This window comes from Lissotriton helveticus, chromosome 12 (assembly GCF_964261635.1).
Source record: "Lissotriton helveticus chromosome 12, aLisHel1.1, whole genome shotgun sequence".
NCBI classification, from domain to species: domain Eukaryota; kingdom Metazoa; phylum Chordata; class Amphibia; order Caudata; family Salamandridae; genus Lissotriton; species Lissotriton helveticus.
Genome location: NC_136073.1, coordinates 515,165,441 through 515,309,619, shown reverse-complemented (window position 1 = coordinate 515,309,619; position 144,179 = coordinate 515,165,441).

The window sequence follows — 144,179 nt, the reverse complement described above, 5'->3', positions numbered from 1 at the left end:
GGCAGCATCCTTGCATTATCTCTACATCTTTGACTCCTTGAAGTTTCAAACGACTTCGTCAATTGAAGCCATACACATATTGGTCCCCAAGAAGCCTTTAGATTTGCTAATTAGCCAACTACACAAAGTGGCTTTTTTTTTCTTTCCCCTTTTGGCCCCCCATGGCTTGACAGTACAGAAGACCCCGTAATCCCTTCCTTTTCAGCTAGAGGCCCCCCCAAGGTCATCATTAAATTATACGTTCAATACTACCATTTTTAAATAATGACTCGCGTACTCACAGCATGTTTAGTCACAGACTGGGACTTCATAGCACCATATATATGCATGTCACTATTTATTCCCCACTCTGGGCAACACAGGATTCAATTCTGATCACATTAACTGACTAAGCATTATTCCGGATGTTCTTTTTTAAGTTGCATGTATTTTTCTTTTTAGGTACTTATTTTAAATGATTTTTCTAAAAGTGAAAGGCTAACAAAATAGCCGCAGAATATGGTGTTGTGTCCTCTTATCACGTAACAACTTTGCCCTGAAAATCTGTTCGCATAACAGGCAATGAGTTTTGAGTCCGAAAATGTTTATGAAGCCCGAACTCGACCTAAAGGTATTGGAGCACCAGTTATATTGCACAAGGTCACACGCATTTTTGTTGTTTTTAGGCACGGAGAGATTAACTGATTTGCCTGGAATCACAGGATGTTGAGGGGGCGCCGAGATTCAAACCTGATTGCCTGCATCAAAGGCTGCAGCTTTGGCCATTACACCCCACATCCTCGTTCATTCCTGCTGTGGAACGCCTGTCTGTTTGCTTCTAGTGAGGCTTCCTTGTCATCAGAGGGAATATCCTAATTTCAAACTGGAATCTGGGCCATTTGGAAAGACTTGCTGCTGCTTTGCATCCTGTCGGCTCACTTACTCAAGTACCTCTGCCTACCACCTCTACATAGGCGGCCTCCATGCATTCACTGTAATCTCACCCTTTCACAATTCATCACAGGGTGGGGTCAGTGATGTTTGCTTATAACATCTGACCCATCCCACCGTGTTATTACTTAGGAAAGGGTGGGAGACAGCAATGATTGACAAGGAGCCAGAGGCGTTTCCGGGCTGTTGCTGAACACGCTTGGGTTGCTTTAAAAAGTATTACTTTTGCATCATACAGGGGTGGGCCCCGAAGACCTCTGATCATGGAATACCAGGGCTGGTGTAAGGTAAGCCCGTCAGCCTCGGCGATGGTTGGCACATGTGCCCTAGCGCATGTCTGTGTAAAGTGCCACATTACTACCTGACCCTTGCTAAGTAATGATCGGAGCGTGACAGCAAGGCACAGGAAAACTATTAACTTTGCAATATAATCTGCACTGCAATTTATAAATATAAAAAATGTGGATCCGGCAGCACATAATTACATAAAGGATTTATTTACCATCCGAATTGACATTTGTGATAATAAATAAGGCAGGAAAGTTGGAAGGGCGCAGCCCCCACACCCACAGGCAGCAGCCGCCCCTGACATCTTATAACAACGGAGATCGATGCATGGAACGTGCAAAGAAGGGAAATTAAAGCCTCCTCCACACCCATGTTCCCCATCAATACCACAACTTCTACCGGTTTACAGTGTCAAAATCAGTGGACTAGTCAATGAAGGCCAGGTGGATAGAACCCTTCCTGGCCCTCATGTACTTGCCCATCACCACTGACAAGTTAAGGCACTGCTCAGTGGTGCCCATCCCTCTTCTGAAGCCATATTGTGTGCTTGCCAACACTCTATTGTCTGTCGCCCATGTTTCAAGTCGGACACGGACAACCCTGCCCAGCAACTTTGAACTAGCATCAATAAGAAAGATTTGCCTATAGCAGGCGGGGTCACTTCGATTACCTTTCTTGCATATGGGAACAACAATGGCCGCACACTCCTGGATACTGGGATTGGGCCAATAATCACTGCACTAAAAACATTGGTCAGCAATGGAGCCCATAAGTGGGGATTACTTTTAAAAAGATCTTAGGGGACTTCATCAATATCTGGCGCTTTCATGTAAACTCCTTTGGCTATGGCTTCCTTGACCTCGGCCACTGAGATAGATGAACTTAACTTGGAAGCAGAGGTTATCTTTAAAGGCAAATCCCCACTGGGAGCATCTAGATGGCGGCCATGAGGATTAAATATGGCTGAAAAATACATTTCCCAAGCCTCCCCTGTGATCAAGGAATGTATCCTCCTTTGTAAAAAAAGGACAATTTATAACCTCCCAGAAGCTTTTGGAATCTTTAAGGGAGCTACCTCTCACCAGGTCTTCTCAGGCTAATGACCGTAGTTTTTCCTTCTTCTGCTTAACTGTGGTTTTGTAAAGCTTCCTAGCAATTTTAATTTGTGCCCAGTCACAAGGATTAGCGTGGAGAGTCAATTTTAGTATTTTCTGAGCATTGGAGCAAGCAGCAATAAACCACCTTGTCTCAGGGAGATTCCTGACCTTAATTGATTTGGTCAGGTTTTTTGCTATTTCTGCACATATCATTTCGAAATCATGAATAATCTCAGCTGGGGGACACCATAATGGAGAAACCTCATGATTGAGTCATCGAAATAAACATAAAATCAATACAACTTTCTTTACCCCCTCCAACAAAAGTGGGACACTGTGTTAGGCAGTTGCTATCTAAATCATTAATGAGGCCCAAGTCATTTAACCCGATTATAGGATTTAGGGCCTCACACTGGGGAGTATGAACAAAGTGCGGCGGGGCTGCCCCTCTGCATTTAGCAATTTGCAAGCATAGTCAGAACTATGTAGGCAGGAAGAACAATTAAAACCACCTACCCAAAAAATGCATAAAAGTTGCCATTTCTCAGAGGTTTCGTTAATTTCATCCCGCAGGGCCTCTATAACCTGACAATTGTTTTGGTTTAAAAAAATTGTAGTACCAATTCACAATTAAAAGCTTGACTTGCTGCACATTAACAATTAGGATTAATTGGTACCAGGGAGTTGTGACAACAGGGGTAATTTTTATGGCCTTGTATTTAACAGCAATCATGACAACCAACCCTCCTTTTGCTCTTCCTGCTGGGGAAGGTGTTGTGTGGACGGTGTAAGAGCAATAACCATTCAGCACTATGTCTTCCTTATACCACGTCTCCTGTAGGCAAATAACATCAAAACCTCTAATATAATTTAGCCACAACTCATCAGTCATTTTGGAATGAATTCCTGCTATGTTCCATGAAATATACTTTAGTGAAAGCTTTGTGTGACCCCGATTGATCAATCCCACTGATTCATCAACTGAGGTTTGTTCACCGACTGTAACAAACGATTGCGGCACTTGACTAATAATGGTCTCAAAGCTCTCAATTGGAGTCATTCTATGGCTTTGATTTACCACTCCTACCTACAGATTGCTCAACTGCGGTAGGAGACAGTTATGACTCCTGACTAGAAGTAGTAGCATTTAAAGTCAAGTTATTGTGTGGTGGGTCGACTACATATTTGTCTCGGCACTCCCTACTACAATTTCTTCTAAAAGAGGGGGATTCTAAAGATTCCACCGAGCCCCTATTATTGTACTCGTCTAAAAGAATTCCTCTCCCTTGAGGATTACAGTACATACCCAGTCCAAATACAGCAACTAATTGACTAGAAAGCCCAAATAGTCAGTCAAGTTCAGACAGCCCTGAAAGAACGTCAAACCGATTGGTGTGAATGAATGAGGGAGGTTGTAGTAATTAATTTACACTCTGATTATGTGAAGAAACAAAAAGTAGGATGCTTACTCAAAAGTGTCAATTACTCAAAAATTTTATTTTCTGAATCAAATCTTACAAGTAAGCCAGTAATACCCATGTGTTCTGAAGTTGCAGTGGCAATCGTTGTGGTAATCTTTGTGGTTACAGTTATTAGTGATTGTGGTAGAACAAAAGATGGATGGAGAGCCACTCTTTGAAGACAAAAACTGACAAAAGTTGGATTATTGTTGTACCAGGCCCTCCCCTAAGTTTTATAGATGTCAATAAAAGAAAATTGTGAGTTTATTGGAAGTGACATCAAATGCAGTTTGACCCCAAGATGCAGAACAATGTTAACCTCTTTCACCACAGTTAGCCCCTTCACATGCTGCTGTTTGCTGTTAATGGGCCAGTAGAAGAGTAACAAGCTATGTGTTTGCAGTCACAGTGCACAGGCGGGAAATGCATCACCCCACAACTTGAATAGAAATGCCTTCTATTACTGTCCACTGTTGCACCTATCAGCCACAAAACACCTATGGTTACTAGTACATTGCTCTCTAGGCTTTAGCGACGACATAAGAAGCACATGCGCATTTAGCAGCTTCTATGGAAGGGTCCTCTCTGGTATGCTTTGCTCTCAAAATTACCCAGGAATGGGTCGCGATTCCTCTGCGCTGCCGTGGCTGTGCCCGGGATTGCAAGGAAACGCGTAGGCGCTGTCTGTGCTGTCACTGTGTTCCGCAATGCTGCTGTTCCTGTGTGATTGTTCCCAATCCTTCACCTGGTATTTCTTCCTACTGCAGGATTCTCCCAAGAAATACACGACCTGTGATGTACTGTCCCCAGAAACGCTGTCCTGAAGAGACCCCGTATCAAGAGAGGGTCGAAACGTCATTGACATTGACAAAAGAGAGAGCATGAAAAATATATTATCCACTGTGTACAGCTTGTCCTTTTGATATTTACCAATAACCTGTACCCCCATGTTTTCACACGTTTTCACTTAGTACTCACCAAGATAGGATATGGTCACTTCACTGGGGCTCACAAATCACCTTTTTGTGCAACTAATGCACTATCTTGATTAATTGTTGTGTGGGGCATTTTTAAGAATTCTCATTATAATGTGTGTAAGGTATAGATACTCTCAGGTATTTCTACCGTGGCCTAATTATGAAGGTCAGAATCGAATACTTATGCTTTAGATTAAATCTGAGTAAGTTACCTTAGCTTGCGCATACGGTATTGCTTTGATAAATGAGTTCCTTGTAAACATTGTGTTTTTTTCCTGCATCCTGGCCTGAAACATGATTTAAAATTGTTGAGCAGGTCAAATTGTTCAATATGTTTTCATAGTTGGTTGTGGACACATTAGTCTAGTATTGTAGCCAGGTAGGGAGTGCTGCTTACTGGGTTGTAGATATTTAGATCCATCTGGTCAGCATTTCTTTTTGAGGAGCGGTGCCACTTATCCAGTTTTTAGGAAGCCAGAGACTGCACCCTGGGTGATGGATGCATTGATAATTTTCGTCCACAGATGGGTGACGAGGCGACTGAGATTTTTTTTACAAGAGATGAGGGAATTGGGTCAGTGAAGAGTGAAGTGGATTGTAGTGATGTTACTACCATCTCAGTGTATGTTTCATTCAGGGTTTTGGATTAATTCCATGCTGCATTGGGTTTAGTGGAGGGAGGGTGAGTGAGGGTATGTGCTACTTCCATGAACCAAGATTAGTCTGGTAAGGCCATGTGAGCCATCTGTGATGCCCGAGAGGTCTACAGGACCGCTGGGATGGAGAACTCGACTTTCTTTATTTTTTTCATCAAAGAAAGATGCAAATGTTTTGCAGTTTTCGTGGAAAGAGTCCTTGATCTTGAAGTTCGACTAAGAGCTGGATTGCTGTTAAATCATTTCAAAGAATTTGGGGCTCTTGACATTGTTAAGTTGAGACCTGAAAAAAGATACTTTTGCTTTCCATGTTAGTTTCTTGTATTTGTTCCTTATGTCCCTGCGGTGGAATAGATGTATGGATGAGGAATCCTGCCTCCACCTTCTCTCTGCCAATCTGAGTTTCCTTCTTTCTTCATTGTGGTTTTAGTTATAGTAGAGATGAGACAATTTATTTTTCTGTCTTTTGAGATCTAGTGGAACAAACTTTGCCCATGATGTAAGCCATCTTATGGCTGTAGTGTGCGGTTAGCTCATGTATGTTCTGCATCTCCATGGGGAATAAGAGATTGCTTTAGAGAAGTGAAGGTAGCTTATTCCAATTTATTATTTGATGTTTCTTATCCAGCGTTAGGATTTCAAACCTTGGCCTTTGGTCCTTTGTCAAAGTGTGGTGAGGTGGAACATGATTTGCTGATGGCTTGACCAGTCACTCAGTAGGATGGGGTCAATGCTGCCTCTTTGGATATAATGAGAATGAGCATTGCCCCTTTGGCGTGGGTCCAAACTGGCACAAGCTTTTATGAGATTATGATTTGATAACTGCTTAAAACGGCTACTTAGGAATCCACTTAAGAATATCTTCTCCATGCCCGGTCTTCCTGGCTTGATACGTATCCTTGCCCTTTTCTTCCCCCCTTCTCCAGCTTTGCTCCTTGGTCTTATTTTCCATCTTTTCTGTTGCTCTAGAAACAGAAGTATTTTATCTTGTGCTCTATTTCAACTGATGTATTTTTGCCGTATCCAGTTGTTTTTTTTTGTTTGCTCCAGAAACTAATTGTAATCTTTGTAATCACTGTTCTGCTGTGATAATTTCCTTATTTTAATGTGCTCTGATACCTCCGGGTCTAGCCAGCGCTAGCGTTCAGCGGAGCCCGAAAACCATTGGCCGTTGCCCGGTGGAGCTGCCTTATGCAGCTATAGAGGAGTCTGGCCATGACTCATCCCCTCGGCCATCACCAACCCAGCCGGACTTTGGACACTGTTTCAAACGGTTCCTCATGGCTTTGTCTATCTTTCACATTGACTGCTTTAAATGCTTTATTCCTTCTGATGTACTTTCCCCCTTCTGGTCTGCCGTACTCTATGTACTTTCCTTTCTCCCCCATTTCTCCTCTCCAACTCTTCCTCCAATTCCGCTTAAGTCATTAGTCTTGGCTATGCAACGCGCTAATAACTTTTTTGTTATGTATTCTCATGTCTTTCTCCTATGGCTATACTTGTAATTGTAACTGATGTAATGTATGCAACCTGTAACACACATATCCTCATTTAAAGCGCTCTGATACCTCCTGGTCTAGCCAGCGCTATATAAAACTGTTCAAATAAGATAAATAAATAAATAAATAAAAAAGAGTTTGCGGCACCCTTGTAATGAGGTTTTTTTGGGGCTCCCTTAATGACTTCCTTCTCTGTGAATTTTCTCATGTCCACCTCCCAACAGTGCCCCTCACCTCTCAGTAGTCCTTTTCACACATACATTTCATTTGTTTTATAGTGCTACTCATGCCAGTGTATAGATTCAGCCACCCAGGGAAACTTACCAACCCCGGAGGGGGGGGGGCAGAAAGTCGATGGCAATTGTTATTTGGTAAAGGGGAATTGGCATGCCCAATCTGGGCAGCACCCACCCCTACTTATAAAAAAAAAGAATACTTGGTGCCTAGGGGCAGTTTAGGGGCTACCGCCTCCATCAGCCTCCTGTGGGGGCAGAAAGACTGGCATTTTTTGGGAGGATGGGGGCATTGGCATGCCCATTCTGGGCAGATCCACCCCAAACTTTGACAAATAATTCCCTGGTGTCTGGTGGGCTTTCTGCCCCGCAGGAGGCAGATAATTGGCTATTGTCCCATCTGCCTCTCGTGGGGGTCAGAAGGACTGTAGCATTTTAAATTTAGGGTGGGGGCATTGGCATGCCCATTCTGGGTAGCTCCACCCCTAAGAATTAAAAAAAAATGCCTGTTGCCTAGTGGGCTTTCTGCCCCCCTCAGGGGCAGATCAGGGGTTATTGCACCATCTGCAACCTGGGGGCCAGAAAGTCTTTTGCCTTTTTTGAGGGGGCAGGGTGGGGGCATTGACATACCCATTCTGGGAAGCCCCCAACCCGTGGCAGAAAGACTGTCTGTGGCAAAATTAAATGGGGAATCAAAGGCCCTTGCCCAAGGGGCCGGTCCCCTCTCCCTGGTGGCTAGTGGGTAGATCCCTGCTTGGAGATCTCCCTTCTGAGGCAATCCCCAAGCAGGGATCCACTAAGGAGTAGTAGCAATGGAAAGGGGGAGAGGTTCTCCCCTTTCCAGCGATACTTCTTCCATGTGTTCGATGCTTAGAGTACAGAGACTGTTTTATTGTAATGACAACAGCACATCATGCGTGCGATCCTCATTGCAAGAAAAACTAAAAATATGCCTTAGGAGGTTGGGGAAGCTCTTCCGACCTCCCAAGGCAAAAAAGAAAAACAGAAAATCAAGTGTTCTCATGATGAAATGGTGCCCTCATGAGCACACTTGCACTTGCGCTCATGAGCACAGAAGTGGTTATTGATGTATAGGTAAATACAGAGAGTGGTTCTTTCTGCCTGGAGCCTGGTGTGGCTGGCCACGATTAAGTGTTGATGCACTTTCTTGAGTTGTGCATCCTTTTATGTGGCGACGAGCACCAGTGGCACCGGGTTTAACCTCTGCAGACCCTGTGGCAGTCTGATCCATCTTCCAGAAACTTTTGTCTCCCAACATCGACTTTCAGCTGTTTGGCATGGAAGCGCTGTGCAAATCCAGTTGTGATGTCTCCCATGACAGTGTGAGTGGTGATCAGTTTTGTTGTTTCCAGTGACTGCCGGACCAGTGCCAATGTCTTCCACTGGTCCCAAACAACACCTTCAGGGGCACCCAAAGTCAGGGTCAGTCATGTGATGTGCAAAGCATGTGCGGCTATTGGCGGCCATTTTTGGCCTTTGAGAATGATCCCACCCCAGTGCGGCCTACTTTTTTACGACATCACACTTAGCGAGCATTTTAAAGCTTTGGAAAAGCTTTCTATATACTTTACCTGCAGCAAGGTTATGCCCCCATTCTGGATTAGTATGCATTTAGTTAGCAGCAGCCCTATTTAATCAGGAAACTTCAAATTTTCAACATGAGGTTTATGCAGCCATTTCAGATTAGGACAGACTGTGTCATCGATGGCCATTTTAGAACAACAAATTCTCCAGCGTTTTTTTTTTCCAGTGACAGGCACACCCATTCACGTTTGTGCCCGCCCTAACGGTGATCAGCACACCATGATTCCTGCAATATCAAATAGGAGGCAGCAACTCACCCACACTATTTTCCAAATTGTCCGTTTAAGTCAATTTAACTATGCACAGTTTTGCAACACCACCACCATTTTTGTCAGTACTCAACACCCCTCCCCGGTGTTGGGAAGAATAACAGGAGGTGTTTGAGGCATATTTAGAAGCTGTTGACGGCAATATGTTCACCTCAAAGAACAAGAACACTTTATTAATCCATCACCTTGGGTCTGAAGGCAGAAATGTGTTAATAACTCGACCCTTGGAAGTTTTGAAAATACACACAGGCGCTGGGGATGGTGAAAGGGGTGCTAATGAAGTACTAGAAGAGCACCTTTCTGGCATGAAAACTATGGACAAGAGGCTCAACCCTAGATAGAACACAGTTTTAGAATGGCACAAGTTCTTACTACGGTCGCAACATCTTGGTGAGCCAATTGATAACTTTGTGGCAGCCTTGCGAACACTTGCAGCAAAGTGTAATTATTGGGAGTTTAAAGTCGAAATTATATGTGATCAACTTCTTGGAAAAACTAACAATAGGAAAAACCAAGAGAAATTATTATCTACTGAGGATCCATATTTAGAAAAAGCATTCATAATTGCCTGTAGTATTGAACATTCTGAAAATGGTGTCAGAAATTAATGGAAATGCTAGTATGCCTGAAGTGAAGCTATTAGAAAAACAATCTGAGAAACCACAAAAAAAGATCATGTAGGCAAAGGGTCACCCCAGACTTCTAGTATATGTGAAAATGGTTTGTTTGAGAGAAGAATGAACAAGCTTGTTTTTGTCGTGGAAGCAAGACTCACTTGAGTAATACAAGACTCACTTGAGTAATAGTAAAAGTTGTCCTGCCGTATTGGCAGAAATAGAGAGCAGAGGTGAAGAGCTGAGGTGGAGTGAATGGTGAGGTATATTGATCAGCTAGATATTGATAGCTGTGGGTAGAACATGAGAAAATATATGGAGAGACAAGAGATAAAGTCAAGAGGCATGTGAGGTAGAGAAATTGAGTTATGGTTAATATAGTCGCAGAGAGAAAGAGAGAGTGTGGTAGATGTGAACTTGAGAAAGGAGTGATGATGAGAGTGAACTGAAACATTGAACGAGGTGCAATGAGATGGAGAGGTAGCAGTTGAAAAAGAGGTAGAAAGAAGAGAATAAAGTAGTAAGATGGATGTGGTTGAGGGAACAGTGGCAGAAACTGAGAGCAGAGGTAAAGAGCTGAGGTGGAATGAATGGTGATGTAAATAGATTAGTTATGTATGAGAGAGGTGACGTAGAAACTGTTGGGTTAGAGAGGTCTAAGAGATAGGCACTTAGAGGTGAGGTGTTGGAAATAGAGAGATATCAAGCTGAGGTAAAGAGCGATAGCATTTAAGACAGGGCCAGATTGGGGAGCCAAGAGCAGCCCTAGCAAAATATTCAAACCACCCCGGTTCCCTTTGTCTCCTTTCACTATCTATCTCTTTCCATCCATCCATGTGCTGCTTCTCCTTTCTCATCTCTGTCTTCTCCCTCTCTGATAGCTTTTTCTCGGCATTCATCCTCTCCCTTTCGTTCTCTTCCCTTCGTTCTCTCCATTGAAGCCACCTTATGTCTTCTGCAATTAACCTTGGGAGCTGGGTAAATTGATGGAAGCAACAGGACCTGGGCTTTCAAAACAGACACCAAGGCCTCTAGTCCACATCGTAAATGTCCTGTGAAAGAAAAACTCCTGACACATCCAGATCTGAGAGAGCGGTGAAGTAGATGAAGAAGAAATTCAAAAGTATGATAAGAACAGAGCAGTGAGGTGTGGAGAGGGGTGTGAGGTCGAGAGAGAACTGGGGTAGAGAGAGTGGGTAGAAATGTATGATGTATGTGGCGACTACTGCCAGTGGTGCCAGGTTCAACCTCTGTGGACCCTTTGGTGGTTGGGTCCATCTTCCAGAATCTGTTCCCTGCTGACATCGACTCCCAGCTTTTGTGCTGTGTGAGGGCTGTTCGAATCCAGTTGCAACATCTCCTGTGACAGTGCAAGCAATGATCAGTTTCAGCATTTTCAGTGACTGTCAGACCAGTGCCAATGCCTTCCAGTGGTCCCAAATAACGCTTCTAGGACACCCAAAATAAAGGCCAATCAGGTGTCATGCAATGCATGCACAGCTAATGGTGGCCATTTATGGCTTTTGGGAATGATCCCAACTTAGGGGCACATTATGATGGTGGTTTTCCCGCATCCTCCGGGCCGGCGGAATCCACCGCCGGCCCGGAGGATGCGGGAAAACCGCTGCGGACTGAAAAAGACCCCCCGCCAAATTAGGATGGCTGGGGGATTGTTTTTCAGTCCGCAGCTTTTCCGCCGCGGTCGCCTTCCGACCGCGGCGGAAAAGCAATAACATGTCTATCAGACACCGCCAGCCATATTATGATCGCGTAGAAAGTATGCTTTTCCACGGCGGCTTTTCCGCCGTGGAAAAGCATACGGACCTTCACTTCGGGGGCCTGTTGCGGGCCCCCTGGGTGAAGGGGGGGTGGGTACCCCCCTGCATTTGCGTGGACAAAGCGGCAGGCACCGCGCGGTGCCTGCTGCTTTGAGCACGCAAATGCCGTGCATGCATTTTTAACATTGCGGCGGGTGCAGCTTGAAGCTGCACCCGCCGCAATGTTAAAGATTGAGGATGTGACCGCCAGGGTGGCGGTCACATCCTAATTGCACAGGAGGGAACTCCGCAGGCAATGCAGAGGTTCCCTCCTACTCTATGGTGGCGGACGGACTCAGGTCCGTCCACCATCATAATCGGCCCCATTGTGCAGCCTACTTATTGACGCATATGTCGCACTCAACGGCCATTCTGCATTCGTATGTATTTAGTTAGAAACGGACATCTTTAATCAGGAAACTTCCAAATTTTCAGCATGTATTTTACGCAGCCATTTAAAATTGAGACAGACTGTGTCATTGGCAGCGATCTTAGAACAACAAATTCTTCAGCAATTTTCTTTTTCTGTGACTGACCCACCCATTCCACATTTGTGCCTGCAGTAACGGTGATAGACTCACCATAATTCCTACAATGCAAAATAGGAGGCAGCAACTCGCCCATGCTATTTTCAGAATTGTCCATTAAAGTCAGTCTAACTATGGACAGTTTTGAAGCACCACCATCGATTTTGTCAGTGCCCGGTACCCCTTTCTGTGTTGGGAACAATAGCGCGAGGCGTTCAAGGCATATTTAGGAGCTATTGATGGTGATACATTCACCCCAAAGAACAAGAAATCTTTATTTATCAATAACCTTGGGTCTGAAGGTAGAAATGTGTTAAAAACTCTACCCCAGGAAGTTATGAATGTACACACAGGTACTGGGGATGGTGATAGGGATGCTAATAAAGTACTGGACTATAAACGTTCTGTGATGAAAACTGTGGGCAAGAGGTTCAACCCTAGGAAATACACCGGTTTAGAATGACACAAGTTCTTACTACGATAGTAACATCCTGGTGAACCAATTGAAAATTTTGAGGCAGCCATGCGAACACTTGCAGCAACATGTAATTACTGGGAATTTAAAGACGAATTTATACATGATCAACCTATCAATAAACGAACAATAGGAAAATCCAAGAGAAAATATTTAGAAAAGGCATTTATAATAGACTGAAGTATTGAACATTCTGAATATTGGGTCAAACAGTTGTATGGAAATGTTAGCATGCGTGTAGTGAAGCAATTAGGGAAACAATCTGAGAAAGAGCATTCAGACAAAGGGTCACCCCAGAATTTTAGTATGCATGAAAACATTTGTTGGTTGGAAGAATGAACAAGCTTTTTTTCGTTGTGGAAGCAAAACACACTTGAGTAACAGTAAAAGTTGCCCTTCTGTAGGTCGTTCATGCTTCAAATGTGGCAAGAAATGCCATTATGCTTGGGTAAGCAAATCAGGAATGAATCAAAAAGGGTGGACTGTTAATACTATGCATGATGTGGAGACTGATTCTGATGAGAATGTCATATTAACAAAATGGACACCTGATGATGAGGAAGGTGCAGTCATTGAACTTGCTTCTGGAGGGTCAATGAGAAAGTAATATCCACCCCATTGTGACAAATTGGTGAATGGTAGAAAGGTCAAAGTAATGGTTGATTCTGGTTTCCCTTACACTTTATTCAGATTGGAAGAATTCAAACAATTCCTAGATACTCAACTTGAAGCATCCCAAATAAAAGTCATTGTCTATGGGGAGAAGCTTGGACGTTTTGGGTAAATCCAGGATCAATCTAAAATGTGAGCACAACTCTACACAATGCACATTATATGTTATGAAGAATGGTTTGAACCTTCTAGGGTGGGATGAGCAAGGGGAGCTCGAAATTGTGCTTGACCCCAATCACCCCAAACAAGTAATTTCGAGGAACAGGTTGTTCAAGGAACATGAGCCAACAAAGTGCCAAAATGTGTTTTTGGTTGATGATTGCAGGTGGGTCATTCAATACCCCAGTGTGTTCACCAACGATTTGGTAAAGTGGAAGGGGTTTCAACATCGAATCATTCTGAAGAAGAATGCTTGCACCGGAGGGCACAAAGTAAAATGGGTGCCTCTGACTTTGTGGAAGGAATTGAAAGAGGAGTTGAAGAAATTATGTGCATATAATCGAGCCAATTGAGGGATCTGTTGGTCATCCCCCATAGTTCTAGTGAGCAAATTTCAGAAGTCTGTAAGGTTTTTTTCAATATGCACATTTGCCTTTTCTCCACCCAATACTTAGCGAAAACAACCTGGGCTTGTCCACCTCATTTGCTGGTTTTAGAGGGATGGCATAGCCAGCGCTATTTAGAGCTGAGACTCCCCTCTGGGTATAGCCCACTGTATGAGAGGAACAGGGAGTCTTCCTCCAGCACATGTCGAGCCTTACCCCGAATCTCAACGGTGCCTGAGAATATTTTAACGAGCCGAGGTAGGCGAATGCCTAATCATTGGATTTATACTAAATCAAAAGCAAAAGACCCCTTTACCCTCACCCAAAACACACCAAAAAGGCAAAAAGGAGTCCAAAATGTATATCTCTTCTTCGTCTGATCCGAAATATCCAATTTCGCAATAAATCTCATAGCTCTTAACCAATCCAATTCTGTTTGGGGGACCGGTGAAACCCACAATTTACAAATCTCTCTTCGTACCAAATGTATAGCATAAAAAATAAGCTTTGGATTATCATCTGTGCCCTTACCTTGCAGGTCAAGTCTCCCAGATACATCTAGCTCCAGGCTTACCTTGATCTGCCGGTCCTAGGCCCTCGACAAACAGCTACTCATGGCCTCCCAAAATTCTTTGATCTTCGGACATGGCAGAAACATGTAACGGTCATTTTCATTGGGGCTTTTGCACTTGGGACACACCACCTGAGCCAAATTTGGAGAGTCTTCGAGGAAACCAGTATGCCCTATGGATCGTAAAGAAATGGTTCTGCCTTAAATTTGCAGGCTTTACAATTTTTAGAGAATAGACATCGTTACTTGCCATTGGTCTTCCTTAGCAATCTCTGGCAAGGAATCTCCCCACAGGATCTCAGGTAACTTGAAAGGGCCGTCCTCCATCTCTAACATCAGCCAATGCCACAATGAAACTTCATTTTTAAATGCACAGTTTGAAAAATGTTTCTCCTCCAGCTCGTTATTAGTTCCAATTTGATCCCCCACTACCGCCGACCAGCTCTGGATCTGCAGATATTTGAATCTGGAAAAGCTACGCCCCCACTCTAGTTCACAATAACTCCAAGAAACCAACTTCCCATGCGGGAATAGCTCCATCCATCTTTGAGGACCCATCTCCTTTAAAGGTCCAGCCAACGCGTCCTTCGACCAGAGGGGAGAGCCTGGTGCATCCCAAATCAATGCCATCTGGCTGTAATAGGGAATCTTTAATGCCCTCCTAATTCTAAACCAAGTTTCTGCAAAGTCCCTTAAAACCTTTAACCTAACCTTTTTTTTAAATTTCGGATCTGCAAATTTATATAAAAAAAACGTTTTCATTAAAGTTTTGCTTTCTAAGCATTGCACAAAACATTTTCCCAATCACCGTGTTGGTCGGGATGTCCAACAGCATTCTGCTGTTTTTCAACAAAAAGGCCCATGAATAGAATTGCAAGTCTGAGACCGCTAAACTTCCCTTAGCCAGTCTTTTTCTAAGCTTCTTCGAAGACAGGCGTGGACCTTTCGATGCCCACAGGAAGGAACTGATCTCACTCTGTAATTTTGCAAACCATTCCTTCTTAAATGTCAGGGGAACTGTTCCGAACAGAAACGTTAACTTCAGCAGAATCATCATTTTTACCAAGTTCGTCCGACCAAACAAAGTAAGTGGTAAATGTGTCCAACCTCGCAAACTAGCACTTATCTCCTTTTTAAGCTTAGTGAAGTTGACTTTAGTAAATTCCCCAATATTCATAGTAATCCTAACTCCAACATATCTCATCTCGTTTTTGCATACAGTTCCCTCCGTGTTTATGTTCCATGCCATAACTTCTGTTTTCTCCTTGTTTATATCATATCCTGAAACAGCCCCAAACCCTTTGGTTAAATCTAGAAGACATCCCATTGACTAGTGTAGATTAGGGGTATAAATGATAATGTCGTCTGCATATAGTTCGATCTTTTTAGACCAACCTTCAAATTCAAAGGGTACAATATTTTCAACAGATCTTATCTTACATGCTCGGGGCTCTATGTATAAGTCATATAATAGTGGTGACAAAGGGCACCCTTGTCTGGTACCTCGCATGATTGGCACTGGCTGAGTGAGTATCCCATTCACAAACACCTTTGACGAGGGAGCCTGATATATGGCTGAAAGAGATTTACTGAAATTCTGCTTCAAATTAATATGTTTCACTAAGGCATGCAAATACACCCAATTCACACGATCAAACACCTTGGCGGCATCTAAAGCGATAACCGCCAAGGGAAGATCATGGGCCGAAGCCATATCAAAAGTACCGATAAGTGTAAAAGTCAACTCTTTCAAATATCTACCCTTTATAAAACCTTTTTGGTCCTTGTGGACTAACTGTGGGATAACCCCATTCAATCTATCGTCCATAATTTTAGCAAAGAGAAATGGGCCGATATGAGTCCATACACTTTGGTGACTTCCCTGGCTTCGGTATTAATATAATATTCGCCTCTTTCCAAGAAGGGGGCAGAGATGCATTACCCATGAATATCTGATTAAAAAGCTGACATATAATCTGTGTTGATATCCCTACCAAAGATTTATAAACTTCAGGGGGCAGGCCATCTGGCCCAGGTGCTTTTCCTCTTTTCCCCCCTTAATAACCTCTTCAACCTCCAACTCAGTTATCTCCTGATTTAAAACATCCTTAAACTCATCTGATAAAGGCTACAAGAGTTCCACCCAACCCTGCACTGCCTGCTCTTCAACCATCATGTCCTCATTATAAACCTTCACAAAATATTCATGAAAGGCAGCAGCTATTCCTTTATTATCTGTAATCATCAGCACCGTCTCCACGCTCTTCACTTCTTTAATAAAATTCTGAACATGGTCCTTCTTTGTCTTCCAGGCTAACAATTTACTGCAGCCCTCACCATATTCAAAATGCGCCAGTTGACTAGAGTCACACTTTTCCTTAACCCTCTCTCTCAGGATTCCTAGCAAATCTGTCTTTAACTCCATTAGCTCTTGAAGGACCCTTTCATTTGGAGCATTTCTACCAGGATTCACCATATCTGCCTCCAACTGACGGATCTTCTTATCCAAGTCTGTAACCCTTCCATAACAGAGTCTCCTTTTTTTGTCCCCAAGGATCCCAATCTCCCCCGTAAGAATGCCTTATACGCATCTCAAACAATCTCTATTCTGGTTGATCCCAAATTCTTCTTGAAAAGTATTTCTGTCTCCTCCTTCAAAAGCTCTAGGACTTCCTGATCAGAGAGTACTGTGCGATCTAACCTCCAAATTGAACCCGATATGCTGTCCCCTATTGCCAGCCAAAGTCTAATCGCTGAATGATCGGACAGGTGTACTCCAACATAGCCCACCTCAACCACTGAATCAACCAGCCTAGAATCTACCATGAAGTAATCAATTCAACACTTATGATTGTTTTTTTTTATTATAGAATGTAAACCCTAGCTGCTGTCTACGGCTAGACAACGGCAACGCACTCTACGTAGGAATCCCAGCCAAACACCTACAACGACTACAACGCATCCAAAACGCCTCCGCCCGACTGACCATCAACGTCTCCCGCCACAGCCACATCACCCCCCACCTGAGAGACTTACACTGGCTCGCCGTCGACAAGAGGATCACCTTCAAGCACCTCACCCATGCACACAAAGCATTCCACAATGCCAAACCAGCCTACCTGAACAGCAGACTCAGCTTCTACACCCCCACCCGCAAGCTCGGCTCCGCCAGCCTTGCCCTCGCCGCTGTCCCTCGCATCCAACGAACGACCTCCAGTGGCCGATCCTTCTCCTACCTCGCCGGCAAGACCTGGAACACCCTCCCTACCCACATACGGCAGACCCAAGACCTACTCGCCTTCAGAAGACTCCTCAAGACCCAGCTCTTCCAGCAGTAGCAGCACCTCCCCTCCCCTCAGTGCCTTGAGACCCTCACGGGTAAGTAGTGCGCTCTACAAGTACTCTGATTGATTGATTGATTGATTGTCCAGACCTAGATCTCCAAATATCACACAGCCCTAGCTGGGACATCATCACCTTAACTCTGTTTGACATTCTAGGATTCACAGCAGATCTACTCCTTTCAGATCGATCTAACTTGTGGTCCAGCACAGTATTAAAATCTCCTGCCATAATGATCTGTTCTGAAAAACTCAATAACTCCCTAGCCAAGTCGTCTAAAGGAACTATATGGTCCTGGTTTGGACCATAATAGCCCACCACAACAAACATTTGCCCACAAATCTTTAACTTAACAATCAACCACCTTCCTCGTACATCGGCTGCTCTCTCCTCAACTGAAATGTTTAAACCCTGCTTACTTAAGACTGCAAACCCTTTTGTAATGGCTGTCTGAGGAGTATAAACTGCATGAGGCAACCACTGCTGGGACGAAAAAAGTTTCTTACTTTCATCCCCTGACATATGAGTCTCTTGTAGTATTATTATTTGAGCCAAAGAGTCCCTCAAATATTTCAAAATCAAATCCCTTCTTCTTTTCACACACATTACATTTATATTCCAAGATAGGATTCTTAGCTCTTTTAAATTACCCTCGCTCATCCCAACCTAAGCCAATAGTCTCGCACTACCTGACTTACTTTAAAAGCAAAAAAGCTTCAGAGGATTTTTTTCCCATTTCCCTAACCTCCCCTCCCCAACCCCAAAAACAAACTAGAAACCCCCCCTTTCCCCAGAAAATCCATCCTGATTACCCACGGCCATATGGCCGTATGAGTGCCCTACAACGGACGGTGTGTGTAGAAAACATTACACCTTAATTGAAAATTATGATGTACCTACCAAGAGTCCCTTTTTTTGTAAAACAACCTAAACAACCAATGAACACAATAAAGAACCATAACCCCACCTACGTTACATACCTCCGGATTGGCCCTGTTCCAAAAAACTATCAACCTCATCAACGGAGCGGAAAGAGTACATCTTATTGTTCCACATGATCTTTAAAAACGCAGGGAATTTCAGCTGAACCGAAGCTCACAGTTTTCTCAACGGCTCAATCCTCTTACCAAGCTACCATTGTCTATTAGCAGTTACTGATGACAAATCTGATCTTACCTCCACCCTAGCACCATCTACTTCAATCGTCTTTTTCTTAAGGGCGCTTGCCAAAATATTTTCTTTCAAGGCGTATGTAAAAAAATTGTATCAAGATTCTCCTAGGATTAGCACGGTACGGGTACTACCTAAAAGGATCACGGTGCACTCTCTGAATGTTCCTAGAGATCTCCTCCTCTGTCACTTCCAACTACAGTTCGCTCTTCAATAACTGCACTACATTTTTCCTAATATCTGTACCTTCTTTGCCTTCCGGAAGTTTCAAAATCTTCAAATTATTTCTCCTCTGCATATTCTCCAACCTTTCTACCCTTTCCTCATGTTCCCTATCCTTATTCTTAATTGCCTATAACTCCTTACGGTGCACCATAACTTTCTCTCTGAGGTCTTTAACTTCCACCTCTAAAGCAGTTGTGCGGCAGCTCAAATCATCCATCGTTTTCTCTAACACGGTACAAGCCACTCTAATACTGTCCTGATTCAACTCAGAGACTTCAAATATTTTATGCATCTCCAGATTCATTTGTTTAAGCAAGGTAATAACTAAGGGGTCGCTGCTCTCTGATTCCAGTCCTGCCTCCAACCCTGGATCCCTCTGATCAGACTTCTTCCCCTCTGCACCTGATATACTTGGGCTACTCTGGCTGACAGATGAAACCATAGTCCCAGGAATGCTTGAATCACCAACAATAGGAGGCAAACCCTGCTGTTCTGAGTTTACAATCCAGCTCAAGCTGTAGCTGTGAGGCCTGATCCACATCACCCATATCTAATGACAGGACCTGGAAGTGATTTGGGCTCAAGTGCTTAGACCAGTCAACCGACTCTATATCTAAAACCTCCTCCTCCACAACGTCCCTAACACCCCCCGAACTGCTCTCCGTGCTCGAATAATTCTGTTTAGTACTGGGGGGTATTACTGCTGGCTTTAAAGGTGATTTGCCTTTTAATATCAAGGTCTTTGACACAACTTTAAAGAATGAGCTAAGTGAGGGAGTTGTCTTAATTTTACGCTCTAATGAGCCCCCCTCCCCAGCTTCTTGCAGCTTTTACTCGTCTTAATGTTTTTTACCGTATATCTGGCCTTAATATTTACCACCCTTTGATTGCTGGGATCGGGCGAGCCTATTTAATTTAATGAAAACTTCTCCGACCCCCTCCCCGCACTTCTCAGGGCATATCTAGAGACCCCACTCAGACTTCTTACCGCCTGGAATTTACCCCCTGAGCAACCCGACTCTGCCTCAACTTCAATAATGTTTGCCAGACCTTCCTTGCTCTGAACCTGCACTGTGTTTGAAATGTCTAAAGCAGAAAACTGCTTCTCCGCAGTTTTTTCCGAGATTACCTCACTTGGGTTGAATGCCTGCCTTTCTCTCCCACGACCTCCTCCTCGAAACACAATCTTGGCTGCTGCCCGGCGACCCCACCCGACCTCGAACGCAGCTCTGGCCCACCTGAGCTTCGCTTGCCCTGCTGAATCCACCTCCTCCTCCCGTGTCTCAGAGCTTCGCATGGCCGAACACGCCATGCACTGCCGACGCTGCTGTTTCACACATGAAAAAGCACAAAATTGCACTCGTGCTCCATTCTGCTCCTTTGCCGTCTAATCACTGGACCTTGTAAGGCACATCAAAGCCTTCTTTCACACCGCCGCTTCACCGACACACGCAGCCTGCAACTAGCCGGCTGCTATGTTTCCCCTATGCATGGCATTTGTTCCGATTGGGAACCACCTGAACCACCTGGGATATTAGTCCAACTGTCCCCATATTCATCCCTAATGTTTGACATCTTTGCGAAGTGTTCTATGACTTGTGAGTTGAGTGGTGTGTATGTCGGAATGTCTGTGTCACTTGGAGTGTGGGCCTTGAGTAGTAGTTGAATGAGTTGCTAATGCACCTATACATTTTTAACAATCTTGGTTTATTTATCGTTTACTTTCGTATATCATATATATGCAAATGAGAGAAAAATGAATTTTTCAATAAAAATGTTTTTTCATAAATTTGTGATCACTTGTGTCTGAGAGGTTCCTATGTGGTTCAGAGTTTAATGTAAAGTTTGTTGGACCTCTCCGAGGCCTATTTGTAGAACATACAGGGCAGGTTCCCTTTCTGTGCCTGAATTTTGTATTGCCTGTCTACCTGCCTTTTATTGATGTGGGGTCCCCCTTCTTTGTGAAAATACACCCACACCTAAAGACAAGGAACAGTTAAGGTCATTCTTAGGGCTCATTGAATATTATACCAAGTTTGTTGACAATTGTGCCGGGAAAGAGGTGACTATGTATGATATTAAAAAGAAAATGACAGATAGATTTGTGGGGGACAGGGGGCGTAATAAGGTCTTTAAATCCATCAAGCAGGAAAGTATTACAGCTGGCCCCCTAAAGCCTTTCAACAGCGGTGATGTATGTATTATCACCACTGATTCAAGTAATCACTGCTTGGGAAATATCTCATAGAGAAAAGAAACAATGGGGCAGAATAAATTACTGAATTCGCCTTGAGAGACTTACAGGGTGCCAAGCACACTTATTCCACCATAGAAAAAGAAGCTTTGACGTTGTGATGGGGTGTACAGTGCTTTTAGAATTTCATCTGGGGCAACAAGTTCCTCTTGAGACCTGACCATAAACCACTTGTAGATTTGATCTAAATCAAGTGTGGTTAAAGGGCAACTCTTCGCATTGCCAAATAACAATATCAGTTGCAGGAGTTCAAATATGAGTTGCAGCTTGTCCTGAGGTGTGTAACTTTGCTGCTGACTGTCTGCCTTGGGATGACCAGTCTCACAAATTCGATCAGGACTCCAAGTATGTGGAATTTGTTTGTGTGGTGAATATGATGTTGAATAGGACACTTCAGTAGGGGAGTGGACTGAAGCATGTTTGGATGAGGAAGCACAGCATGAAGTCATGAAGCATTTGCCAGGTACATGACCTCATAGTAAGGAGATGCAAGAAACCCTAGTTCCCTTTTGGAGAGCTGCAGTAGAGTTGCCCTTAATGAATGGAGTAATGCACAGGTGCGAACCTTTAATTGCACTCTGCGGTCTTCATAGTAAGTTATTACATCTTGCTCAAGAAGGTCATTTGTGCATATGTGCCATAAAGCGGAGTGAGGGAAAATGTTTGGTGGCCAGGAGTAGATAGGGACATTGAGCATCATTGTAGAAAGTGTTACGCATGTGTTTTGAGCAACAAAATTCAAGTAACATTACCTGCTCCTGTCACGCCAGTGGAATGCAATAATGTACTATAAAATAAGCTAGAATTGACATTGCTGGGCCATTGGTGCCACCTTTCAGTATGTTTGGGTCCTAATAGATTAAATGTAAAAATGTCCCAAGCTGAAATTTGTGGTAAACGGTTAACACCACAACAGTCATTTAATTTTTACAAAAGGTATTTTTTAGAGAATGCTACCCAGAGCAGTTAGTAACTGACAACGGTAGCCAATTTGTGTCTAGGGAAATGTGAGAATTTTTTAAGTCAGTGGGAATCAAACACATCAGATTGTAGTGTGTTAATCTAGGTACCTGTATCGATATTCCTATTCTTTGCCCTTGTCCGGTTATAAATCAATAATATCCCTACAACTGCATAAAAACCCGTTTCATAAATTAGTCATAGCGCATGCTGTCACATTAAGCAAGCACTATTCCTCCAGCCCCCTAGAAAGCACACCGAGTTCTTAAACAAATCCAAGCCTCCAGCAACCTGGGCAATCCCCGCCTGCTATTGTTTTGATTTCGTCCAAGAACTCCTGTAAAGCACTGTAAGAACGACCAGTTCTTAGTGACATCTTATTGACGTCTTATGTCCATCCTTACGTCAAACCCAGCACCTCTCAGGTATAAATATACCAACGCTGCCTTAAGCAAAGACACGGTGGTGGTGAATCTGGAGCAGCGACTACTTGCCGGAGAGCCCAGCTGATGAGAGCCCACGGACGCTGCCCCTCCCTTTTGACGCGCTGAGAGAGATGCTGTCTTTTCTCCTGCCGAGAAATCCAGCTTCCGGCGCTTCCAGCTTGCCTTTGCGGGTGAACTGGGATATCGAGTTCTGAGAGAGAGATACCAGCCCTCCTGCCTTCTAATACCCAGGTACTGAACTGACTAAACCCTAACAGAGAATTCTTGAGTCAGATTCTTGGCAAAACAAACTTAACTTAAACTGCTACTTACTTACTCCCTCCCACGTATTAGGCTTAGGTCAGGTACATCGGGGTAGGCGTAGTTAGAAGCACCAGTTGAGTACAATTAGTCAATGTATATATGTATGTATCTATTTTATCCATTTTAAAGTATCATATGGCTAAGAAACCATATCCATGCTTTTACAGTATTATTTCATAATCCTGCTTTTACTATATGCATTTTACTTAACTCTAAGTATTACAATTGTAGCGATTCATTTCTCTTGTATGAGAAAAGAGACTGATCAATAAATAATACCTTTTATTGAAAACGCCCGTCTCTTCTTTTCTCTGCAATCTGGTGAAACTAAGTACGCACGTATTGACTGAGTAAAATAGCTGTTTTTTGTTTTCACACAACTCTAGAGATACACTCTTAATCAGGGAGAGCAAAGTTGTCATGTTTTATGGTTGTCAGAAACTAAATCCCTTCTTGTCTATCCAGGGAGGTTAAACTCCTCCTCGCCTATTTGAGAAAGTTTCTAGTGAACTATGAGCTAGCTGGCACAGAAACTTAAGTCTAATATTGTCAGTAGAGATCTAGATAACCTCAGTCCTACGTCTATACTACTGAAGATATTATTCCAATGCGCAGAGCCTATTGGGAATATAGGAACTACACTGCATGGCGCCCAACGGTTTGGTAAGGCGATAAATCTAACGCAAGGCATTAGAGTAACTCAGTCGTGCTTTTTCACACAGACCCTTTCTCCCGTAAATACTCCAAAGACGTCTGGAGTGGGTAAAAGGTTAAAATCCGCCGGAACTTAGTAGGAAGAGATTGCTATGTATAGTTTGGGGTTTATTCAACGTTGAAGGATACAGTGTTCCAAAATATTGTGCACCTAATCTTTGTTTCCTTGGAAACCTGATCTGCAACAAAAAACCTTCCTGTCAGTAAAATGTCAGACAATGAAGAAGAAAGGGAGGCAGCTAGAATAGCAGCTCAACTCCTAGCGGATGACACAAGTCTCCTGCAGACTGACCCGGACGCAATACTCATCCCGGTCAACATAAGGAAAACTATAAATATTAAACTTATAGAAAATGGACTAACACCAAGAGGTGGTACAGTCATATTCGTAATTGAGGCACACGAATATCGGCAGACAGAGGTATTCTATTCATGGATAAACTTTCCAGCTGCAAACGCTGTCACAAAAGAATTCCACTATTATAAAATAGAGGAACCTCCGGAAGTGTACACTCCTTTCGAGGAAGTGGAAATCCCATTAAAATACCAAGAGCACCTGCTCTGGTTTAAAGGCGCCCTAAAACATAATGATCACATCACCAGGCTCGGTCCACTAGGTAGACCAGGAGCAACGTGGCCGGTTCTCGCCAGCTACACACCACATCCTGACATTAATAAAATGTCAAACGAAGAACTCTTAGTTAAAATAAAAGAATTAACACAGGCATATAGAGACTTAGTTCAAATGGCAACTGAGGATATAGCGATCCGCCAGAAGTTGAAAGAAACAGATATAGCAGAACAACCATTGAACTTGCCAGAATGAGGAAAATGAAATTTTGCCTGACCAAGATGCCCCCTACGTGTACCCTATGTTACATGTATGTGCATGTCACCCATGCATATTTCTCTCAGTGGCCTGAATCACAAGGCCTCTGCAATCACGTCCTGCATTAAGGTGCCTGTCATCAAGTTTCCCAAATGTTAAGCTAACATGAAGGCCCATGTATTTGCATTGTGCACTTTTAAATAAATATCGTAATGAACCCTTTTTGTGGTTCAGTCTGAGCCACTTTCTGAATTAGGGTTTTCATGACTCCTGACACACTGAAAGCTGCAGTTACGTATCTCTGACCTCGCATACTTCTAGCTCAGCCGAAAGAGACCCAGCAAGGGTTGCCAAGATAGTATTATGAATAACAGTTATCTGCCTGCTGTACAGAGTCACATTCCTGCCCAGTGAGGAAGGTAAACAAAACCCGTCCGCGGAAGATAGGGCCTAGCCTCTCTGTCTAGATAAGGTAGCAAAGGCCCAAGGATTTCAAGGCTTTAGACAACACTTGAATAAGTATGGTTAGTTGGTGGATGGAGACACACTCGAAGCTCTGGACCTCTTGGGCTTCAGGGTTAGGGAAACAGTTTTTTAGCTCAACTTGCACCACCATCTTGTTTCTATTTCCGGGAAGAAAAGCGGAAGAAGAGGTATTCCCGAGGAAATGTTTTATTACTGAAGAATTATATTTTTATATTTCGGACACTGTACACATCTTGAAACAGGAATTTTCGACGTGATTTAACCCATTTAGCCTTGAGAAAGCCCCGGCGCAAATCGCCAAGAGGGGGCGAAACAAGTGTCGGCTGTCCTTGTCGTATGAATCAAAATAAAGAAACCTTGCTGCAAACAGAAATGTCTCTGTCCTTCATATTACGAGCTGGAAAAAACGGATATTAATCCTGGCAAATTAAACCAATCTTATGTGGAGATCACACTTACAACTTTTCAAAACCTAGCCTCTCTGTCTCCATTGAAGTAAATCACAGTGCTTGCATCCATAGAAAGCTCACAGCCCCCACGCAATGAACGGAGAAATATATGCTTTTTCTGATTCCTAGTGACGAGCAACCTTTGCAACCTTTGCTTCAGATAATACATCCCCTGACTTAAGATATCAGTTAGTACCAGACGTGCTGGTCGCCTTGACACTAAAGATCTCTCTACTAGACTGAAAGTCAGCTCTCCTCCCAGTTACACGTCAATTGCACGTCATGCTCAAATTGCGTGCACAAGTAGGGCAAAGTTCCAGCCTGCCATGTAACTCCTCCTCTATGTAGCCACCCACCTATCACCCACCTGTGACTCATCAAGTGTACACCCTCATGCACGCCCACATGCTCTTATCTCTTTCTTTCATGCTCTGCCTGGAGCGCTCCTCCCTATGTACAAGGAAAAATGTATATATGTGTTGTTCTCTGTAAATAATGGTAGAAGACCCTTCCTGAACCTCAGTGGTGATGGAACAGATTCTCCCTTAACTCGAGTTATTGGAATAAAGCCCTTTTAACTTGGACACCACGGACTCTCTGCCTCTCATTTGATACATGCTCATTGTTAATGCCTAGAAATTATGCCAGGGTAATATTTTATTTACCACATTAATTTGGCGCCCTTACAGGGACATATCCTTTTCCCCACGCGCCAGAGTTGTAGGTCCAGCTTTGCCCCCTTCTACAGCCGTGACGGACTTTAAAGTGTACACGCCATCGGGATTTCCCGCTACTACCTCAGGCCCAGGAGGAGGACGGACTGTGACCAGGCATCCATACGAGGCGGTGAGGATTGCGGATCGTCTCAACCAGAGCCCGACTTGTGAGAGAGCAAGGTCCGAGGTTTCCAGAGGTCCACCCGTTCCGAGGCGCATGCGTAGACGTAGACGTAGATGCGTAGAAGTCCGAGGCCTTCAAGTTTCAAGTTTTGCTTCCCGGTGAGTACCATTGTGGGGAATGCATAAAGTTTCAAGACGGGTTCATTTTATATGAACACGGTCAAGATGGGTCCACGTTATTCGTGGAAACGGTAAAGACGGGTTCACGTTATTCGTGAAAACGGTAAAGACGGGTTCGTTCACACGAGCACGGTCAAGACGTGTCTCATTTTTGAGACCGGTATGGTTGTACTGTATTCCAGTGCATATACTTTTTCAAGTACATGTTTAGTTCTCTGTATTGGTTTAGATCATGTTTGTTTTAATGTTATGATGTTTTAGTGTGAATGATTGTTGATTGTTTCAGTCTATTTTTGTGTATTGTATTTCCATTGTGTTGGTTTCAACATGCTACTGTTTTCAAAATTGCGTCAGATAGGGACCAGAAAAGGTATACTAGAAGAGTCAGTTAACATCCCGCCTAGAGACACACCTGGTCATTATATGTATAATAAGCATGGATTAGACGCCATCTTGTTTTTAGATTTATGGGTAGACTATACAAAGGACCTGGAGGAAAAGTATAGATGGCCTATCTCAGGAACATGGGATTCAGAATGCATTATGAGAGTAGAGGAAGCGCTATGGAAAAGGAAGTCAAGACCCTCTCAGAAAGATGCCATCGAGTTATGGCGCAAAGAGTCACACAGGAGAACAGAGAAAGAATTCAATAAAGCAGAGAGAACTAAACAAGCAGAGGAAAAAGCCAAAGAAAAAGAACTACGGGAGGAGGGGGAACGGGTCAAAACAGAACAGACTGTTAGAGAAAGAAACGCCGTCGTTACTGGTATTTATCCCGTCCTGGCTGAAGAACTAGCTAGAGTGACCACCTCAGAGAGACCCAGTAGGTCGCGAATGCCACCATCTGTACCATATAGAGAACGTAGAGTAAAGCCGACAGCATCGGAGGCGTTCATTTCCTCGTATCTAGACGATTCCCTTCCGGACTACGTTAATGTAGGTTTCCCTCCACCCCCACCAGCAGATCAGCTCCAGCAACTTCAGCAGCAGCTAGTAAAAGATGACGTAGGTCCCGGGGCAGTGGGAGGGGTGCCTACTGTAGATGTAGCCATTCCATTTTGTGTATATGATCCAGAACCAGGAAAAGGTTCAATGGTCGTGATTTCACTTAGGCTAAGACAAGCCGTTGCATATCTAGAGACATTACCAGACATGAAAGAACACCTAGATAAAATGTACCGTTTTATTAGAACGGGGGAGGGACCAGATAGAATAGCACAAGCCATGGCACAAAGAAAGGTAGGGGTTAAGAACCATATCCTACGTTTTATTATTAACTGCCTGATCAGGGAACAAGACGAAGGAGACGGAGATGTAAAACAAGGTTTGATAGAATGGAGCGAGCACATAGATGCCGGTAGACATGATAAACAGGGACAGATAGATGCCATGTACAAGAAAATACGAAAGGAAATAATAGAAAGACACAGAAAAGAGTCTGACGAGAAGGGCAAGTCATCAGCGGAAGAGGTAGAGGATCATCAGGATCCGAAAGGCAAGATTAATTATGTAGGAAAAGCGCGACAGTTTGACAGACCCAAGTGCCTTGATTACCGTAAACAAGGGCCAGCTATAAAAGAAAGGTATTCCCTTGAAGCTCTATTCCAGGCTACTGAAAAAGCACTGAAACAATGGATAGGGAGTGAGAGACCTCCCACCTCACACGAAATTGAATTGGCCCGGTCAGCCACCCAGTGGGTGTCCAATTCCAATATATACAGCAGTGATATAGTGGCTCAGACTTTCTTAAGCCTTTCACCTAACGAACAGCGTTTGGCTGGTATTTACATGGTCCAACACTTAATAACGTTGTATGAGAGTCAATATTCCGATCCCGGTAAATTGTATAAATTATTAGACGACTTGCTTCTAGACAGATGGACAGGCCTAGGTACTGAATTAATTAATGTTATCCTGGATCAACGACATAAGTACATAAATTCTCTGACCACATGTATGCCTCCAACCTCACACCACGGCGGAAATAACTTACACGTAGACAGACAGAACCCCCTACGAGAGGTACATCCCGTCAAAGATGCGGACAATGTGTTGCAGCGGGTGTATGTTTACACCCCCTTAACAAAAATAGAAATACTAGAAATGAAAAAGATGCTGCCATGCCATGATAAAGACCCGGGGGGGTTTCACCGAGAATTAAAAGACATCCTCCGCATAGGAGATTATACGTACGATGAAATTCTGAAGTTACTGAAAGTACTGTTGCCTGCTGGTATTTATGAAAAGCTTAAGGAAAAAGACTGGAAGGTAGGCGAGAAAAAGTTAAGCTGGGATGCACTGAAAATGGAAGAAAAAGGTAGGCTCCCAGGGGTTGGTCTTGGGGAAAAAGCTAGAGAACTGCCTGAACTCCTGATACAAGTTTTACCGAGATTATTGATTACTAAAAAGGAAGACTGGGATGCTATTTCAGCATGTAAACAAAAGCAAGACGAGGACACAAGTGATTTCTATTCTAGGTTTGAGAAATGCTTTACTATTAATAGTGGCCTTAAGCCAGGTAGCGAGTCATTTCCACATCTTTTTGTGAGCAAATTAGTTGAGAATTCCTTGCCCCAGATCAAGAATAGAGTACTGAAGGTTGAGAGTACTTGGCAAGCAAACAGCCCTTCACAAATGTTACAGATGTTACAGTATCACCAGAACAGGATTAGAGAAGAGCAGGACCATGAAAAGAGACGCATGAAAGAGACAAAAATGAAAGTGCTGGTTGCCCAGACGGTACCGGCAAATTCAAACAAACATAGCACGACACCTGTCAAGGGGAACTGTAATTATTGCAAACAACCAGGTCACTTTGTAAAGGACTGCACTATTCTGAAACACAATATAGCTACAGGCAAGACAAAAGAATGACAGTACACTCCTAGACAGAATAGCACGCAACAGAACACACAACAAACAGTAGCAAATTTTCCTCCACCACCACCTGTACAGGGCACACCACAAATGTATCAGTACACACAGTCTGACTATCCTGAGTATCAACAGTTCTCATGAAACAGCCTCGAGAGGGAAGTAGGCTTGCCCCTTATTGAGGTTCCTGTAGATCAAGAGGGTCCGTATGTACATAGTCGTGTATTAGGTCAGGATCGAAAGTTTCTGATTGACACAGGGGCGAGCAGGACTACCATCAGTCATGACGAGGTTCCAGGGGCACCTCTCTCAGGCTCACAGAATGTTTCCCTGGGATTTTCAGGAAAGCCTATTGTTAATGAAGTATCGAAACCAGTTTCCCTAGGAGTTGGTCCACTGTCACGTACCACAGACTTGCTACTTACTAAGTCATGTCCAGAAAACTTACTTGGTATGAAGACATTAAAAGACCTAGGAGCAGTTATCTGCTGCTCTCCAGAAGGAGTACGCCTGTTTTTACGTGATTTTAAAGGTCATTATGTACTGACTGATTTTGACCACAGACTCAAGAATGTGCCACAGACTCTATGGGCACAAGGACCGACTGACGTAGGTTACATGGACATAACGCCACACCATGTCACATTCAAAGCAGGAGTAGTACTTCCATGTATTAGACAATACAAGTTACCACCTGACGCCGAAACAGCCTTATTGAAATTAGTTGACGAACTTATTGCACGAGGAGTAGTGGTAGAGACTGACTCGAATGTATGTAACTCGCCTGTCATCCCTATCCTTAAACGATCTGACCCTAGTGTACTGCCAGTGTACCGACTAATTATTGACCTACGAGAATTGAACAAATGTGTAGTACCACAATATCCAGTGGTGCCAGACATTTCTTCATTATTGACTGCTATAGATTCTGAGGCCACAGTCTTCACTGTCATAGACTTGAAGAATGCTTTCTTTAGTGTACCCATTCATCCAGATAGCCAATACCTTTTTGGATTTAGTTTAAAAGGGCGTAGCTTTGTCTTTACAAGAGCTCCTCAAGGTTTTACAGAAAGCCCTAGCATTTACAGTCAAGCATTAAAAAGACAGCTAGACAGTGTTCACATGCCTCCCAACACTGCTCTACTACAGTACGTAGATGACATCCTAATTACAGCACGTTCAGAACCAGAATGCGCAAATGCATCACTGACAGTTTTACATTTTCTGGCTGACAAAGGACACAAGGTGTCCCCTTCCAAGTTGCAATTCTGTGAAAAGCAAGTGGTGTACCTTGGACACTTACTTTCCAAGCAGGGTAGACAACTAACACGAGAACGCATACAGCTCATTTCTAACCTTTCACAGCCCAAGACACAGAAAGAAGTACGTGCATTTATTGGCCTCACCTCATACTGTAGGCAATGGATTCCCCAGTATGCCTATCTAGCCAAACCACTCATACAATTGACAACACAGGAGGCAGCCACTTCGACTGTCCTCCCTTGGACACAAGAACATACCTTGGCATTTGAGGAATTAAAAAGAGCATTATGTCAAGCACCAGTTTTAGCGACTCCATGTTACAGCAAACCTTTTATGCTTTTCGTAACTGAACGAGATGGAACAGCGTTATCTGTCCTCACACAAGATCAAGCAGGAAAACACAAGCCTTGCGCTTATTTTTCTAGTACACTAGATCCAGTGGCCCAGGCTCTGCCTGCGTGCCTGAAATCAGTTGCAGCAACAGCCCTAGCCATAAGACAAAGTGACTCGATAGTGTTGGGTCACCCTCTGACAGTACAGGTTCCACATGCAGTGGAGGTTCTCTTAAACAGGACACAGACACAACATTTGACTATAGCGAGACTGACAGGATATGAACTGACATTGTTTCACCCACACATAGAGATCAGACGTTGTAATATTCTGAATCCTGCAACACTTTTGCCCTCAAGTACAGTAAATGCACCGCCACACGACTGTGTGGAAGTAATGAATATAGTGACGAAACCAAGACATGACCTGACAGATATTGCACTTCCAGACCCAGACTTAACGCTCTATGTAGATGGATCCTGCATGAGAACGAGTGCAGGAGAATTAGTAGCAGCATATGCTGTGACCACTGCTACTAATGTCATAGAGACACAGAAAATAGACACACTATCAGCACAAGCAGCAGAGCTCATCGCTCTGACACAAGCCTGCATAAGAGCTAAGCACTTGAAAGTAAACATTTATACTGACTCACAATATGCTTTTGGCGTTGTTCATGATTTCGGGGTCTTATGGAGGGAGAGAGGTTTCTTGACCTCCCATGGGACCAAGATCCAGCACGGCCAGCTCATTCAAGCCCTGTTGGAAGCAATACATTTACCTACAGCCATTTCTATCCTGAAGTGCAAAGCTCACACCAAAGTTACAGACACCATTTCCCAGGGTAATGACCTGGCAGACCGAACAGCTAAACTTACAGCCCAGACAGCCCAGACACCAACAGACACGACAAGGACAGAGGTACCATTACTGACAACATGTATGACAGTCAGGGATCCCACTCAAGATGTACTCGACATACAGACACATGCCACTGCAGATGAGATAAAGAAATGGACTGAACAAGGAGGGGTCCAGACTGAACAAGGTTGGATGACTAAGGGAAAAGGTACATGGTTTCTTCCAGATTCTATGGTACAAGTAATCATAAACACAGCACATAGTCCAGCACACTTGGGAGAAAAGGCAATGATAGACAGCTTACAGAATATCTGGTTTAACAAGCACATGCGTGCAGCAGCGAAACAGAAAGTACGAACATGTATGATCTGTTGCCAGTTCAATCCAGGTAAAGGCATTCCGGTGGAACAAGGCGGATTTCATCCTCCTGACCACCCTTTTGAGGTCCTCCAGATGGATTATATCCAAATGAACAGATGTAGAGGTTACAAGTATGTCTTGGTAGTTGTGTGTGCACTATCTAGATGGACAGAAGCATATCCAGTTCCAGATTATACTGCTGTGACAACAGCCGGGCAATTAGTGCGCGAGTACTTCCCCAGGTATGGATTGCCTCGGGTCGTATATTCCGATAACGGTCAGCCATTCTCCTCTGAATTAATGAAACAAGTGTCTCTTCTGTTAGGATATACTTGGAAATTCCATTGTGTAAGACACCCTGAAGCAGCAGGCCTTGTAGAAAGACATAATCAGACAATCAAAACAAAACTTGTTAAGATATGTGCAGAAAAAGGCGTGGATTGGATGGTAGCTTTACCGGTTGCCCTCTTTTACATGCGTATGGTAGCTCATTCCAGAACAGGCCTATCCCCGTATGAAGTAGTCTTCGGTAGACCGCCAAATATGTGGGGTACACCTATGCCTAAAAGAATAACTGATGTTGACAGTAACATGCTGACAGATTACCTGGCTTCCTTGATGTCTGCACTACTCTCTTGTCGTTCACAGGTTGCTGCCGCCTTCCCTGACAACACCCAGGTCAAGGAACACGCCATTGTCCCTGGGGATTACATTTGTGTCCGGAATTTTGATCGTTCAAGCCCCCTCTAGCCTCGCTGGAAGACCCCGAAATTAGTGCTTCTTACAACAAGGACCGCGCTGAAGGTGGAGGGACGCAAAGGATGGATCCACGCTCAGCACTGTAAAAGACACTTTGGACAATCTGGTACTTCAGTAAAAGACAATACAGACTTTGCGCCGCCTGCGCCGCCTTTACTAGAAAAGACTCCACAGCAGGAGTATAAATCTAAGTTAAGATCTAGTAAGTCAGACGTAGTTTAATTGTCTAAGTCCACTCGGTGGTGAATTGGTTAGACTAGATTTCTGACATGTATAAGATCACATACGAGAATAGTAAGAAGAAAAACAAGATGAAAGCAAAATACTGCAAGTTAGTACACAGTAGATGTATAGTTACTTTGATCATTCTTTTTATTCTGTGCATTGTTATAATCTGTGTCAGTTTATTACTACATGTTTTCTTTCCTATTTCCTCACATATACACTCTTCCAGTAACAGCACCATAGAGCATACATTTAGTGAACTGCCACCTCATGAATTGTCATATCGACTTGTATTGCGTAACAATACTTTTATTCAAATGTTACACCATTCTCACCAGACCAGCAATGCGACTGATTGCTGGGTATGTGGCCAACTGCCACCTTATCAAAGGGCGAAGGGAGTTCTGCCCTTCTATCCTCTACCGTTCTCACACAATGGTTCATGTGGAGCATGGTTTGCCTTAATGACCTCAATAGATAGAAAGTACATAGCTTATCCAGGTGGCTGGATATATGGAAACCTGAATAAAGTAATGAATGAAGCATGTTTTCCAGACAAAGACGGATTTCCTCAAAGGAAGGTAACCGATCTAGAGATTGAAGAGTACGAGCAGGGAAATGCATCCGTTAATTTTATAATGTTAAATGTTCAGCCCAAGCAAAATACAGGTCCACCGTTTATTTCAGTTCTACCAGCAAAAGGTGATTTATGTGTTAATAAGAAAGGCTCAGTACATATGGGACACAGCGAGTGTAAAGTTGTAGTAGAGTTTAATGATAACGGACTTTCTTCTTTCAAAACATCACGCCATACCTATTTCATTTGCGGTCAGACAGCCTATGTACATCTGCCCTTAGACTGGGGTGGGACTTGTTATATAGCATTCTTATTACCACCTGTATTCTTGGCCCCATCCCATTATCATAGAGATTCACGACTAGAACATGTTAGAGTAAAGAGAGAGACAGATGCCTCAGGGATTGATCAGACTGAAACAGCTTGGGAGCAATATACAGATTTCAACAAAGGATTCTTTTTCTTCATAGGTCCCGTCCAAAACAGTAAACTGATACGCAAGTTAACAAGGACTCTTGAGGCAGTAGTGAATGTGACTGCATCTGCCCTGGCGAACTTGACCCAGGAACAGTCTGCTATGAGACTTGTTGTTCTTCAAAATCGCCTCGTTCTAGACGTCATCTTGGCGGATAGGGGCGGAGCTTGTAGCGTGATCCGATCTAGTTGTTGCGTTTTCATCCCAAATAACGCGCCATCTGTGTATGCAGCGATAACAAGGCTCCACAAGATTGCTCATGGCATACATCAAGACCCAGGCACATGGACTTGGTCCAGTTGGCTCTGGGGTGTGATATCTGCTTGGGGATGGAAAGTGTTGTCCTTCCTAGGAATGATCCTACTTATGATATTTGGTTGCTGTCTCTGTCTGCAGTGTGGCCCGGCCATTTGCGGCCTGTGTGCAACTGCATGTGTTCCACATCCAAGTATACAAAGGGTTAAGGACGAACAAATGATGCTGTATGATCAACTATACGGTCTCATGAATATAGATGTATCCTGAAGGGTTAAGTAGGGGACAAGGAGGGAATGAGGAAAATGAAATTTTGCCTGACCAAGATGCCCCCTACGTGTACCCTACGTTACATGTATGTGCATGTCACCCATGCATATTTCTCTCAGTGGCCTGAATCACAAGGCCTCTGCAATCACGTCCTGCATTAAGGTGCCTGTCATCAAGTTTCCCAAACGTTAAGCTAACATGAAGGCCCATGTATTTGCATTGTGCACTTTTAAATAAATATCGTAATGAACCCTTTTTGTGGTTCAGTCTGAGCCACTTTCTGAATTAGGGTTTTCATGACTCCTGACACACTGAAAGCTGCAGTTACGTATCTCTGACCTCGCATACTTCTAGCTCAGCCGAAAGAGACCCAGCAAGGGTTGCCAAGATAGTATTATGAATAACAGTTATCTGCCTGCTGTACAGAGTCACATTCCTGCCCAGTGAGGAAGGTAAACAAAACCCGTCCGCGGAAGATAGGGCCTAGCCTCTCTGTCTCCATTGAAGTAAATCACAGTGCTTGCATCCATAGAAAGCTCACAGCCCCCACGCAATGAACGGAGAAATATATGCTTTTTCCGATTCCTAGTGACGAGCAACCTTTGCAACCTTTGCTTCAGATAATACATCCCCTGACTTAAGATATCAGTTAGTACCAGACGTGCTGGTCGCCTTGACACTAAAGATCTCTCTACTAGACTGAAAGTCAGCTCTCCTCCCAGTTACACGTCAATTGCACGTCATGCTCAAATTGCGTGCACAAGTAGGGCAAAGTTCCAGCCTGCCATGTAACTCCTCCTCTATGTATCCACCCACCTATCACCCACCTGTGACTCATCAAGTGTACACCCTCATGCACGCCCACATGCTCTTATCTCTTTCTTTCATGCTCTGCCTGGAGCGCTCCTCCCTATGTACAAGGAAAAATGTATATATGTGTTGTTCTCTGTAAATAATGTTAGAAGACCCTTCCTGAACCTCAGTGGTGATGGAACAGATTCTCCCTTAACTCGAGTTATTGGAATAAAGCCCTTTTAACTTGGACACCACGGACTCTCTGCCTCTCATTTGATACATGCTAATTGTTAATGCCTAGAAATTATGCCAGGGTAATATTTTATTTACCACAAGAATCATAGAAAAATCCTATGAAGAACTAGGAAGAGATAGTTTGGGTGGGAAACCAGTAAAACCCCAACTAACTGAAAATCCTGAAAAGATATTTATTAAAAATAATCTAACCGCTCCAAAAAAGAGCTGGGATGGAAATAAACAATCCACTCCCAAAGAAAAAATATTCCAGTCCAGAGGAAGGTCTCCTCGGCAGAGAGAAAGATCTCCGGACCAAGGACACAAGTCTCTCCAGAGGGAACCCTCTGAGAAAAGATACAACCTTAGAAATAGGGATAATTTAAAGAAACCTGATAGATATCAAGATATTGATACACGTCCCTCTCGATCTTTTCAGACTTCCTCGCAGAAATCAGAAAGAAGAGGACGGTCAGAACACAGGGAAGAGCACGTCAAGTCCAAAGACAAGGAACCTGCTCATCAAAGTAAAAAATTACAATTTCCAAAAAAGAAGGTAGCCAGTATTAAAGTAATCAAACATGCCGAGGATACTGAGGACACAGCTGAAAAACGGAGAGTGGGCTCAGACAATGCTAGACAGCGCAGCAGAAGTGAGCATAGCTCGCAAGATCCTGATGAATCATCTGGAGACAGTGGACACGAATGAATACATTCAGGTGGAAACTGCAGATACCAGAGTTAGCAAACCTCATAAAATATATGAAATAACATTACGTATAGAGGGAGATAAGACTAGGAAAATAAGGGGTCTATTTTGGGATAACCTCTCCAAAGGCTATGACATCCTTTTAGCTGAAAAAGACTGGCCATCGGAGTTTGTCAGGGAATGCCCTCATGGCAAAGAAATGATTATGCCTGCCTTCTCAAATCACATTCCAATTCATAAAAAATATACACTTGCAAGAAAGTGGGCAGTAGCCCATGCTCCTGCATTATATAAAAACCATGTTGGATGGGATGAGGACTCTCCTCCTCACAAAATCCAGTTAAAATCTCAACCAACTGCACAGAGGCAGTACCCAATTAAGCAAGAAGCTAAAAAACAGGTCAGGGAGATCTTAGATGTTATGTTATGTTATGTTATTTATTTTTTTGTATAGCGCAACGGTTACTCAAAAAGAGTGTCCCGGCGCTTTAGGTAAGGAGAACAACATCACCATAACATAACACGGTAAAATCAGAAAACAAGAACAAACACAATAAAAAGGGGGACTGAGAGGCCTACTGGGTGAACAACCAAGTTTTGAGATCAACTTGAATACCAGGGGGTGATTGAAACTTGCACCTCACAAATGAACAATCCTTTGTTTCCTGTCTCCAAGCCAGACGATTCCTATCGTCTAGTTTTGGACTACAGACATCTAAACTCATGTTGCAAAAACTTTGCAGTACAAAATTCACACAGTGCAGCACTAATGAATAACATAGTGCACAAAAAATACATGACAACATTAGACATCTCTAATGGATTCTTTTGTCAAAATATAGCCCCTGAAAGCAGATACTTGACCGCTTTCTCAATATTGTCTCGCAAAAAAAAATTCTGTCGACTCCCAATGGGGTTCAAGAACAGCCCAGGATTATTCTCAGCAAGAGTAACAGAGTTACTACAAATGTATGATGATGAGGCATTATCTTATGTCGATGACATCTATCTAACAGATGATGACTTGGATGCTCACTTGAAAAGAGTGAACACCATAATACTTGGGTTCGCAGCAGAGGGTTACAAATTCAACTTTAAGAAGTCACGAATTGCCCATCTAACTGTCCTGTTTTTAGGATATGAATTATCAAGTGAAGGCAAAAGCCTGGCAGACAATTTCTTAGAGAAATGCGCTGTAATCCAAGCACCAAGAACGCTGAAAACTTACAATCAATTCTAGGTTTCCTGAATTTCGGAAGAACTTACATTCTAAATTGTGCAGAGAGGGTTAAACCTCTCTATGAACTAATAAAACCGGATTTTAAAACAATCAATTGGATTCAAAAACACACAGAAATTTTGACATGTTAGCTAAAACAAAATTGCAAACACGTGATAACACACGCAACCTTGTGATTCAAGTCATCCCAGGAAGATGCGGATTCACATTCCTAACCTCTAATGAGGGAGAAACGGTACCAATAGCTTACAAATCACATTTGTACACAGAATCTGAAAAAACATTCAGTATTAAGGATAACATTGTACATGCGGTTCAAACAGCTATAGCAAAAGAAAGAGCCCAGGCCCAAGGCAGACGAATTACTGTGTTAACAGCAGAATCAGCCTTTGATGCATTAACAAGCGCATGTAATTTAACTACCATGGCATTAAACCCAAAATGGATTCAATGGGAAAATTCTCTTGCTACAGACAAAGTGAAATACTATTTTTACCCGAACATGAAAAAACTAAAAAATCTAGAATATGAAAGAGAATATCCTCTGCCAATCGACATTCTGCCCATACAACAGTACGCCTGTGTAATATATACAGACGGACATGCACAACCCTCGGTTTGGGGAAAACAAGCCTATAACGCCACATGCGAGATTGTAAAAAACATGTGGCGCGGAGGTAAATTGAGCCCTCTGGTAACAAAATCACATTCTGTAGAAAACAATTCAGAACAACGAACTGAAATAATAGCGTTATAAAGGGCACTAGATATTGCCGATCGCGAATTCCCGACACTAATAGTGTGCGATTCGCATTACTGCGTCAAATCATACAAAAACGACTTGCAGAAAGGGTGGAAAATGGTTACAAAGATGACAAAGGTGCCACAATCAAGCAAAAATTGCTTTGGGAACAAGTAGTTCTTTTACAGAAAGAACTACCAAAGACTCACGTGATACACTCACTGAGTCATGAACGTGATGGCGTTCACGTTTCAGGGAATTCATTGGCTGAGACAGCCACAGCGGAAGCAACTAAATCGGCTTCCGTAGCTACAAAAAAGCGTTCAGTAAAATACATAGACGGAGAAACAATGCTGGCAGTAAAAACGTCATCAAAGGGCGACTGTGCAGCGCTACCTGTCAACTATCCACTCAATTATACATACATAATCGATGCAAACTCCGTTCCTTTTGCTCAAATCCCTGGAGTGGGGGATAGAGTAATTCCAAACACGAACAGGAGAGTATTGTTAATAGCAGACGCACACATGGGTGAGGGTCTTAGACACCTTAAGATTAAGGAATCTCTGGAAGAATTACAATCAATATACTGGTGGCCAGGAATGAGCCTGCAACATACCAAATTCGCAATAAACTGCCCAAACTGCAACAGAGATCGCAGTGGCGAACGAAACGGTGTACTACCATGGCATTCCGCTTAAAATACGATAAGGCTATCTACATGCAAAACCCAGTAGGAATAGTGCGTTGTATTAACATATAGAGACTAGATACACTTAAAATGTAGACCCCAGCTCTCGGCTGACGCCAGAACTGGTATAAAAGATTTGCGAGTCTATAGCGGCATATACGCAATTGGCATGCTACATTCTGACCAGTGTCCTGCTTTTAAGCTCTCGAGCTTGTGGGGAGGCAATGGCCAGCATGGGCATTGCATTGCGGGACTCTTATCACTTCCTTCCTGAGGGAAATGGGATGGTGGAAAGAAAAAACCGAGGCATACAGCAATCTATAACGGCAAAGGTATTAGGTTTGGGGGCTGGGTGGGTCAAACATTTAATAAGTTTCCAACGTAGTCTTAATAATCTGCCAAGAAATTCTCTAAAAGGTCTCAGTCCATACGAACTATTGTTCGGGACTAGAATGTGAATCAAGGATCTCGATAGTCAAACTTCAGTGGTGGAAGGAAAATGCTTTGATATCAAAGATCGTTTGGCTATTTTACAGGACTTAAATGAAAAAAGAAAAAACCTGAGCAACATAAAGTTGAAACAACAGCCAACAACCACTGAAGAGAAACCACCTGTCCCAGCAAGGCCTGTCTGGATTCCAAAGATTGGGGATCTGGTCAGAGAGAAAATCGCGGTGAAGAAGGAATTTGGGCCTTCGTACAGAAAAGCAGTACCTGTCTTAGCTATCAACGGAACAAGATCAGTTGTACTACCGCCCCTTGCTGGTAAAAAGGAGAACCGAGTTGTATCCATCGACCTGGTTAAACCACAATCATGTGGCCAATAATAAGTAGTAGGCCAAGTGGACTCCCAAGAAGTAGCAGAACACCAAAGTTTGCTACAAATCAAGAAGTTCAAACTGAAAGACTAATCACATTTGATAAACCTACAGTGAATCAACAAGGACTATGCAACAAAGCCATGGAACTTAAACCTCTTGAAACCCAAATCGCAATAATGCATCAAGAAACACAAGTCTTCACACATCGAGAAAAGAGAACTTTCTTCAGTAAACTTCACAGCCAATCCTATAACCGGTGGGGTAGCATGGGACAAAACAGACTATGACATATATGGGCCGGTCGAGCTCTTGAAGTATCCTCATCAATTTAAGATTTCTTTAAGTGACTTTGTAAAACCGAGCACATTTTCTGATGATTGGGACTTTGAAAGTATTAATGATATGATGTCAGACTTAGTTATGTCAGCAGAATTTACAGAACATGATTATTTACAGGGTTCATCTAATTATGACCAAATGTACTGTTACAACCACTATGCTAACCATTATTTGCATAAATCTGCTCAACCTAGAAATGTTTTTAATTATAATCAATGGGAACATTGTGCAACTCCACCAAAAGGTAGTTCAAAAACATTTTATGATAAATTCTCACACTTCTCAGGGTTTAACACAAGTGATGCAGAAACATTTTATTTCAAACTGTTTAATAAGACAGGAATTAAAACCATGCTGACAAACACAAAATTAATCTATTCAGAAACATTTTTTGAAAAAATGAATACATTTGGTTTTGCTTTCTGGAACAATAATATTGAAACGAAAACCATCTGGGGTACCAAAGATTGGCAGGTCCAAGGTATAGAATCATTATTTAGAGCCTGCATGATCCCAGCACAAATTATATTTTTGAATGACACAATTCAACAGACAACCTGTCTTGGCATAGCCAAAATAAAAGTCTTGAATAAACCGTCTATTCCAAAGCCAACACCTGACAGTAATAGCACTACAGATGTTGAGATAGACGTATCCCATATTTTAAACCAAAACAGAACACATCCTGATTGGAAAAAATGGTTGATCTGGCCCACAGACACAAATAACTGTCAAGATAGATTCCTGAACAAAATACAGGGGTTCAAATTGACCAGGCCAGACCCTAGATACTCCCAGAGACAACATCCAGGGATTGTAACTACATACAGTGTAGGGAAACTCTGCCTCGAATGGCTACGAACATCCACACTGGCAGAAATTAAGCAACACTTGACTTTACTTAAAGAGGGTGCTGACTTGCGTGATTTCATTATGGGACCACGCAAACAGCGTCAAAAACATTTCATAGCGGCATCTATATATGCAGTTTACAACGTAGCTTGGAAAGAAACTCAAATTGAGACAGCAGAGAAAATACGGGAAATTGACCGTATTAATTTGGAAAAATCACTTTCTGTTGTGGACAATGGGTTAATGACTCTGTCTTCCAGAATATATTCACTGGACAGTATTGTATCATCTGCAATCGATATAATAGAGCAGGACTTACTGATGTTGCAACACGGTCAGTCTCAATTGCGTTCTATTGTACAGCTTGGCTGGACGTTACAAAGTCTGCGTTCAGGCTACGTGCCTTGGCGTTTAATCAATACAACGTCATTATTCTCTATCTATAACCTTACTGATACACAAATCAGCTTAGCACAAAAGGGAGCAGAATATACAATTCTGAGCATTGAAAAACTCGAGAGATTCCCATTGACAATGTCAGAACGACCTGTCATTGAATGGATAATACACGGAATCATAACTATTCCGATAACAACTTTCCAATTTCGATACTTCCAAAAGTATATACAGGCAGGCCAGTATGAAAGGTTGGGTAAAGAATACATTAAGTCAACATGGAAATTACCTTATACACACACATGTTATAGTGAAAAAGGACAGAGTGTATTTCTTAGTGGTAATAATTGTGAACAATCACTAAGTGGAATACTTCTGTGTCAGGGTATAAATTTACATGGGGCCTGTGAGGGAACTTCAAATAACCTTTCATGTCACCAGCTTGGTACACCTGCAACTCGAATAGAGCCATTCTTTAGACGGCTTTCTAACGGGAGCTACATTCTAATTGTGGACCACAGATATTGTGGCTTGGTGCCGGGAAAAGCTTATCTGGTAAGCGTGAGTTCCATGGTCACTTGCTGTATGCAAGCATTATATCCAAACGACACTCCAGATAGGGAGGGAAATATTTGGCCCAGTTTGAAAATCTCTTCTATTCGAATTGATACTTTAAGCAGAATGAAGTCTGTTCTTCTACAGACGCCTGTGCCCTTTTACGTCATCGAAAGAAACGTATGATCTCCAAGTTGCAAGGACAATGACAGAGATACATGCATTATTATCAACAAAATGCCCCTACATTTCGAAGAAATGCTAAACCAAATCTTAAACATTTCCGATACGAATGGTATCCCTAGTGTATTTAAGACAGTTTTTTCGGGACTGTTGACACCATTCAAAGCAATCCTGGGTATTTTTCCTAATTTTGTCCATTCTGTCTTTGGCGGACTTCCACTCCTGTTGGGACTCGTAGCAGGCATTTTATTTTTGCTACTCCTGCTCCGCTATGGCAAGCCATGTCACAGACAAGACTCCAGCATCAATGGAAGAAACGATCCTAGCTATACGCTATCGGGACCGCATAACTAAAGTCCTGGGATTAGCCCGGCTACGAGATCTGAATATGACCTGGTTTCTTTCATTCAGACCCACCTGGCAGAATTGTATCTTACCTGTGTTAAGAATTATGCTGTGCGGCAAAGATTGCGTGTTGGACACCTGTCTTTCACTACAATCAGAAGTACCATTGGATACAGATAATTTGCTTAGTCCAGTAAAGGCTCATGCATTGTGTTGTCCCCAGCGGTTACCTATCCTGATGACGGCATTCGTGGAAACTTCACCACTACGATTGAAGGGTAGTGAAGTACAAGATGAGAGTAGCATCAACCAGGTACGACCTTCTGTAAGCAATGCCGATCAAAACATCGATGAAAGCAATCATGCGCACGATTATTATTATTATTATTATTATTAGTTCTTATATAGCGCTCGATTACCCGTAGGCATCTCGGCGCTTGCCTTGGGAACCCGTCCTGGCTTCCCCCAAGGTGAAAGCCAGGCATCCCGCCGCAGGGGGGCCGTAGTATAGATTAAGCAGGCTAATGCCCAGAGCTGCAGAGTGTGAACCCATGATTCGAGTAGGCACCGAAACGAGAATTATCGAGTCCGTGGATATTTGGGCTCAAGACCCTGCCGCGTCGGGAATTGAACCCTGGTCCCGGGTCTGACCTCTGCTTCAGGATCTGCCTCCTCTAACCAGTGAGCCACACTTCTCCACTAGATTGCATGGTAGCAGCATTCTCCAACTTAGTCGAACTTTTACCTGAGGCAGTAGACTGTTTTTTTGAAAGTCTGTCTGAAATGATGTTTTCCCCCGAACAAAGAGAATAACTTTAAGCAAACGAGCACACAGCGTTCCCTGAACTCTGAATTTGGCCTTCAGCTTTAAAAAACAAAAGCTACTGGGACTATTTGGAACTTTTTCTTCCCCTGAAAACGAAATTATTTTTTCCCCGATTCCAAAATATTTTTTTTTGGCACTCATCCTCTGCTTAAAGTAGAACTATTCTTAGAGAACAGAGCTTCTATTTTTAGGAACTCTAGAGACAATACATTACCTCAGATTCTAGCATATTTACAAATAACTGTATTTATATGTGATGAAGTGGTCTCGCACTTTTTTCTGTATTAAGAGCCATTTCATGTGTAATTTCGCAAAATGATTCCGCTGATATATGCATCCTGTTATAAGAATGATTACTCTGCTTGAAATACTGTACCTATACTCGTTTTCGTGTATTTCGCATATACCATTTCAAATGCAAGAAATGTATTTTGGGGTGGATCGGTATACACATGCACTATTAGATATGTTTACTATTGCTTAGATTAGTAATTATGGACATAATATCCACATTTGTGAAGCGCACAATCACCCGTTAGGGTCTCTAGGCGCTGGGGGCCGTCGGGAAGATTAAGCAAGCTATTGCCCAGAGTCACATGGTGCGGGGCTAATCTGCCGCCGGTGCCGGGATCGAACCGTGATCCCCAGATTCTGGAGTCAGTCGCCCTGGCCGTGGCGCCACACCTCTTCCTCATGAATTCGTGGAGTGGGTTTAGTGTGTTTATCTAGGTACCTGTATCGATATTCCTATTCTTTGCCCTTGTCCGGTTATAAATCAATAATATCCCTACAACGGCATAGAAACCCGTTTCATAAATTAGTCATAGTGCATGCTGTCACATTAAGCAAGCACTATTCCTCCAGCCCCCTAGAAAGCACACCGAGTTCTTAAACAAATCCAAGCCTCCAGCAACCTGGGAAATCCCCGCCTGCTATTGTTTTGATTTCGTCCAAGAACTCCTGTAAAGCACTGTAAGAACGACCAGTTCTTAGTGACATCTTATTGACGTCTTATGTCCATCCTTACGTCAAACCCAGCACCTCTCAGGTATAAATATACCAACGCTGCCTTAAGCAAAGACACGGTGGTGGTGAATCTGGAGCAGCGACTACTTGCCGGAGAGCCCAGCTGATGAGAGCCCACAGACGCTGCCCCTCCCTTTTGACGCGCTGAGAGAGACGCTGTCTTTTCTCCTGCCGAGAAATCCAGCTTCCGGCGCTTCCAGCTTGCCTTTGCGGGTGAACTGGGATATCGAGTTCTGAGAGAAAGATACCAGCCCTCCTGCGTTCTAATACCCAGGTACTGAACTGACTAAACCCTTACAGAGAATTCTTGAGTCAGATTCTTGGCAAAACAAACTTAACTTAAACTGCTTAAAGTGCTTAAACTTACTCCCTCCCACGTATTAGGCTTAGGTCAGGTAGGCGTAGTTAGAAGCACCAGTTGAGTACGATTAGTCAATGTATATATGTATGTATCTATTTTATCCATTTTAAAGTATCATATGGCTAAGAAACCATATGCATGCTTTTACAGTATTATTTCATAATCCTGCTTTTACTATATGCATTTTACTTAACTCTAAGTATAACAATTGTAGCGATTCATTTCTCTTGTATGAGAAAAGAGACTGATCAATAAATAACACCTTTTATTGAAAACGCCCGTCTCTTCTTTTCTCTGCAATCTGGTGAAACTAAGTACGCACGTATTGACTGAGTAAAATAGCTGTCTTTTGTTTTCACATGACTCTAGAGATACACTCTTAATCAGGGAGAGCAAAGTTGTCATGTTTTATGGTTGTCAGAAACTAAATCCCTTCTTGTCTATCCAGGGAGGTTAAACTCCTCCTCGCCTATTCGAGAAAGTTTCTAGTGAACTCTGAGCTAGCTGGCACAGAAACTTAAGTCTAATATTGTCAGTAGAGACCTAGATAACCTCAGTCCTACGTCTATACTACTGAAGATATTATTCCAATGCGCAGAGCCTATTGGGAATATAGGAACTACACTACAAGATCCTCATATCATCCTGCAGTAATGGGTTGGTGGAGCAATGTTATCGCGCCATTAAAGACTAGTTACAGTTGGCAATAGTGAATGGATTGGATTGGTGGAAAGTAATTCAGAATATGCTTTGGGAAATGACAACTATGCCTCGCATTAGCACTGGAATGTCACCTTTTTTATTGCTAAGTTGAGGATAGCAGGTTCTAGGTTGAACAAGGAATGGGTGGATAGAAAAGGCATGGATTTGAGTAAAGCTTAATGAGTGGTGGACATAAGAAATACGGTTCAAAGCATCTATAGAACAGTTGAAGGTTCATGGGGAGCATTGCCAGTGAAAGAGGGGGAATGGGTGAGTGTGATAAAACCCCATCATGTAGCTAAAGGCTATCCCAGGTTCACCGCACCGGTCAGAGTTCAGGAAGTCAAAGACCACATTGTGGTGTTAGAGAATGGCAAGATCTGGAACAAAAGCATGATTGCTATAGTCCCCGATGCCAAGTTCTGACAAAAAAGGGAAATTAGGTCCAGCTTTAGTGGAACATCCCCAACCTGTATGGGCTAAATCTTTACTGTCTAAATTTTGAGATTATGTGATGAATATGCAATGGAACATTTTCCAACCATGCCTGGCAATTCCATTTGTGCTATTATGGTTTGCATGCTCTCTATTGTAGTTCAAGCTTCTAAAGTTTAATGTATTCCTCCTGGACTATGCCAGAGCAAGTTCATTGTTATTTCGCTGTTACTTTGCTTCTAATTCACAGTAAGATTTGCTATTCCATAGGTATTGCATGTGTATCTGTTGTTCGAAATTATTTTACTGCATATTAGCATTTTCTTCGAAATTGTATCACATGATTATTTCCACTTGGTAGTGATTCTCCTATTTTTGTTGTGACGTTTCTTTGGTTGTTTTGTAGGGAAGTGGATGTGTTGGGTTTTAGTGTATGTGTTGGGTAATTGTAATGTTGTTGAGGACTGGGGCATGGGATGGAATGTTCTCGGGGGGAACCTTGAGGGAGTTAGAATATGTAGGTCTGGGGTTTTAGAATGGCAGTTGCTGCTTGGAGCCTGCTGTCTCTGGTCACAAAAAAGTGTGTATGCACTTTCTTGATTTGTTCATCCTTTTAGAGAGGTAACGTGATGGAAAAGAGGTAGGGATTGGTGGGCTGAGAGAGGTGTTATGAGAGAGAGGTAGATGAGACAATGTTGAGGTAGAGAAAGTTTAGTGAGAGGGAGAGGGTAGAGAAAAAGCGAGAGAGAGATAGCGCTTGAGAGAAAACTGTAACACCAAGGGGTGAGGTGAAGTAAGGCGACAGTGATTGTTTTAATTTAACTGCACCAAGTGCCTGGGAGCGTGAGTGTTAAGATGCAGCAGCTCTGGCTGTATGCTGCACAATTATAAAACAGGAATGTGTTTCTATGCACACCTTAAAACTGTACCTGAGGCACAAGGTTAAGGGGGGGGGGGTCTCTCACTTCGGTCTTGCTTTTAAAGTGCTAGGGTTTGGTTGCGATTATAAACTTACTCAGAGTGGCCCAAAAGTAACTTCATGTGAGACACAGTTTTGTGGTCTGAGGAGAAAAAGATGCAATTAATATGGAAATTATTTTGATTCGAGGAAGCAATTAATTTCAAATGCAGTGTTAAAAGTTGATATACAGTTTCCCTGAGACCTGGAGAAAGTATTCTTGACGACCTTTCTGAATAATTAATGATGTGTTTTGTCTTTTCATTATTGCTTTAATAAGGATATTTTATCGCCACATTCTATGTACAGCATAGCATAGATCAATTTCAGCTGCTGAAAGTGATACAATTTTCATTAACAAACAAATCTAATCACTAATTGAAATGTAACCTACGTCCTTAAAATATACATTGTCTTTTTCTCTAATGTGGCCTTAGCTTTCATAGAAGCATGTTTTGCACCTTTAAAACGATTTTATATTTTGAAATACACATCTAGTTTGTAGATTATTTTGTTTGCCTTTCATGACATTTCAGCAGATGGCGGAGAGGATGTCCCGTTGATATTCAGCACTTATTGCACAAAATAGGACAATTGTACACAATTTAGGTATTTTCAATACTAAGCAAAACATAACACAGATATGCACACACACACACAGACACAGGTACATTCACAAACTCACAGAAACAAATGCAATTGTTTTTCAGGGTAGGCCTTACAGTAGCAACTCAGGCCTTATTTACAATGAATTGGCATAGGGCAGTGCTGAAAGTCTTTATGCTGCGCAGTCCTACACCAATTTGAAAGGGCAGGAATGCACCTTCTTTACAAGATACAGTGTATTCCTGTCCTCTCTGCCAGCACCTGCACACAATTTGGTGCCTAGTGCCAAAGTGTCTGCGTTGCTGGCAGGATTGTTTTTGCGCCGAAAGGGACACCTTCCAGCACAAAAACATTCCATGGAGGCTTTTTCCTCTTTCTATGTGTGCTGCAGAATGCAGACACCCAAATGTGCTTGGGAGTAGAGTGGGAGTTTGGAATTTGGTTGAAGAGGGGACCTGAGCTGGGAAAGAGAGTTGAGCTGGTTGGGAGGATGGGGTGAGTGAGGAGGCTGAAATGCTATATGTTAAAAATGGGTAAAACACATTGGCAATAGCTAATTTGAATGCAATCACTACAGTATATTTAGTGATACATTAAAAAGTATTACTTACCAGTCTCCATCCCACTGGGGTTTCCAGTCAGGCCTTGTGGGATCTACTAGACCTTCTCCTTCCAGTTATGTAGTGCTAAGGGGGGCAGGGAGAACCACCACCAGTCCTCTGGCATACATCCTAAAGTCACAGGAATAGTTCAATGCTGAAAGTGTCCTGCGATGGACTTACTCCATCATGACTCCACCACTACGACAACACCAGCACGATTGGGAAATTTAAATAGGCTCAGCGCAAACCGGCCGCCGTGACAGCGACGGATTACTGCTAGCCAGCAGAGAAGTCTGTCATGTCAAAGGAGGTGAGCCGCTTATTTGATGAAAAACAGTCTGTTGATGTTGATGGGGTATCAACCAGCCCACATCTAAGTACAGCGGGTGAGAATCTGTCAGCTCGACGGAGTGCTTGTAACTGCCGAAACACAGAGGGATGACGGGCTTCCCGCAAAGATCAAAATCAGACCCATACTAATGGAGACTAGTGGTTAGTAACTAGGGGCTAGATGTAGGTAAAAAGGTTTTACCGATTCTAAAATACCGAATTTTACCAATTCGGTATTTTAGAATCGGTAAAACCTATGTAGGTAATTAGTCGGTATTTTTTACCGAATCGTTAAGATTCGGTAATTACCGAATCAGTATTTACCGATTCGGTAATTGCCATTCATTCCTATGGGCCTGGAAACCCATAGGATGAATGTCAATTACCGAATTGGTAAATACCGATTCGGTAAAATTGTGAAATTGTGACAGCGACGGATTACTGCTAGCCAGCAGAGAAGTCTGTCATGTCAAAGGAGGTGAGCCGCTTATTTGATGAAAAACAGTCTGTTGATGTTGATGGGGTATCAACCAGCCCACATCTAAGTACAGCGGGTGAGAATCTGTCAGCTCGACGGAGTGCTTGTAACTGCCGAAACACAGAGGGATGACGGGCTTCCCGCAAAGATCAAACTCAGACCCATACTAATGGAGACTAGTGGTTAGTAAGTAGGGGCTAGATGTAGGTAAAAAGGTTTTACCGATTCTAAAATACCGAATTTTACCAATTCGGTATTTTAGAATCGGTAAAACCTATGTAGGTAATTAGTCGGTATTTTTTACCGAATCGTTAAGATTCGGTAATTACCGAATCAGTATTTACCGATTCGGTAATTGCCATTCATTCCTATGGGCCTGGAAGCCCATAGGATGAATGTCAATTACCGAATTGGTAAATACCGATTCGGTAAAATTGTGAAATAGTCAAGGGTGGCAGGGTGTCACTTTGACACCCTGTTGCACCCCTGATTAGTGCTTGTGTGCCATGTTGCACACATACATACCCTAAGGGATTTACATAGGAATTTGTTATTTACCACCAACTAATAGTTGGTGGTAAATAACGAATCCTTAAAGCCCTATAGCACTGTACCTACATTTCAAAATACAGATTTGGTAATTTTACCGAATCAGTAAATTTACCGATTCAGTAAAATTACCTCTTCGGTAAAATTACCGAATCTGTATTTTTTCATGCCCTACATCTCAGTATCCAAATAACGGTCGGTAACGGCCGAAAATCGGTATTTTCGGCCGTTACCGGCCGGTATTTGGATACCTGCATCTGGCCCCTTGTCCTTATCCCCTTGCCTCTCTTTCTCGTCACAGTCATTACTGCCTGAGTGAATACCTAAGCAGATAAATCAAATAGTAGATAGTTACATAAACACAGAATGCAAAAAGTAATCATGCGAAATCCTTGGAGTTTTAATATATGTGCATCTGAACACAATCAAACTGATTCTATGGATTCCAGTACCTTCACATCAAAGTTAGAGGAAGTATTTACCCCAATCTGAAGTCTTTAACCCTTTCGGTGCGTCATGTGCGGAGGACGGCCGGGGGCCATCCAAGCCCCGCCCACTGATTAGAATGCCAGGCGATAATTAACCATAAACATGTGTGGGGTTGTCTATATAGCTGCCACATATATTGCCTTTCATAGTGGCTTCTTTTACAAAAATCCATGAGGTAGATACTCCACAAATCAACCCTGAAAAGATCCTGGAAGAGCTGTATCTTACCTCTGTTAAGTGGTGATAAATGTCTGTTTCAACAATCTGCTTTCTAAGGAAATAGAAGGTCTCATTCCATGACCATACAAAACAAATGTAGCAAACAAAGATTCTATTTTCCAGACTGGTGTGGTTCTATCAATATAGATCGAAAGAACCTAATACACATTGAAAGCTTCTTCTTCTGGAAACGCTAGATACAGATGCAAAATGGATAGTATCAAGTCGTATGCAACTTGAAAAGAGGATGCTACCTTAGGCAAAAATGTTGAATTAGAGCTTTTAACAACTGTATCGGCAAAAACACTTAGAAAAGGAACCGTGCACAATAAAACACCTATATCCCCAAAACTACACCCAGAACATATTGCTATCAAAAAAATGACTTGCAAGAAAGAAACTTTTTCTACCATCTCCAGAGACTCAAACTGAGTTGCTTTCAGAGATTTTTAACTATGGGGACCCATGAATGAGCTTAAGAATGAGAAAATTGTATTTTTATAAGAAAACTCCATAAAAAAGCAACTGGCACTCCAGAAGGCTATGATTGCTGCCCACTAACTCAACAATTTGCTCATTCATTTTCTTAATTGAGGACAGTTTATATGTTTTCTACTGTAGGTGAGCTGGCTTGCCTTCATTTGGTGAGGAAATATATAAGTGTTTTTTCTTGTTTGTCTTTGTTCAAATACTTCTTATTAGGTGTTTGCTAAGCAATCAAAATAGCAGTATGTGAGGGCTCTCACAAGAGGTAAAAATATGTAAAAAGTTGGATTCTTGCTTAACCATACACAAACAACGCCTGAACTGGGAACATGCTCCGGCAAAGTTATGTTATGTTATGCAATGCTATGTTATGTTATGTTATTTTATGTTAGGTTATGTGAATTTGTTGAGTGCGGCTAATCACCCATGAGATTATCCAGGCACTGAATAGGGCAGGCCTGAGGAGGGAGGACGAGATCATGCCTGTTTTGTCTGAAAGAGCCATGTCTTGAGGTTCCTTCGCAAGTCCATGAGGGAGTGGGAGGCTTTGAGGTGTTTCAGGAGGTTGTTCCAGGTCCTGCCTGTGAGGTATGAGAAGGAGGGTCATCCATCTCTGCAATTTCTGATGCAAGTGAGCTGTGCTCTTGTCTGGCATTCAGTTCAAAGGTGTCTCATAGGTTGATAGAAGTTGAAACGGAGGTTGAGCTAAGATGGTGCAGTGCTTTGGAGAAGCTTGTAGGCATGGGCCAGTATCTTGAATTTACATCATTTCTGGACTGGGAGCCAGTGGAGCTTGGTGAGGTGAGGAGAGAAGTGGGAATTTTGTGGGATGTTCAGAATGAGTCTGGCGGTGGTATTCTGGATGGTTTGGAGTTGGCATAGGACATTGGCTGGGATTTCGACGTAGATGCTGTTTCCCTAATCTAGTCTTCTTGCGATAAAATCCTGTGTGACAGTTCTTCTGGTGTTTAGTAGGATTTACTTAAAAATCTTGTGTAGCATTCACAGGATGTGGAACCATGATGAGGAAACAGCGTTTATCTGTCTTCTCATGGAGAGGTTGATGTCCAGGATGATCCTGAGGTTCTTGGCATGGTCTGTGGCATGGTCTGCAGGGGTGAGTGGGGCCAAGTAGGAGGGCCACTAAGAGGCGACTCAAGGGGAGTGGCTGTTGCTGAAGATTAGGACTTTGACTTTGTCTGTGTTGAGCTGGAGGCATTTGTTCTTCATCCAAGCAGCGATGATGGTCATGCAACTGGTGAAATTTTGCAGTGCTGGTTGAGTCTGTATGGCAGTGCCTGGAGGCCAACGACACCACAAATTGCCCGCCACACTCACGGAGGAGTGTGGCTCAGCCAGGTACAACAGCCTGTGTCGGGCTGGTTGGGGAGGAGTGGAGACTCATCTTAAAAGTAGCCCGTCCTACCGGCTACTGCCTGTGGGGCTTGAATTGTAAATACCCCAGCTTTTCTCGTCTCCCCTTAATTACCCGTACCCAAATCACCCTTCCCTCACAATTGTCTCACCCACCTCGTGTATATAGGCATTTGTGTATATACACTGGAGCAGCGGTGACCCTTCACTTCCGGTTTTTCTCCTGGGCATACTCTTAAAGAGATAACTTCCTGACGGGTGCATATTTCTTTTCTGCATGTCCTGTGGTGGAGCAACCAAGGAAGAGCAGACGGCAGCGGACTACGCTAGAGCCCTAAAGATCCCGAGAAGGCCCCAGATGTTACCTGCAACTACAGATCTTGCCATATTAGCCCGAGAAAGACTTACTCTAAGAAAGAAGAAAACCTTTATAAAAATAAAACCCTATATACCAAGGTCAAGTCTCTGAGCCCTTCCTACAACCCCGCAACAATTGGTGTCAGAAGTGGGATATTCCCCTTCCGTCCCGTCACTGGAGATGGATCAACTCATACAACACCTAATTAAAGGGCAGGAGAAGCTGGAATTGCCCGTTGAGCGCCAGATGTCCTTGGCCCAAGAGGACAGAGAGTTGGTCAAGAATGCCATGAACGCCCAGTTTGAAGGCTTAAAAAAAACAATGCACAAACCAGGGACTGCGACAATGGTAGAACGACTGGCGCTCGTACCCCACCCTTCCGGGGTATCATTACAGAAATATGCGACAGGCGACGATCCTGATGCCTTCCTAACTAATTTTGAAAGAGCCGCAAGGGCCTGTGGTTGGCCCGAGGATAAATGGCTGTTTTTTTTAGCCCCCTTGCTATCCAGAGAGGCCCAGGCAGCATATCAGGTAGCCAATGCTACCTGAGATAGGCCCTACCAGGACATAAAGACCATAATCCTGGATCATCTAGGACTCGATGCTGAAGCTTACAGGGTCTGGTTCAGAAGGGAGAGAGGGGCACCGGGTAAGAACCCCAAGACTTTGTTTTTTAGGCTAAAAGCTGCCGCTGACAAGTGGCTAAAACCGGAAAGCAAGAGCAAACAAGATGTCATGGACTGTATATACTTAGAACAGTTTATGGAGGCTCTCCCCTATGGGACTCAAAGGTGGCTGAAGCAGCACTCTGGTCTAACACCGGCCCAAGCCATCGAAATGGCTGCCAATTCTTCCAGTGCCCAGCAAAGGGCTCTCCCGTGGGTTGTGGAAAACCCCCCAAAAACAACACAGGCACCAAAGATAGAAAAAAGACCCAAAGGCGGGGTTGAACCTCCAAAACAGAAACTTATCAAAACGAAATTTCCCATAATGAAAGGTCCCCAGTGTTTAGACTGTGGGGGGTGGGGCCACATTGCTCGCCTATGCCCCTGGAGAAAACCGACGGAAGAACTCATGGAGGTGGGATACGTCCCGAAGGCAGTGATGTATACAGCGGAGATGATTCCTTCCTTCTACGTACGTGTCATGGTCAATCATAAATGTGTTAGAGCTCTGCTTGACTCAGGGTGCAAGCAGTCAGTTATACAGAGAGCATTAGTACAACCCAATCAGGTCCCCCCAGGTACCCTTGTACACATTAGATGTGTACACAGCGATGTGAAGCTTATCCCGTAGCCAAAATAACCATTCACCCCACAGGGAGAACCCCTTGTACAGTGAAGGTGGGAGCAGTAGAGTCCCTACCAGAGGACTTAATCATATGAGTAGATAACCCTGATTCCAAACAGAGGTAAGGGAAGCAGAAAAAGGAAAGAGAAACCCAAGACCAGCTCTAATAGCATCTAAACCTAGCGTCTTAGACCGGAACTTTCGTTTTGCTCAAGCAAACGATGCTACACTATTTAATGCTTGGGAATTGGCCCACGTGTCCCAGAACAATCCTAACAGTCCGTTCTCAAGATACGTCGTAGAAAACGAGTTACTGTATCGGGAGGGAAAAGCAGGAGAACCCCGTCAGTTATTAATACCAAAAATCTTTAAGGAACAAATACTCTTCTATGCCCATACTCATTTAACAGCAGGACATTCAGGGTCAGAAAAATCTATTCGGAACATGTTAAATTGTTTTTCCTGGCCAGGGATATACAAAGAAGCTACTGAGTACTGTAGGACATGTGAAATATGTCAAATAAGGAATCTGTATAAACTCCCAGCCGTACCGTTGCAACCCCTTGCCGTCATTGGAAACCCATTCGAGAGGGTTGGGATGGACATTATCGGGCCTCCTCCCCGGACTTCCAAAGGGAACACTTACGCATTGGTGTTACTTGATTACGCAACCCGTTTCCCCGAAGCCTTTGCCCTCTGTGCCCCCACTACTAAAAACATAGCCGAGAATTCTCTGGAACTCTTCTCAAGTGTGGGGTTCCCCAAAGAAATTTTAACGGACCAGGGAACTCCCTTTGTGTCGCGTCTTCTGAGGGAGGTATGTAAGATGTTGAACCTGAGTCAGATTTGCTCTTCGGTTTACCATCCCCAGACCTATGGTCTGGTGGAACAGTATAACCGTACCCTAAAAACCACCCTAAGAAAAATGCTGTCACTAGAAAATAAGGATTAGGACCAGCTTTTGCCTCTGGCCCTTTATGTATTAAGAGCCCTGGTCCAAAGCAGTATAGGGTACTCTATGTTTGAAATGCTTTATGGGTGGCAACCCAGGTCCCTACTGGAGATAACTAAAGAGGCTTGGGAAAGGGAGGAACTAGATGCGTCAAGAACCCTCTTAGAATATACTCAGCAGTTAAAAAGCAAGCTGGGAAAACTGAGGGATCTAGCGTATTCGAATATAGTGAAGAGTCAACAGCGCCAAAAACAACACTATGACCAAGGGAAGAAATGGAGCAAAATGGTAGTGGGAAATTGGGTGTTGGTCCTGTTACCCTCCTCCTCACAGAAATTCCAGAGAGAGTGGAAGGGGCCCTATCCAATCATAGAAACCCTGGGCAATATGACATGCCAATTGCAGGTTTCTCCTTCACGGCAACACTGTTTTCACATTAATCTCCTTAAGAAATGGTTGGGACCCCTCCCAAAGAATGCCCAGTTCGGATTACCCCTAACAACCAAAACATCTACCTTGGATTTGCTACCCGTGAATGACGAATTATCTTGAGATTACGAACAAACTTAGGACAGTCCTACAATAGTTCGACACCATGTTCTCGGACACTCCTGGACGGCCACCTTAATCGAACAAAAAATAGAAACAGACTTCCGCTCCCTGAACGCAATTTCATCTTTTGATGCGTATCCCATTCCCAGAGTGGACGAATTGATTGAACGAATAGGAGAAGCCCGTTTTATCACCACGTTAGACCTAACGAAAGGCTACTGGCAAGTGCCCCTCAGAGAGAAAGACAAAACAGCTTTCGCTACCGATGAAGGACTCTTTGAATTCAACGTGCTTCCTTTTGGGCTCCTTGGAGCCTCGGCAACTTTCCAAAGATTGTTTAATGAGATTCTCCATTCCTTTACAACCTTCTGCTCAGTATATCTAGACGATATCGTCATTTTCAGTAAATCATGGCCTGAACACCTTTTACACATCCAAACGATCTTGACAGCCCTAAAAACAGCGGGGTTACATCCCAACGCCAAAAAGTCAAGAGCTGCCTACTCCAAGGTCAAATACCTGGGTTTTATGTTAGGGGACAGAGTTATTGCCCCTCAAAAAGAAACGATAAAGGCAATAGTAGACACCCCTTTCCTATCTACCAAAAAGGACGTAAGAGCCTTCTTGGGTTTAATTGGGTACTACCGGCGATTCCTACCACAGTTTGCGGAGACCGCCAGTCCCCTCACTGATCTCCTAAAAAAGGAAGTACGGCCAACCCAACTACAACACCCCCCTGAAAGAGCGAGACAGGCTTTTGAAGACCTAAAAATGGCTATAATAACTAGTCCGGTCCTCATCCCCCCAACTTTGATAAAACCTTCTTCCTAGCCACAGATGCTTCAAATACGGGCATAGGGGCAGTACTATCACAGATAGGAACTGATGATCTCGAACACCCCATTATTTATATAAGCAGGAAGCTACACCCCAGGGAAGTGAAGTACCCTACTGTAGAGAGAGAGTGTTTGGCCATACGGTGGGCGGTGGAAAAGCTTAAGTATTATCTAGAAGGGAAAGCATTAGTCCTCTATTCGGACCACGCTCCACTACTGTGGATGTACAAGAATAAGTCCTTGAATCCCAGAATTCTCCGATGGTTTTTGTTTTTACAACCTTTTTCCTTTGTTATCAGGCAAAGGAACGGCAAAGAAAATGGCAACGCGGATTTTCTGTCCAGATCTTGTCCTCTCCCCGATCGGGAGAAACCAGGGGGGAGGTGTCTAGCGGGGAGACCAGGCAAGGAGAAGGGGTGTCCCCATATGTGGAATGGTGGGTCACTGACTCTACTACCCTCCCCTCTTTCCATGTAAATAAGAGTGAATGGACTACGGACTCACAGTCGCTATGGAAAGAACAAACAGGCGAAACAACGGAAGGTGCCTTTAATTGGTCATACCTAGAGGAAGAAACCACGCCCCCGGATGATGCATATCGAAGGGGGTTGCAGTGCCTGGAGGCCAATGACCCCACGAATCGCCCAGCCACACTCACGGAGGAGTGTGGCTCAGGCAGGTACGATAGCGTGTGTCTGGCTGGTTGGGGAGGCGGGGAGACTCGTCTTAAAAGTAGCCCGTCCTACCGGCTACTGCCTGTGGGGCTTGAATTGTAAATGCCCTGTTTTTTCACCCCTCCCCTTACTTACCCGTACCCAAATCACCCTTCCCTCACAATTGTCTCATCCACCTCGTGTATATAGGCATTTTTGTATATACACTCATACAGCGGTGACCCTTCACACCTGTTTTTTCCCCTGGGCATACTCTTAAAGAGATAACTTCCTGACGGGTGCATATTTCTTTTCTGCATGTCCTGTGGCGGAGTAACCAAGGAAGAGCTGACAGCAGAGGACTACGCTAGAGCCCTAAAGATCCCAAGAAGGCCCCAGACGTTACCTGCAACTACGGATCCTGCCATATTAGCCCGAGAAAGACTTACTCTAAGAACGAAGAAAACCTTTGTCAAAATAAAACCCTATATACCAAGGTCAAGTCTCCGAGCCCTTCCTACAATCCCGCAACACATGCCCATTGCGTTGGGTGCAACTCGCCAGTGTGTATGCTCTACAATAATACAGCTTCCCATTTACAAGAATATGAAGTATAAACTGCATGTATGCAATAAAGGAATGTAAACAAAACAAACTTACCTGCCAAAAAGACCTGCAACACAATACAAAAAAGTGAAAAACAAGAAGTGTATCTTGCTCACCAGAAATGTTTTGTTTTAAGAAGGAACTAGATGGTGGCCATGTTTGTAGTTTATAATAAAAGAGAGACTTATAAACTTCAGGTGTGGCAATAAGGACTCAGACTCAGAAGACAGGATGAGGATGAAAAACATTTGTGTGCAATTATTTTCAGTCAATTGTGGATTGGATGGACTTGTGATGTGTAAGGTGGAAGATACTCATGAAATATGAGATTGAAAATGAGCATATGCTCTTGATGGGAACAGAAATCTTTACTGTTTGAAAAAGAATAGAACAACTTCAGCAAATGTTATAGAACAACTCTGTCAGCTCTCTTACAGAAACGTGTGTTCCTGAACTATGGCGTGTGTCAGGACTTTGAAATATGTGTGTTCCACAGGGTTCTCTTTTTTCATCTCCAGGAAGAGGAGCATTTTTGAGACTTAAAATGTTTTGCAAATGTCCTTCTCCTGCTTCCTAAAATCTCCTGGACATGCTAATTGCCAATTCCAGTCCAGAAAGAGCAGTGATGGGATTCCCATAGAAACTTAATCAGTGATAGTCTTGTCAACTACCGACCCATCAATCACCAATCAACAAGATCACATCGTACTAACCATCTCCTGCATGACTACCGGCCTGGCTTCAGATCACACTGCAGCACAGAAACTGCTACCTTACACATAATGGACAATGTCCTTTTGACCACAGATAACGACAACCTCTGCCTTCATATAGGTCGATTGAGAGGGGAACATGACGGCCGGAAGCTAACGGCCGTGACGGAGCTCCTCCCACTGTGTATGGCGTTCGAACTCTGCTAGCGGATAGCGGTGTGCTGCGGTGGTGAGGGCGTTGATTGCTTCCTCTCAAGCTTATTTTTTGCGAGGGGAAAGCAAGTTATACGGTCACCGGTTCTACTTGGCACCGGCATCGGCATTTCTATGTCACATTTTTAAAGTGGATGGTCTGTAGGGGAGAGGGCGGCGTGCTGACGGAGCCGGCGTGGTTCCGGGAGCTTGGAGCAGCGAGAGAGTGGCGGCGGAACCCCGGAAGACTTGTTTAGCTTCTAGGAGGATGGACGATATATTCGTGTAGTAGAGTGGTAAGGTTGGCCCCCGGTAAGGGGGTTATAATAAGGAGTCCTCGATTGTTGTAACTATTCTCACTCCCACGGATTCAAGGGGGGTAAGGCTTTCCGGGGAACAGGACTGGGGGGAGATTGTAAATTGTAGGGCTACAGTGGAGACGGAAGTTGCTTCAGAATTAGCCCTGTTTGAGGCAGCTCAGGATCTTAGTACTGAGGAGTGGGATCCCTGTATGGAGAAAAGTGATCACGACGCTGGTATCCTACATCCTAATGTCCACCCAAGTAATTTGGGTTGTCCCTCGATAATATCTTTTTCTGAGGTGGGGGTTAGTCGCTATACATTGCGAAACCGGGCTGCTAGCATAGCACCTGCGCCTCCTAAACCATCCATTTCCCCACCAGTTATAGAAATCAAAGCTACCTCTCAGAAAGTGAAGGGAAGCCATAGTGGTGCAGATATCCCCCCGGGGAAAGGGAAAGGCAGGAAAAAAGCAAGGGGTGGTGTATCTGTCGCACCAAGAGTTACTCCATCATTGAAGTCCTTCTATAAGGTTCTCTCCTTAGCCACTTCGGATAGAGCTAAAAGGATGCCCACAACCAGTACCACAAATAGTACGGCTGTTGAAGATATTACTCCGATCGCGGCTCTTCCTGTGGCTTCAGTAATTAGTACTTCTCTGCCCTCCCAGTCCTGCCCACTCCCTCAGCCTTCTTTGTCCCCTCAGCAAATAACGGTTCATCCATCAGTAGAACTTTCAAACAGTTTGTCCGTATTAGAAATCCAAGACACTGAGCAGGGCAAACTGAGGGATTTGAAGGATGACGCAAGTAGCTCCAGAGAAGAAGGTGCCCATCTAACCACCGACAGAGCACCTACAGATAATACTCTACCGACTGTGTCTGTCCCGGGGACTGTGGCAGATATTTTGCTGGGGCTAAAGGAGGATATTGGGAGGAGATTTACAATATCGGAGACAAATCAGGTTACCATCCTGGCATCATGTGAGGCATTGGCCCGAAAAGTTGAGGAGGTTTCACTAAGGACTGATGCATTGGAAGTAGAGCTACCTAAGATCAAGGTAGCATTGAGTACCTCTGCAGTTGCTATGGATAAGCTGATACAGCAGAATCGGGAGATGAAGGATGACATTGAGAGGCTTGAAAACCACTCAAGGAAGAACAACTTACAATTTTTTAATGTCCCTGAAGACCTTGAAGGGAGCGACATCAAGGCATTCATGTTTGCGCTCCTTAAAACGACAATCCTGAAGGACTCTCCTGATGTGGATCTGGATATACTAGGGGATATCCAGAGGGTCCATCGAGACCCATATAGGAGGAACCCAGGGAAGGAGCGACCTAGGAAGATTTTGGCGAACTTCCTCACGTATGCTACCAAAGAAAGGATTTTGTCCTTGGCCTTAAAAACAGGCTCTATAAAGTAAACCTCCTTCTCCAGTCCCTTTGCCTTTACAATTCGCTCAGATGTTTCCCATATAACTGCTACAAAACAATGGGAGCTGGGTAAGAGATTGGCAATATTTAATTCCTTGGGGGCTAGTGCACAGTTGAAATTTCCTGCATCACTCCTCGTAATGTGGAACAATCACATGTACAATATACGCCAGATTGAGGATGTAGATAGCCTGATTGAAAAGATCAGGGAAGGCAGAAGGGGGGGAAGTGGAGAGGGGATGCAAGTAGCCGGGCGGTAAGGATAGGTGACGTAGTTGTTTAAAGAAATAGCAGGGCTAGTAATTTGTTATATATAATTATATAGTCAACACTACACAACCATCGCCCAAGCAGTAGCCATTACTGGCAAAAGGCAATCCAGCGTAGTATTACTCATGCACTATATTCGATCATACACAGAGTGGGGGGGACATCCGCCTAAGAGCGTATGCTCAGGAAGGAAGGGAGGGTTCCCCAGGGAGGAAGGGGGTTTTTGGCGTCACGGGGGGAGGGGGAGGGGGGAGGGAAGGGGGGCACAGGTGGGGTGGTAAAGGGAGAAAAGAAAAAATGGAGTCCTTATTTCTCCTTAATCCTTATGAGTTTCCTATTGAACAGATGGGCGTATGAGTGTTCAGTTAAGGTGAGAGGGACGGAGGTCACTTAATGACTTACAACAAGAAAATATTAATTTCTTGGAATGTTAATGGGCTTCGGTGTCCCCGGAGACGTAGGTTGATCCTGAAGTATCTGGAACAATCTCCGGGCCAAGTTATTCTTCTTCAAGAGACCCAGTTAAGTTTTAGGGAGTGTAAGGAGAATTTTGGGAAACTCAGCTGGATAGGATAATTTTGTTGTTCTGAGCAGACAGTGGTTAATAAAGGGGTCGCAATTCTGATTAAGATTGGGACTGGAGGATCCATAAAGTCAATATCAACAGATCAGTCAGAAGATGGATCTTGGCGCTGGTTGACTTTAGTGGAAGGGAACAGGCAATTGTATCTTATTACGGTCCCAACACAGATGATTCTGCTTGTCTGCTCCGAGTCCAGACCAAAGTGGTGGAGGTCACCTCTTCTGTGGTTATAGGGGGTGATTTCAATGTCCTTCTTGACCCTCGACAGGATCGATCTAATTATAGTCAGCATATTGCTGCTCCGCGATCCCGTCGCGCCATGATCAATATGATTCATGAGCTAGGCCTAATAGATGCCTGGGAGGCCAAGAGGGGGACGGTCCCGGGCTTTACCTATTTTAGTAAAAAACATGGGCATCCGTCACGATTGGACTATATCCTAGTGGATAGGATATGCTTAGAGATTTTGGTCGATATTAAAATACTCCCAAGCATCTTATCAGATCACGCCCCTATTATGTTTACACTTTTGATTGGCAGGGCTAGGGGTAATTTAACATCCAGATGGACTTTGAAAAGGGCTATACTATATAATCAGGACATAGTCACTGCGGTCAGCACATCTATTGATAACTATTTTTACGATAACATCGGTTCAGCATCACCTGTGTTGGATGTATGACATTACAACGCATGCTTTTACATCGCATGTTTTTACAACGCGGTTTTTACAACACATACCATTACAACGCATAGTGCTTCAGGGCGCTGGATAGTGAATAGTTTAATTTACTATTCCAACTCCAGTCCCCGTGGATAGTAGGGAAGGTGTTGGACAGTAAATTAAACCTATTCCCTATCCTAGAGCACCCCCCAGCGCAATGCGTTGTAATGGTTTGCGTTGTAAAAGTTGCGTCGTAAAGGCACTGCGTGGTAAAAGTTGCGTTGTAAAGGATGTTTCCCCCTGAGTTTGTTTGGGATGCATATAAGACCCATACTCGAGGACAGCTCCATAGCCTGACAAGCTCAAATAATAGGGAGGAGGCACTGAAATTCAGAAAACTGGAAGATAAAATCTCTTCTTTAGAGATCACAAGATTGAGCACTCATTTAGACAACTTGCCACAGGTACTAGTTGATCTGGAACGACTCCGCTCAGAATATAGAGGGGTGTTAGATCTAAAAGTTAAGGCGCAATGGGCTGTACATGGTATGGAGAATTATGAATACGGCGAAAAAGCCGGGGAAATTCTGGCCCGTAAGATTAGAGCAGACTGGGTGAGGAACAATATAAACAGTTTAATAATAGATGATCAGGGAACCATCTCCTGTGACCAGGAGGATATGGAAAAGTATTTGCTTTCCCTGTTCTCTAAACTATATGAGGAGGAGTCATCTCCAAGCTCTGTTAATACCTTAAAATGGTTGGAGAGCAAGGCTTTACCTAGTTTAACAGGAGAAGGCCAAGATATGCTGAATAGCCCCTTTACGGAGGATGAAATTAGATCTCATATTAAAAAAAAAAGAACAATAAAGCGTCCGGGCCAGATGCTATTCCTGGTGAGGTATATAAAGTGTTTCACGAGGTGTTGGCCCCAAGGCTATGTGAACTGTTTAATTATGTTTACAGCCCAGAGGGCAGGGATCCGCCATCGTGGAGAGTCCACAATAGTACTTATACTAAAACCAGGGAAGGACCCTCTTAAGGCAGATTCCTTTAGGCCGATCTCCCTGCTAAACGTGGTTTATGAGATCTTTACCAGCGTTTTGGCAGGGAGATTGGCTAAGTTGGCCCCACAACTTATCAATTCTGACCAGAAAGGTTTCTTACCTGGAAGGTATATTCAAGAGTTGACTCTGCAATTGACAGGCAGTATAGATTTAGCGGTGGCACGGTCGGAGCCCTTGGCAGTGGCTGCGCATGACGCTGCAAAGGCCTTTGACCGTGTCAACTGGGGCTTTCTATGGGAAGTGTTGAGAACTATGGGTTTTGGCACAACTTTTATTCAAACACTGAGAGGGTGTTATGAGGGCACTTCTGCTGCGATATTTTTAAATGGTTTCCTGACACCGCGTTTCAACATAAAAAGGGGAACTAGGGAGGGCTGCCCTATTTTGCCCCTCTTGTTCGATCTTTATATTGAGCCTTTGGCGCAGGCGCTGAGGATCGACGACCTGATTACACCCTTTAGAGTTAAGTACTAAAGCTGTAAGTTGGCCCTATATGCTGATGATTTGCTGGTGTATACCAGCAATCCGGCAGAGGTGTTCCCTAGAGTGAAAGAGGTAATGACTGACTTTGGCTTGTATTCTGGCTATTTGACTAACAATTCCAAAACCGAAATAATGTGCTGAGGGGTTGATAGCTGGGCGGGAGTTCGAAGCAGTCAGTTTAGGTATCTGGGGATAATAATAACACAAGATCTTAACACTATAGTTAAGACTAACATAAAGAAGGTAGTTAAGGACATTGTACATCTTTTTTCGAGATGGCAGAACCTCCCTTTGACAATATACGGCTGCGTCGACTTGGTCAAGATGGTAATTTTGCGTAAGTTGACATACTTGTTTAGTATGATACCTCTGGTTTTTCCTGATAAAATCCTGGGGAAAATCCAGGGGAAAATAGGTAGTTTCATCTGGGCAAATAAAAACTCCAGGTTATCCTGGAAAAAGCTAAAAAGAAAACTGTTAAAGGGGGGACTCGCGCTTCTGGATGTCCTCTGGTATGCATTTTCCTTTCAGTTAAAAAATATCCGATGCCTACTCTGTAGCCCCGATGATTCCAACTGGGGGCAGATTTTGAATATAATGGTTGACCAAGAGGGGGGCGGCATTGGCTTTCTGCATAAGTTCGGGGCACCAAAATTCTACAAAAAGGTGCGCCTCAAGGTTTTAAAACTCACTCTTCTTGTATGGAATAGACTCAAAGGAAGATGGGGTATAAAATACTACTCCGACTTCGCCCCATTCTGGGAGTCTCCAGGCTTACCGATATGCCTTAGGGATAGTTTGTCTCTTCCCATTAGGAGAGCAGGGATAACGGTATGGTCGGACCTAGTGACATCGGAGGGGGTTCTCCCCTGGGAGGTGCTAAGGTCAAAGATTGGGGACTCTTTCTCCAGATTCAAATATATTCAACTCTGTTCCTGGTTTTTGGCTGAGAAAGAGAACATCGGCGGTAATTGGGGCATGGAGTTTCCTCTCCAATCCTCTGGCTCTAGGAAGAGAGAAGTGGGATTCTGGTATAGAAATATGCTTGAGGCGGAGGAACTGTAGGCCCCCATTACATCAAGTCTGGAATTCTTCTAGGCTGGAGGATGCCTCAGTTACTCTTTACGAGACATCTCTCCAAATTTTGTATAAGTTTGTAAGGTCTGCCTCTCTTAAGAAAAAACATTTCTATGTTATTAATAGGCTCTACAATACGCCCCAAAAAATTGCGAAGTTCGTGAGCCCGTCCCCTTTGTGCCCTAGATGTGGACTAGTTGAGGCGGATGACATTCACATCTTTTATGATTGTCCTATCTTGGGTCCCTTTTGGGTTAATGTAGAGAATGCTATGGAGAGTATTTTTAAAGTTAAACTGAGTATGAATATAGCTAGCGTTTTGTTTGGTTTGGACACTGATCTTATAAGGGGGTTAATGGTGACACAAGTGGCTTCATTCTTTAGTTTAATTCTTATTGCCCGCAGAGAGATCTGCACGTTATGGAAGGATGCTAGCCCGCCTCTCTATGAAAACTGGCTGCGAGCAGCATTGGGTATTGCACGCTTAGAATCTGGTATCGCACATAATGCAAATAGCACGGTTTGGGAACATCTGACAGTGTGGGGCAGAGAAATGAGGCTGGGCTAAGGCCCCGAAAAGTCCTATGATTACACTATGCCTCGGACAAAGAGGCAGGCCGGGCCGGCTCCAGGTGAAAGCAAGAACATCAGCCCTGGGCGCCCAGGATGGAAGGGGGTTGTAAGTGTTCATTTGCAGATGCCAATGGTGAAATGAGGACTTAAAAAAAAAAAAAAAAACTCTGCCTTCATATATTGCTGGACCTCCTAGCTGCCTCTGACACAGCCGACTATCCCTCCCTAATACGCACCCTGGAATTGCAGACAGGATTCAGTGGCAATGTCCGTTAATATTTCTCCTCTTACCAATCCAACCAATGCCATTTTTTTCATATGGGCTCCTCCAGGTGCCATAAGTAAGATATCACTTGCGGAGTACCCGTTTGTTCAATACAGTGTCTTCAGTAACTACATGGAGCTGTATGATGCTCTACTCACAGATTACAGATTCACTAATATGCATATAACACACAACTTGATTTTGAAAGTCTCCTCTGATGCTTCAGACATCCAATGCCTGGGTTTCATAGTGTGAACTCTGACAAGTGTATCAAGAAAGGGTTGTACAACGTGAACTCTTTGAAAAATGCAATAGGAAGAGTTTTGCATAGGTTGCGAAGGAATTCCAATTACCTTCAGTGATCCACATAATTATGGTAATTCTGCCGTACCCTTTGATGCGGAATTACCTATAATGACGTGTTAAGGGACATTCGCGTAGTTAGGAGTAATTTGGGGCAAACAAAATCCTACAGCAAGAGCACAAATATTCGTGTTCTGTGTATTTAGCACTATTTCCCAGCACAAAATGCATCCTTGTGTCCATTATGCTATACAGAATTACGAGAGTAATTCCCACCCCTAGCTTTACATTCTGAACTCATTATGAACCACATAAGATGAGGCTTTACATTTTGAACTAGTTGGCAAATACAATAAGCCCCATGTTTATATTACCAACCCCCTGACAAATTTAAAAACAGTGAGATTGAGGCACGCTTGTACGTAGCTTTTTTTGGTCACAAATTGCCCCATTCACAGCATCCGCGTTTGCAACTAAAAAAAGCATTTTCCTATGTACAAAAGCAAATTTTATGATTCTGTAACCTATTACCAAATCGCAAAATGGCTTAGAGAAACAGCATTAGGAAGGGGCGTGTTAGGTCTTCCCATCCAAATAGCGACTTTCAGTGCTATGTAAGAATGTTTTGGGACCAAAATACTTCTGCAAAAATGTGCTTTTTAACATCAATTTTATTTTGGTGCTAACTCATTTGCAAGTAGGAAGAGGTCCCTAAAGGACCCCTTGCCCTTTGTGAATGCATGTGAACATGTTTTTTAAGAGCAGGCAGTGGTCCCACGGGCCACTGCCTACTCTTAAAAAATGAAAAGAATGCTTTTCATTTTTATTTTGAAACCCATCCTGTTTTCCTTTAAGGAAAATGAACGGCATTTGTTTTTAAACCAATGCTTTATTTAAAAGCATAAGCAGACATGGTGGTCTGCTGTCCTCAGCAGGCCACCATCCCTGTGTTTTCTTTAGCGATTCCCAATGAGTTGCCAATTGTGACCTACCTTATGAATATTAATGAATTAGTTCATATGTGACCCACTGGGAATTGCGAAAAAACTCAAAAGGAATTTGGTAATTGCGATTCCCATGGAATCTCATTTAGGAACTAGCAATTTCAACCATTAGTAAATGTGACTCTTAGTACATATATCAATTTTTAAGTCTAGCCATATTGAATGCATGATGTTTCAGAAGGAGAGTTAACTTAAATGTCAGTGTATACTTTGGGTCTCACTAAATTGCCTCTCTGAGCAAAGACCATATGGTCATGCTTATGTTCATGTTAAAGTCAATAGGCTTATGTTATTGAAATGTGGAGATTAAGACACTAGAACGGTCATTTTTAGCTCGTGAACAGCTTGACAAAGCTTATATTCTTAAAATTCTTTTTATTTTAAAAAGTTGCATCTTTTCCTAGTTGACCATATAGGACCCTTGCTGGTCTTATGATTACAGCCTGCTTGCTTGCAAACTGTCACAGGATATTTAACAGATAATGGGGACAGACTGCATTTACAAAGTTAGTTGCGTCCTCATGTTTATTTAGGGTATACACTTTTCACACTTGTTACTCTGCAAGACCCTAATAGAATTTTTTCCTATTTGTAATTTCATCTGACACCTTATAAATATTTTTCATTTTGATTATTATATGTAGGTAAAAGTGTAGTGAGGAGCTTTACATTTTTAAAGAAACAGCACTGTCTGGGCACTGTATTATTGAATCTTAATGCTGTGTGTTGCTGCGTTCTGAGGGGCATATTACCAAGGGTCTTATTGCCACTTTAACGGCACGTTTTGCCACTAAAGCGGTGATTTTTTTATTGCCGTATCAGCAAGCTGTCGCTAACAGGCGTTAGCGACAGCTTTCTGGCGATAGCGGCCGGTTTTCCTGTCACCTTACATGCAGCGATAATTCTCACTAATGACATGCATGGTTGGGGTTCCCACCTAAAAGCGACTGAAAACAGTCGCTAACACAACTTCCCCCAATTAGCAACGCAGGCGAAGTGATAAAAAAAGTAGCGCTAAGTGCGATTATCGCTAGAATTTAACACCTGCTAAAAACATGACTTATTTCAATGGGAGACAGATTGTTAGGCTAAGTCCACCATGGCGTTAATGTGTGAATATCGCCCTGATTTCCAGCGATATTCACGCATTACGCCGCTATCGCTGGTCTATTTTAACGCATTGGAGATAAACTTTGCTAATAGCGTGTTATCTCCGCGATGATATCCAGCAATAGGCGGCGATAAAAAAACGCACTAAGTGCGTTTTGCGATAATTATTGCAAGTTGTTACTAAAAGCCCCCTACATCTCTAGCCTACAGCATCTCCCTAAATATGTTTTGTAACTCTCTACCTAGTTAACCTTAGAGGCACAAGTTAAAAGGGGCAACTGGTCCTCAGTTTAAGGTCTGAGGTACAGATCTTCTAGGACTTCAGAGACCCTATCATGATGGACTGTATTGGCGCAGCACAGAGCAGTGCGCATGTCTTTTTCGTATGTGGTGTTCAAAGTTCAAACATGTAACTCTCAATTTCTCCACATTAAAGCACAAACTTTAAACAGAACAAGTTTACTTGCTCAGTTTAAAATTCATGCTTTACCTCGAAGAAATGTCAAATGATATTTTCGAATTTTACAAACCTCACACGCAAAAAACAGGTACTATGCTCTGTTACGAGTCAGTCCAGCCCATCATGATAGGGCCCCTGGGGTGAATGACTGCCCTGAGCCCTCCTCTAATGAATTTCTCAAATGAAAAAGACAGGCGTTTTAGATTGTATATTCTCTGACAAACACAATATGGAGTGGTTTTACATTGCAAATCCTTGCCAATCACCATAGAAACAGGCTTTACATTGTGAACCCCCAGACAAATGCAGTCAGAAGAGATTTTACATTGCAACCTCTCTAGCAAAAGCAATAGAAAGGCGTTTTACAATGTAAGCCCTCTCTCAAATTCAATAAGAAGGGATTTTATACTATGAATGCCATGACAAACTCCAGGGGAAGTGGCTTTCCATTTTAAACTGTGACACAAACAATAGTAAAAGTTAAACATTGTAGATGATTCTCTGATGAATGCAATTGAAATGAGCTTATTTCAAAGGTCCCTTTTTAGGTCTGCAAACAGTATATGCTGTTCGTCTCCAGAGAAGGACCTTATGCTTACCTCAATATATGCATTTCAACTGACAAAAGTGTTCCCTAGGCAGGGACCACATGGTTAAGGTAAGTTATTTATGTTAAAGTGCTTAGTCTTACTTTATTGATTTTTTAATGTAGTGACAAAGGCGGGGGGTATTTAATTTTAAATTGTGGATAACTTGAAAAAGCCTGTAGTCCTAGCCTTGAATATCATGAAAATTCTGTGGTGGTGCCATAGGTTAACATAGAAGTGTTGCAAGTTTTTAGTGTTAAAGCCAATTGTTGCAAAAATTATCATTTTTTGCCACAGAGATAACGGATACAGAATAGATTATTAGGTTAGTTGCCCCCCTGTGATTTCATCTATAAAGTACGTTATTTGCATCTGCAATTTTGTGAGACCCCTGTCATGGGCTGGTTCAGCTTGCATCTCTGAGATCTTGTAAATATTTGAAATTTTTTACATATTACTTATTAGTTTTGGGTTTGATGGAGCAGATTTCATCTGCAGTCAGGCATTGTTTTATTTTTGTGCTTCAGACAGACTGCATTTAAATTGCCATGCACATTTTGGTGCAAGTTAAAAACATGGCACATGAAAAATATGAAAGTGAGGCCTAAGTCAGTCTGAAATGCTTGTGCTGAATTAACATGTGTTTTTTTTGTAGTGTAGAGAAAAATGCCCTTTTTAGCTTTGAAGATTAATAGAATGTGTTTCTCTCTTCCCAGTTCATCCCTTGCAATCTAAATACACTATTCCTGTCTTAAAAGACTTTGGCTTGTTGCATATTTAGATAAACATTTTCAGTTAATAAGACCTCTTTTTATAATGTGTGTGAAATAATAATGCACCAAACACTACACATGGGGCTAAATGTTTTTTTGCATGAAAAGCTATCTAAAACACTAAAGCATGTTGCTGTGTTCGCTGTATTACCTGTGTGCGCTGTATTAACTGTGTGCGCTGTATTAACTGTGTGTGCTTTTAAATTTTACACTAAAAGCATAATAATGCTATGTTGCACATTGCACATTTATTTTGCATGTAATCATACATAATAGAAAAGCTGTTTTACACTAATAGCTTGGCTAGGTAAACATTTATAAGGGGTATTAGTATAAGGGAGGGAAACATAATGGGCTGATTAAATGAAATTAGTATTCTCTTTGTGTCTGTTTTGTTTTTGGGCCTACAATTAAATGGCTGCCTGTGAATCCAGCAAGGCTGTGACTTGCATTGGAGAGAAGAGTGCATGCGCAGATCTGTTTGACTGAAACCACAAAGAAGTCAAGACCTCTTTGTTCTTTGAAGCATTCTTGTGATTGTGCCAATGTACCAGTTAGATAAAGTATCCTACTAGACTGCGCTGTAGAAGGAAGGAAGGAGGAAATAGAATGAAACATTTTTCCTAGCAAATGTTGCAAACTTATAAAATGTATTTATTATTTGCGCTTCTTTTGTTAAGACTGGTATGCTCTAGAATTTTCAATGAGTCAGGATAGTGAGACCTCATGCCATTGTGACTGACCAATCACGTACATGTTTTTCTGAAGATGCAACATTTTTGTGTACTCTGCCAAGAATTAGAGTATAAATAATGACTTCTTTGGAGGTGTGGTTGGCTTCTAGGCTCATATGGCTTTTTTGCTCACTGACTGGCTTTAAGCTCACTTCTGCTTTTTTTGCTTCATTCACATGGGTTAGGTACGAGAACGTCGCGGGAGATAGCTGATAGGGTGGAGATTGCTTCTGAGGAGAGGGGCGTTTTTTTTCAAAGAGTCCTAGCACGTCGTATTTTGGCACGGCAGGCCACATTCCTTTGAGGTCTAGTGAAGGAGGGGCTGTCTCACTCCTTGCTTGCTCTTTAGACACAGACAGGAGCAGAGAGTGCAGCGGATTAGTATAGAATTAGATGCTAAACTTTAAGTTAAATTAATTAGGTCTGAAAAGATTTATTTGACTTATGCATTTATTTCTCTAAATGGGAGATTTTTGCCAACTATATAATTATTGATTAGCTTTGCAAGACTATTTTTCTTAGAAACTTTTTAAGCGTTTTTGACTGATATTTTGCGATACATTTTCTTTCCTATATGTAATGCTTATATGCAGACTGTAATGTGTTCTGTATTAATGCTATTTTTCCTGTTTTCCAAATTCTGTAACCTGATTGATATTTTACTAATGAATAAAGGGTCAGATAAAACCCTTTAAAATACTCAACAACTCTCTTAAATGGCTTGAATATTATTTGCATTTTTGACTGTTCAGGTTTATTTAAATCTCCTGAAGGTAATACATGGTGAGAAGGGCCCAAAACCTTTTCAGCAGTAAAATAGAGGTAGCATGAGGGTTTTGCATTGAGAAATTACCAGAAGAAATTACCGCTCAATCAGGTTCATCAAAGTACATTTGTATTTTTCCTTTTTAAAGAACCGATTCAATACATATTCCTTTTTCTTAATATGGCAACAAAAATGTTTGATAGCTGCAGATCGAGATTTAAGGGTCATGACAATGTATACTTATGGCCTAATTACTTGTCTGGAGGTCCTGAGGACCTCCATACTTATGGGGGCATGGCAATGGCAGTCTAGGCGGTGATGTGGCGGTCAGGGCCTCAGTGATATGTTGCACCATCATGTATATTATGAGTTTCAGGAACGCCAGCGGTGTCATGGAGGTCTTTATTCCATGACTTGGCTGGTGGTCCTGAAACAATTGCTCGTTTGCGTGGAGATGGAAGTCACCTTGCTGCTCTGCAGTGCGTTACAGGAAAAGGGCAGGAATGTGCAGTATTTAAGGCAATACAGTGCATTCCTGCCTTAACCTCTGTGCTGGTGCTCTTTTGGCAGCCTAGCACCATCACAGGCACCCTTGCACCAAGGTGCAAGGGTGCCTGGTTGCATGCAGGATTGTTTTTGTGCTCCTGACAGGCATATTCCTCTATCTTTGCATGCTGCAAAATGAGGAAGTAACAAGGACAAATGAAAATATTTCTCGTTACGACTCTCCTGGGAAAGGCGTATCATTTTGGCACATTCTCAGGTGTATCTGTTCTGGTAAATCTGGGAATGCGACAAAAAGCATGAGAGTTGTGTGGAAACACCAACGCAACACCCATTGAATGTCTTCCCAGGGCAGAGTAAGGCAACACAGTAATTTGTGCTGTGTAGCCTAACTCTGGATTTATGAAGCTACTCCAAGCAATGTAAATTATCCTTGCGTGGCTTCATAAATCTGACTTAAGGTTTACATCACTCTTCTGGTGGAAGAATGATGAAGACCAGGTCATAGATAGTCTCCAAAGTGTTTAACTGAACTTATTTAAGCTCTTTAGATGATTTTGCTTGTTCTTTTCACACTATTATTTAACTGTGCTGCTGACATTCAGCTTGAAGTTGAAAGTAGTCTAAACAGAGCTTTATGTTTTAGGGAATCAGCTGTTCTGCTCTCTCCTTGTGCTGGTGCACGTTGGGTGCCATGCACCAATGCAGACACCCTTCTGACACAGTGCAAGGATGTCTGTGTTGTGGGCAGGATAGGTTTTGTGGAGGAAGGGGGTCCCTCCAGTAAAAGACTATTAAGGTGCTTTCCACTTTGTATATGCGCTGTACAATAGATAAATAAAACATTTATTCTCGTATCCCCCATGCAAAGTGGTTTTAAACCTGGGCTCCTCTATGTTTTCTTTTTCAGATTAGTATCTCCTCCCACCAGCCTTTTAGGCTTGTCTCTCTTTCCAGATTATTCTCTCCTTCCCCTGCTGCAAATGTTCAAAGTTCCTGTGGGCTGCCCCATGGGCCAGCAGTGGGCTGTGAACAGAGGGGCGCTTGTCAGAGAGCCTTGACTTCAGGGAGGCCATGCACCCAACATTCTGTAGTCATCCACCACCCCTCCCCCCCCCCACTGACCACAGCTGCAAGCTGTGTGCAATGGGAGTTTGGCCTGAAGCCAGGCCCTGCACATAACACCAGACACATCATGGCAAAACCCCTGCAGGTGAGAAAACCCCTTCTGTACATGGCCTATAACCATGCTAAGTGGAAATTTGGCCACAGGGCCATGCGTTTGGGGTTGGCCACATGAAGTGGGAGGCATGGGTGCAGGGCCTGACTCTACGGCTAACCACACGCTGCTCACAGTCAAAGATGATTGAATTAGGAGATGGATGCGTGCAGGCAGTTGGGTGCAGGGCCTGGCAGGAAGCCAGGACCTGAAGCCAACAATCCACTGCACTCAGCCTTTGCTTGTGTACAGAGAAAAGTTTGCTGCCTGTGGCGGGGTAGGGCATACACACCAAACAATTGCCTTCGTCTCTTCAGAAAACCATTGAACTGGAGCAATGACTGTAGTGCAGATTATGGGCTGCAAGAAAAACCAGAGATTTGAGAGCCAGTTCGTTTTTTATTTTTTGATATTGATGTTAAGGTTTTGAGCATGATCTATGTTGGGTTTTGTGTTTGGTCGTTTGAGCAGAGCAGTAAACTAAGCCTGAATTATGTTTGACCTTGGATTGTCGAGGTTCCAGAAGCTTCCCCGTTTCGCGGGAGCAGGGCAGAATTACCAAAGCAAGGAAGGGTATTGTGCTTTGAAGTGGGGCACTCCTGTTGTATGAAAACCTTCACCTGTGTGTGACTGCTTTCATCTACGCATCTCCTGGAGGCATGCTCACCAAAATGGTAAAGCTGGCAGAAGTGATGTAGAGGTAAAGGGCTGCTGAGATGGCTTTAGATTCATTTTGGGTTTTACTCAAGCCTCGTTCTGGAATGTGGAGGGCAATTGATTGTGGACTATTATATTGCTGATCAAGATTTTTGAGATGTTCCAGTGCCAGTGTGTAGTAATGACACCTGAGTAATGGTAGGTTCAAAGGATTATTTTGGAGGCTAAACAGCTGGCAGTACCATCCATCACCAAGTCCAGCAATAACTGACATATCAACTGACCCCACTTGAACCTAAACATTCTCAAAACACACAGCTCCTCCTCAGACAGAGTAGACCCAACAGGGAAGATGCAGAACTACAAGATATTATGCAGAAAACATCATGACAAAACATTCTGAAAGTACTACACAGTGATGGTCATATTATTCAAGGTTCAAAGAGTGACAACATTTGGTAGTACTTAAAGGTTGCCAATTCTGAAGTGTTGCCGCTGCTGTCTTATGTGTTACAGCAAACACATGATGGATGGAATGCTGACAATGCAAACACTCCCCCCAAGTCAACAGATCTGGGTTAAATCCATGGTTCTTTTGCCCACTACGCCACCGCAGTTTGGACCCAGCCATATGCAAATCAGTCTTGACCCTGTGCCTCATGGGAACAGTCCAGACCGAACTGCCAGGCCAGGTCTTCCCTGGACCGGAAGATTTAGCCCAGATCTTTTGACTGGGGGAGAATGTTTGCATTGTCAGCATTCCGTCCATCATTTGTTTGCTGAAACACTTTTCGCCCTAAGTGGGATGGGTATGCCCAGACATGGGTCACTTGCTCACTGTGCCACCGGATTCAAGCAAGCCTGGCTGAAGAAGGGTGATGCCCTGAAACCGGTCCCAGGAGGCTTGTTTCCGGCCCAGGGAGGAGTTGGTCTGGCGATGGATTTAACCCAGATCTTTTGACTGGGGGAGAATGTTTGCATTGTCAGCATTCCGTCCATCATTGTTTGCCTTAACCCTTTTCGCCCTAAGTGGGATGGGTATGCCTAGACGTGAGTCCCTTGCTCACTGTGCCACTGGATTCAAGCTAGCCTAGCTGAAGAAGGGTGATGTACCCTGAAACCGGTCCCAGGATGCTTGTTGCCAGTCCAAGGAGGACCTGGCCTGGCCTGGCAGGTTTGTCTGGACTGTTCCCACGGGGCACATGGTCAAGACAGATTTGCATATGGCTGGGTCCAAACTGGGGTGGCTTAGTGGGCAAAAAAACAATGGATTTAACCCAGATCTTTTGACTGGGGGAGAATGTGTGCATCGTCAGTATTTCATCCATTATTTGTTTGCTGTAACACGCCGTCTTATTATGGGCATCGCAGATCTGTTGATGGTGGATGGACAATCTGGCATAGCATTTTACTCTGGGAGCCAAGGGATTGTGTTAGCTTTGAAGTAAAATGTTTGCTGGCGTCATCATTTACTATTGAAATTTCACAACGCACCCTGTGGGCAAATGTGGATTTTTTTTTTTTTTTTTTACTTTTTACCCTGCCACTTTGACTGCAAAAGAAATAGTTCAGACAATATTAACTGCAATACTTTAGCGTCTGTGAGGAAAGGGAGCGGGAAAATGCTCTTGTGATGTGTGTTCTTTTTAGTCACTTTACCAATCTTTCGTTCCCATGCTAAAACTAGAAGCACTTATGTTTTATTTAAGTGCATTAGAATGCTACAGACTGATATTGTTTTTGAATTGTATCTTGGGGTCAGTTATAATTTGATGTCGTGGCCTGGCAACTATTAAGTGTTAGAAACTAAGAATAGCATTTTTGAATCTTGTTGTACTTTTGTTAAAAAAAGAGGCCTATGTCCTGTTAATCTGCTGCCCCATAGATGGTATGCCTGTACCACTGAACATACGCAGAGCATTAATGTTGGTGTGAGAGGCTTATGATAGGGGTGATATGTTGAACCTCAGGCAGAGTATGAAACAATATTGATCGTTTTGAGCTGTGTATTAAATCTGACTAGCATCTTTTATGTTATACAATAAACCTAAGTGTTATCGTATGGACAGTGGATAAATTAGAATTACATAGGGGCATATTATCAAGAAACTGCCGCTAAAGCAGTGATAATGGGCTTGATAATATGCCCTGGAGAATTCCCATAACAGCCCAGGTTAACACCAGAACCTGGGCTGCTTTGAGAATTCACAAGAGCATTTTATCAAGCCCATTATCGCCGCTTTAGCAGCAGTTTCCTGCCGCTAAAGCGGCGATAATTTTATCGCCGTTCTTGATAATATGCCCCATATTATGGCAGATAGCATGCCTTTGTCAGGGGAATAGTTCCTTTTTGATGCAGAGACTAGGACAAGCTGTGTGTGCGTCTGTTTTTCCCAACTTGGCTTCTGCTCAGAAAGCACTGTCTTGATTTGTAAGAACAATATGCGATATGCAATCCTCAGAGAACTTCCACAGCAATGTCAAACTCCTTTTGCTCTGGCGCTGCTGACACTGAATGGGAATGCTTAGCTAAGCACCATCTCCTTCTCCTAACATAATATTCCTCTTAAATCGAAGCTAATGTCATAAAATATTTATAGACTGTAATGCTGTAAACCCAAGATCATGTCCTCGTGACCTGGTAGTATCTTGTCGCACAAAAAGGATGTTGTGGGTAATATCAGTTGCTATAAAGACTAAACCATAACATTGATCAGAGCTTGGCAGCAATTCCCTGAGGCATCCAAGTGTAAAATGATAGTCAAGATCCCACTTCATTATATATCACGGATTAGTTATGGCATTTCATAAATAGAGAGGAGTAGTATTCCAGAGCCACCATGCATATCTTCTGTGGGTCTTAAAGCCATCAGATGCTATCGGATCTCACCTGCATATATTAATGCACTTATCTGCATGAGCATGCAGTATATTTCATGTTGCTAAATTTCAGCCATTTCACGTTTATGTACATTAGAAGGTGTACACCGCAAACCAAATTCTGGGAATCCATTAGTGGGAGCCGTACAGTTACTCATCCCCGCATCTCCTTCTAAGAAAAGTTGCCCTTTTTACAACACTTTGTTTTAATGTCTTATATGACTGCAATCAGATATGGGCCAGAGGAACTGTATCGATCGCCACTATTGATAGCTCACGTGCTGTGGATAAAAAGGAAGGGAGAGGCAACACTCAGCATCCCTATCATTGCACGTTAATGTATAGGCCACCCTGCACATGCCATTATTAGACTTTAACTTGTAGGCTTACTGGGGGGGGGGGGGTGTTAAACATTTAAATTGCAGAATTCAGTACGTTTTTTGAATGCACACCCGCACTCTGCACACAACGTGTGGGAATAATGCAATTCTTGTGTGAATTGCAGCGAAAACGGTACTGCATGTCCACATATGTACACGTTGTTGTGCCTCTGCACAACAGACGCACCATACATCACACACGGCCTATCACAAAGAACAAGGGGAGAACATAGATCAGCTCCCTTAAAAGTACCGAGTGAAACAAAAAGGACACCTAGTATTGTGCTGTTATGAAAATCAAATTAATGAAAATTCAAAGGATGGGGGTGGCACGTGACTTTCACACTTGTAAACACTGATGGTGGTATCGTGGTAGAAAAGAAGAGGAGATGCATTCTATAGACTTTGGGTGACAGAAGACGTGTGTAATTAGTGTACATTTTGCCTCAAATGAACGAGACAAAATCATTACATTCCTCGCACTACTACACATCTTGTTGAGATTTAATTTAATGGGTCATGTAATATGTTTCATATGAGTCATCAAGTAGTATCACCAGCTGCTGCTAGAATTTAAAGGGTCAAACAAGCCAACATAAGGAAGTGTGGCCAGTGATGTGTCAATGGGTGTCAGAGGGTGTGCTATTATTATACAGTTAACTCTTTGGGGCATATTCTCAAGGACTTATCTCCAAGTTACCTGCACTTTATCGCAGCCAAAGTGGTGATAGAGTTATCGCCCTATTGACAAGCTGGTGCTAACAGCCGATATCACCAGTTCTCCTGCGATAGCAGCTGCAAAAAACATTGCCACGGATGACACCGGCAACTAACGCTAATGAGATGCAGAGTAGGCGTTCTCGTGCAAAAAGCCGCAACAATACCACTTCACAACATTCTCAACGACCACCCCGATCGGCGATAAGATCACAAAGCTTGCAATAAGACACCATAGCTGCAGGGAATTAACACCTGCTCTTTCCTGGTATTAAGTCAGACGATAACCTGCACCAAAAATGGGAACCCAGCCCACAGCCACACCAGAGAACAACAGATGCCATCAAGCGGCTGATCATTTAGCACGACACCCAAGAGGGCCACAACACCCGCCACCCCCCCTCCCCAGGACCTCTCTACCCCATGCACCCCCCACAGACAAAGATATTTTACATCGACTTTACGTCATGAACAAAACAATTAGCTTGATGTCGCAAAATTACAACAATTAACATTTTTGTGTGGTCAGAAAAAGGAGAATCATTCATTCATCTTTGAATTTCCAAACAAATTATTTTATTCAAATTAAACTCAAAACAACTATTTGGAAGAGTCATAGCGGGTCTTCTCTGGACAATCTGTAAGTCACAGCCTGCAAGACAAAATTCAAGATAAGAAGGTGTGTCATGCTCTCATCAAAGGACAGAGAGAGAGAGAAGGAGAGAGAGAGAGAGAGAGAGAGAGAGAGAGAAAGGGAAAGAGAGAGAGAAGGAGAGGGCGAGAGAGAGACAGTGAAAGGAAGAGAGGGAGAGAGAGAGAGAGAGAGAGAGAAATAGAGAGAAAGAAAGGGAGAGAGAGACTTGAAAGGAAGAGAGGGAGAGAGAGGAAGAGACAGAAAGAGAGAGAGAGAGAGAGAGAGTGAAAGGAAGAGAGAGAGAGGGAGAGGGAGAGAGATTGGCAACACTTTGCACCCAGGTCTCACTGCTCACCTGTTGCCACTGGTGTGTCTCCAACCACGTGCCGGTATACTCTGCAGTCCACGAGGTTCATCATCTCTCGCTGGCCCTGCACACACAGGCTGCTGCACCCCAGCCCCTCCCGCCGCCCAGCGGTGATTGCCCGCCCCAGAGCACCCAGGCCTCATTGCTCACCTTCCGCCACCAGAGTGTCTCCAAGAGGGCCTACCACATGCTGGTGCAAGCTCCAAGCCCGGGCCCACGACATTGGCAGCCTCCACATCATACAGCCCCACACCGTGGGCCACCAGGTCACACACGTGATTCTGGATCTTAATTTTGCAATGGCAGAGATCATATCAGTGCACACGGCATCATCGCAGGCTGCACACCCACTCAGCACTTATGGTGCCCCTACCTCAGTGCACCGAAAGTCACCGTCCCGTGGCAGTAGGCCCATACTGGCCGCAGTCTATCTGGTGCCTGCCACCAGCTCTGTGCAACGCAAGTCATGGACCCTTTATGATTGAGTCTTGTGATATGCCAGGCGGACGCAGACATGTCACCTCTGGCAGTGGGGAAGAACTGGTACACGTATCGTTGTTGTCCCCCCTTTATACGTAATCCAAGTGGGCTGGCTCGTCATACGCCAGGCCAGCGTAGGGGTGTGAATAATTATCCCTGGATTCTGGGCATGGTTCATTTCTGGGCTGGACAGGAAACTAACTGATTTGTGTGTCTCTGTTGCAGTGTCGGCGATAGACGGCCCGAAAACGACAATGTTGCAATGTTGCATGCACCCGGAGGGAAGCCGCGCACGAAGGGATTGTACGTGCTCCTTTGTCTCAATACATATGGCAGAATGACATCTGCACCTCCTACCTTGGTCTGGCATGCAGCAGGCACCCCTGAGAGAGATACCATAGCAGATGCTTACGACTCCCACACTACGCACAGCACTAAGAAAGACCAACGTATCCACACCCCACACACAGAAGTCCTTGCTCATTGTACTCTTGCATGGAATGCCCTTGACACTTATGTACACAACAACCCATACGTATAAACATTGCACACACATACAACTCATTGCTTCGAGCTGTGGCATATCATCCACATAACTGCCGCCGGTCAGAAGAGTGCTGGTTCTACGAGAGCCACCAAAGCATGGCAGAACATCCCGGGCACATACACGCCTGTCACGTGGAACTGTGCTGTGACCAAATGCTGTCTGTTAGTGTCTGATGCATTGGTCTGCATGTCGTGGCCCTTGTTTTGTCTGTACTGACACGTACATGCTAATTAAGTCTACGCAACTTCACTAGTGTTCAACTGTGATGAGTGTTGATTAGAATGACAAATCGTGTGCCTCAATGAGCATTGTCTGTACACAGTCAGGTACTGACTGACATGTTTCACTTAGGGGTGAATCCCCATCACCAGCTCCACCTCTGTGAGCCAGACATTGTGGTTGGGATAGTTGCTGATAGAACTGTGCTTTTATGTGTCTTCAGCAATGTGAGTATGTTGTCCAACTTTTTGCCATGAGGATGAATGTGATCCATCACTACTGGCTGTGTCCACCCAGATGAGTGTGAGTAGGTATGCGAAGACATGTTCTGTTGTTAAATGTGGTGGGGACACTACTTTAGGCCTGCCAACGACTTTGACATTTCATACACGGCCCTATTTCTAACATTGAGTGGGGCAAAGTTGTGAAATTGCGCGATTGTTGTTTCAGAGCAATGAGGCCACAGCTAATGCACACATTTCCAGTCATCTCCCTTCCTATGTGTGTCACGGTCAAACATGCATATTGGTTTCATTTCCCAGGGTGTCCTTTTATTGTGCAATCAATGTCCTTACATTCATCCATACTTTCATACTTGATCGATTATGGACATGACACATCTGGTGGAATTTGAAAGATTTATTCACATTCGGTGGGGTGTCGGAGCTGGAGCAGCACATGGCCATGCAAACCCCACATTACATTGTAGCCCAGTGGAAGGCCGGCCAGAGTCATTTATGGATTGACAAGTACATCGGAAGAGGAAGAGTACAGTCCGGAGTCTGATTGCTGTGTCATTGGTAAGCAAACAAAATATGGCAGTCCATGTCGAGGTCCAAGGTGAGTGTCGAAGAGTGTTTTGGGGACAGTGGGAGGTGTTGTTACAGGGCATGATGTAGAGGGCAGAACCAAGCTGAAAGAGGGCATATGGCAGAGAAGATTGCTACTGGCTCTTTCTTTATACAAAGGTGGAATCACCCGCATCTTCGTCCTCTATGTCATCTGTCTGACATGTGGGTGCTGATGTTTGGTCTACACAAACTGTGTGCCATTGACACATCAGGGGTTGGAGATGTGTGTGTGTGGCAGTACCAGTAGCATTCATCAGTGACTGCATTAGTGGCAGCAATGCGATGATGAGGATCTGCAGGGCTTGAAAGATAACAACAACTTTTGGCCGGTGTGCATTCGTGGCAGCCATTCTTTCCACATGCATCTGCTCCATGTTCTCCATTATCCTCAGCATCTGTGCCAACTCTCGGCTGACATCATTGAGGCCACTCTGACTAGACAGTTGTTCTACTCTCAGAGTCATGACTACAGCGATTTTGGACGTGGATTTTTGGACATCCTGGAGCGAACTGTGGTGTCCGTTAGGGAGTGTAAGTGGTCCCTGATGTGACTGAAACACCCACGTATGTCATCCAGTTTGGCTGCCATGAGGTGGAACCCCACCCACACCTGTTCAGCCACCTCCTTCTGGCAGTCTAGCACCTGGCCTTGGAATTCAATGTGTTCTTCTGTGAGGTGCTGGGAGCCAGCCGTGGTGGTGGGTGCTTCCTGCTGTGTGGTCTGTGCAGGTGGTGGGGTCCCCTTGATGCAGCTGGGCTGCCCTGCTCCTGGAGGTTGGTTGCCGTAGCTGTCCATGAACTGTTGTAGGGCTTCGGTGTCGAAGGTGTGGAGGTCCTCTTCATCATCACTGATGAGTTTTCTGGGCTCTGCAGGAGGTGTTGATTCTCCCTCTGCAATGTGAAGGGGAGATGCATTTTAACATTGTGTTGACATGTATGATGACGCATTGCTCAAGTTTACATACAGACTGCATGACAACGCACATTGTGACTGTTTGGGAGGAGCTGGCTATTTGATGCGGGACAGTGTACGTTTGAGCTACATCATGGATGTAAGGTCGTACATGTACATTATCATCTCACAGTTTCTTGCAATGCCAGATGTGATTGGCCATTTTCTACGCACAAGCAGAGCCATATGTGTACTGTGCTCTGTAGTGAAAGTGTTGCACTTTGTACCACATTGTTTTGTAATGTTGTTGTGCTGTTTTTGCTATGTGTGTGTGCTGCATTGTGGTAGAGTCGCCCCTGCAGCTGTGAGTTTTCTGTCCCTTATCTCTTTGAGGTGGTTTACCTTTGACTTCTACAGTGCTGAGATGTTGCAGACTTAGCTAATTGTGGCTCTTGTTCAGATTTTGGACTCTTGGGAATGGTTTATCCGCAGATGTGTTGTTGACGTCAGGGGATGTTTGTGCACGTGGATGTGTCAGATTTTGACCTGCTCCTTTCCGGATGTGTTCCACACTCAGCCATCTCAGTGTTGTGGCGTGCACCAAGTCATGATAATTGGACTGCAGCCATGCTATTCATCATGCAGTGTCACTTGCATTGTCAGGGTGGCTCACAGACACGCAGCTTTGCTGGTTTTCACACGTGTGCATGGGTTTGTTGTGACATTGGTGCTGTAGGGGGAGGAACCCCTTTGTGCCCATAGTGGTAGGGGACGGCTACTTGCTGTTTGTACGTGTGCTGCAGTGTGCCAATGGGATCATGGACATGATCCAGAGTCATTGTGGGTGTGCAGTGTGCTCTACGTAATCGTGGCTGTGTGACATTATGCCCATCTCCCCCATCCCACAGTCCCTGTTCAGTACTCACCCTGGTGCTGTTGTGTTAGGCCATGTCGAGCAGTGTCCGGACCCCCAACTCCTGCCACTGTCTCCACAATGATGACTGTGGGCACCATTTCCTCCATCTCATCAAGCTCCTGGTGTTCCGCTAGACTGCCACCTCCAGTCTGCACTGCTACCTGATGGTTGTCAGTGAGTTTCTTCTTGGTTTTGCGCTTCGCATCATTCCAGCTCCTCTTGACTTCTCCTATTGTCCCCCTCCTCACTCCGACTGCATTCACCTTGTCCAGGATGGACTGCCATATTGCATTTTTATTTGCCAATGGCACGTTGAAGGTGTCGAACAGTTGTTGATGGTGTTCAACACCTCCTTGATGATGATCCTATTTTCCTGCGGACTGAACCTCGTCTTCCTCGTCTTCTTCTCCTTGCCCTTCTGTGACCCCGAGGTCCCAGGCTGGTCCTCCTGAGGGATTGTGGGGTTCTAGTTTTCCTCTATACCTGCTCTGGCTTCCTCCATGGTGCTACGCAGTTTAAATTATTTTATTTGTGTTTTTCTGTGCTTTTATAGTGCATTTTCCCGCATGGCGCTTGGGAATTGCAGGCTTGTCGCTGGGTAGCGCAGATCTTTTTATCGCGGTTGGCCACATTGCATCTTTTATCGAATTAGTGTTTCGCGTTTTTTTACTGTCACATTCATTTTATCGCGGTAATTTGCACATTAGCGTGAGACTATCGCATGGTACAGCCATGTTGAGAATACAAAGTTAACACAGCGTTTTTTTCCGCGATAGACTGCGGTGTGCAAAGTTGCGTTAAGCTAATTTTGCAATAATTATCACACGTTCTTGAGAATATCCCCTTTTGTTGTTAAAAAAACAAATAACGCATTTCACAATCTGTTACGTGCAAGATTAATCTATGCATACAATTTATGGGATACCATATTTTCACCAGAGCATGTTGCCACGAAAGCCACTACTAAAATGTATGCGCTTGACATAAAACTTACGAAACTTGTCTAGAGAACTATATTTCCTATATTAACAACGATTGGAAATCCAATAGTTCCCAGGTCTAAAAAGCAGAGCTATTGACTTTGACACTTTCCCCAAATACTTTAGGAAAGAAGCATTCACGAAAGCGAGCAATGTTTCAATGCGTTTTCATTAGTGAGACCCATTTCAAGACGGTCTGCAATGTGCACACGTTGGTCATGGCACATGTGCTATTGGATATATGTGCAAAATCAGTGATGGTCTACAAGTGGACCCAGATATAAACATAACTATGCATGCTCTAAAGGGGGAAAAAGCATCATCAATCCCAATAGCATTATCAATGCCAATTGCCAGATAGTGTGATGATTATTTGTTTTATTTTTTTATTGCAAAAATACCACAAAAAAAATAAATGAAGCATGATACAGCCTAAGCCTCATGGCCATTTACTAACTAAAATAGTATTGCTGCTTCCTGGCAGGTAGGTGTTCGTAGAAAAAGATTCTAACATCAATGCACACAACAGGAAAATACAAATTCAATTTGTGATACAAAAAGGTACTATTGTCTTTGACTTACTCAAACCTCACAGCATTATTCAAACAAGCATCTGCAATGCAATGGGTCTCATATTTTCGCAAGTTTGAGCTATTGGCATTGTAAATGACAATGCCCTTTATTTATGTTTTTTTTTTTAAATAAATAAAAGGCATTGTCATTTACAATGCCAACAGCTTAAACTCTCGCAAATGCAAGACCTATTGCATTCCAAATGCTTGAAGGCATTGCTGAGTTACCCCCTTCTGTCTCCAATTTCCCCTGAATAGCTTCCTGCTTGCTATGATTTAAATAAACAAACTGGTGGTCACAACTGTGCATGAGAGACCCTCCCGCAGTAAGAGAAACTAATTAAAGAAAATAGTGCTTACAGACTAAATAAGATGTACCGTGTAACAACCGAAGTAAAAGGGCCAGTCCTCATGGGACTATACAAATGAAGACAAGACGGTACTAAGGAGGGACTTAGAAACTTAATAATGAATCAGAAGCCAGAATTTATCAGGGACAATTACACAAGCCAATGACAAATATGGGCGGAGAGTGAGCTGGGCTTCAAGTACATACTACAATAAAGCATGGCTCACAGAGCAGTGCACAGGCTGCGCAGGCTCGACCTCACAGGGATAACTGAAACAAACTAAAAAGGATAAAGAATAGAAATTAAAAAAAACAAATTGGCAAAATAAAGTATGGTGTTTCTGCCCTGGCATTGGAGTAGACTTATTTATAGGAACATTAGCACATGATATCCAACATAATGTTGGCACTTTGACGGTAAGAAAGCCAATGCATAAAGTCAACTGACCCATCTCGCCTCGTGCTTAATTTGAGCTGGGGGTTGCTGGGAGGGGAGGGCACCTGTACTTATTTTTGGGGACTGGCGCTTTTTTTCCGCTTCAGATATTTCCCAAGCACAAAAGAGGGAAAAACACATAGATCAGAATTCCAGATGAAGAGAAAGGTGGCAGAACTATCACACAGGAAGAAATCACGAACCAGCAAGAGTGATATAAAAGAGCAGAGTGTGTCTAGTAGTAGACTAAAGAGCCATGAGGTGGATTTAATACTACCAGGCTTGGAATTCAACACACCAATGTTTGATTACACTGGCCGCAGGCTTCTGAGCAGAGCTTCAGGCACTAGCACTCTTTCTTTTAAAAAATTAAGCATCAATCTCTCCAAGCTGCAGTGTGTGGAATTAAAATGTGAATGGCAGTTGAACAGAATAATAGATGGACAGGACTGATGCACTGCCTATTTCTCCCTCTACATATGTGTGTGTGTGTGTGTGAGAGAGAGAGAGAGAGATTTTTAGGTAATATGGGGATGCAAAACATCTCAAAATAGAGCTGTCAAGGTCAACCACAAAGTCACTAAATTAACCTGCACTTGATCCTCTGACCGCTTGACACCAAATCAGTCAACCTAAACTTAAACGCACTGTGTAAAGAATTTATGCAGCATACAAACAGTAATAAAGTAAAAACAAAACACAAGAAAAATTCCAAACCAATTTAGATAAATATCGTATATTTTAATAAATAAAATGTAACCATATTTGTGTTTACTTACTTTTATTCTTCCCCTGTTTTTATTGTTCTGCTGCAAACCCCCCCCCCTGGCCCTCACTGCACATAAAACATCTGAAGCACCGCTGTTTTGCGGGTCCGGGCTCCGGGGGCTTCGGGGTCACTTGACTACGACGTGACCTTACAGTTACGCCAACCGGGTAGGGATCATTGCATAACCTAACACACCTTGTTTTGTCTTATTTTGTTTTCATTAAGTCACTCCTTCGTTGTTTAAAATATAATTATTGGGGTACAGGAGTGTCTACTCGCGCCCTATCTCTCTTGTTGATTTTGTTGATTCTTAGAGCAGCGTGCAGCTGTGAGAGACTTACTGATTTATTATTAGCAGAGACTTATTAATAACGAGACCATCAATCTACCATGGAAGAACAGGGCCCCTCCTTTTCAAATGAAGAGGTGGTTGCTTTGCTTGGTGACAACATGCCTTATTTCTCGACCCTTTTCTAGCGCATACCATATCCCAGACAGGTGACTGGGTTGATCAAGGTGAACCAAGAATATAACCGTACTAGAGCCATTTCATATGGCATCATGATCTAAGCATATTTTAATAATAATACAGTACCAAAGGGCCCATTAGTTTTCAATGCCCCAAGAAGATTCTATGACAATGTATTATTTCGGAAGGTATGGGCGCAGACAAATTGGCTGCCTACCATATAGTATCAAGGCGTAGCCTCCCACTCAGGACTGGCTCGTTTTAATCAACGCACGTCTTTGCCTTAATTGTTATCGTTATGAATATTAATCAAATTTTTTGGAGAGAACTACTGTTCCTCAAAATTAACATCTTATTTCCCTCTACTTATTGGTTCACCAACGAGGCGGAACGGGGTTTCGAACCGCATTACCTGTAGGGTGACCAAAGGGGCTTTGTCCCTTTAAGGCTTCTCCGCCTCGCCCTTTGTGACGCCCCGTGTCACGCCCCTTTTCATGTCCGGGCACGCCAGTCACGTGGCCGGAACAACTATGTTATTTAAAAGAGCTCACATGGGTTTCTCTACTACCTCCGGGCAGACGGCAGTCCTGTAGCATAGGTTTTGGACGGGGAGTCGCGAGTGGAAAAGTAAGTTTTAAAACTGCTTGTCTACCGTGCAGCTGCTTTCTGCCTCAAAGACCGTCGAACTACGGAGGGTTTGGTAACATCTTGTTTTCCTCCTTACACGCTAGATTTTACACCGCGTGAACAATTCCCGTGCTGTCTTGACCCATGAAGAGAATTTCCCTCCTTCTAGCTGTAAGTGCTTTGAGCTCCTTGCTGACACGCTATTGAACCTTGCAGATTAATGCATGTTGTCGCTCTGGTTTCCACATTGTGAGGCCCCCTTTGCCGTTTTATGAGTCTCCAAAATAATTTTTGTCTGCTTTAATTATTTATTATATACCTGGCTTAAGTATAAACTATGGAGGGGTAAGAAATCCTTAGCCTTTCTAAAACTTTAGCCCAAAATACGCTGATTTAAATAAATCTACTGCGTTTCAGGAACCTCCCTCTTTGGTTCCACTATTCTAATATGAATAATTTTGTTTAGAAGTCTGTAACTAGACATCCCTCTATATCGAATTCATGATCATGAGGGTACTTTATCCTACCACTCTAACAGGGTGTTAAGGAAACAGAGGTGATGTGATAATTCTCACGTTACCTTGCTACATGTTGTAAAAATGGATAACATGTTGATTTGTGTGTCTATATGTTAGTGTGTCCCTCTCCTTTTTCTACAGGTAACTCGGGCTGCTGTGAATCACAGTGTGCCGACACGGGCAATATCCGTGAGTAATTCCATCATACTCTTTCAATTTTTCACATCAAGTGCCTCACGGGAGGGTGTACCTTAGCGTGTACATACCACCGGAGTGCTATTGGTCTATGGTCCTGACGAATGCTGTGCGATCCTGCATTTTTACAGCAGAAACATGTTGACCTTATATCTCACCTAAGGACACAGGTCTCCAAATTCAGAACCTATTTTGTCCGCCTTTTTAATCTGGATACAGGTTGGCCCACATTGAAGATTTTGTCTGGGTTTCAACCTAGTAATTTTTAAATTCTGCACTCACTTATTTTGCAACAATTTCTTTTGAGTTAAACCACTGTCACACTCAACACCAACCCGCTCCGCTGTAAATCAGGCGTTGTAGCACGCTGGGGGGGCATTCGGCCACCCCAGCGGGGACCCTATGATGAAGCATGTCACCAACTAGTGGTGAGTGAGGGTCCTTTTAACAAAGAGGTTTACTTGTCCTTTCCAGTCATGTGTAGTTACACTATTTTACTGGGTTGCGACCTCCTGATTGCTAGGATTGGATTTTTCCAACCTTACAGTTACGCCAACCGGGTAGGGACCATTGCATAACCTAACACACCTTGTTTTGTCTTATTTTGTTTTCATTAAGTCACTCCTTCGTTGTTTAAAATACGACGTGACGCCGCCATCTTGGGAAGGCTGTTCCCTTGCTTTGTCGGGGGGTTAGCGCGCTAGCGCTTTCACCACCACTCGCCTACTTAAGGTGAGCCTTGACTCGGGGTCAGCCTGGAGAAGGTGACCACCGCGTTTGCAGAGTCCCACTCGCTTAGCGCGGTGTTGTGGCTCGCGCTGCTATTTTAACTATCCTATTTTCATATTTGTGTTTACTTACTTTTATTCTTCCCCTGTTTTTACTGTTCTGCTGCAAACCCCCCCCCTGGCCCTCACTGCACATAAAACATCTGAAGCACCGCTGTTTTGCGGGTCCGGCCACCGGGGGCTTCGGGGTCACGTGACTACGACGTGACGCCACCATCTTGGGAAGGCTGTTCCCTTGCTTTGTCGGGGGGTTAGCGCGCTAGCGCTTTCACCACCACTCGCCTATTTAACGCTCGCCTGGAGCGTAGCAGTCTAGCGTAGCGGTCGCGCCTTCGCTACGCCTGAGTCTCGCCAGAGTCCTGCCCGTCTGCGCCCGTCAGCGCTAAGGCAGGGCTAGGGCAGGGGACTCTGGCTCTGACAGGATGTTATCTGCTGAGAACTTGCGCTCAATGCGACACGAGGTAAGAGATTGCCGTCATGGCACTCTGGATCCTCTTAGTGGGCCTTTTCACTGCCCCACTTGCTCATTCCAACTTCCCAAACCGCAGCTTATTCAATTTTTCAATTCAAATGATCTTTATTCGGAATTTTGATACATCCATAAAAGTACATACAGAATGAAACACATTAAAAACACATAAAAACCTATAAAGTTAAAAACAAAATTTCCAATTGGATTTAGAGCAGCATGAATATCGTAAAGTGCATAATACATGTAAGAAATAACATAGGTCCATTAATAAGATTTTTACCATGAATTTCAATTTATCTACTCCTGAAATAATCAAAATGGTAAAGTGCAAAGTGCATTCACCTGAAAATAATCATACAGATCCAAAATACGCAAGTAAATGTTTCTATATGCAAATTATATCAAAGTGATAAAGTGCAATGTGCGTTCAAGTACAATGCCATTATTCAATTATGCTTGTTCCATACTTGCCCTTGATCTTACACAGACTTTTATAAAACAGCTTACAGTGTAGATGGTCTCGTCTGTTGACAACATTTGTAGGAACCTCAATGCCAGATTAAAGTCCCTTAAGTTGCGTTTGCGGAGAATCGGCATTAAATAATGACGGGTATATAATTTGTAATGGCCACAGAAAAAGAAATAATGCAACAGACTTTGTTTCCCACCTACGGAGCAGGGACAATCCAGCTCTTCTAAGCTTTTGTTATAGCCAAGGGGGAATCTTAGCAAGTTAACAATGCTTCCGTCTCGGAACCTAAACAAAAGGCTCCGGTTCCATCTTCCTTTTGGGGTTGTCAGATATCTGCAAGGCCTATTTAAATTGTCATTGCCTGGTTCTGTAAGTGGCAAATATTTAATGACAGCCGGTTTTACAAATTCGGATCTCATTCGTTCCTCCTTGTATAAATCATATAATGCCCGTTTTACACTGTTCTTATGAGTGGGGACAATGGTATTAGGGAAACTGAACAAGGAGCCATGTCTCACACTTAACAGGCTATTCTTAACAGCATTTAACCATGGTATTTGGTGGTATCTTTCATGTAATAAACAATCAGATACTATGCTGCGTGTTAAGGATGCTGCTGGGTTTGACCATATTTTTATCCAAAAAAGCGCGGGCCTTGATCTGATAAAATCAACAATGTATGGCAGCCTCAATTCGCTATGACAGATGAATGTGGGGGCACAGGGAACTCCCCCCAGCACCTTTCTGCAGAATCTATTTTCTGCCGATTGGAGGGACGTGATATTGCAATATCCCCACACTTCTGCTCCATATGTCCCAGTAGGATGACATTGGGTACGATAAATATTGAGCAGGGGGGTAATAACGTCAGCCAATTTGGGTTGTCGGAGGGATAAAATTGAATTTATTGACTTACCAATTTTATTCCTCGCATGGGCAGCGTGTGGCTGCCATGAACCTGTGTTAGAAAATAGTAACCCTAAATAAGGGAAAGTGCTAGTGCATTTTAATATATTGTCACCTGACTTAATTGAAGTAATATTATATTTTTTTGGTCCACAGTTCATAATAAAAGATTTTTTAAAATTGGTATTTAGGCCCAGATCGGACATAAAATCAACAAACCCAGTAATTAAAGTGCGTAAAGCATTTGGGGTACGCCCCATTAGTACCGCGTCATCCGCATACAGTAAGGTAGTAATGGGGGAACCGTTTATAATTGGTACATCCTTAGTAATCTTGCTCAAAGTGCTGCTCAACCCATTAATATATAGAATAAAAAGCAGTGGGGCGAGTACGCAGCCCTGTCTAACTCCTCTGCTAATTAAAATATCATCAGATAATTCGCCATCATTATTAATACGTACTCTGGCCTTTAGATCTCTGTGTAAATACGAAAGAAAATATACCAATGATTCATCCAAACCATAATCAAGCAAAAGTGACCACAACCTAGAACGATTAACAAAATCAAAAGCGGAACTCAAATCCATGAAACCTAAATAAAGCGGGGACTTTTTGACAATTGTATATTTGGCCATGATCAAATTCAGATTGAGACATTGTTCAACAGTGCCCACATGGCTTCTAAATCCCAATTGACTATAGTGTAAAACATTATTATCCTCAGCCCAATCCCTTATCCTTTTAAAAATTACTCTTCCAAGGACCTTTAGTGTGTTATCGATCAGTGAGATCGGGCGGTAACAGGCAGGATCCGCCCTGTCACCTTTTTTAAAAATCGGTACGATGACACTGTTCGACCAAGATTCAGGAATGGAGCTGTCAGTCAGATTATTAAATAGGTTACATAATAAAGGGGCCCAGAAATTGATTTCGGATTTAATCTGATCGATAGAAAGGCCATCCGGGCCGGGGGCTTTATTACTAGCGCTCTCGAATATAGCATCCTCGACCTCAGGTAATAAAAAGCTCAGTCGTTCAACTGTACTAAATAGGGAGACAATATCTAAAGAAGTGGCTGATATAGCATAGATTTTAGAAAAATGCTCTACCCACACCTTACCAGTTATGTTGCAATTAATTGGTTGGATGTTAGAGCCAAAAGATCTGAGGGACTTGACTTCTCTCCAGAAACCTGTCGTGTCTTTTAATGAGGCAGTACGTTTGAGAGTTTCCCAGTGATTAATCACTAGGGCCTCAGATCTAGTGCATAGCGCAGATTTATATTTTGATCTTAATTCTCTCACAAGTTGGACGTCCCTGGGATGAGTTTTTAAGGCCGCCCTCAGGTAACTATTAGCCTTAGAGCAAGAGGAGTCGAACCAGCGTGGGCCATGATCTATATTAGGCCTAGCTCGTTTAGAGGACTCTCTTTTGATAGCCCCACAGAGATTACCAAAGGCAACAACCACATCGTCGCCTGGACTAGTGTACGACAGACAAGTCTCTACTGTCTTAGGGTGTTTTTTGATGACTCTAGCTAAGATATCTTTATTATCCACCCCTTTCCATATTAATCTTAGTCTATCAGTAGATAATGACAGATTTTGTACCCCAGTCTCTACTCTCACTGCAGCCTTCGGGTTCTGTGGATTGTCAATATATATTCTAAGCGGATAGTGGTCACTATATGCGGAACAGATGACTTCTGCTTTAAAAATTATGTCACTCAATATTGGACAAATGAAAATATAATCTATCGTGGAGGAGCAGCCTTGGCCTATATATGTAGGTGTTAGTATATTGTTTAGACTAGAACCAGCAATTTCCATTGCGTTTACTAGGTCACGGGAGGCTAGATGGTTTTTCAACTCTTCACCGTTTCTACATACAGGGCTATCGCGATACATATGAGCATTAAAATCCCCTCCAATGCAAATGCCATCAAAGGGCCCATACTTCTGCCCCTCCATAATTTCATCAATAAAATTAAACAGTAAGATAAAATTATCATTGGGACGGGTAACAAAATCATTATTATAAAAATTAATTATACATAGTTTCATCCTTTTAGTGTACTTCATAGCCATAAAACATTTACCCGGTGTAGGGATCAGTTTTGTTTGTACCCCGGATTTTATTTTAGTCCAGATGGATAAGCCCCCACTGGGACGACCCATAGGTGAGGGGGAAGCCTGTAGATTATAGCAACAAAAACCCTCCATTACGGGTGTAGTAGTGCACCAAGTCTCTTTTAACATCAAAATGTCGCAGTTGTTACTAACCCAGTCTGACCATTCTTTGATTTTCAATTTAGAGTTAAGACCCGCTATGTTCCAGCTCACGAGAGATATATCAGAATCCTCGGGCATTAGTCTTTGGTTCAAGGGTTTTTCTCTAATTACAGTCCGTTGTATGGGTTGTGAGACTTCCAAGGTTTCAGTGATAGGTGCCACTGATGATTCAACTGAATTTAACGTTGTGGGTCAGTCTAGCATATCCAAATCTGACAGAGGGGCAAATCTATTAAACATGTTGAGTGGGAATGGAGCTGGTTGAAATTGCATAGGGGGTGGCTGAAAGTGCATAGGTGGTGGTTGAAACTGCATTAGGGGTGGCCGAGATTGCATTAACGATTGACTGTAAAAATAGCTCAAAGGTAACATAGTTGCAACAGTAGAGATAGCAGAACAGTTACCATTTCTACTGAGAAGGTGTCTTACAGTTCCAGGGTTCTTAAAATTGAGAACTATGCAGTCACCTTCCTTATCTTTGAGTAAGGGCCCGACCCAAGACACCCTGCGGGCCGATAGGATCTCTCTTGAGATATCATTTCCGACGCCTTTGTGTTTAGTTAGCCAGTCTATGCATTTATTTCGCAGTTGCACCTATGATTCCCCCTGATCCTCCCTCAACGGTGGTACTCCTGCAAGGACCAGGACAAAAGGACAAGCGTCCGGTGGCAGATGTAGTGCAGGCCCTTGATGTTTAAAAGGCCTGTTTGTCCCTGCCTCCCCGGTACCTTTGTTGCTAGCAGCAGTTGATCTTATTGCTGTGGTGGAATGGATCAAATCTTTGTCGTTTGTAGTATTTTTATTAGGAATAACAGGAGGGGCAGTTTTTCTAGGTGCAGGTATTGGAACGGATTTTAAGGGTAAATTAGATTTTGCCAAGTTCTTCCCTTCATTAGCAGGTCGGGGTAGAGTGGTGGATGGTACAGTAGACTGTAGTAATGTTCCAGGGTTACTTATGTTCCCACCCAGTAAGGAGCAAGTTTCCTGTTTCTTTGATGACAGTGTGTTGCTTACCGATTCAAGTTCTTTTAAGAGACGGTCAGCTCTGATTTGATCCAGGATAACAGACCCCTTTCTTTTTGCTTCTTCGTTTTTAACCAGGTTATCTAGTCTATCGAGTCTTTTAAAAACATTATTAAACTGGTTGATCATTTGTTTCTGTAGTCGATTAAAAATGGTGTCAACTATGGTTTCTATTAAATTCCCATTCTGTTTCGTGAGATAATAGTTGTCTCCCATTAATGTTGTTTGGGTCCATATCGTGTTAGAGGTCCCATTTGAATTGGTGGTAGTTACTGTAGGGATATCATCTGCATCCACTAAATCTTTATCCACAGTAACAGTTTGTGCCCCAGTGGGTTTTTGTTTGTTCCACAAACTCTGGGGCGTGGGCTGATTCTTACTAATTAGTGGTTGCTTCCTTTTATTGGCACTTGGCTTAGCGATGCCTCTTTACGTTTTTCCCCTCCCTGTTTATTTCCAGTTTCCAAAGATCCCGGGATGGGAGCTTCATCCTGGGAGGCGATTGTAATAGTGGGAACAGTTTCAGGCAATAGGGGCAGGGGAGGTGTTAATGCCAATGCCGGTTTTGTAATGACAACAGCTGGAGAGAGTGGAATACCAGGGCTATTTGACAGTGATATAGGCTGTGTAACATTATTGGTAAAACTCATAGACATTCTTCGTTCAGTGTCAGCTATTTCATTAGAAACCAAGGTCAGTGCATTTTCGAGTAAGGACTCAAATGTAGCGGGAGGAAAAGGGAAGTCATCCTGTGTAACTCCAATGTTGGCAGACGCCATACTAGGAGAGGAAAGTAGGAACGACTCACCATGGGTGGGTTGACAAAGTTAGAGGGTTAGAGGGGTGACCCGCCTGACCACTGATGACCACGGACGGCCACAGACGGCCCGCCCTCTGCCCGGGCTCCGTCCGGCGTCGCCCGCGCGCGTCCCGCGACGCGGAGGGACAGGCTGTGCTCTGTAGCGCCTCCGGGCGCGAAGACAGCGGGGCACAGGAAGTAGATGCAAAGCCCACTGGGAGCTGTAGTCTCCAGCCGCTCCTGGATGGATGATGGCGGCGAGACCTACAGCGTTTCCCAACCCAGGGGCAGGAGCTGCGTGCTAGCGTGCTGTCCGGTGAGTGTGCCTGCTGCCGTTTGACCCCCGCTCCACCGAGGGACAGGCTGTGCTTTGTAGCGCCTCCGGGCGCGAAGACAGCGGGGCACAGGAAGTAGACGCAAAGCCCACTGGGAGCTGTAGTCTCCAGCCGCTCCTGGATGGATGATGGCGGCGAGACCTACAGCGTTTCCCAACCCAGGGGCAGGAGCTGCGTGCTAGCGTGCTGTCCGGTGAGTGTGCCTGCTGCCGTTTGACCCGCCGCAGCTTATTGTCAGTCTTCAATCTAGACTGCCTGGTGTTCGCAAGCCCAACCCTGTTGTTGGCGGATCCACCCGAACCACCCTGAAAATCTTTCATCTCAATGTCAGATCTCTAACATGTCACCATCAAGAAGTATATTCGTTGATCTCTGATGATGATCCGGATATCTTCTTTTTTACCGAAACCTGGCTACATGATCAATCCACGGCGGTTATCAATTTAGCCCTCCCGGCGGGCTATACCATGTACTCTCACCATCGTAACGCTAGAGGTGGAGGTATTGCAGTTGCGGTAAAATCCCAATACCCATGCGCCTGGAAACCAACTACCATAGCAGGGCCTGAGAGCGCTCATTTTAATATCACTGTGAATCCCCACTTTACTTTCTCGGGATTATTAATCTATAGGCCTCCTGGACCCGAGGGTGCCTTCCGGCTCAGCCTTCCGGAAGTAGTCACCTCTTTACTTATGAAAACTGTGAATTTTGCGATCATTGGCGACCTTAATTTGCACATGGAAGTTCCACTCAGTAACTCGGTCCATTGCCTGTTGGCGGATCTTGAAGCTTTCCAACTTAGCCAACTGGTACAATCACCGACTCACATAGGTGGACACTTGTTAGATCCTTTTTTGACGAATATGACCACTTATATCTCAGTGCTCCAACCTAGACCCATGGCCTGGACCGACCATTACCTGATCGAAACCCACTTCACTACCCCTACTTCTCCCCACAGTAATAACTCCCCGGACATCCTCAAACGTCCATGGCGAAACTTAGATCTTGAGCATTTTCATCAGCTTCTGATGAAACACCATCCTCAACCCCCTATAGAAGTTTCCCTTGGCTATGATAATTTCTGCGAGTGGCTAAATCAATCTTTGGATACTCTCATACCAGTCAGGTGGAGTAAGACCAGATCTAGTCCCTCCAGTCCGTGGTATGATGAATCCCTTAAACAGCTTAAATCTTCCTGTAAAAAAGCGGAACGTGCTTGGCGCAAAAAATATGATGCTGACCTTAAGTCGGCCTATAGGGCCAGCACCAGAGTCTACCATCGGGCCATCTGTTTAGCTAGGGCTGCCTTCTACTCACAGGAGATTAAGAACAGCACTAATCCCACCAAGGTCATATTTAGGGTATGCAATGATCTTACCAGTAAAAAGACCAATTCTACCTCTCTCGAAGCTTCATTGGCCCATTGTGAGGATCTGGCCTCGTTCTTCGTGGAAACGGTAGAAGCCATTTACAGGTCTTTCTCTCAGGCCCCTATTAGGGAAAATATCATTGCTTCTACGGTCTCTAAACCACTGCTTATCATTCCCAGCCCCACAATGGAGGAGTATAAAGCCTTAACGACAAAAGTAAAATCTGGCTCCCCGGACGACCCTATGAGACCTACTCAATTTCGGGAAATCGCCCAGTGCTGCTATCCCGCAATACACAATCTGGTGGATCTGTCCTTTAACACCGGCTCAGTTCCCAGGGCTTGGAAGCAGGCAACTGTCATCCCAATCCTTAAAAAGCCTGCCCTTGACCCCACCAAATCTGAACATTACCGGCCTATTTCCCTTCTTCCCTGGCTAGCAAAATTAGCAGAATCTCATGCTAACCAGATTTTATCTTCCCATCTGCAGAAATCTAATATTCTGGATAATTCCCAGAATGGGTTCCGTGCGGGCCATAGTACCAAGACCGCGCTCTTGGCCGTGGTGGAACACATTAGGAAGATGCTGGACCAGGGTCAGACTGCGGCACTGATCCTACTGGATCTAAGTGCCGCCTTCGATACGGTTTGCCATCAGATCCTTCTGCATCGTCTCATGGAGGCCGGAGTCGGAGAGTTGGCACTTGAGTGGTTTCGATCCTTTCTATCGGAACGAACCTTCAAAGTATCCACACCTCCTTTTGTCTCGGCCTCTCGCCCTATTCATCAGGGTGTTCCGCAGGGATCGGCCCTCAGTCCCACCCTTTTTAATTTGTATGTTCAGCCACTGGCGGAGGTAGCCCAGAGCTTTGGTCTCAACATGGTGTCATACGCCGATGATACACAGCTGGCGGTGGCACTTAATGGTGAGTCCAATATGGATGCCCCTAACTTTCAGTCAGCCCTTAAAGCTGTGGCAGGCTGGATGGCGAACAACCGACTACAACTTAATGCCTCTAAGACCGAGGTCATTATTTTTGGTAGAGAAGGTGGACTCTGGGGAGATCAATGGTGGCCACCTGAATTGGGCCCTGTTCCCATCCCCGTTGCTGAAGTTAGAAATCTCGGGGTGTGGCTCGACGACAAACTCTCTTTCACTTCCCATACTAAACGTGTAGCTGGTACATGTTTTGGTGCCCTGCAATGCCTCCGACCCATCTTTAAGTTTTTTTATGCGGACACCAGACAGATCATAGTCCAAGCACTGGTTCTTACCAGATTGGACTATGCCAGCTCTCTGTTTTTGGGTGTGAATCAGGCTGAACTGGCCCGCCTTCAGAGGGTGCAAAACGCGGCGGCCAGGATGCTTGTCGGTCTCCCGAAGTTTGTCTCTGCTCGTCGCACCATTCGAGACCTACACTGGCTGCCTGTTGGGCAAAGAATTAAGTTTAAAGCTTTGTGCTTAACTTTTAAAATTCTTAAGTCTGCCTCCCCTCCTATCTTACTGCAGACAATCCAACACTATGTTCCTTCCAGAGCCCTTCGATCTTTAGGCTCTAATCTCGCCATTGTGCCCCGCTTTAAAAGAGCTAGAACGGGTGGTCGCTCTTTTTCAGTGCTGGCGGCAGCGCTCTGGAATTCTTTACCCACTGCTCTTCGTTCCATCCCAGATCTGCTCCCTTTTAGGAAGGCACTAAAAACCTTCTTATTCTCTTCAGTTTAACAGTGCTTTTCTGGTTGTCTCTGCTGTGTTGTGTTCTACCATCTTTGGAAAGCGCCGGGACGCCTCTTGGCTGCGGCATCTGTGCGCTATATAAAATTAAATAACATAACATAACATAACATAACCAAAAGGAAAAACACCCAACCAGTAGAATGGGAAAAATGCAATTTAAAGTTTTTAGATAAGTATAGTTGCTAAAAGCACAAAGCACCACTTGCAGTCGTCATCTGTTCATGCTGTTCATGCTACACTGTGGCAAAGTCACAATTTCAGGCTGATTGGAATGGAGCACAGGTTGGTTACAGGAACCAGTTTAGTTCCAGGGAAAATGGCTGCAGGCCCAAGAGTGTACTGAAGAGTGGCTCAGGAGATCCAATATTTAAAAATGATGCCATCCTTTGAAGTGGGGAAATGTACTAGGCTACCCCCACATCAATCAATCAATCAATCAATCAATCAATCAGAGTACTTGTAAATCGCGCTACTTACCAGTGAGGGTCCCAAGGCGCTGAGGGGATGTGGGGTGCTGCTACTACTTGAAGAGCCAGGTCTTGAGGAGCCTTCTGAAGGTGAGTAGGTCTTGGGTCTGCCGTATGTGGGTAGGGAGGGTGTTCCAGGTCTTGGTGGCGAGGTAGAAGAAGGATCTGCCGCTGGAGGTCGTCCGTTGGATGCGGGGGTCAGGGGCAAGGGCGAGGCTGGTGGAGCGGAGCTGACAGGTGGGGGTGTGGAAGCTGAGTCTGCTGTTCAGGTAGGCTGGTCCAGCGTTGTGGAGGGCTATGTGTGCATGGTTGAGGAGCTTGAAGGTGATCCTCTTGTCAACGGGGAGCCAGTGTAGGTCTCTCAGGTGGGGGTGATGTGGTTGCGGCGAGGGACGATGATGATCAGTCGGGCAGAGGCGTTTTGGATGCGTTGTAGTCGTCGTAGGTGTTTGGCTGGGATTCCTGCGTAGAGTGCGTTGCTGTAGTCCAGTCTGCTGCTGACGAGGGCCTGTGTCACTGTTCTTCTTGTTTCGGTCGGGATCCACTTGTAGATCCTGCGGAGCATGCAGAGGGTGTTGTAGCAGGAGGAGGGGACGGCGTTGACCTGCTTAGACATGGAGAGGGAGGAGTCGAGGATGAATGAATGAAATACATTTTTTATATAGCACAGCGTTCACTCCAAGGAGCATCTTGGCGTTTTTGGACATAGACCGAAGAAAAGACAGGGAGAGCAGTGGTGCAGGACAGGAGGTGAAAGGGGGGGATCATATTAGTGCTAAAATTTTGTGGTCTGGGGTGCTGAAGATCCAGGTTTTAAGGAGCTTTCTGGAGGTGGGTTCGTTGTTGGTATGCCTCAGTTGGGTTGGCAGGCAATTCCAGGCCTTTGCACCAAGTGCGGCCAAGGTTTTTCCTCCTCGGGTTTTCATTTTAAAGTTGGGGATGGTGAGTAGGTTCTCAGATGAGGACCGTAGGATTCTGTTGGTAATGTAGGGTCTGATTTTTTTCCTCAGGTAATGTGACCCAGTTTCACTAGTAGCTTTGTAAATAGTGGTTAGAACCTTAAACAGAATCCTTTTATGGATTGGTAGCCAGTGGAGGGTAATTAGTGCTTCGGCCGAGGATGACCGCTTAGGGAGCCCCAGTACCAGCCTTGCGGCGGAGTTCTGGACTACTTGTAATCTTTTAACCACCATTTTTTTAGTTCCTGCATATAGACAGTTGCCGTAGTCTAGGCGTGACAGGATCAGGGCCACAGCAACAGTCTTTCTAGCGTGCAGGGGGAGCAAATCAAAGAATTTCCTTAGTGTTTTTATGATTTGGAAGCATGTGCCTACAACTGTGAGTGCCTGTTTGTGAAAGGAAAGCGTAGGGTCAAATCTGAAACCTAGGTTTTTTGGTGTGTCTACTGTGGTGGGCGGAGGGTCTGAATTGGCGGGCCACCACCGGGTGGGGTTAAAATTGTTAGCTTTCCCGGATAGCATGATCTCTGTCTTAGAACTGTTGTACCTGAGGGGATTTGACTCCATCCATTTCATAACCGAGGTGAGGCAGAGGTGAAATTTTTCTTCTGCTGCGGTAGAGTTTTTTGTCCAGGGTGAGAATCAATTGTGTATCATCTGCGTAGGTGATTGCTTCAATTTTGAAGGGGTCAATCAGGGCAAGCAGTGGGGACATATATAGGTTATAGAGGGTCGGGCTCAGGGAGGATCCTTGAGGGACCCCCGAGGACAGCGGCTTTCCTGTGGATTTGAAGCTACCTAGAGTTACAACCTGGTTCCTGTTTCTGAAGAATGATGTTAACCATGTGCTTTGTCATTTACTCCATTCTGTTCCAGTCTGTTTAGCAGGATGCTGTGGGAGACCGTATCAAAGGCTGCGGAGAGATCCAACAGAATCAGCACCGCCTCTTTGCCTTGATCTAGTGCGCATTTCAGAGTATCCGTGGTGTGGAGCAGTGCTGATTCTGTTGAATGCCCTGCTCTGAAACCCGATTGTTTGGGGTGTAGGCGATTGGTATTTTCCAAGAATTCATTCAGCTGTGTATTTACTGTTTTCTCCGCGATTTTACTCAAGCACGGAAGGAGGGAGATAGGTCTCAGATTGGAGAGAGTTGTGGGATCTGATAGTTTATTTTTTTGAAGGGGTTTGACCGTAGCCGTTTTCCAAAAGTCAGGGATTTTTTCTGTTTTGAATGTGGAATTTATAATTTGATTAATGATAGGGTTAACAATATCTACTAGTGCGTGGAGAATTTTTGGCGGACACGGATCAAAGGTGATCCTAATTTGCATGATAGGATGGCCTTCTTTGATTTCTCTAGACTAACATCTTTGAAGCACTTAAGTTCTGCTTTAAGTCTTGGGTTTTGGGCTGAGGAGTCATATGCTGGGCTGTCAGTAAAGTTTTTTTTAGCTCATTGATTTTATTTTCAAAGTATTCTTCAATGTCTTTACATAGTTCCTGTGACAGGCGTATTTCACAGTCTAGGCTGGCCGGGTGCGTGAAGGTTTTGACTATTGTAAAAATAGTCTTTTGGTTGTCATCTGCCCTATCAATCAAGTTTGTGTAGTGCTTCTTTTTTTCAGCCCTAATTTGTAAGTGGTAGGCATTTAATCCTATTCTGAAGGGCTTCAGGACCTCCGTTTTATAGTGCTTCCTCCATTTTTTTTCTAATTTCCTGCATTGGTCTTTCATAGTTTTTAATTGGGGTGTAAACCAAGGAACTGGTTTACGTTTTGTGTTCTTACTTTTCTTCCAGGGGGCTAGCGTGTTTACTATCGAGAGCATCCATTTGTTAAACAAGTCATTGTCAGTGTCTGGATCATCTGTTAGGGTGGGTTTGGAGGTTTCAGCCAGTGTCCGCAGGTTCCGGACTGGCTAACAAAGTCTTCCAGTTACGAGTGGGGAGGCTGATGGTAGCTTTCCCCTTGATGGGTCCGTTTTCATAGCAGAGATTAAAGGGCACCAGTTTATGGTCTGTCCAAATAAGGGTGGACGGGGAGGTTTTTACTAAGTTAGTGGCATTTGAGCATATCCCGTCTAGGGTATGCCCTGCATGATGTGTGGGACCTTTATTACAGATGTTAAGGCCAAGGGAGTTAGTAATTTCCCTGAAGTTTTTAGTGTTTGGGCAGTCCTCTATTTCTAGGTGTAGGTTGAAATCTCCTAGAGCTGTGAAATTGGAGTAGCACACCACCAGGGGGCCCAGGTAGTCACCGAGGGTGTCTAAGAAATTCCCCATGGGGCCAGGGGGCCTATATTCCAGTACTCCGGCGAAGGTAGTTTGATTGTTTATTTTGATTTTGAAGCAGAGACTTTCTGCGTCTTTTAATTCCGCGGTGTGTGACGTGGTGCATTTTAGATGGTCTCTATAAACAATAGCAATCCCTCCCCCTTTTTTCCCTATTCTGTCCAATCTAGATATTGTGTAGCCCTGGGGAAGTGCCTGCGCTAAGTCTGGGTTAGAGCAGTCTGATAGCCACGTTTCAGTAACGAAAAGACAATCATATGCATAGTTGATGAGAAGGTCATGTACGTGCGTGGCGTGTTTTGCCAGGGATCTGACATTTATGAGGCCACATACTAGTTGGTTTAGAAGGGTTGTTGGTTTTATGTTGCAATGTGGGCTTTCCCCCATGGTCCTTGTCTGTAGCTGCAATCCCTTTTGCCCTTATTACCTGTCTGAGGTTTGACATTTGGTTTTCCGGGGGTAGTGGCAGGGCGGTTTCTGGCCAGAGGGTTAAAGCTAAGTAACTCTTCTCTGGAGTAGGATATTTTTGGCAGTGAGCCGGCAGCATGTCTGGCCTCGGCCGCGGGTCCAGCGTGGACGGGCGCAGACGGGCTTGCCTTTGGCGCGCCAGCGGCGCGCCCGCTGCGTGGCAGTGCCATGCTGTGTAGTTGTAGTCATTTTCCCTGCAACCACTAGAGCGCCAACCCTGCCAAAAATGGCCGCTCTAGTGTGTAAGTGCAGGAAGTGAGGGTGCGGTGGCCTCGTGAGTACTCCCTCCATTCAAACAACATGAACGGCTGCGGTGGAACGGGGAGAACGAGTGCACAAGGTGAGTGGGAGTGTATTTTAAAAAAAGCGAGCGCGGGCTCTACAAAGTATAAATCACAATGTTTAAAATGAGCGCGGGCTCTACAATGTATTGAATCACAAAGTTAAAAATTTTAAAATACCATTTTTTACCGTTTTAGTTCATAAAAATAGTTAAATGCAGCAGAGCGCTAGCGCCAAGGACCCTAAGCCCTACAATGCTTCAGGCAAATGTCCTACTGCGCGTCGGCGTCTTGCTCTCCCCTTAAGGTTTGTTTCCCTGCAACCGCTAGAGCGCCAACCCTGCCAAAAATGGCCGGTTTAGTGTGTAAGTGCAGGAAGTGAGGGTGCGGTGGCCTCGTAAGTACTTCCTCCAGTCAAACAGAATGAACGGCTGCGGTGGAACGGGGAGAACAAGTGCAAAGGTGAGTGGAAGACAGGTGTATTTAAAAAAAAAGAAAAAACGAGAGCGGGCTCTACAAAGTATAAATCACAATGTTTAAAATGAGCGCGGGCTCTACAATGTATTGGAACACAAAGTTAAAAATTTTAAAATACCATTTTTTACCGTTTTAGTTCATAAAAATAGTTAAATGTAGCAGAGCGCTAGCGCCAAGGACCCTAAGCCCTACAATGCTTCAGGCAAATGTCCTCCGCAACCTAGGTTGCGTGCGCGGTCGGTGGGTGTTGGTGCTGTTCCCAGTGTGGTCGGCCACCAGGAGTCGTCCCAGGCTGAGGGGGTGGTGAGGACCTCCGTCTTGTCAAAGGGTTCAGCTTCAGAAAGCTGCTCCTCATCCAGTCGGCGACGGCCTTCATTCCCTCGTGGAGGTTGGTTTTCGCGGTGTGTGGGTACTTGGTGAGGGAGAGGATGAGCTGGGTGTCGTCGGCGTAGGAGATGATGTTGAGGTCGTGATGGCGGGCCACTTGTGCGAGGGGGGCCATGTAGATGTTAAACAGCATCGTGCTGAGGGATGAGCCCTGGGGGACGCTGCAGATGATGTTGGTGGCTTCGGATCGGAAGGGTGGGAGGCGGACGCTCTGGGTTCTGCCGGCTAGGGAGGACGTGGTCCATTCGAGAGCCTTCTCTTGGATTCCGGCTTCTAGGATGCGTGTCTTTAGAGTGCGGTGGCAGACCGTGTTGAAGGTGGCTGACAGGTCCAGGAGGATGAGGGCTGATGTTTCGCCGTTGTCTAGTTGGCGCCTAATGTCGTCTGTGGCGGCGATGAGGGCTGTCTCGGTGCTGTGGTTTCGTCTGAATCCGGGGATGGGTCAAAGATGTTGTTGTCTTCCAGGTGGCAGGCCATTTGCATGTTGACGATTTTCCCCATGACCTTTGCCGAAGACCGGGAGCAGGGAGATGGGCCGGAAGTTCTTGAGGTCCTTGGGGTCCGCTTTGGGCTTCTTGAGAAGGGCTTTGATTTCGGCGTGCTTGCATCTTTCCAGGAATGACGCTGTTTCGAAGGAGATGTTGATGACCTTTCGTAGTTGGGGTGCGATGGCTGCGTCTGCTTTGTTGAATATGTGGTGAGTCTTGAACAAAAAAGGGTTTGGCTTAAGCGCAGTAAGGGTACGCCACATTCATAAGTAACAAAACAAGTGCCAATACTGCTCGATTATTTTCTCAAAGAACAATAAAGTTGAGCAACACGTTCTCAACTAAATAGACCACTCTTTCAGTGTATCTCAGAATTATCTTTTCTTTATTTTAAAGAGTTTTTAGGGTTTTTCTTTCTTAGTTTATAGCATCCGACATTAATATATCAAAAAAAGAAGAAATACATCTACCTATTTATACTAATTACAATAAGGAGGGAAGACTCCAAAGGTTAAGATAAATTGTGAATTTGTACATGGGGGTGTCAGGAAGAATGTGCACACAATGCAAAAGTAACCTAAACAGTTGATTTAAAACTCATTCATCAGAATCATACGACGTCAATATATCAGCATACATACAAAAATGAAAACCATAAGTGAGGGTCGCTGTGGGAGGGAAGGCTTAGTGATGTGTAAGAAAAGATGAAAAAGATAAAATCCCTGAATCTAAATTATTTCCCAAGCCAGGGTTTTGAGAAAAACAATAAGTACTTTTTCTTATATTCATCTAAGGTGATTAGGCCATCTTCTACTTTATATCTTAGAGTTATTTACAACCACGATTGGCCTAACGATATTGGGAAGAATATTATTTAAAGACACAAAATGACAAAATTTAACAAAACAAGATCAACAACAACAAGGTCGACGCGTTTCGAATCCCTTGAATTCGTGGGATTCTCTTCAGGACCATAACAGATTTTATCTGTAGGGCTTTCTTGGATTCTTGTCAGTGGTTGAATTTAATGGAGCAGGTGTGCTGTATATCCTATCGATCGATCTACTTTCCAAACTCAGCTTAGTTGTGAAAGGCTTCTTCTCTTCTATTTTGTTTGTTTTCGTCTATTGCTCTGTCCCAGTATTCCCGTTCGGCGCGTGTCTCTGGCGCCGTTCATATGTGGTGAGGGCACGGGTTAGACGGAGATCTCGAGTGGATGGAGCTCATGACCTTGCGTGTCTCGTCGTCGTTGACGTTAGACCAGGAGGTCAGGCGGTTGATGCTGGGCGGTTGATGCTGGTGGTGTTCACAGGGTGGGTGAAGTCTGGCATTTTCGGGGTGGTCGTGGTGTTGAAGCTGTCGTGGATGTCAGCGATCTTGCGGTGGAAGAAGATGGCTAGTGAGTCACACAGTTCTTGTGAGGGCGGGATGTCATTGGCATTGGCACTGGGGTTGGAGAGTTCCTTTATGATGCTGAAGAGCTCTTTGCTGTTGTGTGCGTTGTTATCCAAGCGGTCTTTTAAGGAGGATCTCTTGGCTAATCTGATGAGGTGGTGGTGTCTGCGGGTGGCGTGCTTGTGGGCTGCATTGTTGTTCGGTGTGTGTTCGTGGAGCCATGTCTTCTCTAGTTTGTGGTATGCGTGTTTGGAGGTCTGGAGCTTGTCGGTGAACCAGGTGGCTCTCTTGTTGGCATGGCTGTTGGAGGGTTTCTTGAGCGGGCGAGGGTGTTGGCGCTGTCGTTGATCCACTGTCTGAGGTTGCGGGCTGCGACGTCTAGGATGGTGGGGTCGGTAGGTGGGTCCTTGGTGAGGGAGGTGATCAGCTGTTCTTCGTGGCTTTGCTCCAGCATCGGTGGGCCAGCTGTTGGGTGCGGTGGTGCGTGGTTGGTTTCTTGAAGGTGAAATGGATGCAGAGGTGGTCGGTCCAGTGGAGTTTGGTGGTGTGGTCGAAGGCGACGTGGGAGCCTGTGGAGAAGATGGGATCCAGCGTGTGGCCGGCGTCGTGGGTGGGTACGGTGACAAATTGTCTGAGGCCGAGGTTGGCGAGGTTGTCAAAAAGGGTGGCAGAGTTGGCATTGTTATTGTTCTCGAGGTGGAAATTCAGGTCCCCGAGGAGGATGTAGTCCGTGGAGGCGAGTGTGCGGGTGCTGGCGAGGTCGGCGATGGAGTCGCTGAACTGAGCCCAGGGTCCGGGGGGTCTGTAGATGAGGGTGGTTTTGGGGTCGGTGTGTATCCTGAAGTGCAGGTGTTCGGTGGTGTTGAGGGTGTCGTCTGTGTGGGTGGCGACCTTGAGGGTGTACTTGTGGACGATGGCTATACCTCCGCCGATTCCGTTGGCGCGATCCCTGCGGAAGATCTTGTAGCCATCCGGGATGGCTATAGCAATGTCGGGCGCCAAGGAGTCGTTCCACCAGGTCTCGGTCAGGAAGGCCACGTCTGGGGCAGAGCTCAACGGCGTGTTTGCGTGCGAAACGGGTGTTGAGGAGTATGCAGCGGAGGTGGTTGGGTCCAGTCCTTGGGGGTTTGGTGGTTCTGTCCCAGGTGAAGCTGCAGGTGCAGCAGGCGAAGGGTTCGTGGGTCTGTTTCGGGGCAGCCGGGAAGCAGGTGTGGTTTCGGCCGGTGTTTAGTGCGTGGAGGGTGCTGGCTTCATAGTGGATTCTGGTGTTGTGGTGTTCGCGGGGTCCAGGGGTTCTGGTGCTGGGCGCCGTCCAGGCGCAGACGTGCTTGCCTTAGGCTTCCACTTCCCGGCCTGCATATGAGGTGGCTTGGGAGGGAGGAGCAGATGGGAGGCGGGAGCGGGGAGGCCAATGGGTGTGCAGGGGGCGGGGCCGCAAGGAGGCAGCGGCGGGAAAGGGCTGGGCGAGAGCGGTGGGGGGCGGGGGGAACTGGCAGGCAGGGCAGAGGGGAGGGAAAATGAAACTCAGGAACAAGGAGGCAGGCAGCAAGGAGGCAGGAACCAGGCAACCAGGCAGTCAGGTGACGAGCAGCGGAGTGGGGGCAACCTGCCTGCAAGTTCTTGAATATTCTTTCCTTTCCCTGCCATGGCTCAAAGACGTATAGGGTCCCTAAAGACTGGTGTTAGGTTTCTTTCGGTGTCCTGGAATCAAGCCCTTTCAAACATAAGTGGGGCAGAGATCAGCTTTGCCCAAAGATATCCGGAAAGGATGGCCAATCCTGCCCACACATAGTCTCCTATTATTTACTGTCTGGGCCCAGTACACATTCCTAATGGGGGGTCCATTAACAGGCCTATACAGATGGAAGCTCCTAGATGATGATTACTTTACATTATAGAGGACTTTAAATTAAAGATTGAGTCCAGGAATTTCTACCTATTCCCACTCAAAAGTTAGCTCTTTTTAAATGTAATAAAGTAACCCAATGTTATCCTATTAGAGGGGTGGGCCGTACAGTAGTCAAAAATGAATTTATGAGTTTTTCATTGCCAGTCACGTGGAACTTAAAAATACATCCCACTTTTTAAATACAATGCACCATACCTTGTGGGCTGTTTAGAGCCTACCTTATGGGTGACTTATATATAAATTAAAAAGGAAGGTTTAAGCGTGGCAAAAGCTTTATTTTTCCAGGTTGGTTTGGCAGTTTTATACTGCACTACCAGCTGCAAATGCAGGCCTGAGACATGTGATAAAGTGCAACTTTAGTGGGTGGCACAATGGGTGCTGTCGGCTTACTAGTGAAGCAAACAGATTGTGTTGATGGACAGAGCATTGAAACTTTTCGGGCCCTCACACCAAGTCACTACTAGATCTGGGTTAAATTCATAATCATTCTTCTGCTCACTTTGTCACCCCAGTTCAGACCCAGCCATATGCACATCAGTCTTGACCCTGTTCCTAATAGGAAAAGTGCAGCCCGAACTGCCAAGGCCAGTCCTCCCTGGACCAGAGACAAGCATTCTGGGACCGGTTTCAGGGCAACACCCGTCATCACCCAGGCTAGCTTGAATCCAGTGGCAAAGTGAGTAAGGGACCCACATCTGGGAATACCCTGCCTACTTTGGGCGAACAAAGCAAACATATTAGGATGATGGAAACAGCGCTGAAGCATTTCAAAGCCAGATGTAATAGTGACTGCGGGTGAGTGTCTGAAATGTTTCAGTGCTTTGTCCATCATCCTATTGTTTTTGCTTTGTTCGTCCTAAGTTGACTGGGTATGCCCAGATGTGGGTCCCTTACTCACTTTGCCGCCGGATTCAAACTAGTCTGGCTGATTAAGGGGAATACCCCAAAACTGATCCCAGGTTGCTTTTCTCCAGTTCAGGGAGGACCTGGCTTACAAGTTTGGGCTGGACTGTTCCCATGAGGAACAAGGGCAAGACTGATTTGCATATGGCTGGGTTTGAACTGGGGTGGTGAAATGAGCAGAAGAGTGTGATGGATCGAACCCAGATAATACAGTGACAGGGGGCGAGTGTCTGAAAAGTGTAGCGCTCTGTCCATCATCCTATTGTGTTTGAGTAGACTTACTAGTTACATTGAATTTACTGGTTGTAGGTATTTGTAGTACCCCTATACCACAGACTTACAAGTAAAGTAAATGTGTCAATAAGGAGTAGACCAAATTTACAATGTTTTAGGGAGAAAGCACACACACTTTATCACTGGTTAACAGAGTTCCAATGCCAACAAAAGCATATTCAGAAAACAGGAGGTGTAAAGGAAAAAGGCTTGAGGTGACCATGCAGAAAACGGCTGAGTCCAACAAGTATGTTGTTTGTGCATTGCAGACCAATTCCTCCTTCCTACTAGTTCCTATGCTTATCTTTCCTAACATCAGTTGCATCCTTAAGTTGTTACTAAACTGAGAATTAGTTGCTTTGACACATTGAACTAAAAGTGTGTGAGTGTGTGTAATAAAACTGTATTACATCCCCACCATTTTACAGAATTGAAATCAAAAAGAAAATCTGGATATCTTCATATATTTATGTGCCAGTGTGTTATTGCATCTTTGTCAGCCACAAGGACTAAGAAGCATACATCAGGGTATAATTAGCTCAAAGCAGCCTATCATTAATACTTGAGCAAGAGAAGATCAAAGCACTACATATTATCTAACGAATATCTCAGTAATACTCAAGCACTGGTTGTACATGTTGGTAAATTTATTGATACAGAGATGGGAAAACAATAAATCCCACACTTCTATTCCCAACTTAAGGTTTGCACAAAATGCAACCACATTTCTGTGGTAGCCTCTGCATCCACGCTTTCTTTTTATAAGGGCCTACCTTTTGTAGGAGTGGTCAATGCAATATTCCAAAGCAAGGAAAGAAATGTACTTGCTAAATGCGGCTGATTATATATTGATCCTACTGGATAGAGAATACAGTTAACAGGCGTTTCCCTATGAAGAGACTTAAAAAAAAACGTTGGTGTGTCTTTCACTCTGGGGCTGCAGACCTCAGTCTTATGTCACTTGTGCCAGCTGCTGAAAGGCTTCTGTGTCCCTGGCACTAAATATTTGGTGTATTATGAGACTGTAGATGACTTATTACCTGATGTAGTAAACCCCGGATCTCTGTTTCCCAATGGCATTGCCATTTCAGCAAAGAAATCCAATTATGCACAGACACACATTTTTATGTGTTGCTACCAGACCAGCAATGAGCATCACAGCTAATCGCAGCAATAAAGCTAGTAATGCATTGTCATCATGCACGGTGCTGCCGTGATTGCTGTGATCAGCATGATAGCATGAGACGCTCAATCGCTCACATCCACACAAATGCTTCTTACGTAAATTGTAGGATGTGGCCCTAATAAACTGTAGTACAGTGAGCAGGTCTCAGCAGGTCAATTGATATCCTGAATGTTAACAATCCTATTCTTCCCAGCTAGTAAGTATGACAAGGTGTGGTATCCTGGTTTGGATGCCATGTGCCTTTCTCACTAACCTGTCTTGCTGCTCACCCTATGTGGATGAATGGTGGAATGTTGGAGTGTGTGAGGTAATATCGAATGTGTGGGATGCGCCCACTAAACTTTAATTAATTAAAGAAAGCGCGTCTTACTTCAGCGATGCGCACGCTAATTGATAATTATTAAATACAACGCGTCCTATTTCAGCGACGCTCGCGCTAATATATGTAATTAATTATATACAGCGTTTGTTCTTGAAAATTTATCAATGGGCATTATAATTTTCATCTTTTTGTGGCAGATTTCTCAGATTTTCGCTTCAGATAGTATATGGTGAGCAGCAGCTTCAAGTAAGTTATTCCACAGTTCATGGATACATTTTGCCTCATCTAAAGACCTGCATTATTTTACAAGTAATTAAGCCTGCATCCTATTATGATCTCAGTCCTTCATCCCGACAACGTTGTGTACTTTGTTTTTTTTAATGGGGGACTGTATTTACTATGTGTAGTACAGCATTCTATAAGAAGCTAAATGTTTTTATGCCAAATTGGTCATGAGGTGAACCATTTATAGGAAGTAGGAGAGTAGGAGAGTAGCAGGTGAATGGTAATTGTTTTACTACTTTATAATATTCATTTGTTAGCCTGTGTTCCGTGTTTCATTTCGTCATGGATACACCACCTACATTACTACTGTAGGTTTCTTAATTACGTGTTATGTTGATTTACACCGGTTTAATACAAGTTTTTAGTTTAATTGAAAGTTAAATGCTATACGTTAGCATATGTGCTTGTGACATTCACAATTTCTTAATTTAGTGCTGTGAACCTGTCACTAATTTGTTTCGTGCAAATTATATTTTTACGTTTATACTATGCACATGACTTTCACCTTTTACTTAAGTTGTTTTGCCCGTGGGGTCATCTTTTTAGTGTATGTCTTGCTTTTAATTTGAATACTTGAAATTGCATTCCAGCATGTGACTTCCCAGTTTTACTGAAATTGCTGTCATGGGTTTGTCACCTACACATGTTATGTTTTATTTTAGATTGTAGTACATTGCATGTGACTCTGTAGTGTAGTCACCTACATATTCCTAATTACAGTACGTTGTGCACACGTTACTGAGTAGGAATTGTATTTGAGTTAAGTACATTTTGTGTTTTTCATTTTCGCATTTTTTTAATTGTTGAAGTCTCCGTTACTTTTGCTTTGCTAGTCTGGCCAACTAGTATGTTGTGTTGGTGACGTTGAATTCAATTTCTTACATCCTTTTAAAAAAAATTTAGTGCGAAAATATGTGCTATCAATTTTTCTCTGTTTTATGTGTAAAGGGGGAAGAGGTGGTCGCATTGGATTCTTTTATGTATTTATTGATAGTTTCAATTTTACAATGTAAGTTTAAATTTTAGAATGACCATTCTCATTTACACCATTCATTTGTTTGTTCCTTTAAGATGAAGGTGGTGTGGTATCCTGGTTTGGATGCCATGTGCCTTTCTCACTAACCTGTCTTGCTGCTCAGCCTATGTGGATGAATGGTGGAATGTTGGCGTGTGTGAGGTAATATAGAATGTGTGGGATGCCTGGTGGATGGATGACAGTTGGAAGAGAGGGCTGAGCAGCAAGAGAGCTGCGCCTGGTGGGGCTTTAATGATTATGTGATTTAACCTGAAAATTCATCAATAAACCATCTTTAATCAGCACAACTCGCCTACAGTCTATCATATTACACAAGGGCATAAAAAAGAGGCTTCTCAATTATAATGACATAATGCACTGCACTCACAAAAATGAGGAGTTATATGGTATCATATTTGGTTTCAAAACAGTTCATCATTCAGACCTGTGATACATCAATTTGAAAAAAATGTTTCTGTGCTTATGAAAAGACTTGAATGAGGTATATGCTAGCCTCACTTCCCCTGTCCCTCCCATTTCTACCTACTACGGAGTGATTGAGAACATTCCTAACAAGCATTTGCAAGGCAATAGGTCTCAAATTTATGAGACTTTAAGCAATTGGTATTGAAAATAACAATGCCGTTTATCTATGAGTTAAAAAAATAAATGATAAATAAAAGGCATGGCAATTTACAAAGCCAATAGCTTGAACTATCGTAAATGCGAGACCTATTGCATTACAAATGCGTTAGGAGAGAGTGTGTCCTGCCTTTTCCTTCCGGTAAGAGCAGGCAGGACAAAGCTCTTTGAGAAAATAGTGCTCGGAGGCTGTAATTAAAGTCTAGCGAGCAACACAACACAAACCAGGGAGTGTCCTCATGGGAGGTTACGAAATAGGACAAGGTGGTACTGAGGCGAGACTACTAAGTCTATTGACTAATGAGAAGCCACAGTTTACATTGGACACTAGCACAAGTCAATGGAAAAACTGGGCGGAGAGTGGGCTGAGCTTCACGTCCATACCTAAATACAGCATGCTTTGCAGAGCAGCGCATTCGCACCCCAGGCCCGAGCTAACTACTCTAATTCCCTGGGATGGGGCAGAGCACGGAACTCCATGAAGAAAAAGAACATGTTTCTTAAACCCGCTTTTTGGCTCTTTGCTGCCTCACATTTAGGTGCTGGCAAGTTCTACACTCTGCCGCCATGCTTACATACAGTATGCAGTAGAGCACACGGTAATTCCTTTCCCATGTCTGAAGCTTGTGGACATAAAGACAAGACTGCTGCCTCAAGCCACATTTAAAACATTTTTTTTTTTAAGAGTTATACATAGCGCGAACTAGACCAGAGACATAGGATATCAGAGCGCTTTACATAAGCATCAGTTTTGTTACAGATGGACATGTTCATTTTTTGTTAGACCTCTAAGTAACATTATGACTCTGTAGACATAGTAAAAGTTTTCCCTATAGAACAAGAAGACTTAAATCACATTCGTGTGACTGACCTAAATAGTAGTTATCTCATGTTTCATTTACTCATATCATGTTGATAAACATGCCCTTGTAAGGCACATGTCTTTATTTATAAAAAATAAAAAAAACATTGTGGGTAATTTGGATGCACGGCTGGAGTCTATATTTGTCAGGTGTATATTTGTCTCATCAGAGGCTTACATACATTCTAACATGACAAAGGTATCCTACTACTTTTGAAAAATTCTACATCAGTCATATAATTTTGATTGCTACTTTGTACCATTTTGGCAAAACCAAAGGGGATTATGGACGGAGTCTTGAACATTGCAAGCACTCACCACCAGTCAACTGATCTGGGTTGAATCCATCATCATTCTTTAGCTCATTCTGCCTCCCCAGTTCAGACATGGCCATATGCAAATCAGTCTGACCCTGTGCCTCATGGGAACAGTCCAGCCCGAACTGCCAAGCCATGTCTTCCCTGGCCTTGAATCAAGCATCCTGGGACCGGTTTCTGGCTAATCAGCCGTGATCAGCCAGGCTAGCTTGAATCCAGTGGCAAAGTGAGCGAGGGACCCAGGTCTGGGCATTCTCTGACAACTTAGGGTGAACAAAGCAAAACCAAAAGGGATGATGGACGGAGTGTTGAACATTGCAAGTACTCACCCCCAGTCAACTGATCAGGATTTAATCCGTCATCATTCCTTAGCTCACTCCGCCACCCCAGTTAGTATCGTTTTGGGGCACACACAAAAACACTCTGTTCAGAGTGTGCCCACATATGTCTATTTATGTACCTGTGTTTATGCATAGCTAGAACTCTCATAAACATTTGTACTCACTAATGATGTTGACGATTGGCTGATGCACATAGACAACTTTTTGGATTGCCTGCAGTAAATGTAGAGCCAGATATTTGGAGGAATTCTGCAGCGAAAAATGTGGAGTAAATTTTCATTCTGAATAAATGTCTTTGAAAAGTCAAATAAGCAAAATATATCATCAGTTCCTATTGTAAGGTATAACTAACCACAATGATCGGTGGCATGACACAAAATGATTGGCCTTCCTTGCAGAATGTGATGAGGGGACCCTGAGTCTATGATGTATCACAGATAATCCTTGGTCTTTGCCTGATTGGCCCCTCTCCCCATGCCACAGTGGCTTGTAGTACACTCCTGATACCACTTTAATAATGAAGAATAGCAGATTAAGATATATGTGTGTTATTCTCTGAACCTCCCCTCGTAAAAGCCTTCTTCTAGGAACGATTTCCATAAGGTTGGTCCTCTTCTCAATTCTCAGTCTCTTTCATTTCATCAGGGCAGGCAGTCCTCCTGCTCAGCTCCGGGCATCTGTGAGACTTTCCTGTGACTCCAGTCCTGTAGGTGGGAGGTGTTGATTCTGGACCAGTAACTTAAGCCAGGCATCAGGTGGTAACTAGACATAATAGCGAATTCAAAATATAGACTAGCCATAATATCGAAGTAAAAATATAGAATGGACAAAATATCAAATGGACACAATATAGTGGTGAAAAATATCGAATTGAAGGTAAGTAATATAATATCGATTTTCAAAATATAGAAAGTCAAAATGTCGAAGTATATAATATAGGTATTAAAATATATAGAATTTTTAATAATATCGAATTTTTTAAAGTGTTTTGTATGTTAGTATATGTGTGAAAAGTGTATATTAATTTTGTAATTTATTTTTTAAGTAATGAATTTTATGTTATTTAATTTTTGCGTAATTTAATTCTGTAGCGGGTTGTGGGTTTATAGGGGAATAGGGATGGGAAGTAATTTATTTATATTACATTAAATATTAATTTTTAGAAATTACTAATTATTTTTAATTTAATTTTGCGTTTTAGTTCTGAAGCGGGTTGTGGGTTTATAGGGGAATAGGTTGGGAAGTAATTTATTTTAATTAAGTAAATCATTTTTATTTATTTATTGGTATTGATTTTTATTTATTGTTTATTGATTTGTAATTGGTAATTAATTTTTAATAATTGGTATTTAATGTGTATTAATTGATTAATTGATAATTACGATAATTATATACATTTACTTTCTGTAGCGGATTGTGGGTTTATAGGGGAATAGGGTGGGAAGTAATTTAATTGTAATTAATTACATATTAAAAATACTTTTGTGTATTGATAATTTACTGTTAATTAATAATCAGTATTAATTTTTATTATTAATTAGTTTTTATTATTGAAAATTAATTAGTTGTTAATTACTTATGAATTGGTAATACATTTTTAATAACTAATATTTATTTGTATGTCTTATTAATTACTACATAATATTACATTGGTAATTCATTTTAATGAATGTTTTAATGGTATTGATATTTAATTTATTTTTATTAATATATTAAATCATTACATTCCTTATTGTTAAACTCACTGGAGTGGGAAAATTAATTTTCACCCCTACGCTATCCAACGCTTTCCCTACTGTTGCACTCTCTGGAGTGGGAATAGTAATTTTTACCCTCCCGCTATCCAACGCTTTCCCTACTGTTGCACTCTCTGGAGAGGGAATAGTAATTTTTAACCCTGCTATCCAACTCTTTCCCTACTGTTGCACTCTGGAGTGGGAATAGTAATTTGTAGCCCTATGCTATCCAATGCTTTCCCTACTGTTGTACTCTCTGGAGTGGGAATAGTAATTTCCCCCCCCCGCTATCCAACGCTTTCCCTACTGTTGCACTCTCTGGAGTGGGAATATTATTTTTTAACCCTACGCTATCCAACGCTTTCCCTACTGTTGCACTCAATGGAGTGGCAATAGTAATTTGTACCGATACGCTATCCAATGCTTTCCCTGCTGTTGCACTCTCTGGAGTGGGAATAGTCATTTTTACCCTCCCGCTATCCAACGCTTTCCCTACTGTTGCACTCTCTGGAGTAAGAATAGTAACTTTTACCCCTATGCTATCTAACGCTTTCCCTACTGTTGCACTCACTGGAGTGGGAATAGTAATTTGTACCCCTACGCTACCCAACGCTTTCCTTACTGTTGCACTCTCTGGAGTGGGAATAATAATTTTGACTCCTACGCTATCCAATGTTTTCCCTACTGTTGCACTCTCTGGAGTGGGAATAGTAATTTTTAACCCTACGCTATCCAACGCTTTCCCTACTGTTGCACTCTCTGGAGTGGGAATAGTAATTGTTCCCCTCCCGCTTTCCAACACTTTCCTTACTGTTGCACACCCTGGAGTGGGAATAGTAATTTTTACCCCTACGTTATCCAACGCTTTCCCTACTTTTGCACTCACTGGAGTGGGAATTGTAATTTCTATCCTCCAGCTATCCAACGCTTTCCCTACTGTTGCACTCACTGGAGTGGAAATAGTAATATGTACCTCTGCGCTATCCAACGCTTTCTCTACTGTTGCACTCTCTGGAGTGGGAATAGTCATTTTTACCCTCCCGCTATCCAACGCTTTCCCTACTGTTGCACTCACTGGAGTGGGAATAGTAATTTTTACCCCTACGCTATCCAATGCGTTCCCTACTGTTGCACTCTCTGGAGTGGGAATAGTAATTTTTACCCCTGTGCTCTCCAACGCTTTCCCTACTGTTGCACTCTCTGGAGTGGGAATAGTAATTTTTAACTCTACGCTATCCAACGCTTTCCCTACTGTTGCACTCACTGGAGTGGTAATAGTAAGTACATTTTACCCTCCCGCTCTAATCTAAAATGAACACTTTTCATTGGTTGAGAACTCTTGTTTTTCCCAAATGATGAAAATCCCTCCTTCTTTCCTCACTCTGACTTTCATCATTGTGAGAGAAAGACCCTTTGTTACCAGTGAGCAATGGCTTCTTTAGTAGCTTCAGCTGGTGCTTCCCCACCACCTCCACCACATCCAAGGAAGAGTGGACCACCTGCTCAAGTTATAATTCAACAAGAAGAGGAAGAAGAGGAACAGGACGACGAGCACGAAAGGAGGCAGTTTTTGCCTGAGGAGCCCAGGACGTCTCACCGGAAAGAAAACTTCATTTGGCAATTTTTTTAAATTCCCAAAGGTCAGAAAAAAGTAAATGCAAGATACGTAACTTGCCTTATATGTCAAGATAGACTGTCCAGAGGGACCGACAAAAAATACAGTTTCGGAAACTACACAATGCATCGCCATATGACTAGGTGGCATCCTAACAACTACAGTGCTGCACAGTTTCGGAACGACCTAGATAATCTCCCTATTATGGCCAGAAGATCTGTTGTACCGGAAGTAACGGGACCAGAGGGCAGGGAGATGGTGCCAAATATACAAATGAGATTTGGTGAAGTAAAACAAGTCTGCGTACATTGCAATGGATTCATTTGCTACAGAGAAAGTAGCATCACTCTGATCAACAGAGCTATTGACAATCATATGCAAGTTTGTACGAAATGCCCCAAATAATAAATACTTTTTTTTTATTTTGTTGCTCCTGTTGAGCCCTTTACAATGAATCGTTTTCATTGCCCCCTCCAAGAAAAACCCCAAAAAATATAAAACTGTTCAGAAAAATTCAAAAAAAGTAAAAAAATGTTCAGAAAAATAATAAAAAAAATATAAAACAACAAAAACAATTAAAAAAAAAGTTCTTTTCAGAACTACCTCCCCGTTATTAAAAAATTGGTACAATATTTGGAACTGTGCCAATCTCTATTTCTCGTAGTTCGCTTCCCAGTTCGCTCGCCGGTACGCGAACCGGAAGTGAACCAAAAATTTTTTTTTTTAAAAAGAACAGTAAGTATAAGGGAAGGAAACAGACACTTATGTTAAAAGAAAGACAGCTATAGGGGAGTAAACTAGAGATACTATTACCCGTAATCCACTGCTGATGATGTCACATATTACATCATTCATGACATGCTCAGTGACATCATCAGCAGAGGATTGCGGGTTTTTTGGCAACGTGCCTTATCCACGGTTTAATAATGCTGCCTTTTGCTTTATATAAGTTTTCAAATTGTATGAAATATATACCAATAGGTTGTTATGAACCTTTAGGTAGTGCTTTTCTTCATGAGGTCTGGTCGCTTCCATACACATACAGATGTTTCAAAGATGATCAAGAAGTTTATCTGAATGGAGAGGAATGCACTGAGACGCCAGATCATTCACTAATGTGTAGGCACATACAGTTACACGGTTCATGCAACAAACACCGACCAAATATGGCTTGCGTGTTGCAAGGCACGCCAGTTCCTGCTATCATCCCCACGTTCAAGTTGTTGGAAAATGGTAGTTATTTGATGCTCAATAATGAAGATTGTTCTGGGTTAATTAAAAGTATTCCTTTTATCGTAACAGTAAGTGAACGGGTTATTTGCTGCAGAAATGTTCTATTTCCTCCCACACATGAACATAGGGAGTTTTCAATCTCGCCACAAATACCAACCTTGGGAGCACATTTCAATGGCATGGCAAGAATAAGAGCTCTTTTGTCTCAGAGAGAGGTGGCCTTGAGTTCGGCCCGTGAAACTTTCGTGCTTCACATAGCGAACACCCGTACAGAGGTGCAGACCCTTTTCAATACAGATTTGCCTTTCCATTTCAGCAAGATGGTTCGGACTATCTTTAACGCGTCCTCCACAAAGGCCCTGGCGCACTTTTTTAAAGTTGTTACCAGTGGTCTCGTGACTTCATTTGAGAAAATCTTTGGAGTCATCCCTGCTTTCTTTCATTCTATTTTTTCCACCCTGCTTCGTGGATTCCCATTTTTACTTGCATTACCAGCGGACGCTCTTGTGCTTTTTTACATTTTTAAATATGGATGTCCCTCCTGTGCAAGCTCCCGCCCTGCAGCTGCTGACACTGTTCCGCAATCGCATGCTAGAATATTATGGCACAATGCCGTTGGTGATATTAAGCACGGCATATGGATTATCTTTTCGATTCTCCTACTTCACCTGTGTCCAGCCTGTATTTCACTGCCTGACCTGTGATTTCGATTGGGCCATTGATTTGTGTCTCTGCGGACCGGTTTCTCCTGACGTCGACTTTAATCAGCTGATGACTCCTATCATTACTCACGAGTTGGTTTGTCCTGGCGAAAGGATTATGGCTGTGGCATTGATGCATGGACTAATTGGTCCCTGGAATTTACTGGCGGCAACACAGTCTTTCTTGGAACAGAGCTTTCTTGAAAACCCACCGAGCTGTCCTCTGATGGTGATAGAGGATCCGGTGCTGGGAGAGCACGTATGTTCTTTTCCGCTTTTAAATTGGATGGCTGAACTCTTTTCGGATGAAGACGGTGACTTCCTATTGGAGGCTGTTGCAGCTTATTTTGCATACACAGTTATGTCATAGACCTTTTTCATGTTTGATATGCTGAGTACTAGCATTTCATTGACAATTCATTGACTTATTTGTCAAGTTTTTATTATTTAGCTTGCCTATTGGCTTAACACTCGATAAAGTACTTGGCTGTTTTATTTTTCTTTAGCATTAAATTTTCCTAGTTTTTAATGTTTTACCTTGCGGACCGTCCACATATAAAGTTGCAATCTGCTCTCATGAGCTGGCACTTCTATTATCTTATTCAGTTCGTTTCCGGATCATGGGGAGGTGTCATCTAGGTCCTGGATATCTTTACACCGTGTTAAGTTAGCATGGGCTCATTACCGGTTTAAACGCCATTTTTCTTTTTTTGCAACTTCTGCACACGACACTTAGTTGTTGCTTTAGCTTTCAACCTAGTAGTTCATCGTGGTTTACATGAGAATAATATGTTATTGCTCTACTATCTGCTTTGCTTGTTAAACTATATCTGTACAGCGAGTGCTGAAGTTTCAAGAACAACACGATACAGAATTGTTATGAGGTCTGATCTCCACGACTTCATACTCATAACATAAGTGCAGCTTCTGCCAATTCTGGGCATGAGGCGGGTTTTATATTGCTTTGCCGAACACACATACACAACAGTTGATGCGGTTCACATGAAGAGAGAGCTGGTGTATGCTGATGTGATTCCTTCAAATCTAAGACACTAAAGTATGGGCACGCCCTAAACCAACACAAACAGACCTTCTTAGCAAATAATATAATATGTGTATTAGGGAGGGTGAGATATAAGCAGCCGCGGGCCGTGGAGGGAGTTATGGTGGGGCAGGGAGGCGGGGAGGGGGAGGGGCAGGGTGGAGCCCTCTCCACCCTGCCCCTCCCCCTCCCCGCCTCCCTGCCCCACCGTAACTCCCTCCACGGCCCGTGGCTGCTTATAAGTGTTGCTAACTCTTATTCATTTACAGCATGTTAACATACTGTCACCATTCGCTTTTTATGTACTAGTAACTATGCTGGTAATTTTGCTACTGATAATATGTGTACTTGTATTATCTAAGATACTACGCCTGAGAAGACGGCATTAGTAAATAAACATTTCAAATACACATGTGTTCTTCTTAACTCCATGTTCTGGTTTCTAAAAAATATATAACGACCGACTGTTCATGAGTTCCACGTATCCTGAGGTACTATAAGTTCATATTCTGGATTGTCTAAACATTGAGAGTTTGTTATTTCCAATATGACACTGTACCTAGCTTGCTAAGGGGTTTTTGATTACTAAGGTGAGTTTTGGGACACCCTAATTCGCCGAGGTTCCAATCCTCTGTCCACAGTTCTGTGTGAGAACAGAAACCCTGCGACAGGGGCACCCCCGACCCTTGCTGGAGCTTCATCACACTTGCGATACAACTCCAGCAATGCGCCACCTTTACGGCACAGATACATCACGCATCTGTGCTGTTTTTGCCCCATGATGCGCCGCATTGTAAATGCAGCACACCATAGGTGACGGAACAGCGGCACAGAATGACTAACACATCCCTGGTGATGCGCCAGTCATCATAAATCTATCCCTATGCTTCTTATCTTGTTAGAGATGAACCGCCATATGTATCATCAAAGTTTTTTGCATTTCCTAAATAGCGAACTTTAACGGAATAAATAGCGATTCTTTACCATTCCTAGTTTGCGATGAGCTATTTGCTAATTACAAATTACCCATTCATTTCCTTCATTTCCATAGGGCGGTTGGACTCACTTTTAGCTCGAACGGCTGAATGGATTTCCACGAAACTTGGCAAAATTGTAGGGACTGGTAGCCCGATGTGCCTTTGCTATGTCTCAAGATATATGCTCCAGTGGTTTTTACGAAAATTAACTTTGAAAAATATATATTGGGCTACATTGGCCTATATATATGTTGGAGCCCAAATGTAGCCCAATGTAGCCCAATGAAGCCCAATGAAGCCCAATGTAGCCCAATGTAGCCCAAAGATGGCCGCCAGAGACAAAAAAACAAATGTAGCCCAAATATCAGCCAGATGTAGCCCAACTATAGCCCAGTGACAGAATGACCAATCAGCTTCGCAAACCTCCGTTACGCGAAGCGGAGCGCTGTTACAGATATATATCTTTTTTTGAACGTTAATTTCTCAAAATCCACTGGAGCACATATATTGAGACCTAGCAAAGGCACATCGGGCTACCAGTCCCTAATATTTTACCAAGTTTCGTGCAAATCCATTCAGCCGTTCGATTATTATTATTATTTTTTTTTTTTGCCCCGCGGGGCCCTTTTAAAACCTCCACATCAAACCTAGGGGGTCAGCGAGGATCTACTATGCCCCCTTATGGTCATTTGCCCCTTCGCTTTGGCCTCCTCTTGTCTCTCGATCCTACCGAGAGACAAGATGGCGGCCGCTACGGACTGTTTGGAATGTTTACAGACGCCGGAGAACCAATCAGCTTCGCTTCACAAAGCTCCGTTGCGCGAAAAGTACGCGTACTGGAGCGCTGCCCGGTCCGCTGTTACAGATATATATCTTTTTTTAAACGTTAATTTCTCAAAATCCACTGTAGTACATATATTGAGACCTACAAAAGGCACATCGGGCTACCAGTCCCTACAATTTTGCCAAGTTTCGTGCAAATCCATTCAGCCGTTCGGGCTAAAAGTGAGGCCAACCGCCCTATGGAAAACTCAATGTTAAAAACACGTTTTGGGACCCCCCTTTTTTCTCGGCCCCCCCTTGACGAACCCCCCCCACATTTTCAAGGGCTGCTCAGAAACAAAATGTGCCATTTTCCTGAAAATTTCAGCCAATTCCGTCCACAAACGCCAAAGTTATTAGACATAGAATTTTCAAAAATCCCATAGAGAAAAAATCCTAACTATATATACCTACTGGCGACCGCCAGTAGGTAATATATATATATATATATATATATATATATATATATATATATATATATATATATATATATATATATATATATATATATGTATTAAAAAAATGTTCTGTTTATTTTTTACTTTAATTAATTATTTACTAATTAAAAGGTTATTTAAGTGTTTTAAGTAATTTTTAGTTAATTATATTTATTATTTCAATAATTTTAAATTACTTTTAAGATATTTAAATAAATTCGATATTTTGGCTCACTATATTTTTTTTAACGATATTTTTGATTCATTATTTTTGTACTTACCTGTTTGTAGATAGGAATTCGATATTTTTGCTTTCTATATTTTGTCTATATTTTGTCACTGATATTTTAGTAAGTCTATATTTTGGTAATCGATTTTATGTCAGTGATCTGCATCAGGTACCATCTGGCTGGTTCTCGATGCAGTCCACTTCGCCAACACTGAGTATGATTTGGTAACTGAAGATATTAACATTAATGATAGCTCTCGCCATTCTGAGAAAACATTTAGTCTTGGTGCTTGGGAAATAACTAGTCTCATCAGTAAAGCAGCAGCAGCACAACCTCAAACGTGAGAGTCTTCAACATTAAGACCTGTTATTTCTGGTCAGAGAATACTCATCTTTGGTCATGTTAATCTTGACATTAGTTAATATTATCTTTGTGGTACTAGAGCTGATGGACCCATGTACTTTCAGTTCCCAACCCAGTGGCTGTGATTTTAAACTATTTCAAAATTTAAAATTTGTAATGATTTTCAATGCACCTCCATCATTTCCATGAAAGAAATGCATTGCTCACCATGAACCTCCGTAAATAGCAAGTATTTCTGTTTCAGATATGCCGCTATGCTAGGCATTCTATAATAATGAAAATGTTGTCCCTCTGATTATTTGTTAGTGGTACATGGAGTCCGTTCAACAAACAGATTGTTTGAACTTCTGGTAATGACAAATTAGGTTGTTGAAAAACACAGGTGTCTAAAAAGACCATTGACTTATGATGACATAGGTTTTACATGTCAGGATGGAGGTCGCTGGCCAGGTGTTTCCTGAAACAAGAAAAAAGTGTGTATTTGAAGTCTATAAGCAGAACCTAAAAGTAGTTGGAAAATCAAAGGCTTCTATAACTGTAGAGGTTTCCATGAATTACCGGATGCACTGGAATTAACAGGAAGCTAGTAATGTGGAATCCTTTTTATTATGCCTGTCTGATTAGTTCAAAAACGAGATTTTATTGGAAATATCATGTCATTAGTACAGATAAAATGAAAACAACATATAATAAATAAGTGATACATAATGTATTAATTGTGTAACCAGTGAAACGAGTATGGTTCAAAATAAGAAACATTATAAGGTATCATACAAGAATGGAGAAATATCAACATACAAACAAAATTGCCTTATTTGAGAAATATACAAATACAATAGAAAGAATATAATGCAAGAACGAATAGAGCGTACATGAATAACTCAGAACAATGTCATGGGGGTTTAGCAACTTCTTGTTGTGAAGGAGGCAAACTCAGAGAACAACTTGCACTTGTGTCAATAAATAGTGTGACAGGTGACCATGAATCAAGACGCTTGGATGCCATATGTAATGGGTAGACAAAAGATGTATCTAATCTATGATTATAACAAACCGCATTCCACCATGGCTGGAATGACAACTTAGTAAAGTCCTTCCAATTTTTGGTGATTTTCTGAAAGGCCACTGCCAGTAATAGATCTACGATTTTAGCATTAGACTCGCAATGTTCCCAAATGGGGGATAAACTACCTAAGAAAATATGTGAGGGGGTAAAAGAATGAGTAGTGTTAAAGATGGAGTTTATTTGAGTCCATATTTTAATCCAAAAATTCTGGACACAATTACATGGGAAAAGCATGTGAAAAAGGCCCGCTTGTGATGCCAAACATGACCAACATAGATCTAGGATATGGGCATGTCTAGTATGGACTGTGAGTGGAGAGAGTATAATCCTGTTATAAATAAAAAAAGAGTATTTGTGTGGTACTAGCCATCCTTGAAGATTTGCATATTTTAAGCCAAATTCTACCCCAAAATTCTATTGACCAGGAAGTACCTAAATCAGTTTCCCATGCTAGTTCCACCTTAGTTTTATCTCTTGGACGAGAGGAAGTATGTAAAAATTTAAAAACGTGTAAAGAGAGGATGCCCTGGAAGCACCAAGAACAAGATTTCTAAGTTTATCCTTGTGCATGAGCTCAAATGGATCAGTTGGTAGTAGTAACGTACATTTTGAGTGGGCACGAGGAATGGCTTCCGATAAGAGAGAAAATTTGGATTTAAAGGAGAGAGGCAAAGTAAATAAGGATCTGGCCTTATCAAAAGATATGATATGACCTTGATCATTAGTTGATGAACCCATATTATACCTTTCTGTCTCCAGGCTTTCCAGAAGACAGGTTTGTTATGGATCAAAATGTTCTTATTATGCCATATAGGTGAAGTGGAAAATGAAGATGGAGTAGCAGGCAGTATTATCTTGGAAGTATGTTTGAGTATGGGAGTGGAAATGGATTGTGGTGTACGTGTGAAGGATAGATATTCTTGAAATGAAAAAGGTGAAAGAAAAGATTTCACAAGTAAGGCCCATTTAGGGAGATACGTAGCAGAGTCAGATAGCCACTTTGATGCTTGTTGCAAAATAAATGATTTGTGACAAGTAGGAAGATCAGGAAAATTCACCAGCCCTCTGATTTTGAGGGAATCAGTTTTGAAACAGACTCCATAAAAAGGACGACAAAATGGAAGTAAGCTTTTTGAAATATTTGGAAGGAATAGTCACTGGAATATTAGAAATCGTATATAAGACTATAGGTGAAAGCATCATTTTAATGGTATCCAAGCGGCACCACAAAGATAAATAAAGAGGGTGCCATTTTGACGTTAGAGATTACAATTTTTGAATGCAATTATCCATACAACGGGAGATAGGTTCTGAAATGGTCGGAGAGAAGTGTAAACCTAAATATTTAATATAATGGGAACTCCAAGTGAATCCTGAAGAGATAAAATCAGCACTGAGAGTATACTTGGTGAGAGGTAAAATCTCACATTTATCCCTATTTAACTTATAACCAGAAACAAATACGAAGGATTGAACCTCTGCCAAAAAAGCAGTAAGAGAAGTCTGGGGACGGGACAAAAACATAAGAACATCATCAGCATATGCTGCCATCTTAACAGTAGTATCCTTGAAGGTGAAACAGTGAATATCGGCGTTTGGCAGATTCGCAATAAGAAAGGTTCCAAAGCAAGATTAAAAAGAAAAGGAGAAAGTGGACATCCTTGCCTAACACCTCTGTGTGAGTGAAAATAGGAAGAAAGGTCGTCATTTGCTGACACAGCTGCTCTAGGGTTAGAATATAGAAGAGAGATTAAAGTGATGATTTTTGGGCCAAAACCAAACCATCGGAGGACATGAAAAAGATAGGGCCATTCAACTCTATCGAATGCTTTTTCAGCATCTAATGCTATGACTGCTAGGGGATGGGAAGAGTGCGAGGCCTTAGACAAAATATTAAAAAAAAGACGGGTATTATCCGTGATGAGACAACCTTTGACAAATCCAGACTGTCCTGCCCCTAGCAAATCAGGTAGATGAGATTCCAATCGCAAAGCTAAAGCTTTTGAGAAAATCTTATAGTCAATGTTGACTAGGGAGATAGGGCGATAATATTTACAGTGTTGTGGATCCTTTCCGTCCTTAGGAATAAGACAAATAAGGGCATCTGCAAATGAGCCAGAAGATTGACCCGTCTGCATGAAATCAGAGAGAAGGATTCATAATTTAGGAGCAAATTTGAAAAATGAGTAAAGATCTCTACAGTGAACCCATCAGGACCAGGGGCCTTGTCATTCTTAAGTGTTTGCAAACCTTTCAAAAGTTCCCTCTGTGAGAGGTCTGTTTCTAATGGTGAGGAATCCAGGTTAATAGGAGGAGTGAATTGTATTGTATTGAAGAAAGAAACTGGGTAATGTCTTGGTCAGAGGAAGAAGTTTCAGATGTATAAAGTGATTTATAAAATTGGAGAAATTCATTCAGTATCTCCTCATCCTTAAACTTTAATTGAGTATCTCGGCCAAAAACAGATTCAATGTTGAGTTTATTTTGTTTGACCTTCAAGTAATTAGCTAATAATTTACCTGCTGTATTCTGGCCTCCATAATATTTGGCACTAGATCGAAGCAGAATATTGGAGGCATTATTAGTCGCATCCTGATTAAACTGAAATTTGGCTTTAAGAAGGTCAGATAAGCAGTCTTTAGATTTAGAGGAATAATAAGAATGTTCCAATGCCTTGATTTTTGTTAAGAGAGCCTTGGTGATGTGTCGTGCTTGGCGATATTTATTGGAAACATATCTGATAATGAAATCTCTAGCCGAGGCGTTGAATGTATCCCAAACTACAGGAAAATATATAGTGCCTGTGTGATTAAGGAAAAACAAATTGTGAAAACAAAGAGGTAAAAGAAGATGTAAAGACCGGATCTAACAGCAAAGAATTATTGAAATGCCAAATTATGAGTTAATTTAGGTGTGCCCAATATATCAAGATGCATGGAAACCGGTGCATGGTCAGATATTAAAATAGATCCAATATATCAGCCAGTACGAGTGACTGAGCCACATTATGAGAGATAAAAAAAATAGTCTAATCTGGACTGAGTGTGGTGCAATGTGGAGTAGAAGGAGTATTCTCTTACTGTAGGATTACAAAGTCGCAAGATGTCTATCAGTTTATGTTATTTCACTATTTGTGTGAATAGCTTGTGAGATTTGTGAGGAATAAAAGAGGATGAGGAATGACGATCAATAAAAGGGTCAAAAATGTCATTACAGTCACCTGCAAGAATAAAATTATCTTCGTAACATTGTGTTATTTGTGATGCTAAAGATCTCCAAAAGGAAGGATCGCCTGCTGAAGGCGCATATATGTTCAACAAGGAAAGTGGGACATTATCTATCAAAAATTTAACAAATACCCATCTACCGTTTGGGTCAGAACACTGGGAAAGTACTTTAATGGGGAGGGATTTGCGAAAGAGAATAAGAACACCATTTCGTTTGCCATCCCCCGGACAAAAGAAAACCTCATTCACCCAATTTCTCTTTAACTTTGCAGATTCTTCAATTGAGAGATGGGATTCTTGCATACAAGCAATGTCTGTATCCAATTTGGCTCAATGAGTTAAACCCCTTTGTCTCTTAATGGGCGAATGCAAACCCCTAACATTCCATAAAACAATAGGCATTTATTAAAACTGTAATATAATGATGCATGCAAAGATGTACACAGTTCTAAACATTTAGAACCATATTTAGCAATGAACCAATAAAATGCAAAAAGAGATAATGAAAGTAAAGGAAGAAAGAGAAAAAGAGAGAAGGAATAATAGAGAAAAATCATGGAATAAGATGTAGGAGAATAGGAAAAAGTAAGAAAATATGCTAAAACAGACGAGGAAATAAGCCAAGGAAAGAAAGAAAATAGAAAAGAAAAGGAGAACCAAATATACATAAAGAGAGAAGATGAAGAGACATAAGACTTACAACAAATCCAAAACATGCGAGGGGTGGAGGGATGGAAGGCCACAATGAATGATGACGCGCTCAGGACCCATAAGGGAGGACGGAGAGCAAAATACACAACCAGTGAGCTGTAGGAACATGAGGGAGAGAACGAAGGATGTAGGAGTAATCTGTGAATAGAAGAGAGTACATATCAAACGAATGTAAAAAGCAATACAAAGAAAATATATTATTGTGCATCTATAGACTTAATACTCTATGGTTAAACTAGAATCATAATGTAAACTGGAAGGAAAGAAAAATAAGTGAGACAGAGATACAAATGTGAACAATCGTTTAGAATGTGAAGATAAAGCTGTTTCCATCGATTGAGCCTGAATCGAGTATAGGAAGCTTTTTAGTTGCAATGGATCCTCATAAGTATTAGTTTTGTTGTTTATGGTCACCTTAAAAAGGCAGGTATTGAAAAAACCATACCGTGCTCCTATTGAACATATCTGGGGCCGCAGTGACAGGAATTCTTTATGGCGATCTGCCGTTGATTTGACGTAGTCTTGTGTGAAAAATAAGGAGTTACCAGACCAAGCGATTCTGTTTAATGCTCTAGCTGCAGATAAGACCTTTAACAGATCAGTGTATTCAAGAAAGTATATGATCATCCCTCTTGGCTTTCTGTTAGAAGGTGATGATGATGTAGACATTCTTAAACCTAAGCGATGAGCTCTTTGAATATTGAGAATAGTACCTTCCGGGAGTTTGAGAAGTTGCGGGAGAAATGACTTAAAAAAAGTGATACAGTCTGATCCCTCCGTCTCCTCAGGCAGATCGTAAATGGGAAGATTATTTCTCCTATTTCTGTTCTCCAAATTTTCCACTTGCTTATGAAGCGACAATACTTGAGAGGAAAGGGACACCATTTTGGATGTGGAAGAGGACAAAGAGTCAACACTTTGTTCCAATGTGATAACAAGTTTTTCCAAATGAGACCATTTTTCAGTGAGAACTTGAAGTGCTGAGTTAGTCTCTACAATAAATGGCCGCAGAGCACGAATCTCTTCCAGCAATAAGTCCATAGTGACCGAAGAATTGTGTTTCATAGGAGACGGAGGATCCTTATTTAATCTCTTGGTAGATGACTTTGTGACAGTAGAGGAAGCAGCGTTTGCCGATGTAGTTGAAGTTTTGGACGGATTGCTAGCAGAATCATCCATAGCTAGACACTGATAACGTGTAGTAGTTTGAAGTAAAAACTTACGTTGCATAGGTTTGGACTGTGATAAAGCCTTTAGCTGCCTTCCCATAAAGAAGGCAAATTGAGGAACTGAAAGGCAAAAAAGTTAACAATAGCAGACAGCTAATGACATGTAGTCCTTGAATTGCATGAATCTGAATTTAGGAGGGCACAATAATATACAATGTAATGTATCAATCGTGCTGTATAGGAATACTTCCAAGGGTCAAGTAATATAGAACATATACAAAAATATGGAGTATGCGCTACTTAAATGACAAGCAAGGATTCAACAATTGAACAATTAGGCCCCCTCTAAGTCAAGACATCAACCACCTATATATAGCAGATAATATATAAACGCTTCATTAACGGGCATTTAAGAAAAAATTATACACAAATCCAAGCGGAGTTGTAGGGACTCTATATAAAACCTTACCACAGTTATAATATGCGTTCTAAAGAGCCCCTATATTTGTTAGATTCAGAGAGCAAAGAGCATGTACTGTTGAGGTAAAGGATAATCAGCCAATGCGGAAAAATATGCTCATTCAAACAATTGTTGCTTCAATTCTCAATAGAACAGGTTAAAGGTTGTGTTAGTAGTATGCTGTAGTGTTATATGGAAAGCATAAAAATGTTCTGATGCAAACAAGGTTCTGTCCACAATAGAAGAAAGTTTAGAGTGAAAATGGTAAACACAGTCTCAACAAGATTCTGGCATGTTCTGTATATGAAACAATAAAAAGGCTTACAGGCCCTGAAATGCTAGTAATATGAGTCTCCTTAATAGGCTTAGATAGAACACAAAGTGTCTGTGAAAGGGGCAAAGGACTTGAGAAACGCTACAATGAAGAGATTATTTGAAAATACAGCACAGCAAAACGATTGGTGTTGGATCCAATAGCTCAAGGACTTTAAAAAAGGCAGTTTGTGAAAACGAATGAGCAATCCTCAGCAACATGCAGGAGAAAGGAAGTGTAGCGCATTGGAAAGAAGCTCAGTCGGCGGCATGAAAGAGAGAAGAAAGATCTCAGAATCAGACTAAAGCTCAGCAGAAATAAAATACTTTCAGCGCACAGGCGCAAATCTTCAACTGTGCAAGTGAGACCATAAAATAGGTAGCATTAAAGGCAAGAAACACATTCTGTGGGCAGGCGTTAGGGTCAACCACCTCAATACCACGTGAAAAACAACTTTGTCAGCGGAAGATGTGAAATGGCAGGTACTCCTTTGATAAACCACGTCGATGCCCGTAAAGGGGACAGAAATAAAATATTAAGCTTAACAAAAAGTCTAGGGAGGGAAAGCTGGAGTTGATTGGCGATGCGCACATCTTGTTTCTGCATTGCTCACCGCATGTGTATGGAGATGAAGATCGCGTCTGAGGAAGCAGGTCAGTCAGCAAAATCCTCAAAATGGCGGCCCAACCGCCGTGAATCCGCGTCAGCTCAGCTTCAGTGAAAAAAGTTAGCAATAGATATAACCAGTGTGGAAAAACAGCTTCCTTAGATGCTCGGCGAGTTCAGACTCCATGTCCTGCAATATAAAGGCGCTACAGGCAGGGAAAACGGTGCATTGACCCATTCTCGACCCCGTCAGCACCCGGAGAGTCAGAGATCCGCCGCCATCACCGTCGGGCGCAAGCCACACCCCCATGCCTGTCTGATTACACCACTATACAGCTAATTAGAGCCCGCATTTCCCCCCCCCCCCTTGCACTAGCGGAAACTAATAGCAGGCAAGTGACAGCACCTAATAGATCTGCCGTGAGGTATAAAACACTCATTAAGAATACCAAAGGCTTGTCTGGTGCCGAAGTACCAAAGTGTGCATAGTGAAAATATGAAAATCTATGACTGTATGAAGTCTTAGTAAGGCATCACAGAGCACATGTGCACAACCAGTCAGCCTAAAAAAGGGTTTACCATTGAGAATGCAGCTTGGGGTGGATTACCTTTTTCTACATACTTCAAATGTCTTCAATCCCAAAGGAGATTAGGAAAAGTGATAGCATCTTCTTTTTTTACATAGTGCTTTATACCATGCCTCTGCCATTGTGAAGGGCTGGAAATAGCACTTGGCCCCTAGCCCCATAGCTAAAAAACACGGAAGTCCCCTATTACTTTGTCAAGTGTGAATCAGAATAGGTTGTTTGTGTGCTATTGAGCATGATAATCCCAAACTGAGAGTTTTGAGCAGAAAGAAGAGCACACCTTTATTAAATCAGACATAGCGGTAATGTGACTTGTGCATAAAACAATGGGAGGTAAAACATAAAGTAACACAACTTGTACAACAGGACTCCTGGAATTGTAATGCAACGCAGGGTTGATTGCACTCCACAGAAGGAAAATTGCTCTTTGTGTGGCATTCTTTATATAGGTGAAGTTCATGTATGCACTATGTTATCGATATCAAAATAATATGAAAGTTAGCACACTTAGGGGCAGATTTATGTTAACTGGCGCATCCCCAGGGATGCGCCAGTTAACATGCGCCACGGTGCGCCACTGCTACGCCACCCATGGTGCGCCGCATTTATGATGCGGCGCACCATGGTGCAAGGAAGTGAGGATGCGTGACGCATCTCTCGACGTACGGGCGGCACATTGCAGGAGTCATGTCGCAAGTGCGACATGACTCCTGCAATGCACAGGAGCCACCTATTCTATGCATTGTGCGTCACCCTTACGCCTGCTTCAAGCAGGCGTAAGGAAGTGACGTAGAAAGTGACTGAGTGAAATCTCATAGATATCACTCAGCCACTTTTAGGAGGCGTTCCTGCGCAGGAACGCCCCCACCTGCGCAGGAACGCCTCCTTATGGCGCAGGGCTTTCCAACGTGACGCATCTCTTAGATGCGTCACGTTGTAAATAGGGCGCATTGTTTGCGCCGCCGTTGCATCACATTTAGTGACGCAATTGCGGCGCAAGGAGGCGCAAGGCCTTCATAAATCTGCCCCACCGAGATTTAAAAGCATAGAGTGCCCAGTTTAATAAACTTCAGATGTTTCACTTGGGAAACGCATCTTTCCATTTATCTGATTCCATACAGAAATGTATTAAAAAACTAAATCCGATTGAGATTAAAATCTTTTGTGTCATGTGTGCACATGCAATGCTGCACTTCCTTCTGCACAAGCGGACGCCGTGCAGTAAAAAGTGCACCTTGTTGATTCTGATGATGACGGTTGTGCTTCAAAACCGTACCCTGGCTCTCAGGGCTGGGCTTATCCTGGAAGCATCATTTTAATAGTTCCTGGCAAGTACCAACCCTCGGTGAAGTTGTGTCAGTTAACTATTTATTACGTAACTGTGAAGCTAGAGGGTAATTTTAATGAAAGGAACAAGACAGGGCACATACGAAGTGTAACACCTCTTTCACTGTCCACTGGGCACTTTAGCGAGCTGCTACTTTGTTAACACATTGCTTTAAAATAATCCTTTTCAACAGTTAAAAGTGTTACTAGAGCAAGTGACTCCTTCTTTAGGATTTCTTTTTTTTCATTTATTGCACACACAAGAGAACTAAGCATTTTTTAAGCACATAAAGTTTTAGATGTCATAAATTGCGATTGTAGACACATCCTAAGAGATAGTAGATACAATTGACTACATCCAGTTTGCTAGAAAGAGAGAGGTCAGTGGCAGGAAGGCGGTGGAAGGTCTGGCAGGGGCACAGAGATATTGACCCTCTCTGCCTTATGCTCTAGCATGAGTCGTGGTCACTTTGACAATGTCCATAAGGGACCCTTAACCATAGCATACGTCAGCTTAGGGAGACATGCATAGCGAGCAACCTAGATTCCATACATGATGGGGTACGGCACAATCTTGGTTGAGCAGATGTGTTCTTGAGTCTCTGCTTGCATTGCATCAGTCGTTGGGCTTGGCAGACATGGTGAAAGTGGTGGAAATAGAGAGGTGACTGTTACCCAGCAGCCTAGGTATTTATAAGTATGTAAAGATCACTTTGATTCCTTTCATATTTATAATATCTGGTATAAGCCTTTTTTTCCATGAGGTATCCAGTATCTTTGAGGAAATCGCTGGCTAATGTTGTGCCATTCAACACTGGAAGGAGTTCCCTTTAGGCAAGATAAGCACAGGGTCCTCATTGTACCAACCAGCTCCCCGTTGTACTGTAGCGAGAACCTATGATCAGCCAGCATGCACCTTATCCAACAGCAAACTTTCAGGTGACTGAAGCCCCGAGGCAGATCACTGGAGCTCTGAATACAACCCTGCGAGCAGAACCTAAGCATGATCATCTAAAAAACCTCTTCAAACGGAACTCTTCAAAAAGGCTTTCAGCTGCAGACATAGGCAGGCATAACACAAAATGATGCCCCCCCTGCAGAATGTGTGGAGGGGCCGCAGAGTTTCACATATGCTTATTGGTCGTGAGCTGAATGGGGCCCCCCTGAATGGATGAGAGGCCCCTGAAGGTTTGGGGGACCCTTGTGCTGCAGGAGTTGCAGGGGCCTGCGTTACACCCCTGGCTTGATGAAGTTAAGCTGCTTAGTCTGTACAATGTAGGTAGGGACTGTTCAATTTTCTGGACAGGAATGGGGAGTATTGGATTTTACATAACTTCCAAAGTGCATTGATGAAAGGATTGGGGCGAAAAACTGAGATGGGCAAAGGATGAGCAAGATATAGTTAGAAAGTGGAGAAGGAAATAGCCAAAGGTCTGATGAAGGACATTTTGATGTCTTCTTTTTGAGAGAGTTAATTGTTACACCTCTTAAGGTGGTGGTCAAAAGACGAATGTGTTCATACAGGCTGACTGACAATCTATCATGGCCTGAAACACAATCACTCAATGATTGAATGAATGAGTACATCTCCCATCAAAACTGAACAGTGAAATACATGAACCTGCATTGGGTAGTGAGGCTGCAGTGAAGCTGCTGCTGAAGCTGCTGAAACAACCAAGTGCAGCATGCATTCCGCCTTTGCCTTGTTCTAGTTCACTGAGCAGGTCTAGTTGAATGGGATGGAACATGGGGACAAGGTGTTTCCAGAGGGATGTTGTGTGTGTCATGACTACTTTTGTGGCAGTTTAGTACTTTTAGGCAATTGTTTACAGTGACTTCAAGATAAGGGCAGTTGATGCACTACTTCGGCAAGTGCTCTTGGGAGGTACGTTAGGGAGGTACGTTAGGCAAAGCCTGGTGCAAGTATCCTGCAGGTGTTTGAAAAAGCACCCACAAGTTTTTAGTCCTAGAGAAAACTAAGCCCTCAGACCAGCAAACCAAAGCTCACTTCATAATTAATGTGAAACGGTTGGTGAGAGAGTAAGTGAAGGGATGGGTGGTTGGCTGAGTGGATTAGTGAAAGGGTGAATGTATGAATGAAAGGCTGAAAGAATGGATAATGAGAGAAAGGATGGGTGGATGGAGTCCACCTCTGACCCTGCTCGCAGACAGGTCACTCCCCATGATGCTACACGGCTCTGCCTGCATTGTTTTTGCCTAATCTTGTATGTTTCCACTGTGCTTAACTTGCTTTCTTGCACAAACTTGTTTTTATTCCTCTGTGCCTGTACTTGCTTTCTTGCCAAGACTTGTTTTTATTCCTCTGTGCCTGACTTGCTTTCTTGCCCAGACTTGTTTTTATTCCTCTGTGCCTGCACTTGCTTTCTTGCCCAGACTTGTTTTTATTCCTCTGTGCCTGTATGTGCTTTCTTGCCCAGACTTACTTTTATTCCTCTGTGCCTGTACTAGTTTTCTGTCCTAAACTTATTTTTCCTTCCTGTGCCCAGTTCTCTCGCGGCCCACCTGTTTTTCCCGCTGCTGCGTCCCTGCGGCCCGGCCCTCCTGCAATCCCATTCGCTGCCCCGCTCCCACCTACCAGTTCCAGGACACCTGGACCCCGCGAACGCCACAATGCCCGACACCACTACGAAGCCAGAACCCTCCACGCACTCAACACCGGACAATCACACACCTGCTTCCTGGCCGCCCCGAAGCGCACCCACGGAGCTTTTACCTGCCAGAACTACAGCTTCACAAGCATCCGTCCCACCATGCTGCTGATCAGGATGGAACCCAACCACCTCAGATGCATCCTTCTCAACACCCGCTCCGCCCGCAAACATGCCGTTGAACTCTGGGACCTACTCCACTCAACCTCCCCAGACGTCGCCTTCCTGACGGAGACCTGGCTGAAACCCGCCTCTTCACCCGACATAGCCTTGACCGTCCAGGAAGTCTACAAGATCCCCTGCAGGGACCGCACCAACGGAGCAGGAGGAGGAATCACCGTCGTCCACAGGAACACTCGCGGAGTCTTGACTAACACCGACGACACCCTGAGCACCGCCAAACACCTGCACTTCCAGATCCACACAGACCCCAACACCACCTTTAGAGGAACCCTCATCTACAGACTTCCCAGACCCCGACCACAGTTCAGCGACTCCATCGCCGACTTCGTCAGCACACACGGCCTCACCTCCACAGACTACATCCTCCTCGGGGACCTGAACTTCCACCTCAAGAACAACAACGACACCAACTCCACCACCCTGATCGACAACCTAGCCAACCTCAGACTCAGACAACTCGTCACAACACCCACCCACTATGGCGGTCACACGCTTGACCCCATCTTCTCCACAAGCCCCCACGTTTCCTTCAACCACACCAGCGAACTCCACTGGACCGACCATCGCTGCATCCACTTCATCTTCAAGAAACCCACCACGCACCACCGCACCTCACAGAAGCCTCACCGCTGCTGGAGCAAAGTCACCGAAGACCAGCTAACCACCACCCTCGTCCAGAGCCCATCCGCCGACCCCACCGACCCCGAGACTGCCGCCCGCAACCTCACACAGTGGATCAACGACTGCGCCAACACTCTCGCCCCGATCAAGAAACCCTCCAACAGTCACACCAACAAGAAAGCCAGTTGGTTCATTGAAGACCTCCGGGCCTCCAAGCAAACCTGCCAAAAGCTGGAGAAGATCTGGCTCCGTGAAAGAACATGCACCCCAGAAGTACGCCACCCGCATACACCATCACATTATCAGATCTGCCAAAAGGGCCTCCTTCAAAGACCGCCTAGACAACAACACGCACAACAGCAAAGAGCTCTTCAACATCGTGAAGGAACTCTCCAACCCCAGCTCCAACACCAACGACATCCCACCCTCGCAAGACCTGTGCGACTCGCTGGCCACCTTCTTCCACCGCAAGATCGCAGATATCCACAACAGCTTCAATGCCACGACCGCCCCGACAACCACTGAAAACTCAGCCCCCACGACCAATATCCGCACCAACCGCCAGCTCTCCCGGACCAATATCAGCGACAATGATACCATCAAGATCATGAACACCATCCACTCCGGATCTCCGTCAGACCCATGCCCACACCACATCTTCAACAAAGCCAGCACAGCCATTGCACCCCAACTCCGGAAAGGCATCAACACCTCCTTTGAGACAGCAACCTTCCCGGAGAGCTGGAAGCACGCCGAGATCAACGCCTTACTCAAGAAACCCAACGAGGACCCCAAGGACCTCATGAACTTCCAGCCCATCTCCCTGCTCCAGTTCCTGACAAAGGTCATCGAGAAGACCGTCAACAAACAACTGACCCACTACCTCTAGGAGAACAACATCCTAGACCCTTCCCAGTCCGGGTTCCGCAGCAACCACAGCACCGACACTGCCCTCATTGTCGCCATCGATGACATCAAGTCCCTACTGGACAAAGGAGAAACGGCAGCCCTCATCCTTCTGGACCTGTCAGCCTTCGACACGGTCTGCCACCACACACTATGAACACGTCGCCACAACGCTGGGATCCAAGAGAAAGCCCTGGACTGAACCACCTCCTTCCTCTCTGGCAGAACATAGAGCGTCTGCCTTTCCCCTTCCGCTCCAAAGCCACCGAGATCCTCTGCGGCGTACCCCAGGGCTCATCACTCAGCCCAACTCTGTTTAACATCTACATGACACCGCTCGCCACGTTGCCCGTCGGCACAACCTCATCATCATCTCCTAAGCCGATGACACCCAGCTGATCCTCTCCCTCACCAAGGACCGCCACACTGCCAAAACCAACCTTCACGAAGGAATGAAGACCGTCACTGAATGGATGAGGAACAGCCGAGTGAAGCTGAACTCGGACAAGACGGAGGTCCTCATCCTCGGACCCACCCATTCGGCCTGGGACGACTCCTGATGGCCGACCGCACTGGGAACCGCCCCAACACCCACTGAACACGCACGCAACCTAGCAGTCATCCTCGACTCCACCCTCTCCATGACTAAACAGGTCAATGCCGTCTCCTCCTCCTGCTTCAGCACTCTCCGCATGCTCCTCAGGATCTACAAGTGGATCCCCACTGAAGCGAGAAGAACGGTCTCCCAGGCACTCGTCATCAGCAGGTTGGACTATGGAAACGCCCTCTACGCAGGAGCCTTGGCCAAACTCCTGACACCGCTCCAACGCATCCAGAACGCAACTGCAAGCCTGATCCTCGACATCCCTCACCACAGTCACATCACACCCCACCTGAGAGACCTGCACTGACTCCCGGTCAACAAGTGGATAACCTTGACAGTTGGGAGGAGAACATGGTGGCTAGCGGACGTGGCTAGTCGCAAGGCTCCAAGAAGCTCCGGTGTTCGGGCGGTTTGACATCGCTAAACTCGACGTTTCAGCTTCATTTTTCGTTTATACACTTTATGGCGCATTTGTGGCAGACTCGGGGAGAATTAACTTAACTGGCGGATATGTTTGGTGTAACACGGGAGATGCGGCGTGAACACGGCTGAACTCTCTTGTAGTCACTCGGTGTGCGAGTTCGTAGGGCAGGCGGAGCGGGCGGCTTCAATCACTCAGCGGCAGCGGTAGCGCTGAGTCAGGCTGCTCGAGCGGTCAGATACCGCTTAATCGAATATTTGTTGGCTTGGGTCCTTCATATTTAAAGGATTATAAACAGTGGATTTAAGTGTATTGGACCTGGGTTAACGTGTATCAACTGCTGCAAGAGTCTTAAAGAACGACGTCTGATTTTCCTCTCTGCTCCTGCTCCTGTTGGATCGGTCTTTTGGCAGCTCTGTTGTCTTCTTCCCCCGGAGTATAAACCATAACAGTATCCATTCTGGAGAAGTTACATCAAGCAGATACGGCGGGAGCCACCGCTGTTGCTGCAGTAAGGTACTTTTTTGATACTAATACAAATGGGAGCAACTACAAGAGCTCTGGGGGTTTAATGCATTGGACCAAGGCGGCTTGGGATGTGAAAAGAGGAAGAAGGCTTGGATACAGGATTCCAAACTTTTGGAGGGCGTCAGGCAATCAGCTTTCCATAAAACTACATAAACCACAATGCACTGGGCCGCGAAATGTATTTTACCAGCATCAGAATAAAGCAGCCTGCTTAGCAAATGCTAGGAGAATACCTACGGTACTAGAACTGCGTATGTCTAGCAGTGAGGCGCAAGGAAGCCTGGCTTCCGGATATACTTTAAGGAGTAAAAGGGGGAAGCCAGCCACTGTTACCGCAATCGCAGACGCAGATACTTCATCATTGGTAGGGGCAAAGTCTAAGGCGAAACTTTCTAAAAAGGCTGGGAAAAAGAACACCTCTAAGGCGCAGAAGGCGGTGATAAAGATCAAGCCTACACCTTCATTGAAAGCGTACTTTAAGACGGTTCCCACTATATTGGAACTTAAGCATTCAGGTGAGCTCTCTTTACAGGGAACTGCAGGAGCCCTCCAGACATTTAATAGATATCATCCTTTGGAAAACTTAGAAGGGGATCTCGGGCTGGAGCAGTCAGACGTCTTAGAGCTGACCAAGATGGCGACTCCGGGAAAGGTGGTTAACAAGGGAAATGACGAAGAGGTCGGTAAGGAGACAGAAGGGTCGGATAATATTGCAAGAAGTAACGGCGGAGAGGACTTAAATGCTACTCCTCCAGATATAGGGGGATTAGACAATTCTGACCAGTCTGTTTTATTGATGCTACAGGCCTTAAGTCACGAGGTTAAAAGCGGTTTCCTTGAATCTCAAAAGAATCAGCAAGATATAAAAGTATATTTCGAAAAATTGGAAGGGAAATTTGATGCATTGGCAACACGAACAGCAGATTTGGAGAGCACTGTATCAGATCTTAAATTACTCGCAGTGCAGCACACCAGAAAAATTTAAGCTCTCACTCATGGTGAATTAGGTTATCAAGATAAATTGGAGTCGCTTGAAAATGCGCAAAGAAGAAATAATTTGCGCTTACTGAAAGTTCCCGAAGGGGCAGAAGGGGGAAACATAAAAGAGTTTGTCGTTAAATTGATAAAAGAAGCAACGCAGATTGAGATTTCAGAACAGGAATTATCAAGAGACATTCAACGAGTACATAGAGACCCTTTCAGACAAAACCCCAACAAGACTAGGCCCAGGAAAATATTAGTTCATTTTTTGACATACACGATAAAAGAGGAGATCCTCAATAGAGCATTGAAAGCAAATTCATTGTCAGCGGAAGGAAGTACTTTCCAGATTAGATCAGATGTGTCCTCGATTACAGCATCTAGACAGTGGGAGCTTGGCAAATTACTGGATCCCTTTAAGCAGCTAGGCGCCACTGCTCAATTAAAGTTTCCTGCATCATTGAAAGTGATGTATAAAAACAAAATGAGAATCTTTAAAAGGGTTGAGGACGCTGAAGAGTATCTCCAACTAGTTATACAGGACAGTAAAAGCACACTGGGCGAACAATGAACTACTAAAGACTACTAAAGACTTAATATTTATTATGTTCTGCCTGATGGCATAAATCGATAAACTACGGACGTCCGGACATCGGAGACGGAGTCTTAATGGCCAGGAGTTGGCCAACGAAAAGGAGGGGGGTTCTCCAGGGGAGCACGGGAGGGAGTAGATTTAGACAGGGGTGGGGGAGGAAGGGGCACTGGGTGGGGAGTATTCGGGAAGAAAAAAAAAAAGTTCCTAGTATGCCAAATAGGATATTTAACTGTCTATTTTCACTAGCACAAAATGGGACAGGATAGAGTTACTTCGTCAGCATATATTACGTTTTTGTCATGGAATCTGGGTTAAGAGTTAAATATAGAAGGGAGACGATTCGCCAATATTTGAATGATGCGCCGGAACATGTCTTTATTTTAAAAGAGACACATTCTACTGAAAAGGAGCTGAGAGATATGTGTAGCAATAGGACATGGATTCAGCATGTGATAACGACCACACAGCAGACCTCAAAGAAAGGAGTTGCTATATTGATCAAGGCGAATCTTGACATATCCTTAATAAAGTCAAGAGTTGACAGTAAAGGGAGGTGGGTGATAGCTAAGATCAAATATAACACACATAATTTCACTGTTGTAGGATATTATGGGCCAAATTTAGATGATACACTCCCTTTGAAAGAACTCTTGGTGGAACTCTTAGATTTTGATGATCCTTTAATTTTTGCAGGGGATTTCAATTTAGCCTTAGATCCACACTTAGATAAATCTCATGAACTCAAATTTTTGCATAATCCCAAAACGAGACTATTACTATTAAATGCAATAAAACAGTATGGGTGGAAAGATATATGGAGGAAGAGAGCAGGCAAATATAAGGAATATACTTTTCATAACAAGAAGCTTCGGCATAAATCTAGATTAGATTTTTTCTTAGTAGCACAGCAACTTTGTCAGTCTGTTAAAGAGGTTAAACACTTAGGTGTTCATATCTCAGATCACTCGGCTGTCTCTCTAGCTCTTAAATTACCAGACACACAGAAGGTTAGAAGATATACCTTAGATAGGAGCATTCTGTTGGATAAAGAAACAGTAGCGACTTTGCTTTTTGAATCAGATGAGTTTTTTAAAACCAACTTAGAAACAGCTACGCTCCCTATAGTTTGGGACACATATAAAGCTTTTTTGAGAGGACTATTATTAGCTCTGCAATCTGCTAAATATAAAACATATAGAGCCAAGATTACCCAGATTGAGACTAATATTAAAGCTTTAGAATGTGGGCTATCTGATCCAAGCTTAGCAACTTCAGGCAATATTAAGGAAGAGTTGATTGCCTGTAGATCACAACTTGAACAGGTTTTGGATGAGAGGCTTAGACAATGTTGGCAGGCTAGTTCTTTGGCCCACTTTGAGTATGGTGAGACTAGCGGCAAGTTGCTCGCTTGGAAAGCAAAGAAAGAGCAGAAGAGGAACACTATTAAGGGAGTTCAGACAGATACCATGGCTGAGGTCTCAGAAAACAGCACGGATATTGAACAGGCCTTTTTTCAACATTTTTGTACAGTGTATAATGAGGACTTAATCCCTGATCATGATAATATTCGGGCATGGATGGATAAATATGCTCTTCGTCAGATAGATGATCAGAGATCGGAAAATTTAAATAGGGGAATCAGCTCAAATGAAATAATGACGGCAATAAATTCCGCTAAAAAAAGTAAGGCTCCAGGACCGGATGGATTGCCGGTGGAGATATATAAGGTTCTGGCTCCTATAATTACTCCTGTTATACAAAAGCTTTTTACTTATATTTTTGAGGAAGGGGGTCAAATTCCTCCTTCATGGAATGAGGCTACAGATGTTCTTATTCTCAAGCCATTGAAGGTACCATCACAGTGTGATTCGTATAGACCCATCTCTCTGCTCAATTCTGACTATAAATTGATGGCGAAAATATTGGCAGAGAGATTAAATGGGGTAGCAGGTAGCCTGTTACATGTTGACCAAAAGGGATTTGTTAGAGGGCGGTCTATACAAGACTTAACGCAAGCATTAGTAGGTTCAATCGATCTCGCCACCCTGCACAAAATCCCACTCGCGGTCATAACATTAGATGCCACCAAGGCGTTTGATCGTGTCAATTGGGTTCTCCTGACTAGGGTCTTAGAAAGGTACAACTTAGGTAGGAATTTTTGTAGATCTATCGCAGCATTCTATCAAGCACCAACTGCTAGAGTATTAATTAATGGAAACCTATCTTCCCCCATAAAAATTAACAGAGGTACAAGACAGGGCTGTCCCCTTTCACCCTTGCTCTTTGACTTATATATAGAGTAATTGGCAGAAAATAGAAGACAAGACCAACGCATCTTACCATTTAAATTCAACAACTGGGAAAAAAAAGTCTCTTTATATGCTGACGATATGATGATATATACAGCAGATCCAATTAATGCTATTCCCCTCATTTATGGTCCCGCGCTTCATTTTGGTCAAATTTCAGGATACCAAATTAATCAGGCCAAAACAGAATGCATGATTTGGAATGTTAGAACGTTACCAAATATTCCAATTTTAAAGTAGGAAATAAGATATTTGGGAATCCAAATTACGCAGGATATAAATCTAATAGCGGAAAAAAATCTTATAAAAGTAGAGCGGGAAAGTGAGGAGGCATTGAAAGGTTGGGCACTTCTTCCTTTGACCTTGATTGGTAGGGTTAATATGATTAAAATGATGTTGTTACCTAAATTCAAGCTAAATGGAACACCTTTATTTGGGCCTCAAAGGGCATAAGAATCGCATGGAAGAAGTTACGCAGACATAAATGTAAAGGTGGGCTATGTGCCCCGGATCTGAAACTGTACTCCTGGACTTTACTGATTAAGGCAGGAATCAGGCTATTTGACTCTCCAGCCATGACAGAAACAGATAATATGTTCCAGATTATGCTTTCTGAGCTCCAGGATGGAGCTCAAGGATTTTTGTTTAAGTTCGGAGATGTCCGCTTCTTCAAAAAAGTTCGGTTAAAGTCCTTAGAGATATGGCCCATGTTTGGACAAGAATGAGAAGGGCGCTGAATATTTCATATTACTCTGCGATGGCTCCAATCTGGGATTCACCAGGCTCGCCAGAATGGACCAAAGATTCTTTAGCATTGCCTCTACGGGCAGCAAATTTGAATGCATGGGGCCGGATAATTCCGGAAGGAGTTCTTTTGAGTTGGGAGGAGATCCTCACGCTTACAGACAATAACTTATCCAAGTTTAAATATTTACAAATCAAAAGTTGGGCTCAGGATAAGCTAGCTCAGATTGGTGTAAAGTCGGCTTTGGAAGAACTCTTATTGAATAAAGCAAGGAAAATTAAAACATCGGTGCTCTACTGGACAATCTTAGAAGCAGAGGATGGGGAGTTTTGCCTACCGGAGCATCTTTGGAAAAATCTTGTCCCAGATGTCGACTTGCAGACTATATGGCAAGTATCTTTTGACTTACTTCACGTGACAGTCTCACCTGCCAATTTAAAGCGAAATCATCTCTTTTCCCTCCATAGAGTCTATTGGTCACCGGCCAGATAGGCCAAGTTTTCTAAAGGCCCTATTCCATGCTGTCCAAAGTGTAAGTTGGAGAAGGCGGACGATCTCCATATGTTTTTAACTTGTCCTAATTTAAAGTTTTTTTGGGCCGAGATTGAAGAAGGTATGGAAACACTCTTCAATTTTGATATACAGGTTAGTATATTATTAGTTTTCTTTGGATTGTTTGATAATTATGAGGAACTCTCTCAAGATACTAATAAACTGTCTCTTTATTTAATAATTCTCGCTCGCAGAGAAATATGTAAACTTTGGGTGAGTGATAAATCACCTTTGTATATTGATTGGATTAGAGCAATCAGACATACACTTAATTTAGATAAGGTTGTTTGGAAGAGAAGAAAGCATTTCTGGAACCCATGTATTAATTGGTTGGATAGGATGTGAATACCTCGTCCAATGATTATGCCTTTTTGCGGACGGAGTTACCCTAAGATCAGTTCAGGGGCCTGGATACTCGGTAGAACTGAATTGAATGGATATTGTGCAGTTCTGTTTTGGACGCACTCGGGTATCTGCAGAAAGCGCACCCATAAGGATCGTCAGAGTCTAAGAAGGGGCCCCTCTGCATTTTTGCAGAGGGTGATTAGAATCACTGACTCTGAGAATATCCTTATGGCATATGAGGACAAAAAAAACAACAACAAAAAACAAGTGGATAACCTTCAAGCTCCTCACTCACACACAGAAGGCACTCCACAACACGGGACCAACGTAACTCAACAGATGACTCAGCTTCTACACCTCCACCCGCCAGCTCCGCCGACCTCGCCCTCGCCACAGTCCCCCGCTTCTGAAGAGCAACCTCCGACGAAATAGTATTTTGTGTGCAGATCTCAGTGGGTTACTACTTTTGTTACTGAGATTCTTTTGTTACTGTGCAGTTCATAAGTTACATTCATAATCTAGCACAGTGAGCTATGAACTGACATCAAAGAGCTGCATTCAAGCTGCATTGTACAGGTTACAAAGTTATGTTTTCTTCCCAGCCGTTCATTATCCTGGTATTGCTAAAAAAGGTTTGTTAGGGTAGGAATAAATTCTTATCATTAAAGTTAACCCTAACCACAGTTGTATGCTCTGAATCCTGAGTTTGTGCTTCTTCAGATCAAGCAAAAAATACCTACTTGTACAGGTGACATGTGCATCCTAAATCTTGTAATGCCCCTTGCCTTATGTAACATATTCTATACACTGATTTACACACATATGATTCATTGTCTCTAAGTGTGTATGATGTAAAGTGCTCCAACGTCTTATATTGGTATGAGTAGGGCTATAAAACAAATGAAATACATGAGAGAGACAGGGGCATTGGAGAGATGAGAGGTACTGTTCGTGATAGTGAGGGAATCATTGAGGAGCCCCCTAATTTATATGTGTGCATATTCTGGCACTCCTAAACACATACCAGCGCTTGTCTGAGCACACAGAGCTATCACTAGCAGCCTTGAAAATGCTACAGCAGTTATAGATATTCAAAGCATCATGCACACATTATAGCACTTAGCATGATTCCGATTTCAAGGTTGATTTTGGCTGAAAAAGCATAATTAAAATTCAAATCTCTGGCATTTTTAGGCTTTGTTTACATAAGAATGCTCTCTTCAGAGCTACCTGGGTGTGCAGAAAGTTTGATGTAAAAGTTACAAAGCTGCTGACTTTGTAACTGGGGAGTCGGGTTTGAATCCTGGCCTTGGCCCAACACCATGTGATCTTGGATGAAATAATTTAATTTATCCATGCATAATGTAATAAATCAGACCCTGTGTAGTGTAACTGGTGTTCATTTAAATTTTAAAGTGTTCCAGTGCCCAGGAGCTGAGCTTGCACAATGAAAAACTGTGAAAAAATTATATATTTAAAGTAAATATTGGCACTAATTTTTCCCAATATATCAAGGTGGTGTCTTTACCAATGGAGTCTTTGTATTAGCATAGGTAAGATTTATATTTTTTAATACAATTTTTTAAAAGGTACAGTGTGGGGGTATGGAGTATCCCCGGAGCCCTCCTTGTTCCTTTCCAGATACCATTCAGCAACACACGTTGTATGAACCATTTTTGATGCAATTGAAATAGTTATTTTTCCCAGTGCTTTTTTGCCCTGGCCATCCGTCTGTAATATCGCAAAGGCCAGGGCTCCATGAAAATTACGCGCCTATACGTAAACAGTCAAAAAAGCACAATTAAGACCTCTGGAGTTGAGAA